At 36.8% G+C, this 130264-nt stretch overlaps 6 protein-coding genes across 8 annotated transcripts; 4 read left to right on the top strand and 2 right to left on the bottom strand.

Annotated features, from left to right (window-relative positions):
* Positions 1-8596: 8596 nt before the first annotated feature.
* On the bottom strand, positions 8597-61776 carry LOC145689892 (uncharacterized). 3 transcript variants are annotated; one of them, XM_081764200.1, is made up of 8 exons: positions 61526-61776; positions 31063-31279; positions 23996-24127; positions 23169-23250; positions 17689-17914; positions 12746-12910; positions 11301-11410; positions 8597-8754 (listed from the first exon to the last, which is right to left on the bottom strand). In XM_081764200.1, the coding sequence occupies exons 2-8, from the start codon at positions 31259-31261 to the stop codon at positions 8655-8657; spliced, it is 1014 nt and encodes a 337-aa protein (XP_081620326.1). In that variant the 5' UTR covers positions 31262-31279; positions 61526-61776; the 3' UTR covers positions 8597-8654. The 3 variants fall into 3 exon arrangements, with proteins under 3 accessions (XP_081620326.1, XP_081620324.1, XP_081620325.1); XM_081764198.1 differs by lacking the exon at positions 61526-61776 and adding an exon at positions 35427-35575; XM_081764199.1 differs by lacking the exon at positions 61526-61776 and adding an exon at positions 35433-35563.
* On the top strand, positions 38201-68430 carry LOC145689893 (parafibromin-like). Its single transcript, XM_081764202.1, has 3 exons — positions 38201-38517; positions 42745-42850; positions 68179-68430. The coding sequence occupies exons 1-3, from the start codon at positions 38387-38389 to the stop codon at positions 68335-68337; spliced, it is 396 nt and encodes a 131-aa protein (XP_081620328.1). The 5' UTR covers positions 38201-38386; the 3' UTR covers positions 68338-68430.
* Positions 68431-77105: 8675 nt separating this feature from the next.
* LOC145689119 (uncharacterized) lies at positions 77106-78086 on the top strand. The gene has a single exon (XM_081763248.1). The coding sequence runs from the start codon at positions 77106-77108 to the stop codon at positions 78084-78086; it is 981 nt and encodes a 326-aa protein (XP_081619374.1).
* A 19-nt stretch (positions 78087-78105) lies between these two features.
* LOC145689118 (uncharacterized) lies at positions 78106-79515 on the top strand. The gene has a single exon (XM_081763247.1). It carries the CDS (start codon positions 78106-78108, stop codon positions 79513-79515), a length of 1410 nt encoding a protein of 469 aa, XP_081619373.1.
* A 27043-nt stretch (positions 79516-106558) lies between these two features.
* On the top strand, positions 106559-109114 carry LOC145689117 (uncharacterized). The gene has a single exon (XM_081763246.1). It carries the CDS (start codon positions 106559-106561, stop codon positions 109112-109114), a length of 2556 nt encoding a protein of 851 aa, XP_081619372.1.
* Positions 109115-112689: 3575 nt separating this feature from the next.
* Positions 112690-116034, bottom strand: LOC145689116 (uncharacterized). Its single transcript, XM_081763245.1, has one exon. It carries the CDS (start codon positions 116032-116034, stop codon positions 112690-112692), a length of 3345 nt encoding a protein of 1114 aa, XP_081619371.1.
* Between the last annotated feature and the right edge of the window lie 14230 nt (positions 116035-130264).

Here is a 130264-nt window from a genome sequence, read left to right as displayed (position 1 = left end):
TTATTTTGAATAGTTATTTGCGATTTTGGTTCATAATGCCTCCATGTAACATATTATTAGGATTTGAAAATATCTCTAACAATTTTGTGTCAATGTACTAAAAACTTGGGGACATTATTTTATGGTAAGATTCGTAATACTCTTGAAGTCGGTGTTGTGCCACTAAAATCACATGAACTGTATCACAACTCCTGTTGTGCTTCGACATCTCAGTTTCTACATTGTGGAACACCTCTAGTGTAATATTTAATACATCAGCAGGTAAACCTAAGTCCTGGGTTCAATTCTCGGATCAGTCGTGCATTTTTCATTCTTTGTATATAATTGAATTCTCACCTGTAGATCGTGTGATATGAAATGTTATTTCCACTATTTATCTTATAAGGCGTTCCGGGTAGTACTCAAAAAGGTTTGTTTCCTGAAAAAACTCTTTGAACGGTCAAAATAATTACCAATTTATTTTGAGACGTATTCTCTAAGATACTTTTATATACGAGGTGGTATCAAAAAGTTTCGAGACGTTCTGTTACACACACGCCAATAGATGGTAGCGAAAGGGTGTACGCACAGACATACACCTTCTTAAGTCATTGTGCCAAGAGACATTTCCTGTGTACATCTGGAGCTGTGCATCTGACCTCATACGTTACCTGTCTGCGATTTCATCATGGACAGCAAGTTAGAACGAGGGAATGGGAAATTCTGTGTGAAACTTCGGCAAGTATACGGCGATGCTGGAACGAGTCGTTTGCCTAATGTTCTTCCTCAGACTCCTTAAAACCTGGCAAGAGAACTTGCTATTGAAGGTCTGGTCTCTAGGGACCAATTTGTGATGCACAATGCCGCGAATGTCGAAAAAGACGATGAGCATGCACTTGGTCGAGCTGCGGATGTGCCTAGCTTTTTTTTTTTTTTTTTTTTTTTTGTCTTGGAGATGATGGGCTCTCCCACTGTGAAGACTGTTGCTTTGTCTTCAGGTCGTACCCTACATCTAAGTTTCGTCACCGGTAATGATCCTCGACATGAAGGATGGGTCATCCACCGCACGCTGACGGAGTTCTTGCAAACTTCGACGCGGTGTTCCTTAGCATCCTGGAGAGACGAACTTGGCAGTAACACGGCGCATGTCCAAATCACACGTGAGGATTGCCTGTACTGTTCTGTATGACATACCGACAATGGCATCAATGTTGGGGATTGTTCTCCGACAATCCTCATGCACAAGTTCCCGAATGGTTTCAACATTTTCGGGTGTTGTGCTCGTTGAAGATCATTCTGATCTCTCGTTGACTTCCAGTGATGTTCTTCCGCTCTTGAAATGCGCGTGCCATTCAAAACACGTCCAGTAACTCATTGAAGAATCGCTGTACACTTGCCGAATCATGTCAAGCGTCTCTGTAGCAGTTTTGCTCAGTTTCATACAGAATTTCACGTTCGCTCGTTGTTCTAACTTGCTGTCCACGATAAAATCTCAGAAGTGGTAATGCACGTGGTCAGAATAGGACTAGCTCCCTATGTATACAACACAATGTCTCTTGACACACTGACTTATGAAGATCGGTGCTCCTTGTACCTCTGTGTGCACCCTTGCGCTGCCATCTGTTAGCATGTTATAGAACTAGTCTCGAAACTTTCTGATACTATCTCGTATATACAGAAAATATACAAATAGGCACTAATCTGGTGTCACTACATGAACATCTCAAATGTAATTTTCAAGTATTCAGTTTCCACGTTAACGTTTTTTGAGTCCGCCCTTTGTACTCGGAATGCCTCATGTATAATACTGATGAAAGTTGTCCTTTTTTCCAAAGTTGAGTACGTTTCTGAGAATGTTTTGTCCTTGTCAAATACTATTGCTGCAGATTGTTATGCTTGTAAAACTAGATGTTACGAGGGCAACACAGTGTAGTGCGTTGCATCATGAAAGAAGAAATAATAATAATAATAATAATAATAATAATTAACAGCTCATCTGAATATATTTTTTTATACATACATATATTTCAAATGCTTTCCGTGGGCACTTTGCTTCAGGGCTTGGGCTTAAGACTTTCTTCTATACATACTATATTGAGAAAAATGTATATAAATGTAAAATCATATAGTTGCAAAAACTATTTGAAGATCTGGATAGAAAGCCCTGATGATGAATCTCTGCGGGAATCATAAGCTTTAAAAAAAACATATTATACAGGCAAGTTGTTACTTGCTACCAATACTGCTTAAGGACGCAACACAAAAGCAGCTTATAAAGAGCAGCGTATACTCTTGTATGCAAAAGAAGAAGAAACATTAAATTGACGTTCACTTGGTTCGTGAACTTTATATATATATATATTTCTTGTTCACTGGTGGGGCCTTCATTTACATACATAACAGCAAACAAAAACGTATTACAAATGTCTATTATTATTTCCAACTGATTCTAGTAAAACGTGTATATGCACATAGTCGCATCAGGGTCCCTGAGTAATCTCGTCGGATTTAATCTGAGTGGTATATACGACTATATTTGAGCAGTGTAAGATATATTTCAGTTACCTCTTACATGAACTAGTGAACACATTGGGGAGCTCAAGATTTCCAAGGGGCCAGGTGAGATAGAATTCTTCCAACAGAAACAGATACGCTTTCCAAGAAGAGAATTCACTCTTAGTACATCTTTTTCGAGCACTTCTTGTTCCGTAGATGCTGATAGAATATAATAATCTAGCAAAGTGTTTTTGTAATGCACACTCATGTCCAAAATTATTGTCGCATGTCTATAAATATATTGTTGTAGGAATATAATTTGATAACGAATTCGCCCGGTATTTCTTGCAATGTTAGTATGTGTATAGTCGGCAAAGACATGTATGTGGAAAATTTCATGTCAAAAGAGCAGTAAATAAGAACAATAAAACGAAAATAAAACTTTCTTGTCCATTTAGCAACATTTTGTTTTACTCATCCTAATTTTCGTGTTTATAATACTTTTCCTATGAAATTTACCACACATATACATTTCCCGATTATACACATAGTATCAATATTAAAAGTACCCTACAAAATCATTATCAAATTATATTCTTACAAGAAGACAGTTATAGATATGCGACAATCATTTTGAACATGAGTATACTTCTTTATTAAAAATTGTAATATTTCGTAACAGTTTCCATAACGTACCGTTATCTTCCTCAGTTTTTGTAATTGTCCGATTCAGTTGTTCTAAATAGGAAAGTTTTATGTTCATATTTATTTAGAACAGTGATTTTTAATCTGGGAGTCGTGAAAAGCGAGCAAGGGGGGGTAGGGGGTGCAAGCTACTTATAGATAATGATGTTGCCGATGAGACGAGAGGAGACAGGATTTTCTCGATAAGACACGAGACGAGAAAGCGCTTTCTTGACATCTTTTTGAGACGAGACTGTCCTAAATCGCGTTTCATGAGGAACACTACTAACCGAAATAAACTACATTCGTAATTACAAATATTACGAATATTGTAACAAAGAGACCTTGAATTAACTACCATACAAGCATAAAATAACTGCTGAATAAGAACAGTGGTCGCATTAGGAACAAAGCTTGTAAAAAATAATATGTTACAGTGGTATGCAGAAGTTTGAGAATTCAATGCTGCATCTAAAATCGCAAAAGGAGTCAGATCAACGAGCAACTAGGAGGGGGAGGGGCGTGAAATATGCAGCGCTCACGAAGGAAGGCGCAAGGTAAACAAAGTTGGGAATCATTATCTTAATGAAAGGAGGGAACAACTTATTTTTGCACATCAAATCCTCTGTAGGTGTGAATTCAATAATACACAAAAAGGGAAAAACTGCACGACTGGACCGCGACCAGAACCTGAGATCTTCGGCGAACCGTACCGATGAGTTAATCACTACGCTACCCAGTCTGCTCCCAGAACAGCCACACACCCTACAACTCTTCAGTGCCGTTCCACTCAGACTATGTGGCTTGTACCCCACCCTAGCTATTGTGCTTAGACAAATCTAGTGTCTATGTTCAGCACACCGCTAACGATTGTATTATTATTGATTTGTCCAAGCACAACAGCGTGGAATGGTGTGTCAGTCTATTTTAACGTAAAGGAAGACATACATACGCAATCCAAAAATTGCAAATTTAAGCAATGTTCATAGATGTTCAAGAGATTGCCTACAGGGTTATAATTCTCAGGCTTCCACCCAACATAATTGTCAGATATGCTCGAATTTCAAGGAGGGGAGACGTTTAAAGTACGTAAAATGTAAGCCTTGGCAACAGTCGACACGAAATGCCTTGGCGAGAAGTTGGAAGTGTTAAAGACTGTCACCTCCGTAGTTTCCTCGTATTTAAGTAACGTGTGCTGCAATATATTTTGTCTCGGTGTATTTCAAGTTTTTTTTTTTTTTTTTCACATAATAAGCATCAAACAAAACATCTTCGGTTACGTCATTCCGAGCGCGAGGGGCCGTAATGATAGTGATCCCTAATACTTCCAACTTCTTGCCAAAATTCCGTATCCATTGCTGTCAAGGTTTATTTTTATTTTATTTATTTATTTATTATTATTCTTTGCCTACTTTAAACCCACTTCCAAATCAGAGCATTTCTGGAAATTATACCCTGTAGGAAATCCATTCGACACCCATTGCACATTGATAAATTATGCATTTTTGGATTGCGTATGTCTGATTTCCTTTACATTGATGAGGACCGCCAGTCCACGGTTCTGAAATTCGAAATAGCGCATGTTGAAATTTAACTTTTCCACCATTTTGGACAACCCTGGTTCTTAAATTATGCACTTTCCTGTCACACCCATACGACCCTTTTCTCTTATTTTGATGTGAGGAATCGCCTCTTACATTTGGTTGGTATAATTCATTAATACCCTGTATATATACAAGGGATTTTTTTTTAAGTTCCGATTGTCAATAGACGAGTTGGTGCGTGCAATTGACACAAAAATCCATGAAAACCGGCGTTTTACGATTTCCACGTTGTCACTGGAATTTCCATACATTTCACGGTCAGCGTTGTACACAATAATTTCTGAATTCTTTAAGTTCCGAAAACTGTGCGCGCAATGGGTTCCCAGACTGCTTACTGAGGACCACAAAAGATGAAACCTTTGACCGATACAACGAGGACGGAGCTCAACTGTTAGACCACATTGTCACAGGGGACGAAACATGAGTTTCCCACATGTAGCGGCAATCAATGAAATTGTGGCACACGACATCTCAAAGTGAAAGCCAAACAGATAATGTCTACACACAAGATTAGGGCTACCCTATTCTGCGATCGTCATGGTTTCCTGCTAGTTGTGTTTATGCCACGAGAAACAAGCATCTCTTTCAGCTGCGTACTGCGCAACCTTGACAAAACTTCGACGTGCGTCGAATAAGCGGTGTGGCGTACTATCATCTGGTGTTTTGTTGCTGCATGACAATGCACATCCTCATTCTGCTGCTCAGACTCGAGAGTCAATCACATCTTTTGGATGGGAGCTACTAGACGATCTATCGTACAGCCCGACCCTTGCGCCGAGCGATTATCATCTGTTCCCCAACCTGAAACAGTTTCTTGCCGGTCAGCAATTTGATACCGATGAAGAAGTGAAAACAAGTATTGAAGATTGACTTCGGTCATAGGCGGGTGATTTCTACGACGTTGCATACAAAAACCTGTCAAATGCTATGATAAATGTTTAAACAAACATGGTAACTATGTAGAAAAATACATCTACGTGTACAGAGGAAATAACCAACAATGTATGGCACTATGTTTACTAGTTTTTTTTTTTTTTTTTTTTTAATTGACATTACATTTACTAGTTTTGTTTCTATGGACAATCAGACCTTACTTAAAAATAGCCCTAGTATATATATCGATGATGTGCAAAGATTTTCAGTTATTAACTCCAACCCTAGCGAGAAAGACAGACGTATCTGTCGAAACTGTATAGGACAATGTAACACGATATATTTAATGGTCAAGTTTTTGAGTAATTATTATCACACATCGGATATTTATGCACTAAAAAATTTATGAAATATGCGTTAAACGTCTTAAAATATGCGCTAACAATACAATAAAAGAGAGCATTTTCAAACATATAGCAAACTTGACATAAAGGTGTGCTTTACCTTTCAGGGCCTTTTTTTTTCTTTTTTTTTTTAAAAAAAAAAAGAGTTACAGCTTATATACTCCTAACATGATCTCTAGTTTTTCTTCACAATTGTATTTTAAATTACATTTACTTTACACCAAATAATAGAAGCCTCACTTTTCTACACCTTTTGACTGTACAAAAAAAAAAAAAAAAAAAAAAAAAAAAAAAAATTCGTTTTTAAGAATTTAGTCCTTTCTGTAATTCGCCTTACAATATATCAATATATCCCAAAATGTTTCTCTTCATTTTTTTGGTGCCTGTTACATTTCAGCCACAAAATGACTTGTTAACATCAATAGATGTTACTGGACAATATTTATAAAGCGGAGTAAGTTTATTATCTATATATTTTGGCAGGTTGAAATTTAACCTTGAAGGTATTTTCCCACGGCTTCAATTGTTTTGGAATAGGAGTTACTGGCAATATTTTTTTTTTTTTTTTTTTTTTTTTTTTTTTTTTTTTTTTTTTGTAGAGCTCCCAAAGGGTCTTTCCTAATAAGATAGTGAAATCGGCCCTTGATCCAAATTGTTTCGCTATTAACCCAAAGGGTTACCCTTGACCTAAAACTACCTCAAAAATGTTTTTGACCAACTCCCCAGACCCTCCCCTTACCGAATTATCGTATCATACATGCTCAAAATTGAAAATTTTTAAATTTTGGTGGGACTGATCGAAAAATGTTGAAGTTTCACAGATTGTAGATACTATTTAGATGTAAATGTGCATTTTTTTTTAAAACCACCGATGCATATTTTCTTTATTTTTTTGCGAGTTGAAAATTTCAAAAAAAAAAATGTATGAATTTTTTTTGGGGGGGGGACACGTCGCTGATTTTTTGGTTAAAAATTTGTTATACCCTTAGGAACAACATATATTTTTTCGGGGCCTGAAAGTGATGGCAACATTGTCAAAAATAAATAAAACTGAAAACAAACGTGTTTTTTTTTGCACAGTTTTTCCATCATTTCATTGCCCTAAAGGTGAGGGCACCTTCAAACAATCCTTTGCCAAAGTTGACAATTTTCCTTTCTTTTGCGTCCCTTCTGCTTCTGTTCTTCGGCTGCTTCGATTGGGTCCATTTCGGAATAGAAACACCAAATATATCTCCGCAACAGTGCTTCCACTTCAACGACTCTTGCACAACGAAGTTACACTCAGCTCGCGGTAGAGAGTGCCACCGTATGCGGCCAGTGAAGCAAGCACTGATAGATACGTTCAGCCGACGCGAGGTTTTTTGAGCCCGAAAAAACCACGTTTGTTTTCAGTTTTATTTATTTTTGACAATGTTGCCATCACTTTCAGGCCCCGAAAAAAATGTACCTAACGATATAACAAATTTTTAACCAAAAAATCAGGGACGTGTCCCCCCCCCCTCAAAATTGTTTCCTACAATTTTTTGAAATTTTCGACACGCAAAAAAAAAAAAAAAAGATTTTGAAAAAAATTGCACATTTAAACCTAAATAGTATCTACAATCTGTGAAACTTTCAACATTTTTCGATCACCCCCACCAAAATTAAAAAAATATTCAATTTTGAGCATGTATGATACGATAATTCGGTAAGGGGAGGGGGTGAGGGGTCAACAATTTTTTTGAGGTTGTTTTTAGGTCAAGGGTAACCTTTTGGGTTAATAGAGACCCAATTTGGATCAAGGGCCGATTTCAATATCTTACTAGGAAAGACCCTTTACCAGGAACTGACTGGAGCTCCTGCTGAACTTGAACTAGAGCTAAGCATTCACTGAGCGGCATTCCTCGTGTCCCTTGTTTCTGAATTGATATGGAGACGATATTACAATATCTACCATTATCAGATTTCTCTTAACATCTTGGTAATTGTATGCGTACTTGCTCTGCTGATCGGTTTATGTGTGTAAATAAGGGCCCCGCAGACCCCGCATTGCGGGGGGGGGGGCTCGAGCTATCAGGGGGCCCCAAATCATGAAGTGGAACGTAGAGAAGGGGCCCCACTCCACGCTGTTTTCGGGGAGGTCCCCAAGCCTTTAGTTCGCCACTGGATCGGTTGCTAACATTATTGGCCCTCCGTAAATTAGGTATTCTTCCACTCTGTCGTGGAAAAAAAAAAAAAAAGTTCTGCTGCATGAACATTAAATGTATTGAAAACACAAACTAAAACTGGATTTATTCCATGCTATAAGCATACATCTGAAATAAAAACTTATAGAATATGCTGAATATGTCCTTAAGCACTAACATTCGTTCTAACCTTGCAAATATGCATTTATATGCACTATAAAACTTCAAATTCGAGCTTTACTACTGTCGTTAGAAACTCCTACCACGTTTAACAGAGATGCATATAAGCAAACAAAATATGCATTTACATAAAAATTCGATGTCTACTAATTATTATTAAAACTTTAGGGAATTACGTCTTCAATTGACCAGCAACACTGAATTATACGAATTGTATGGTTTTATGAAAAAATTTATTGACACATTTTATACAGCTCTTTATACGTATGTCACCTCTTATTTTTCTTTAATCGTTTCGCATGTTTATGCGCCTTGTAGTGCAGTTTGTTCTTTTCTTCAATAATTTCCTTGTATTTTTGCTTCTTGTACCTGGAAATAAAATAAAAGCATTCAGTTTAAAATTGTTCCAACACAACATTCGTATCATAACCCAGCCTTTCTCAACTGATATCCCGCACAGCCCTATGGGGTGTGTCGTGAAATTTTAGAATTTAATAAATTTTATGTAATCCAGAAGGTCTATAAAGTTTAGACTTTATACACGCAATTTATTTTTACCATGATGCCTTTAATAAGAAGGTAAAATCAATTCTGAGTTGAGTTGATTGTGAGTTTAACATCCCTTGCAACAGCGAGGCTATATGAGACGGGAACTACTGATTAACGTGGAAACCTAACCACATGAGCTCCCGCCGGGAAACAAACCCAGGTCTCCCACAAATCAATTTTGAGACAAGGACTGTACCAGTCAACGCCTGGAACGCAGCAACAATACTCAATTTTATACAGAAACTTATAGTCTTATACACTAATAATAATAATAATAATAATTTATTTTATTTTATTTTAAGTCCTGTGAACAGTTTATGGGCAAAAATACAGCACTATGTTAGAACCATTATATAATCATTTTAAACAGACCAGAAAATTTATAATACAGAATGACTATTAGAGAAGGTTAAGGCCTTTGTCAGAAGGTTAATATATTAAAATTATAAGGTTCAAACTGATATATAAAACAAAAATTTAAAAAGTAGTGAATTTCATAATATATAATTAACAGTACTATGCAAATTAAAGTCTCATTTAACTACCGTTTAAAAGAATGAGTCAATCTTGCTTTAAAAATGTGGTTTCTTTCAGCATGCAAAAATTTGGTTACTTGTTGTCATGTTTTAACATAAAAGATAGGTTCTTTGAATAAAAGATTATAACATAAAAACACACTGAGAATACATAACAATAATAAAATCAAGATTGGCAGCTATAACGCTTCTCATACAGTTAAAACAGTTTAATTTTTGTAAGGAATGCTCTGTTATTTCTCTTAAGATATGTTCATTTTAAATTGTAAGACAGTGCCACTCATTATTATTATTATTATTATTAATAATAATAATAATAATTATAATAATAATAATAATAACAATGGTGATGGTGGTGGTGGAATAAGTGTGTTGTGATGGCGTGGGTGTTTATTAAAGTGTGTAATCAATCGAGAGCTTTGGGAACCATTCTAGTACCCGATAAGTGAAGTTAAAAAGAGGAAATAAAAAGTAAATTGACACGAGATTCGTGCTACAACTCTATCCAAAATCTATTGTCGTCAAAGGACCTGATGAAAGTAGTAATTTAAAGCAAAATACTGTGCCTGTACTCCAAGGATGAAAAAGCACATAGAATCGAAGGCTGATGGTTCCCGAGGAAAATATTTTGGTGCAAGAATAAGACAAACGGTTGAATAAGGAAATTTATACAATTCAGAATCTGAAAAACATTACCAATATCATACTAATAATAATATTGGGAGAGTACGAATAAGATATTGGGGTTGGATGCGTCATACTGCAAAGGTCTTTCTGTACGCGTTAAAGATCAAAATTTAGTACCAAGCCCACTATGAAAGACACTATTACATAGAAAACATCCAAGTACGGTAACAAAAGCACAAAGATAAAATTAGTAACACAGGTTTTTTTGGTCGGGGCTATATGGAAAGGGTAAATAAAGTCCTAATTAGTAGGGTAGATAAAAGTCAGATACATTTTCGGGTTGTCATTTGAACTACAAACGAAGAACGCATTAAGTGACAATACACAGGAGATCATACGAGGAAGTAAGAAATGAGTTAAATATAAATTCTAGGACAATCACAATGCGGTTAGGGCATGGAGATGAAGAAACGTAAGAACTTCGGAGATTGTTTGTTGTTCATCTACGAGTATTATTGATAAGTCTGCTGGTTAGAAAATTCGGCTTCGAGCTCAGCATGATGAGGACAATTAGTAAGCAGATGCTGAATACTTTGTCTAGTACAGCGGTGAGTCGTCGTCATGAAATAGAAATCCATGAGTTAAGTACGAATGACCAGAATTCGTTCCTCCTGTCGAGGAGCTCTTGAGCGTGGTGAACCATGACAAAGTTCAGGTTTGAGTACATGTAATTTCTTAATGAAAGTCAAATAAGATCGAGAAGTTAAAGTCGTGCGGGGCACGTCAGTCGGATGAGAAACAGGCGCGCAGTGTTCTACTAGAGAAAATTTTTGCGAAGGTCAAGAAAAGATGAGGAAAACAAATGATGGATCTTAGATATTTGTTCTATTTGAACTGAAACGGAATATGATTCAACAATCTTTCGTTTGAGTGGTGATAAACCTCTTGCGTTTTTTTTTTTCATGCCATAGAGTGAGTTACAATCTTACGCATTGTCTGACACTACTCTTGATCCAGAAAAGAATGATCGATCTTTGTTAGTACATATTTTCTATGAGTAAATTTCTTTTATCTTTAAACAAATGCAATAAAATGTCTCTGTTTTAAGTCATAGAATTAACTTCTGTTTTCCTAAACTTTCCGATTTTTACTGAATTTTAGACGTGTGCCACTGCAACTTCAGACATAATTTACATCACTTACCTCATGAATTCTGAATCTGCTAACAATTCTTCAACTAGTGTTCGTTTCCTTTGCTTCTTCGGTATCCTACTGCTATAGAAATCAGCAGGGGTTTCTACGACTCGTCCGACCTATTAAAAAAGAAAAATAAAATACTCAAAAGAAAGGCGTACACAATAAACCTTCGACTCTACTTTAATACACTAAAACTGCTAGTGATAGTTATTTACGGGTATGAATTAACGCGTGTTTATAATAATTTGTAAACTTACTACAGTAAATGCTGTTTTCAACGGACCCGTATTAAACAGTAATATTTCACAGTCCCATGACTTTAAAGGTGAAAAAGTGGTAAATTCCATTCAATTAAACGAAAACTGTGGTACGTGCACAACGGAAATCAAAATAAGCCTTGAAACGGAAAATTTCAACTGACGGAATGCAGCGTTTAGTACTCTTGATTCTCAATCCAAAGTCTGCTAGTGAGTTGTAGGTTGAAATAGCAGCAAGATGGTTAAGCAGAGACACATACCCGCTTATTTAAGTTTTTAAATTTTATTTCTAAATAATATTTGCCTTTGCCAGTCACACTTTCATATTGTTTTCAGCATCTAAAATGTATTATCCGTTTTGTCGTAGCCTCGACTTTGGGAGGTTTCTTATATTGTACAGTTCTGTTCACAAAAACCTAAACTGCCTTCCAGAGTAAAAAAACTAGATTATTACATCCCTCGGATCTGTGCTTCAGGGAAATTTATTACCTCGGATCTCGCATACAGTATGGCATGGCAAGCATCAACGAAATCATGATATGCACATTGTAATATCGTTTAATTTCCAAATCTGTTTGTAATTTTAAAAAAAGCAGGGAAAATGACGGAAAAGAGAATTCGTAAGGCTCTAGGGTCACTTGTTTAGGACTAGTTTCTGGAAGGCAGTCTAAGTTTTGTGAACAAAAATATCCAACACGTGCAAGTAATGACATTGATTTTGTAATGGTTCAGGCTAATAGAATTAAACATTCACTGTAAAAGGGATATTTTTATCTCCATACACACATATTTTATCAATAAATTTTATATTCATATTTTGGGTTATGGAAATTTGCTTTCTCTTTTCTATATTAATCAAACTCTTTCCTATTTTACTCAAAACCACCATCATACTTTAATCTTAACCCCAGATAGTGTAGATGTTAAAAAATGTTCAAAATAAATTTATAAATTGTATAAATGTAACAAGTATGAAGAAAATACAGTAATTTCAATTCAGAAACCATTGGAAATCATAGAAATAAGTAGGAGACTCCCAGATCCCACGTATACTGTATAATAATTACAGTTTTAGATTCAAATAAAGTTTCCCGTAATTTGCTCCTTATTCTTAAGTTTACACAACATAGGGAAATGAAATTTAAACTAAACCATAGTTCTGACAAAAGTGACTAATAGTAAGTGAATGATTACCTCAAAATATTTTGGTAGAACTTTCAGGTCATTCTTCTTATAAAAATGCTTTGGATCCAGAACAGATCTCATCTGCAACACTTCTAAATCGTTCTTTATCTCATCTGTCATCTCTGGAGCTGAAAGATTGAACCATTTTGATCCTTTTGTCTTCTCCCGTTCGGCCTAGAAAATAAAAGTAACACTACAACTGTTGATTTTACTTATCTTCACAGGAAAACAAAACAAAACAAGACAATAAGCTGTTTTTATATTTTGCATGAATTTTCTCAGACGGTGTTGGTACGGTAATCTCTACTGTAAGACTCAACCTCCTCTACTTTATCAGTTATGTGAAGTTTTGCTGTTGCATCTGTAAAATGGAATATTATGAACAAAAGTGCCCACAAGAATATACTCGTATATACATAAACTACTTAAAAGTTGTCAGTTTCGTGACCTTACCTTGAATATACATACGAGGGTCATTTCATAAATAATGCACACTATGGGAACACTGCGAAGTGGATGATGCAATCGAGGTAAATATTTCGTCAGTTGAAGCTGAGGTCTTGAGGCAGCAGGACGTGTGCTTGTGCGCTCTCTAATGAACACACTGTGGCTGAACAAGTGTTGGAAATGGAGGCAGCAGGTGCCTCGGGCAACGTGTCGACTGAGGATCAGAGATCGTACATAAAGATTGAAACTTTACGTGGCAAAAAACCCACAGAAATTCACAGTGCCTTACGTGAAGTTTGTGGTGAGATAACAGTGGACTGTAGTATAGTTTCTTGCTGGGCTACTTGTTCCCGTATTGGTCGTGTAAGCATAAAGGATAATGTAAGACCAACACCAGGAAGGACGAAATCATCAAAGATGAAAGAAATGTACAATTTGTGGAAGATGCATTTGGACAAGATTGTCATGTGACATGTGAGGAACTTTCTGACATCACAGGGATTCTATCTGCGTCAGTATACAGAATTTTGACAAGTGATTTACAGAAGAGTTACATTTCTGCCCGATGGGTCCCCCACTTCCTGACTGCTGAACAGAAGCACACACGTCCGGACAATGCAATGGTGTTGAAACAAAGATTCAACATGGAAGGTGAGTACTTTCTGCGTCGCATTATTACTATTGATGAAACGTGGATCAGAAAGTTTGAGCTGGAGTTGAAATCACATTCCAACAAGTTGAGAGCTCCATTTTCTCTAAGACCAAAAAGGTGTCGCTGATCTCAATCAAAGGTTAAGAAAATGACTTTTGCTTGCAATCACCAAGGGATTATCATAACGGACAGAGTTCCATGTGGAAGAACTGTTACATTGTTGTGAATTCCCGGTGAAACTGTGGAGAAAAAACCCAACCGCAATTGATCAGGGCGGGTCCACTGATTCTCCACAACAACGCTCGCCTGCACACCGCTAGCTCTGTGCGTACAAAGTTTCACAAATACGGTTGGGAAATGTAACTTCACACTCTCTACAGCCCGGACACGATTCCACCAGACTACGACCTGTTTCCAAAGTTGAAACAAAGTAAGCGTGAACGTCAGTTTCCATGACTGGAAGAGCCTTCTGCAGCCGTTACCCGAACCATTCGACAGCTTCACAAAGATGGCGTCCATGCTGGAATACACAAGCTAAAGTGATGCCAAAATGTCTTGAGCCGTGGCAAAAATGCGAACTAAAGGTCACACCCTCGATACACCCACGCGTTGAGCCAATAAGGTTTCAGCTGCTGCTAAGCGAGAGAGACTTGCAGCCATCTACGCCAAAGGGAGTGGAATTCCTTCAGCCGATATCAGCGTTTGGAACCGAAGACTAGGTGTCAAGTCAATATGGTATATCTTTACCTGGACGTTGGGATTCCATCATTGTCAAGCAAGGAGGTTATATCGAAGGCCTGAAAAGAGATCCTTTCGAAACAATAAACAAGTAAAAAAAAAAAAAAGTATTATTTATAACATGACCCTCGTATAAATATAAACAGGATCATTTATCTTGATACGCTCTTGTAACTTTTAAACTAATTGACAAAAATCACTAAAATTTTGTATCATGCAAATATTGGCAGGGAGACATTGTTGGCATACTCCATGATTACCACAAGGTTAACAGTTTTGCCAACCAAACATAAATTTGAATTTTATCAAATTACAGTATGCCCGGTTATTATTTATATTTCACCTTTTCATGTAAAACAAAAACATACAATATCACATTTGTCATATACTGTCACAAACTAACGAAAACATATATAAAAAAAAAAAAAAAAAAAAAAAAATGGAGGGTTCTACAACACAAGTGAGACGTGCGGGGCAATGTACATCTAAAGTGCCTTTATATCGAGTACTACTATCATCATATGACGTATTTCGAGTGGGTAGAAACAAAGTTACAAGGAATTGAAAATTTGACTTTTTTCAAAGGACTTTATTTCGAAAAAGTGTAGCAGACAAACATGATAATACCGTTTACAGCGATCTGATATCTCAAACCACTCGGGAGATGTGAAAAAAACAGGTAAACTTTGATATATTGTTAAAAATAGTGTATTTCTGAGAACTTCTTGAAATAATTTTTGATTTATTTTGCTTCTATGGCATAACAACAATAGTTTTTGGTACATATAGCTACAATAAATTCTCGGAATTACATAATTTGAAGCACTGTTGCAAACTTTACCAGTATTTACCATACCTCCAAAATGGTTTGAGATATCAAATTTCTGTAAACGGTATTATATTCTTTATGTCTATTATAAACCATGTACGTAACTCGATGTGGTTTCATATTACGCTGTAGATCCACGTCTTACAGCCTCGGTACTGAACCGGATGAGAACTCCAATTTAAATGGGCCATATACACTTTTCATTATATATCTAGGGTCTATGTAATAATAAAAAAAAAGTTCATTGTAAACGATAGATAGGTTACTGCAATGTACCACTGGAAGCTTCATATGCATATTGAAGGTGTAATTTATTATATTACTCAGGATTGGCAAAATTTTTTTTAACGCCAAAAAGCCCGGTTTTTTTTTTTTTTTTTTTTTGTTTAAACCAGGTTTTTTTGTTTAAATAATTTGCTCTATGTATTAACATTACATATAGAGAGAATAAAGTTTGTTTCGCCTTGCTATTATTATGCAACAACGGAGTTATATTGGAAGGTGTCACATAAACTTAAAGCGGAATCCAAACCGGTTCTCGGTTTACATCCGAGAGAAATTGTCCTTCATTTGGACTTGGACCAGCAGAATGAAAGTTTTACCTACTTCACTCTAACACCAATAGTATATTCGTTTATTTGGAAATCGGGACTGTCCCGTTTCATTATAAAGTTGGGTGGTCCGGTCAGCAAATTTCTTAAATCGAAAAACTCCCGCCTTAACCACCTGGAAAATCCTGTTATTACTTTCAATGCAAAGCAATACAGAGAAAATTCCGTTATTGCTTTGCATGTAAAAGTTTACGGTCAACATATCATAATCAGTACGCTAAAACTGAGGTATTAAATTACAAATTTAGTATGTAGATATCATTCAATAAAATTAAAACTGAAAGTCCAATCCAAACTAATGTTGAAAGCTACGTAGGCAGTCGATAAATTTTATCTTTTTTTATCAATATATTTAAGCAACCTTGGCTTCTTTATAAAATAACAGCCATTCAGGCAAGCAAACATAATAATTTGGTTTCGTTTCGTATGTTTAGGCTTAATATTCTTACGTAATACCAAGGTTATCAAGGAGAAGACTCGCTTAGAGTGACATTCGAACCGCTATTTGATCTAGATTTAAAACAAGGGTTGTGGTTCGACCGAGAATTGAACATAGGACACCTTGATTAAAAGGTGAAAAAGAGATAAAACTAATGTAGATGGTTTGATATGTGGAAACGTCACCATGCAGTTCACATGTTTTAACGCATTTTTCTTTCTTTTTTTAACTTTTTTTTTTGAAAAACCAGCTGGTTTAAATCAGCCAACCCTGATATTACTAACCGACTTCTGATGAAGTTTTCGATTACTAACCCCTTGAATCCCAGTCCTGTAGATAGAGTGCAGAACCTCACGATCATGCTAAACGGACAGCGTTAGGCAACAAACAGTGCTAACAAATCATCAACCACATTGGTTGCGTATTCATTCTCCTCTTCCTTCGAAACATAATCTGACGAACTATAACCCTCCCCTTCCTTCATATTCTACTGTGTTTGTGATACAAAGTACCAAGAACAAAAACATACATATCATAAATAGCAGGGGTTCGTACTCTCAGCAACTTGCTTATTGCTTCAAGGGTCACGTGCTCTAATGATGTCACAGGAATACATATACATCGGTCCTCCCCGACCAGAATCATTCGTACGTTTTCGTGGCCATTACCAAGCAAGAATATTTCCTCTGCAGCCGTTGGACGAGCTACGTACGTAGTAGTAGAGAAGGATGCAAGCTCGACTACGTATGGACTGTACATAGTGGCAGTCAAGCGGTTATATACGAAATACATTTTTAATATGCCTATGACATAGTATTGTTAAAATTATTTGAATATTTTTTCGCGTTATTCGAATACCCGAATATTCGTTTTCAATACTCGAACATTTATTTGTTACCCCAACAATTGAATGAATGATAACGATTTAATGGGGACGTCTGATCGAATAATTATTCGTTATTCGAGTAAATTGTTCGAATATTCGAAAAATCCATTATTTGAATTTTAACAGCACTACTATGGAGAGTCCATTGGTAGATCTGCATTAACATACTAAAATAAACTAAAATAAAATAAAAATAAAAATAAAGAATGACCCCTTACAGATTTTTATCAAGACGACCTTTACTTGTGTCTGTAAAGGGATATGTACAGATAAGGAGTTTCCTGCTTATATGTGAATGATGCGCTGTATAGAGAGCGCAGATTCAGCTAGTATATATAAGGAAAAAGTACCTTTCTCTGTAGTTTAAGTTTCCGTCTGCTTTCTTGATATGGTGGCACAGCCTCTAGCTTCTCAAACCCTGGTTGTATAACACTCTTCTTCAGAAGATCGTCTACTTTACAGAACTGCATAGCCAGTCTCTTGGTTTTAGAACATTTTTCTTCAGCATTGCTTCTGAACTCAACATAGACATCATCCAAATCGATATCATCCTCTTTTTTGTTTCTCGGCCTAGACCTGAAAACAAAACCATGTTCTTTACGTTATATCTTACGGTCGAAAATAAAATGTACACTCATGTCCAAAATTAATGTCGCATGTCTTTAAATATGTTGTTGTAGGAACATAATTTGATAACGAATTCGCCCGGTATTTCTTATAATCTTAGTATATGTATAATCAGCAAAGACATGTATGTGGCAAATTTCATGTCAAAAGAGCAGTAAATAAGAACAATACAACAAAAATAAAACTTTCTTGTCCATTTAGCAACATTTTGTTTTACTTATTCTAATTTTCTTAATTATGATTCTTTTCCTAAGAAATTTACCACAAATGTACATTTCCCGATTATACACACAGTATCAGTATTAAAGTACCCTACAAAATCAGTATCAAATTATATTCTTACAAGAAGACAGTTATAGATATGTGACAATCATTTTGAACATGAGTGTACCAAAAGTGGATATCAGTATAGGCCGTAGATATCGTAAATTAGCATAAGAGAAAATTATCACAGGAATTAAGTGTAATAGGGAGCACAGAAAATAAAATTAAGAAGCAAATCAGCGACTCGAAATATAAACCTACAACAATTTCACGATTGGCAAAACATTAAGTGAAGCTCCTTCGCGGCTAAGCGTTTATAGTGTACGTGTCTTTGGCGTGGGAAACCCGGGTTCAATTCCCGACGGGAGCTTATATGGTTCGGATTCCACTTTAAGCTGTAGGTCCACCTCTCATATAGCCCTGCTGCTAAAAGGGACGAAACTAAAAATCAAATTAAGTTTTACATAATGTGAAAACAAAAACTGACAGGATTCTGTTTCTGAAGCATATACATTCTTATAAAGAAACTGATACTAAATTTAAATAAGTGCCAATAATATATTCCACATAATTTTCATGAACATGTTAGTAATTCAATAAATGAACTTCTTTGATGTTTCATCTTTTTTGTTTTATTAGAGCTTACATTTTAAAGACATCAGACTTTGATTATAAAGGCAGTCAGATGCCGTTGAAACGTTAGTTCTAATTCTGATTTAAACTACTCACTCGCAAAACAATACATCTATTGTTAAAAAAAAATATTAACGTATAACAGTTTCGACAATTATCTACTTGGCTTCATCAGGCACTACGAATACACAGGTAGTGACAGATTTAATAGAAGCGACAGCGAAAAAAAATCCCTGGTTCCTGATTGGCTATTATGGGCTACAACAGACAATCCCCTTTCACCAGAAACCACAATATAAAAAAGAAACAAAAATCGCTGATTCCCTTTCTTCACCCCTGTTTGTACCATTTATATTCACGGGACAGGACGTTTGGGCGCCACCATTTGGGCACGGACGTTTCGGCGATGCCGTTTAGGCGCCAGACGTTTGGGCGCGAGGTACATAGTAAAAATCACAATTTACGAAATATAAAGTAAGCTAGGCACTGAAAACTAAGCGCGAATCAAGATATATACATTTCCTACACTTCTATCTTTATCTCACCTCATTTATCTACCTATTTTCTATCTTATTTATTCATCTAAATTAAATAGTTTACTGCGTTTGTGGCATTTGTTGCCTAATCTCGTCATGGATTGATTTTTCGCTTGTTTACGATTCTTGTACTTCTGATCTAATGTTGATCTAATTTTTGTATTATATAAGAAAGCTAGGAAATGAAGGAATCACACGAACTGTTAATAGGAAATGAAGGAATCACACGAACTGTTAATAATTTTCTTAATGCTAATTAAAACATATTGATTTAATTTTTGTATTTTTTAAAAAAGTTAATAATTACATACTTACGAATATTAAAATTTGCTTTCTTTCGTATTACGTTTGCCAAACTCTTCTCTTCCTTAAGTCCAATAAAGAACAACCAATAAAAGATTTCCGCGCACTCGAGTTGAGAGAAGTGGCCCCGCGTAGAGTAGTCGCTAATGCTCTCGCCTTCTGTGCGAGCGGTCCCGGGTTCGATTCCCGGTAGGGGCACTCGGTCGAAAAAGTGTATCACGCTCTTTTAGGCCGGCCCTGAATGAGGTTTTCCTCATTCGCACCAGGCAAATGCTGGAATGGTACCTAATTTATAGGTTCAGGCCGCTTCCTTCCTTCCCCAATCCTTTCTCCCTTTCCTTTCCCCGGATAGTGTGCCCCCTCAAACGTGACGGGCTAAATGGCCTTACATGCCGAGAGCCCAGAAATCTAAAAATCCTAAATCCTAATCGAGTTGAGGGAAAGCTGTTAATACAGGGTGTCTAAGACATTGAGTTTAGGAACTGTAGTATGCTGTATTTCTGGTATCAGTTTTTTTTTTTTTTAAAAAATTAACATTCCAATATAAAAATCAAAACTTAACACACTTTGTTTTTCATCCCATTGTAAGCATTTAATCTGCACTAAAGAAAGTGGCGAAAGGAAAAAAAGAACGATTTCAAAGTGAAAAATAATAGTTAAGTGTACATATATTGGTCATTTAGCCACTAGAAATGTGGTTGGCATTCACACTTATTGCATAATTACAGTAGAAGTCCTGCTTTAAGTTTTTTAATGGAATAGGCTCACTATGTATGTAATGCAGTCAATCATATCTAGTCTGGTCTACTTACCTTTGGCTTGAAAAGTTATCAAATAAAAAGCATACTTAACTTTGGTTGAAACTTAAATTTACAAAATTTAATTGTTAATTCAGTTTTTAGAATTTTCAAATTTCAGTATTTCTAGTGTGTAAAACAAAATCCAGTATAATTCAAGGACTTCCACTACAGCAGACACCTTGTGATATCTTGATTCGAACTTTGTACTCACCGCGTAACATAATGACTTTTTAATTTAACTCGCGCCCAAACGTCCAGTGTCCAAACGGCGGGGCCCAAACGTCCGCGCCCAAACGTCACGTACCGTATATTCATATCCTATAACTAGGCCTAACAAATAACTCTTAAATATGAATACTAAATAATAAATAAATAATACTACATAATAATACTAAAAAGATAAATACAAAATGTACAAAAGTAAACTTGTACAATTAACTTTTTTAATCTTTAGGGCTCCTTAACAATTTACCCCACTGCTCATCAATTTTAAGTCCTGAATTCCGGTTCATGACTAGCGCCTACTATTTCAATAAATCTTGCTCGAAAATGTTACACATTATTATTATTTTTTTTTTTTTAACAATAAACTTATTGTTTTGCTCAGCGGGTCGTTTAAATCAGATTTAAGTCTGTTAAAAGCAAACCTTGTAGAATGGCAAATAGTACAGTTAGTTCCAATAAAATAAAATCCGAGTGAAAAATCGGAAGTCTTATCTACGGAAATGAAGCTAATATTTAAAAAGCAATCATCATGATTTGAGGCCAAAAAACTTCTTATTAATAGGAATAAAAATTGATAACTGGATGAAAAATATAATCTGGCAACATTGCCCACTTAGCGGGAAAGCAAGACAAATGTGGATATGTTTCTCCTTCAAAAATTATCGGTTCCGATGTAGATATATGTGTTCAATTACTTATCAGGAAATGTCCCCCTCCTTAAAAAGACATTGTTTTTTACCTTCTCTAAAGAAAACAGTCGTGAATGTCAAGAACTTCCGGCGAATTGAAACAATGACCAGATGGATAAACAGAAACTGTTAAGAAATTAACAGTGTTCTCTGTATGCCATTTACATTTTAGTTTGAAGAAGATACAACCTGTCTGGTTTATCTTTCTCTTCCAAACGTCGGAAGAAAAGCCCACTGTATCTTCCCAAACACCGGTTTCCAAATACAATGAGGTATCAAATAGTTCGTGCAAATAATCTAGAAGGTGACGAACTAGGAACTCCTTTGGACATGCATTTTATAGTTACGTCCTTGTATGTTACTCATGCAAATTCTGGACTCGTTACAATAACTCTTTATTTATTTGTTTGCAGGTAAATCAATGAAGGTGCGGTGATTGACAAACTTGAGCCACGGAGCGTCACTAAACATGTATTCAGATGAAGGCAGTAGAATTAGGATACGAAATATTGCCTCACCCCCTTACTCACCGGACGTTGCACTAAGTGACTTAGATATGAAGCGTCCACTCAGAGGACGCCATTTTAACAGTAGGAATGATGTCCTTTCTGAGGTTGAACTGTGATTTCAAAGCCAAACTGTAGACTTTTACAAAACGGGTTTACGGAAAGTGAAGAACCGCTGGCAGAAATGTGTCGCTAAGCACGGTGACTACGTAGATAAGGACTAATACTATCATGGTGTCAGAATTCTCCAGAATGGATTTCTTCTAAGTGATTGGACGAACTTTCTGATACCCCATCGTACAGTAGTTCATAACAAAGAAAGGAGGGAAAAAAGATGAAGAGGATTTTTATGAAATAATTTAAAGCTGCAGATTGTGCAAAGATATTAACTCCAACAGCAATGTAAAATAATGGTCTTTTTACGTTACTTTGCCGGTGATAATTGCAGTGTAAAGCAATGCTACCTTTCGGTATTTTCGACAAACTATAAAACATGCAACTTCGTCGGGTGGTTAAATTGCAGTTTAACGACCCTCTCAACACCAAGACTATATAAGACGTGGACTTACAGTTTAAAGTACAATCCGAACCACCCTAATGCATTTAAATTACAATGATTTCCTACTGGAATTGAATCCAGGGCACCATGTAGCAAGGATACACGTATTATTTACTAGACCAGTGGAGAGAGTTTTTAACTTCGAGCCAAACGCACGATTAGTATTATCAACGTCCCAATTACAGCCGAAGATACACTATACTAAATATATTAATAACAAGATTTACAAGGGAAATTAATTTTCGGAAGGAAGTCGGCCGGGACCTACATAATATATGTACTATTTCAAAATTCTTCTGATGGGACTGGGCAAAAGACTAGAAGAAACTCAGTCAGAACTACTGGACACAGTGTTCAAGCTCAGGAAGTGCTACAATTGTCGGGTATATAGGTTAAAAAGAGGCCTTAATGATTCGCCATTTTATTAAAATATGCTTTCAGCTAAGATAAGACTAAAGGATATTGCAAAATTGGGCTTCAAAGCCGTATGAGTGGACAACACTAAATTATGGATGAACAGTGCACTGTTACTCAAGTACGATGAACAGCACTCGTATATATGCTTAAAATATTAAATTTCAACATGGGATCAAATAGTCTTTAAGCAACTTCTCTGGATAGTAACTCCTGCGGCTGCTACTGAGCATACAGCTATAGAAAACCATACACGATTTCCATCAACACTTACCTGGTGGAAGTAGACTGTAATGTTCTTATCGAACTACCCAGGATAGGTAATGATCCTTTGTCTTGGCTTGAAGCTTCTTCACCTGTAGATTAATACAATACACAAATTAAAAGCATGAAGTAATATTAGGCAAATATAATACTGTACTTTCATTGATTTTGAAATGTTCTAATTGATTTCCTCTTTTCTTAAATAAAGTATGTATTACATAGGATCGTTAAGGTCATGTTCTCCGATCGGAGATCAAACTCGGCACTACCTGAATAATATATTCTAAATAATCAAATACGTATTGCGTATATTCAGAGTGATTCAGGACAATATATATATATATATATATATATATATATATATATATATTTGGCATGATATTGTCATATAACAAAACACTGATTTATTCTCTTGAATAGCTTGATATAACCTAAACAAGTTCCAGTATAAGCACATAATTAAAATATGACGACATTTTCTTGAGAAAATATACATCAAAAAACAAAATGAAATATTTTAAGTTTTACGCTCCACGATTATGCCGGCTACGCTAAAGGAGACGGTGACCATCAGAAATGAATGAAATGAACAAAGTGGGAAGAGACGGGAAAGCCCCGAGAAAACCCACCCACACGGTATTTGTACACCACAAAGCCCACTTGGCGTGAATTGGGATCGAATCGGGGACCTCATGCACCAGACGTGAATACTCTACCATTGATCCACCGCGGCCTAACTTCAGATTAGAGATACAACGTGGAAATACATTAGAAAATTTACTTGACACTTGTCTATTAAATAGACAGAAATGTTAATATATATTTCTAAAAACTCACCATCGTCTTTCTCCTCCTCCTCCTCCTCCTCATCATCATCATCTTCGTCATCATCCTCGCTTTCTTCTACTTCTACGTTTGAGTCATTCGAATTATAACCTTGTTGTTGTCCTTTCGTATCTATTATTATACCTAGAAAATAAATAAATAAAATTTAGAAAGTTATTATTATTATTATTATTTTAAATGGGGTGAAGCGACATACACTTATCTACAAAGCGTACTTTACCTTTCCGTCTTCCTCTTCTAAGATGTTCAACTGATCTGAACTAAATTTTGCAAAGCCATTAGGAGCAAGTGTAGAAAGATGAAAAGCTCTGCGTAGAATAGTAACCGAACAACCATATCTCCTATAGAAGTTAATGAAGCGAAGCAAAGCTTAAACACAGGAAACTATTTATGGGTGTGCATTTGTTAACGTTGCATAACTTATGAGCTTTTATAATATTCGATGCGTTCATGGAATTTCTAACAATAATCACTTAGATGTACACCTAGGTGCATATATTAGAGTAGATCATCGCCCTCACCACTGGTAACTAGCACGCCCATCCTTAGCGATGTCTGATGGGACAGCATTGAAATTTTAACGCATTACGATGGTTCGGATCCCACCATATAGCCTCGGTGCCCAAAAGAAACTTCAATACACAAACAAAAAACGTATGTTGCTGTATTTACTTGAAATGCCTCTGTAACTCTGAAATTACGTGACGTGTCCGAAAATTAAGTGCCGTGAACTGTTTGGTTGGGAACAGTTTGACCACCAGCCGTATAGCCTCTACTTAGCGTCGTCTGACTACTACTTGTTCCTGGACCTGAAGCGCGAGCTCGGTTGTAAGCACTTTGATAGTGACAACGACGAAAAAAAAAAAAAAAAACGCTGTGGAAATTCACTGGCGGGTTGTTTCGTTGATGAATGTTTGAACAAGTTGGTCACCCGCTCTGACAAGTGTTTGAACATTGGTAGAAACTATGTCGAAAAGAGTTTAAGATGTGCTCTTTCATGTAAAAATAATTTTGGCTTGAACGAACCTTTTCTTTTTTTTTTTAAAAAAAAAAAAGAAACGGTACTTATTTTCCGGACACGCCTCGTAATAAATAAAATATGCTAAAATCTGTACGATGCAAACAATGATAGGGACAGAACATCGTTCGATACACAAATTTGTGAAAGTATGATTGGGTAATATTCTACAATTTATACGTACAGATGGTGATCAGAAAAATGGAAACACCTGAACGAAATTGCAACTTACCAGATTAATATGGTGTCGGGCCACCTTTCGCCTTCAGAACAGCCTTGATGCGACGTGGGATGGAGGCATAGAGGTCGTGAATGGTAGCAAGTGGAATTTTACACCATTCCTCGTGCAGGGCATCGGCCAGTTCTGTGAGAGAGGATGGAGGTGGAAATCGTCGCCGGAGTCGTGTTTCTAAGACGGACCACAGATGTTCAATTATGTTGAGAACTGGGGATTGGGCGGGCCAGGGAAGGTGTTGAACTTCATCCCGATGTTCCTCAAACCACACTGCAACAACGCCAGCTGTGTGAATTGGTGCATTATCATCCTGGAAGATGGCGTCATTGTCCGGGAACAACATCCGGACCATAGGATGCAAGTGGTCTCCTAAAATTGCGACATAATCGTTGGCAGTGATTCGTCCGCTAAGTGTGACCACAGGACCCAATGAAAACCATGATATGGCGGCCCACAGCATCACCGAGCCGCCGCCATGTTTCACAGTTGGGCGGAGACACTGCAGATCATAAGCTTCTTTGGGCGTTCTCCACACATAAACACGGCTCGTGGTTGGGAATAGGGTGAAGGATGACTTATCCGACCATATCACACGATTCCAGTCCTCAACGGTCCAAGTTGCATGGTTGCTGCACCATTTGCGGAGTGCGAAAGCGTTATGGTCCCTGATGAGCGGTTTGGCCCGTGCAACACGACCCCGTAAGTTCATGTCATGTAATTCGCGGCGGACTGTGATTGTCGAAACAGGGTGGGGGAGGTGCTGATTGAGTTCCGCCGTCACTTGCTCCGCAGTGGCACGACAGTTCTGCGTGACAATGCGCTTTAATACCCGGCGTGACCTGTCACTCATGATTTTCTTCCTCCCACTGTTCCGTTTCCCCGATGTGGTTTTCCCGTGTGTTGTGTAGGCTGTCATCACCTTCGACAATGTCCCACGCGACACACCTAACACAGTAGCCACTGCCGTCACACTCACTCCACATAACCGCGCACCAACAATTTGCCCTCTTTGAAAATCTGAGAGGTCTCCCATTTTACACTACCTCCGTCTGCTGCAGCCACTGGACACTGGTGTTCCACTGCGCCTGACGTAGTATGGAGACCGACCTAACACACCACCACCAGCGGTCCGGCGCTGCGGGCGACACGACACCACTGCCAACCGATACATCTGACGTGTTGCCAACTACATGTGTTTCCATTTTTCTGATCACCATCTGTATTTTTCGCATGAAAAAAGGAAATATGGTGATGACGGAAAATCATATCGATGAAGAAACACAGAGAAAGGACACGGTAGATTGCGAAAATCAAATCAAAGTCTGCGCGGGGCGGAGGAAGGGAAAGTAAGAATATAAAATAAATCTTCACTCTGGTATGCTTCGTCAAAAGAGTTCACGTATTTGAACATCTATAACTATGTACTAACGCCCTGTATTAGATAGTGGTACAGAGTACAAAAACTGTAAATATATTACATATATGTTAATTACTTACGAATATTGTAATTGGCAAATTTCTGACAATAGTGTCACTTTATGCATTCCCAGCGACTTATTAGTGAGGGAATTTTATTCCAGAAATATTAAGTAAAAAGAATCTTTTCCCATTCTCCACGATTTCACAGCTTGGGATATGGGGTGGTCTTTCGTCGTCAAGATTTAAAAGGGTTACACAACTTCCAAATTGCAGAACTACGAGGGTCATTTCGACAGTCTTGCACATAACGCATGGGCGACCGTTTGAGTAGTGTGATCAAGTTGAATTTTTTGTCAGTTTTGCCAGAGTTTAGGTTTGACGGCTGTGTCTATGTGTGCTGGTTAGCGTGGCTGTGTTGTGACAAATTCAGTTTTGAAATCGAAGGTGAACCCAACTCAGGTCGGATTACACATAGTGAACGGCCTTCCTATATCAAAATCTAAACTCTACGTGAAAAGAATCCAACTGAAATTTACAATGCTTTGCGAAAGGTTTGTGGAAATAGTGTAGTGGATCGTAGCACTGTATCACGGTTGTCAGCTGGTTTCCGTGAAGGTCGCGTAAGCACTGAGGACAACCCAAGAAGTGGAAGACCATCAACTGCAACAGACTACACCTTTGAGATCATTGTGAGTGACATTTTGAGAGAGGATCGACGAAAAACATGTGAAGAAGTTGCATATGAGGCTAGACTGTCTGTCACTTCAGTTTATAGAGTCAAATTGAAGAAACCACTCCTTGGAAAACGTTTCGATACAATTGACGAAGCTTTCACTGAGGTGACTCGAGTGATTAGACAGTTCAACAATGAAGATGCCCTATCTGAAATACAGACTTTAACAAAACATTGGGAAGCTATCATACGCAAGAATGGAGATTATATTGAAGACCTGTAAAGGCATTTTGTAGAATAAATTACTTACTTTCATAATATCTTTCAGTGTGCAGAACTTTTGAAATGACCCTCGTGTTATATGTTAAGTTGGTAACCTTGATAGAGTATTCAAATGAAGACGAAAGTCCCTACCTCGTGCTGTTAAACATAAGAATAAATGAAATTCCTTTGCAAGAGGAGAATATTCAGTACATTTAAATGTGTTCAGTACATTTTCACAGTAGTATAGCAAACTAGTAATTGCAGATATTATAACACTGACATGCATTGAACTTTACATGATTCCCTCTAAGTAATTATCTCCAATGCCTGTCTTCCTTCCTTATGAAATTGTAACTTTTGTCTTTCCGCCATAAAAGTGTTCTGGCCACTGTGAGACACGTGCTTGTACGGATAGATATTTTGTTTGGTAAGTAGGTGTGTTTACTTCGTCTTTAACTTTTTGCTGGAGGCCATATATAGTTGCTTATGAGGGAAGGTCAGAAAATTCTTACCCTCACCATGACCGAGACGAGATAGGGATCTGTAATTCGGTCCACGGACGCACCCTTCTCTACATATTCACCTCGTATTGCCTTACATTTTTCTTATCTAGGGATCAGTCCGTTAAAGCACTATAAATCCAAGTATCCGGATCGATATCAGAAAAAAAAATTAATAAAAACACATTGATGAAAGGAAATTGCAGCTAAGTATAAGAAAGAGATATCAAAAGATGTACAGAACATCATCGTGAAAATTCCTGGCTGTTCCCGAGTGCAACATAGATGACATAACCGAACAGTTGGATTACGATTCAGCAGAACCGGTATTTCAAATCTTGAGTGAGGAAATTATTCAGAGTATACTGTTCACATCTCAGCGGGTGCTGAAGGTGACAACCTGACTTCAATTAAACACGAAAAGGAACTCAGGATTAAGAAATAGATTTCTGGGCTTTGAGCATCTATGGCCATGTTAGCCCGTCACGTACGAGGGATGACATCTCTCGGGGATTACACTATCCAAGGAAAGGGAAGGAAGCGGCCTGGAACCTCTATGTTAGGTACCATCCCGGCGTTTGCCTGGTGTGAATGAGAAAAAAATCACGAAAATCTAACTCAAGAAGGCTGGCTGGCCTAAAACAGGCTTTTGCGCTTTGTCGACCGAGAATAGAACCTGGGACCGCTCGAGTGTTAGCGACTACGCTAGGCTGAGTCACCCCAAAAGGAACCTACTACGAGTGAGGCATTCGTTTATTTTTAATACTGACTTGAAGAGGATGGAAAGGCACCCTGAAAGTGACCAAGTACAGCTTCTTTTAGGCAATCATTTACGGGACTTGGCAACACGTAAACTATTAACTTTGTTAGACATGTTCTACTAACACTTCCAAAGGTATGTAAGTACGTACTACTGTACTGTATTTTTAAAAATTATTTACAGTAAAAGTAATCTCACTTTTCACTGTTGACGGTGGCTCCAATTATCCGGATTCCGTCCAGTAGTCATTCCCATTAATCTGGATAAATGGAGTTTCATTCTACCGCCTGCATAAATGTCTGTAGGATTGGAGGCAAACCAGGCTTCCATCGCATTGATGACCTTCTCATCCGTAAAATACCCACCTCGCAAATGATCTTTTACAGTTGGGAAGAGAAAGTAATTCGACAGAGCCAAAATGGGTAGGTCAAAGGCGCACAAAAGTGCGTGCTCCTCTGTGTGCCGATGTGTTGTTCGCTAACAGCAACACTTTTAGAAAGCATTTTTTTTTTTTTTTTTTTTACAGCAACTACTTTTTAAATAATATTTGTATTCATTTTGTACTATTTATTAGAAAATTATTTATTTTGTACTGTTAATTACAAAATAAATGCAAATATTTAAAAAGTAGTTAACAAAGAACCAAGACAACATAATAAGTCATCAATTACAGTTGAGTTCATTTTTCTAGTCGCTGCCTTAACCTAGCTTTTTGGGTAATTCATATTCTGGTCACACTGTAATTTCTATGGATGGCAACACTGAAAATTCTTTTGATTCGTACTTTCGGCTGTAGAAAAACATTATCTATTATTGTACTAAGTTACATTTCATTGTCTCTTTTCACTTACGAAAAACGGGCAAAAGAAAAATTGTTAGCTTTTGTATCATTCTTAGTAGTCTGGGTAAAAAGTTCTCCATACAGGGTGTCCGAGAAGTCCTCGTAATCTTAGCTTTGAGTTACACAGAAAGCAAGAGAAGTATAATTTTAGTTTGTTTATTTAATACATGCTATAACTGAATACTTACATATATGAACTATGTATCCAGTGAACCTGCATGCGCTCTATCGTGATATACACAGAAATATACGTGTCTGCTGTCTTCCTTGACGTGTTGTGAAGCATAAGGAGTTATCATTTGAAAGGCTTACTTCACAATTTCGCGTACTACATCTTCCCTCTATCGAGGACGAGAGTAGTAGTAGTATTCGGGATACCCTATCGAACTTTTGTGCCCCTGGGTCCCTGCCCAGGGGGTGCATAGGACCACCCCTCTATATTGACAAGGGTATTATGGCCTACCCTTAAATTTAGGTAATATTGGGGACAGTTGATCCAACTTTTTGGGCCCCTGGCTTGTGATGCCCGCCTTAGCCCTGTCCCCTGTGGCCACGTGGTGACGTCACATCATGTGACCGACCCATAACGTAATGAAATATTAACAAAGACGTCAAAACCTCCAAAAATTTTATACCGTAAAAGGGAATAAGAAAAAAAAATTAAAGTAGACTATACATACACCCCTTCAAGACCTTGTTCTCAATCATATAACAATATACGGTAAGAGCATAACCATCTTCAAATTTTATACCCATAAAAGGAAAGGTCATCAGAGGGTAAGGGACCACCCGCAAAGGCGGGCGCTAACCCATGAGCGGGGCATAAGACCACGTGACCCAGAAGGATGGAGCATAATTCCACGTAACCAGAGGGGTGTGGCCTAAAACCACATAACATCATACCAGGTAACTCCAGGGGCGGAGCTAAGGCAGGCGTTACAACCCAGGGGCGCAAAAATTACATGAGCTGTCTCCAATACTACTGAGAGACATCGTGGAACTATTTCAATGGAAATGAAGACGTTGGAAAATCACGCCCAATCGAGCGGCCTACAAATTGTTCATAACTAGAATGCCCCACGTGTTCTTGAACTCAGGGATGTCAGACAATGCTGTCTGTGACCATGTAAGCAGTGTTACCAAAATCACAAATACACTGATATTGTTATCTATGATCCTCAACTTCAGGTGTACGAGGACCTCTCAGACAACCTCAAGATAATAAGACACCCGTATCCTAAAAAGATGTGGCTGGTACAAAAAGAAAAATAAAAGAAAGAGAACATATACAAACCCACTACATAATTTAAAAGAATAAGACACGATAAAGTTAACATAAAAAGCTTACTATTTCCTATGAATCCATCATCACTTTCAGCTTCCACTCTTCGGTCCTTTTTCGCATTACTGTCCTCATTTAGGTCTAAATTATCAGAGTTTCCATCTTCTGAAACACTGTCATCGTCTCCTTCGTTTCCATCTGCATCACTTGACTCACTCTCAACCAAATTTTCTGGGTTGCCTTGTGTATCAATGATGATATCCATCCCTCAATATATCTGGAACTGTAAATCAATAATTAAAAAACATGAACATAGAAATTTGTTATTAGAAGATAATATATTACTAAATAATTGCTGAAAAATTACAATTCTTCCACTAATTTCCTATTTGTCTTCCAAAATATTTGCCCTGGGAAACACGACAGTACCCTACTTTACATAGATATAATTCAACAAAGCCACCAAAACTAATTGTTGTAAAATTACGGTTCTTTTACGATTGGCATATGAATACAGTGTCTGAACATGAGCCATAGAGTTGAGCTGATTTTAGTTTAGCGTCCCGTTCAGCAGCGAGGCTATATGAGACGTGGACCTACTGATTAACGTGGAATCCGAACCACATGAGCTCCCGCCGGGTACATGAGCCATAGAAACTACAGTGCAAAAGCACAAACCAGCAAGCTGCTAGGTGGCCACTAAAAAGCACGAATGCTATCTAAGGCAGGGCAAAACTGGTAGGCTCATGCAGATGTCCATCTGAAGGGAGCACGCGAGTATGCGCGGAAGCAAAAACAGTGAAAACATCTGGGTTTTCGCAATGATACAGGTCCTGTGGTACTTGTAATTGGTTTAAACCATTGTGTGTGCTTAGTGTGTATCTACGAGGAGGGGATGTAGTATAAATTAATTTGATTTATTTTCTATGCAAGTCGTAACAAGTTTCATACATAAATTAGTTTTAACTTTCAGAAGTTCTTGTAATGCTTAGCAGTAATGTCACAGTGTATATATATATATATTATGAGTGGTCGAACATTTGGAATTCAGTTTTTATTGTCAACGAGTAGAACAAACGAACGCGGACACTGGCGTTCTGTTTTCAAATTAATTTAAATTTTCAGATCGCGTAAAGAAAATTCGTTGCCTCTATTATTTTATCTAATTTTTTTTCAACACAAACATTCTTGCGTCAAAAGGAGTGCTTGCACTTGGGGTCATTGTAAGTTGGTCAACATACTGAAAAAAAGACCATGGAGAGATGAGACCCGTTTGAGTTTTATCCAATCTACGCCAATTTAATTTGACTTGTGTGGCTAAGGTTGCTCCAGCGCTGTTATTGGTTGGTTTGATTGGAGTTCAGTATCCATTTTTACAAATATGATACGTGGATCTGCAACTTAACGTAGGATTAGGGTCGCCAGATTTAGTAAACGAAAAACCGGGATACTAATCTGAGGCTATACACAAGGTGTTTCAAAACAACACCGACAACGTTTGGGAGATGATGCCTGACACCAAGATAAGACAAAAAGTATAGACCAACCTAGATGCACAAATGCTTCCTTTCAGAGTTATAGGCTGCTGAAAACATGAAAATATGAACTTTAAAGATCCATAGCTCCAATATTATGGGACCTACCGTAGTCGGGTCAAGACTTCACTTGGGTACTAATATGTGGGCTATCCAAAAATACGTGTTTTAGAATCCTAAGACACTCACGCAACAATTTTATAGAGGGAGTTTGGATATGGGCATATAAGTTGAAGTACTCATCAACTACCTCTATAAAAATTGTTGCGGAAGTACCGCAGGAGTCTGAAACATGGATATTTAAATAGGGCACATACTAGTTCCTAAGTAAAGTCTTGACCCGACTACGTTACGTCTCATAATTTTTGAGCTATAGACCTTTAAAGTTTTTTTTTTTTAATTATTATTATATATGTTTTCGTCAGCCAATAATTTCGAAACGAAGCATTTGTGCACCTAGGTTGGTCTATACTTTTGGTCTTATCTTGGTGTCAGGAATCACCTCCTAAACGTTGTCGGCGTTGGTTTGAAACACCCTGTATAAGGTGAAGGTTCCTACTCTTTGGTCAGAATCAATTAATTACCTGTCTTTCCCAGGTTACTAATCTCAATTTTCAGTTCATTCTACACACAGTTAACCCAAATGAAGCCCCACAAGGGATGTATAAAGAATGTGGAAATGTACACATTATGCCTGACGTCGCTCATTCCGAACTCCGGTTTGTTCTATTTAACAGCTCCTAAATATTGTGCGAATTGCGACACTCTCCCATCTATGATTGAAGAGATACTTTTTTCTTTGTTGTGTCATCACCCGAGTCAGAAACACTATCCTAAAAGAAATACAAATTTAGCAAGAAAAAATACATTTACGCTAAATTTAGAACGATAAACAAAAACTGAATCTCTTTAAAGATTTACGCAGACTCTCCAAACGTTTGGCAGAAAACAAAAATCCAGTATCAAAATTAAACAAGAGACATACCTTTATATGTTTAACTGCTAGTTCTTGTGGTGGACTAAGTTGTTACGGAATTTTAACCTGAAAATTACTAAAAATTTGATTTCACTATACACTGACAAAGAAAACTTTACTCTACAACCACTGGACTGTCTAAAACGCTTGATTGTAAAGTTGTTCGTCAGAAGATGGCAGACAGGACGAAACAGTTTAAATGCGGTTAACATGCAGCGACAAAGCAGTACCACCATTGTTGATTAAAATTTCAACAATGAAACAGTTCTGCGCTGCTGATTGAAGTATAAAATATCTAGTAGTCAAAGCCCGTCATCGGAGGGAAAAGCGTTCTTCTCCACTGAAATTGATATTCAAGAAATTATTGCCGTAACAAATGTCCCCTCCTGAATATTCTCTAATTCTTGTTTCCCCTCTGGAACGTAAACAACCAGTAGAATGAAAGTTTGGAAATGATTTTCAAATTTTAAGTTGTTTGTTTAGTAAAATTAATTGGCTACACAAATCTTTTGAAAAACTTGCACCTTTAGATGAGACATACTAGTTCTTTCATTTTTTTTCAATTCAATCTGAAGAACGAATACCGGAACAAAAAAAAAATCTTGAAAGCCTTTTTCGGGATAGTTAGTTTTTTCATTAAAAATTGGCGTTGTCCCGGAAAAGCTGGACGTCTGGCAACCCTAACCTAACCTATTTTTCTACCCTATCTACTCAACTTTAGTTGGTAAACTTCACAATACACACTCGAGTTACGCATCTATAAGTATGATCAACCACCTTAAAAAGGTGGGTTTCACTCGAGCACGCAATTATACTAAGTAGAAAATTTGGGTTAAGTTCCAAAGTTGGGCGTCCGTTTGCAGCAAAATTTTAAAAATTTACAGGAAACATATGGATAATTTGATCGTTTGTGCGCTTGACAATATATTAGAGTCTCGAAAAATATGTTTATTTGTTATATATAAACGGCTATAAACATGGGACTATACGGCGAGCGGAGGGAACTACTTGGTGCAAGGTAACCGAACAGTTGCATTGTGGGAAAGAAACGAGCATTTATGTTATCAACATGGCGAATGTACAAGGGCAATGAACTAACAGTTTTAACATTTGTGAAGCAATACGTTGATAACGAGCAAAATCTTTTAAAAGTTTGTGAAGAGCACGGATTAATGAACCTAATAACAAATTGCAGAAAGTGTGCAAAGGAGATAACAGCGAAAAAACGTGGCGAAAGCGGACGCCCAACTTCGGAATAAATGCCGAAAACTTACACGTAAAATACGATGTGAAACATTTTTCGTAAAGGAATGAGTGTGAATGTAAGTAATTACTGTCAGAGCGCAGCATATTAAATGCATTTTGAGTGATAGTGTAGGCTAAGTGTTCTCTTTCACTATCCTCGTTTATATGTACAATCCCCGTCGCTGACACGCCAGCTCCCTACAGAAACTCCCTTGCTGCCGGTCGGGCTCTCCTACTACGCCTCTGCCCCGAACTAGTTACATTCGTGATTTTAGTGGCCACCTAGCACAAGTTGGTTCGTGTATTATGCACTAGTTTTTATGACATACGTCCACACTGTATTTATACTGAGCCCTCCTGAAGTCAATCTGCAAGTAGTAATGGAGTTCTTCATTTAGTGCTCTGCTAAAAGAAATACAAAGTTCTAATCTAACCTGAAAATGTAAGAAATGTGTCAACATTTGGTAAAACCGTCTGCTCGAGTAATGCCAAAGGGTGTAATATAACAAGGTACAATGGTGCAGGAATAAGTAGGATAGGGTAGAACAGGTTAGGGAAGTTTGGACCCATTTTGTTAAAATTAATTGTGTATTATTTCGTGTCAGCTTCTTAAGGATACTAACTGGACCGTGCGTTGTAAACTTCACCTCAGATTTTTAAGAAATTTTACTTACTTTTACCTTATTTGTAATTCGTTCAACAACCATGCCAAAAACCACACCTTCTATATTTCTCTCACGCTTGTCGTAATTCATTTGTTTCCGTAAACCAGGATAACTGTTGCCAACCAATGATGCTAGGTCCTAAAGTTCAAATTTCCGTCCGAAATGCTTAAAAATTCCCTTTTTAAGACAAAATTTCCCTAATTTTCGTTCACTATTAATATATATAATTGTTTAAAGAGAGCATTACTGCGTGTCTCTGGATTATATACTATGCTCATATTTTCACAACATACATTTGTACTTTTGATTATTTCAGTGTTATCTTGCATAATGACATCCTCAAACCAGACGGCGGAAGACTTGTGGAAGAAAAAGTTTATCATTTTGTGTTTGGGATTTTGAAAGGAATGCCACCATCTTTCATCATCCTGCCACAGTGCTTGTAACATAACCTTTGTTGAAAAGCGAAATTTCCCTACATTTTATCTCATATTCATAAAATCTCCCTTTTTTCCCTTCTTAAAAAATCTTTGCTAAATCTCCCTACGCCGCGGGAAATTTCCCTGAAACTAGCATCACTGTTGCCAACAACTGCTCCCAGAAAATAACTCACACAATGTGCTTAATCGCTATAGTTGTCTCAAACTATAGCAAAACGTATAGCTAACTGAATTTTAGTACAACTCTGGAATTTTTTACACGAATAACTAACATTTTGTGGCCAGAGTTTAATACACTTTTTTATTAAAACTAAAATAAAGTAATGCTTTGTTTTAGTTTTGATAAATAAATGTGTGTGTTACTTATTTGTCAAGTCAAATATTTCAATAGTCATACTTAAAATATTTACAGCACCTTCTGTTCCTTAAACTAACCCCATTCGGTTCATCTATTGTTTAGCGCGTGTGTTTGTTGGTAGTCGTCGTCCCGGTCCCGATTCGCCGTGGGGGAGCACAAAAAAAAAAAAAAAAAAAATCATAATCATTCACTTTCATTATTCATCCATCTCTTTTAGCTTAAAGATCATAACCATGGGGCGTTATTTTTAAGAAAGGAAAAACAAATCAGTTTTAATTTTTGTTTATCTCTCTTATTGAATAGAAATACTCACGTATGTCAAAACAAAATAACCAATCTCACAATTATTATCGAAAATAGTCTCAATGGTTAGTGCTGAATTGTGTCGTTGAAAATCTTGTTTGTGTTATCAACTGAAATAAATAATAAGTGAAGTAAAGTAGCGACGATGGCTCGAGAGTCAAGTGAAACCTTTAGTGATTGAAGATATTTCGCAGATTGATAGTAATAAATCAAACGATTCTGCTAGCTTTATGCTGGTTATGCCGTTTAAATTTTAATTTATGCTATCAACCAAGATAAAGAGATGACGCCATTTTAATGATCATGTAAAAATCACCACCACTCAATTTATTATAAAATTATTGTACGTTAGGTCTAATGGATTATGCACTTTGTGCCGGAACACACCGTTCTAAATTTCTCACCTCTTTAAGACAAGATAACAAAATAAAAGTTCTCAGATGCACACAGAATAAAATCAAAATGAGAACAAAATAGCAGATCATATGGTGGAAGAAGTGGAGAAATTCTGTTATTTAGGTAATAAAATAACTAAGTGATAACAGGAGCAAATAAGATGTAAGATCCTGAATAGCTCGGGAGAAGAAGGTATTTGAAGAAAAACAGAAGTTCATAACCAGGAGCTTCGTCATTGAATCATGGGGGCCATTGCCCCACTCCAAATTTTTGACAAAAAAATAAGATGTCCACTTACAAAAACCTATCAACACAGGTCCGAGACCGACCAATAGGTCTGCACTCCAGCGGACAATTCCTCACTTCGCCCAGAACAGAAGAAAAACCTGATGAAAGCATGTGTGCCAGGGCGCCGATCCTGGGGGTTTCGGGCGCCCCAAAGCTCATGCGTCCCCATGTATTTTTATGAATATGCATTTTTTCTTGTTATATGTATTGTTGTTGCCCCCCAAAGTTACAGAGAAATCGGTGCTGTTGTATATGTGTGGAGTGTAGCACTGTATTGTTGTGAAACATGGACACAAGAAGAGGGAAAAGGAAGAATGGAAGTCTTTGGAATATGGTGTTATAGAAGAACGGTGAAAATTAGATGCACGAACAAGGTATCAAATGAGAGAGTATGACAGAAGAAAAGTAATATATTGAAGAATATTTCGAAAGGACATGATAGAATGATTGGACACTTATAAAACAAAGAGGAATCTCGTTAGTAGTAGGGAATCATAGAAGAAAAATACCTACAGGAAGGCCGCAACTGAAATATACGGACCAAATAATACAAGATACCAGGAAGAAAAGCTACAAAAAATAAATGAGAGTCTGGACCAGGATAAGGAAGGGTGGAAGTTGTGTCAAACCAATCGTGAGATTGAAGACCTACGATGAGAAGACGATGAAGAGAGAATGATAAGCCCAAATGTAACGCTAAATAATATTAATCATTATTGAAAATAAATTCCAATGATTAAATTTAATTTGAAAGAATTGCACAGGATTGTGTACTTGCCTGTTAATTGATAGTTAGGGGAAAATATTTTTTCTGCCTGCAGATGCAAAGTTCCTAATAAACTGTCTTTGCACACTGTGTATTGAATGTTTCGTGTAAATTTTGCAAAATGTTATGTAGCTATCTGAACTTTTCCAGTCAAATAATTTATCCTTCTGGCCGCTAATCATTATATTTATCAGATATCAGGATCGTTATATATATTTTACGGTAGATCTACAAACCTGGCAACGCTGGGAGAGGCGGGAGACGAAAAGGTCTTTTAGGTTTTTCGTCTGTCTAACGGATTTAAGGACGTGTTTTTTTAAGATTCTACATTTATTCATTTATCAATACATTCTTCTATCACTTTATTCTTCTTTCCGTTACTTGTCTCTAAGACTTTCGTGAAGAAAAGTTGAGAAGCATGACCGATCCGCTGAGTCTTTTACGGCAGTATATAGTAAACAATCAGGAAATAATTGAGAGAGACAACCAAATTATTTTTGGAGAATACTCATTTCCAAAGAACGTTAAAACAAACTATCTCATGTTCGGGTAAGTATGCGTTTTTGTAATTTTATTAAGGATAAAATATGCTATACTATTTTATGGAGACGTACTAAAGTTTTTCAGATGTCAACTTAGCAGGAAATGGCCGCTTATTGCACAGACAAGGGGGCTTATTGCCTTTGATAAGGTTTCGCAAGGGGAAGTAGCATTAATGGCTGCAGGTTGACTTTAGGAGGGCTGAGTATACATCCAGTTTGTAGATATACGACATAAAAACTACAGTATATTAAACACTTACTAACTTGTGCTATATGATCGAGTCAGGGTAGAAACGCAGCGGGATGTAATCAGAAACAGGCAATGTCTCTCGTAATGTAAAGAAAGTAAATAGAAATTGCTCCCTTCCTCTTTAAAACGGAAACTGGTTCAGTTATTTTTAACCCGTAAGTACTATAAACCGTCTCTCAGACCGCGGACACTTTTTGTATTATATTTTCTACACCCTTATCACTACAAATGGATCTTTTCGTCTACCTTCCTGTCTAGCAAATAGTCACATATTGTGAAGTTTGGGTTATAGTTGGTCCCTGTGCGCGGCGCTGGAGGGGTCGCGCGGTCTCACAGACGTACTATAGTAGTTACGTGAGTATTTTACGGTTTATCTGTCTTTCGTTATCTGCCAATTATTAGCACATTGTGTCTTACCGTGTGGCTCGTCTGGACCCACACATCAAATAATGAGCCAGAGATTGGAAAACCTGAAATAATCATATCTTATAAAATGACTAAAGGCGTAGTGGATACTTTAAACTAAAAATGTACAAATCACACGCCAAGTCCTCGAGGAAGACGATGGCCATTGACAATTTTCTTTCTGCTGCGTATGTTGGATGTTTCATATGGTGTCAATGCGTATGTTCTGCATTAAGCCTAGGCTAAGTCCTCAGTGATGATGAGACTTGGTTTCATGAAAATGTTGGCAAAAGGACTTCTTAGGCATCAAATGGAACGAAGTTTGTTCATCTGACGTCTGCCACAAAGGCTGAGTTTTTCGACCAAGAGCATACTGCAGATGGAAAGTGAGCTTTCCTCCATCCCGGACGAGTGAGGATTTCGATAAGAGGAAATCGTGGTCTTCTGTCCACTCGTCCCAAGCGGAAAGCAAGATATTCATGTCAGCGGTGTGGGATGCACATGAGCTTTCGGTGTAACAAAAAAAAGTGCCCACCTGAAGAAAGTACATGAAGTCAGAAATGTTAGTACAGTGTTTTCTTTATAGGTAAATTCATTTTCTTTACTTTCGCGATCATATAAGAACGAAAAGTTTGTTTTATTCATTACCGTTTCACTAACCAAAAATATAACAATACTTTATTGCAGGTTAAAAAAAAGCTACAATTCCATTTTCTTTCTCCGTTTTTAATGTATTTTTTATTATCAGTACATTTATAAGAACAGTATATTTTGAATTAGTGTTGTCTTGACTACATAGAAACAAAGAAATAAATTGAATATTTCAACAATTAAAATTGTAGAATACCGGTAACTGAAAGAATTGTTGCAAAGTTTCACTATGTTCTCTTTCTCATTGTTTTAAAAATTTACAGCTCATTTTACATAGTGAAATTACTATGCTTTATTTTTCTGTAAACAACTAAAATATGTAGGATAGCATTTTTAAAACTTTATAATAAAACTACTTTTCAGAAAATGTGAAACAACTATGCGGTCTGACAGACCGTTCCATAGTAGTTATGTGATTATTTTCGTCTATAGTACTTAAGGGTTAATGAAGAGCAGAGCTTATATATCAAGTTACGTCTTTTTTTTAACTTGACAGGATCGTCAAATACTCAATTTTTTCTACTTCCTCCATGGAATAGTACGCATTTTAATGTAAGTAATATGATAAAAACTCAGTACAGGTACTTAAAGCTAGATTCAAAAATTCATTTCAAGCAATTTAGCAGTTTCCTTCTCACTTAATCACAACATATAATAGTTTTTATTTTCATATGATAGATTGAATACTGTTACAGCAAATTTGATCAAGCTCAAACAAAATTCGTTATACATCATTCCCCCCCTTTTTTTCAATGGTATTTAGTTTCGGTGGTGATCTCTTGATAAATACATATTTTCAGCCAGTTCAAAAGCTAAACGTGTACTGAGAAACATGATTGAAGAGATTATAAACACATTGAACTTATGATTTCAGTACAAGTTTTGAAGTAATATATACATATACATATATATATATATATATATATATATATATATATATATATATATATATATATATATACAGTGTAGGTAGATAGGTAGGTATGTAGATATGTATGTATGTATGAGTTATATTGTGCTTTTTTAAATGTTGGTTTGACCAAAAGAAAGGGAGATCTTTGGTCTGGGGAAAATTCCATCAACTTTTTTTTTTTTTTTTTCTCACGGTTACTATGAAAGTGGAGAACATATATTTTGACACTTAACAAGAAATTATAGAGACCTCCAAAACTTTTTTTAGACCTGCAATTCGCGCTAAATTGTTTTTTTTTTTTTTTTTTTTCGTCATGTGTCAAATGCAACCTTTCTCAGGTATTAGTTAAAAAGTTTTGCTTATGTTGAGTTTGTAAAGAAGCACAGTGAGATTAATATTATAATATTGTTAACTTATGCTTATGCTGAGGAAGAAACATAATTTCGGGTTAACTGCTGTATCGCCGGACCAATTTTAGGAAATTTGCCGGGTCAATTGGAGAATTTATTTAACTTAAGTTTGTGAGGAAGAATTAGTGAAAGTCAGATACCGGAGATAGTAAAAGTTAAGAAAGGGGTTGTATTTGTTGGTTGTTTTTGATATTGTAAGCGGCACTGTATGTGGAAGTGGATGAACTATTTCGCGGAGAGGTACACTTGCTTTACTATACGGATCCATAGATTGTAAAATGTACAGAAAAGTTTGGGCAAGTTTTAATTTGCCCATTTCATGTCGAGAACAGAACCCAACCTACCCCTGCGGGGGTTCTAACCCGTTCCTCCTCCTCCTACTACTACTATTTATACTGTGGATCTGTATAGTAAAACTGCACGCCTAATGTAACGTAATCGTACGTAACTTAATGTAGTCTAACCAAATATAAACGAATGAAGTTTTTTTTTTTTTTTTTTTTTTTTTTTCATTCATTCATTTTCAAATTGGTCCGACGATACGGCAGAAATGCCATAATTTCTTTGAAACGGTCACATTGTTGGTCGCATCAGCACATTATTGATAACATGCCACTATGGCCGGTACACAGAAAATGATTTAAATAGCTATGTATCTCGCACCTATTTATGTGAATATACAGAGATATATGTATACACAGCTTAGTTTTTCCTTTGTGTATTTTACTCACCTCTTTCTAATTCTGTAATTATAAGGGGTGCATGAGTACTTGTATTTTCAGTGATGTAATCAAGAAATATTATTTTACACAAATTTCGAACCAAAATTAATAGCATTTGTATTTGCACATGTAGAGAATCAAAATCTAGCAACAGAAGAAGAGGAACTGAAGATTTTGGCCAAAAAATCGTTTTTCTGATGATACTCCCAAAAAGGTTAAATAAATATATACAGGGTGCATTCCTTGCGACGGGATATTCTACAGGTATTTTGCAAGATTTTCATTCATATGAACCGAGGGTCGCAAATCAATAGTTTCTGATGTAGTTTATCTGGTAGAATACAGCTGGTAACTCTGCACCGTTGCTGTGTTACAGATCTGAACGTGAAGTAAGGTATAGTGGTCCAAAATCCATGACTACACCTCAGGAAGCAGCGTGGCAACATCACATAAGAACTTGTTCAAAGGAAACAGTGCAGAGTTACGAGCTGTGCGCTACCACATGAACTACATAGGTACGCAGGGTTACACATGCAAAATTTCATCGTTCTACGATATGTGGAAGTGGGTCAGGGTGAATGCTTCTCGCGCGTCTCTCGTTAACCAGCAAATTTCAAAGAAATCACAAATGTGCAAATTACTTAGAAACTATTGATTTGTGACCACCGGTTTATATGGGTGAAAATGTTCAAAGTATTTGTAAGATATCCTACAAAGAATTCATCGAATTACCAGTCACCCTATATATACAAAAATAAACCACGACACATCTAAAAGCGTAAATACTTTATTTAATCACTTATTAAGATTCAGTTATATTTATCGTTACATTTCGTTGCATATTTGCTACTGTTCTATTATTATTATTTTTTTCATTATTAAGGTCGGGAAAAAACGGGGCTCAAAAGGATTATTACCCATTGGACAGTGTATTGTACCTTGTCAAGAATAAGCATCTCGTGCATCCAGTATATGTGCAACAGGCTACTGTGAGTACATGTTTAGTTTTTTTTATATATACATAATACAGTTGTTGAGTTAGGCTCGGTTATAAATATTAAGCTCTATTATTATCAGTGACTAAAACGATTTTAAGCCTTCGAAATATGGGTGTGGGAAAGAATGGAGATAATTAGTTGGGTCGAGCGGAAAACGAATGAGAGAGTGTTACAAGGTATCCAAAAAAGTTCTTGCCGATTTCAGAGTCCGCACACTGTAGCACAGAGAGTACGTTGTAGCACAAAATATTCACGGTAACGTCTCGAAGTAATCGCCATCTGCATCCAGCACCTTCTGCCAACATTCCTGCAATTGTACAATGCTATGGTGGTAAAAGTCAGCGGTCTTGGAAGCAAAGAAGTCCGTGAGTGCGGTCCGCAGGTCTCTCTCATTTTCAAATTGTCTCCCACGAAGGTAATTGTAAAGGGCATGAAACAGGTGGTAATCTGTAGGGGAAAGGTCAGGGGAATATGGTCGATGATTCAGTTTCCCAAGTTGCAGAATTGTTTCCCGGATCCTTTTTGCCACGTGTGGTTTTGCATTAGGGTGAAGGAACAGCACACCTTTGCGATTAACCAATGCCGGCTCCTTTTTCTGCAATGCACGGTGCACTCGTTGCAACTGCTGGGAGTAGACATCCGCATTGATGGTTTGGCCTGGTGGTAGGAGCTCATAATGAATCACATGGCGATAATTCCATAAGCTTCTTGGGATGCAGAGGTGGTCTTGAGGTGTGTGGAACTGCGTCATGTGGCGACAACCAATATCGAGTACGCTTGGGTGTGTTGTAAAGGACCCACTTTTCGTCACTAGTGATCAATCGCCCAAATATCAGTGTGTTCTGGTGCTTGGAGAGCAAGGATAAACTGGCTTCAACTCGCTGTCATTTGTTGGTCGGTGACAATGTGTGTGGTACCCACTTACTCAACTTGTATGTCTTCCCTCTGTTATGCAGGTGCAGTCTGACTGTTTCCATCGATACATTGAACCTTTTGGCAAGTTCATGACATGTAAGATTATTGTCCTCCTCGATCAGGGACGTACGGAAGGGGGGGGACACGGGGGTCCGGACCCCCCCCCCCGAAATTTCGACTTTTTAAAAATTTAGCCTAATTTTAGGGGCAATTTTAGCAATTTTAATATAAAATAGCTTCATATTTAGTTTGAACCCCCCCCCCGAAATAAATTCCTGGGTACGCTACTGTCCTCGATGGCTGTCTTCAGGGCGTCATCATCCAACACATGTGGTCGTCCACTGCGGGGCTCATCACTCAAGCCCAAATCGCCGGTTTGGAATTTTTGAAACCACTGTCGGGCCGTGCGTTCGTTAACGGCATTCTTCCCGAGCGCCTGGCATATGCGGCGACGTGATACGGCCGCTGATAGCCCTACCTTGAAGTCATACAGCAAATACCTTGCAAGTGACTCTTTTGAATCACTTGCTGGTTATTATGTTTAAATAATGTTTTTAAATTTATATATTGTTTTATATCTGTATATTGGTATTGATTTATATATTTTAAGTTATTATTATTATTATTAGGGTAAGAAATCCAGATCTGGTCATTGGGTGATTAATTATTATTATTATTAATTGTATGTAAATGTAATTGTTGTATTTACTATGTATATTTATATTATTTCTGTTTTCAGCTATTATATAAAAATACCTCTGGTAAAAAGAATAGTTAGATAGCAACTCTGTTGTAGGGAATAACAGTCAGTTTCAAAGTATTCAGAGAAAGCTTCTTTTTGGTAGGAGAACACCCTCCTCCCCGCCATTCGTTTTTTCTACATAGCTTTGATACGATAGCTTTCCTATATAAACGGAAGACTTTAGCAGGGAAGGGGCCAGTTGACCGTCAGTCTTGGGGGAGACTTCGGACAGTCTCCAAAAATGTAGTCTATAGGACGGACTCGGCTCGGTGAGCCGAGTGGGAACTTTTTTCTCCCCATGAGAGAATATTAGGTCTTCAAGTAAATGAAGGGGGAGTATTACGGAGGTCTTACTTAGACTCGTTAGGTTCTCCGAGTCTTAAATAGGGCAGAAGGCATGAGCTATATTAGGTTCTACCTTCTAGTAGGTTTTCATTTTTAAGGGACTTCTTTCTTGGACTAAAATGAGGTCCTGTGAGAAGAAGGGATATAGAAAAATAATTCTTATACTAATTCAAGAAACAGATTTTTGCTAGGGAATTACGCCCTGTAGAATAGGGACAGGATTTGATCCTTGAAATGCTACATTCCATATTTAGGTGGATATGGCATTTAGATTAACAATTCCCTGATACTAGAATTTTTGAGTACGTGTTCAAAAGTGAAGCTGTATACGGTTTTGGTCGGTTATAAGGTAATTTGTTCCTCTTGCAGGACACAATAGTTTTTTATGAATACTCTGAAGACAGATTCCTGGGTTCGATCCCTCGAAGTGGACTCGTAACAGGCTACTGATAGAGTTTTTTGAATCACATCTTCTAATTCAGGGAGTATGGTTCTTATCTAACCTTTACCTGCCAGATCTATTTAAGGATCTTTCGCTACTATAAGGCGAACTCATTTCTCCTTACCTACCTATCCCTATAATAAGTATTTAGATAGATATCCTTCTAGTGCATCTCCTATTTAAGGGAGTACACGAAATAGGGTCGTAGGCCAGGGCTTTTGATGTAGTGAGTCAATGCCCTTTATAAGTTAAGGCTGACAGAGGACGCTTTTAGTGAGGGCTAACCCTTCTGTCTGCCACAGGCACATAATTAGAGAAACCTTAGCGTAATAAGTTTACTAAAACTAGAGAAAAATTAAGGAATTAGAGAAGAGAATACCCAACAGGTACATCTCATGCACTTTTAAAGGAATATGTTTCATAGAATTATCAACTTTTTCTAGATAAACTTTTAATAGAGGTAACTCATGTGTTATGATTTCATATGTAGGTAAGATTCTGAGTTATAAACCTGTTTATTAAGTTATTTACCCTAGACATTACTTATTTTGTTTTAAGGTACGAGTCTGAATATAATTAAGTATATTCTATTTTTTAAAAAAGTTGTCGAAAATTTTGTGATAGAGACACGAATAGCTAAAGCTCACAGTCTGACGGTTTCAGTGTTACATACAAAAAGTAACTTGAATTATTTATCTTTTTCGACAACAACCCCTAATGAGTTGCTTCGACACCTCCATTTCACTGTGCCACTTGACAAGCTAGGTCTCTGTAGTGTGCCCAACGAGCGTCTATTGATGTCGGTCAGTGCTTTGCCTACCTCCTTATCGAATCGCGCGCACGTGACTAACGTCATAGCATGTCTGCGACCCTCGAACAACAAAGCTAACACAAACGGCAAGAACTTATTTGGATACCTTATAGAATAGTCGGGAAGAAAACTATTTCAGATATTATAAAAAGAGGAAGAGAAACTGGTTGGGACATTGGCTAAGAAGAAACTATATCATGAGGGACTTTCTAGAGCGTATGGTGGCAGGGAAGAGAGGGAGGGGGCGAAGATGATTTCAATTAATGGACGATATCAAAACAGAGAAATCGTATCTGACGAAAAAGTTAGCGAAAGCCCATGGAACATGGAAGTTTCCCAGTTGCAGCAAGTGGCATGCCAATAACGGCAGAATATCTATGACGATGATATGACGACAAGAAATATATCACTAATACATAAAAAAAAACTACTGTATTTGTTCTTGTTATAGTAAGATTATAGGAATATAAACAACCATAGGAAGAGGACGGAAGTAATGGAACTTGTCTAACAAATTCGGATCTAGGGCAAATGCAGCTTGAATCGTCAGCCGACAATTGCTCAAATGCTGTTTTATCGTGTATTGTATAATAGTCGAGTATAGTATAATATGCTACCTAGACTTGTAATATTTGTTCGTACATCTGTGATATTATTTCAAGTATGCGAGTGTTTCTTAACAGGTTGACTGCCAAGGTGATTAGAGGGTACTGCTCCCAGGAGGCCATAAATTTCTTCTTACCTTTGGCTCAATTATGGATAGTCATGTCGCATTTTTGTCGCGATATTTTGCTTCTCCCGAAAATGTACCAATGGGAGCCGAGCATCATATGTCATGCTCATGGTCTGACAGTAATTTGTGACAATGAGCATCATATATGGTGCTCATGGCCCCACAGAAAAATAAGGTGAGCACCACATATGATGCTCATGGCACTCAACTTGTTAAACTAAAAGAATAAAATACTAGCTACAGGTCCATGAACTATTGTTACGATAGTACGTGACTTGCTTTATCAGTGATCCTTTTTTCACAGAACATTACTATAACACAGTATGCTTATGGTTTAGTAGTAATATTCATAAGAGATTACGGACTTGTGTACCGTTTATGTATCGTCACACGTATACATATCTTGTTTTTCCAATGAAATATTTCAAATAAAAGACGCAGGGCATTGTTTTAAAATTTCTCGATTTTAATTACTTGATATAATGCAAATTTGTATATCCTACAATACTTGTTATTACTGAAATACGAGGCACGTCCAGAAAGTAAGTTCCGTTTGGTAATAAAATTAAATTGTGTACAGATACAGAAAAATTATTTATTGCACAAAATTCTACAGCTCTTAAACTACTTTTCCACATAACTGCCGAAATTTTGCAGGCATTTGTCATAGCGTGGCACAAGGTTTTGTATACCTTCTTCATAGAAGTTTGCCGCCTGTGTCTTCAACCAGTTGGAAACAGTTTCTTTCAGCTCGTCGTCATTGTTGAAGTGTTGACCGCCAAGCATACCATATTCCATACCGAGAGCGAGTAAACGTCGCAAATTTGCCGATAAATTTCACTTGGTTTCACTTTCCTCGCATTCAGAATCACCGCTCTGATTTCACAAGCGGCGGGATTTTCAATCAACACCGACATTGTAAACAAACACAACAAAGCGTACCTGACTGACAGCGATCTCCAAATGGCGCACGTTTCTTCTTCTTGATACAGAGCGTCTACCGCGCATGTGCGGAACTGCGATCGCAGCGCTGCAGCGGAGATAAATTGAAACGGAACTTACTTTCTGGACGTGCTATGTATTTATGTATTCAATATGAACAGCATCATAATTGAAATGATCAAAATCACCTTTTTGTTTATCTTGTGTTCGAAATGCTCAATACCGTCCCCATTTTACAGTGGAGTGTATCAAATGTACCGTTAACAGAAAATTGTGAAAGACTACATTTCACAAGTACTTCGCTTCCTACGCATTTAGGAGCTGTCCTGAGTTGAGTTAATTTTGAGTTTAACGTCCCGTTCAGCAGCGAGGCTATATGAGACGTGGACCTACTGATTAACGTGGAATCCGAACCACATGAGCTCCCGCCTGGAATCGAACCCGGGTTTCCTTCGCCAAAGATGCGTACGCTGACTGCTTAGTTAGGAGCTGTCCTGTAGATTTGATCACATCACTAGTGAAATTACTCACTAGTTCTTGTAAAATTTTTGAGAAACATAAATTATGAGAACTTGTGAAATTTAAATCTTAGCTCGTAACTTGTGAGCTACTAGAGTAGCAGTTTTGAGAAATAGGCCCCTGGCCGACTTACAATTGGGCAGTTATAGCCGATGTCGATGACTAATCTATATATATAAAAGAGAACGTACAAATCCTTTGTTAGCTCATCACGCTAATACGGCTGAACCAATTTCTTTCATTTTTGGGGGGTTATTAAGATTTGGACCCTAGATGGTTTTTATCATATCACTTTAATTTTCAATTACCAGTGTCTTGAGATAATTGACCATTCAAGTGTCCATAACGTACAAATCCTTTGTTAGCTCATCATAGCTAAATCTAACCGTATTTATATGCAACCCACATGACCGTGTCACTCGGCGGGTTAACATAAATGACAGGCGATATAATGTTAACATTTACTCCAATCTTCTATGGTTTTTATCATATCACTTGAAAGCGAAAAAGTAAAAATTATCTAAGTAACAAAGTTTATTGCGTTCCGGGGTGACCCCAGCGAAGCGGGGTGAACGCTGCTAGTTTACTGTATATAAGTTAATGATATAGTTTGGATAGTAGCAACACATCTCGCGTCAAAGGGTTGTGTCTCAGCATTTTCGTAGATGACAAGGGAATGAGTCGATGAAATGTGGCGTTTGGAGTCCTTTCTCATAATTGATTCTGTTTTACTATTCGTCAGGTTGTCTGCAAGAAGTCAGTAGAAAGATGAAATCTTGAGATAGATAACTGTTCCCAACATCCATTCAGCTAACAGCATTTCTTTTACGGGTCGTCTGTTCTACATGTGGTCTTATCGCTTGAATCATTTTAAGTTTTATATCTTTAGAGGTACGTTGAAAAAAATAATGAAAAACAGTTGCTAGTTCAGGAGACACTAGAGATGTGCGCAACATTTAATAAGGACGTTCTTCCAACTTCAGGATATGGCTATTCAACAACTAACTTTTTCATTAATAAAAAATCATTAGGTGGTGCCTCAGCATCTCTAAAAGCCATGTTTCCGTATAAACACAGTCAATAAAATTGCATATATATTTTTGTCTCTTCTTGAATATGAAGTTGATTCTTAAAAAGAAATATCTTGATGCAGTATGTAACTTCGAATATCCATCATGCGTGGTGAAATGCTTATGGGTACTTGAACACAATCGCAACAGGTGGTATTCCTCCAAGAAACAGTACTATTGTGGTGTACTTTTCTTTTGGGGTGTAATATTTAATTCTGTTAGCCATAACGTCATTAGCAAATGTAAACAAATTATCTTGGCAAGAGCATTGGCTAACCAAAATGCCTGTCACTACTAAATAAGATACACCTTTAGTTAAGTTATGGAAACGTGAATATTTAAATGATGTAAAAAAGGGTTGCTAGTATATTTACAATGATTTATTGAAATATGATAAGACAAATTAAATGAAGTTACAAAATTAATAACTAACTAATGATGGTAAGAAAAGTGAAAGTTAATTAATTGAATATTACGAAAGTGAGACATTTCCTATTACACGGTAAGAATCTTGAACATTTCCTATTGCAAAATCACAATTCAACATTAATCCATATTATGGGATAAGTAGAAGGATAGTCACTTACAATACTATTCGGCAGAAGAGACCAGAAGATCCAACCTTTGATGGGCAGGAGAGATCTATCTCTGTGTTCCGAACGATGGAGACTTCTTCAAAGCAACTGGCTTTGCCTCTCCACTGTACCAACTGGACCCCGAAGCAAATTTACGGCAGTCTTTTGTATCAATCGTGTAACTGTGGTTAAATTCCTCTTAACCTATTTCTGTTGTGACCCACTCACCTATAGAAGTCACGTAGCATAGAATAATATTTAGAGTTTTACTGTTAGGTGGAAACTTCTGGTCTCTTCTAACTCAATGAACATAGAGAAATAAATCAATCTCTGGTTTTTCAATCTGTATGAAAGATATTTAAAAATATAGAACTTTTTTTTTTTTTTTTCGACTGTGATTTCTACCACATTACCCCTCCTAGGGTAAATTCATCACACATTACTTTTCAATGTATGTTGTGATCACTAATTTTTTTTTTTTTTTTTCCGACTGTGATTTCTACCACACTATTAGCTCCAGTAGTTCTTTGAGATAGTCTTTATCCTGTTGTCTTTTTGGGATATTTATGCAGAAATCAGTCTGGTCAGAGATATGATAAAGAACAGGTCGTACATAAGTATCCTGATATCTAGTTTCGAATTCCCCTGTATCAATTTTTTCCCCATGTTTTTCGAAAGATCAAAACATCTGGATCTGTTGTTGTAGGTAAATTTGTCTTAACGTGGAAAACGCTCCGTGAAAAGGTTTCTAAAATTTGGCGCTGGTAAGGAAGATAAAGTAAATCACGTTTTATTAGTTATTCAAGCAAAGTGCAATCTTCATTTAGTTCCTACATTGTAATATTACTGAAGCTAATTGCTAAAGGGTAAATATTATTTTATTAATCCTGATATTAATCTTTTGCAAATTTTCATATTTTAAATGGAAATAAAAACTCAATTCCCAATCTGGTGCTGTTAAGTCGTTCACATGTTTAGAGCAATTAAGGAAGTTGCGTAACAACTGAAAACTATGTCTGGACAACTGAACTGAAAAACATGCCTTTTAAGAGGAAATATAACTTAAAGTTATGTAGCAATGTCTCAACTCAGTAACAAACACTTCTTCGAGTCATGAGGAAATTCTTATAAATGTAATTGTATGCGGAAGAAATAACGCTACCAAAAACTAGGAAGAAAAAGTAGGTGGACAGAATGAGTAATGAACCCGAGAGAGTTTTGAAGTGACCATCATAGAAGAAATTATTGCCCTACCTAAATAAAGTAGTTTATGAGATTATACTCTAAATTGCCCTCATGCTAACACAGGCACGTAGCCAGGATTTCGTGAAGGGGGAGGGGGAGCTCGTAACATAAAATACTGTGGTCATCAAACCAGGGGCTCCATAATTCTAAACTATTTTACTGGAACATATATTGGCTTGTTTAGCCAAGATTTCGTAAAGCGGGGGGGGGGGGGGGAGGATGAAATTCTGAAGGCCCAGGAGCTCGATCAATGTAAACTACTTTACTATCAACATATATTGGTTTGTTAGGACTATAAAAAGAAAATATCATGGTAAATATTTTCATTCAAATATAACAATTTCGCTTTCATTATGACCTTAACTATTATAAAAAGTACCTACTCAATAATGTCTTGTAAAATATTTTACAATATCTGCGTTCATTTCTCTGTTGAATCAAATGTGAACAGAACTTTCTTTCCACATAAATTCTTGTTTTTATTATTCCGTCAACTACTGTCTGTTCAAATGACAGGTTAAAGGAGCAGTAGAAAATTGTTTTTGAAATAACATGTTTGATACTGCAAGGATGCGATAACGAAAAATTATGATAAAAAATGTCCACGCTGTTACACAATGGTACTATGCTTTCGGAAGTTTGAAATCTCCCTGGCTAGTAGCAGAAATTCTGAGAATTCCGTAATTTTTCTAGAAATTTCAAATTCCCTGACTCTTCCAGGATATCTCGCTTACCGCACCACCATGTATTGCAAGTAATAGAAATTTCCTCATTAAAAAGTATAACCAAAAGCCTCCTGATCTTTTTTAGTTTTAACGCGACCCTTCTTTTTCTCATTTCATTTTGTTTCTTCCTCCCATATTTTTTTTTCATTTCTGGTCTCGAAGGGGGGGGGGGTCCGGACCCCCCCACTTGGCTACGTGCCTGGCTAACATGTTCATTATTATGAGTTAAGTGTAGATGTAGCTTAGTATGTCAACGTTCGGATTTCAATCCAATAAGTTGGCATACATTAATATTACAGAGGCAACAGTATCACAGTACACAGTCTGCATTTCACCTGTCACCCTTCACTCAGTCAGTTTATCAAATTCATCTTGCTTTTTCCAGTACAGCTTCAATTTGTTGTACTCCAGGTAACGGAACTTTTCTTAAAATGAAAATTATTGGAAGCCTGTCTACTTTTTTATGATCTGTTAATTCTATTCAATGGACTACCAGGAAGTTGATTACCAGTAAATGGAATTTTTCTTAAATGTCTTTAGCTTTTTTCTTTTTCCTAAAATTTCTTTCTCTCTGTAAGCAAACTTTCCACATCACATCCTAAGACTTCAGTAGTTGCAGCGATTAAGTAGACTGCATTTCTATCACTGGATTTGCACTTGTGTAATTCATAGAATAACTTTGGAATAGAAATGATTGTGTTTGAAGCTAGATCAAACAATTTAGTTTGTCACATGTCCGACCAAATATATTTCACTGTAAAGTTGGATCGAGTCGACACAAGATACTTCATATCATTCAACAGAAAGTATCTACTATGTTGCCTACCAAAGCATCCGGCAGTCAAACAATTTCTGACAAAATTTCTTCAGTTATGTCGAAGCAATTAGCAGCGCTTCTACATGGTTAACAAACAAGATAAGGAAACACTGTTGAGCGATGAGAGTGATGTCGATATATTTCACACAACTACAATTTTCACCTAATTTTTCTGTGCTGGCATGTAAATATCAGGGTGTCTATCGGTCACGAATGTCAAGAAAAAGTCATGAAATCAGAAAACGGTCACGAAATTTAGTTTTTGGATCACGATTTTTTTTTAAGTGTACAAGTGTAAGTACATATTGGAAAATTTTGTTTTATAAAACGTCAAAATTCACCACCAAAAATGTCTATGGTCGGCTTTAGACGCTACCAAATCGCTAGTAAAGTAAGTTTCTGTCGCATGGATGAAAATTCGGTCTAATTTGCACCCAAATTCGCTCTTGAGAATGTTAGGAAATTGTGTGATTTGGTAAAGAAAAGGTCACGAAAATGTCACGAAATTTCATTTTGGAATTTTAGTAGACACCCTGAAATAAATTGTGATTTTTGAGAATAGAAATTTTGTGTGCGCGTGTATATTGTTTTCTTATGAAATAGAATATATTTAAAGGCTGATACTATTTGGAACGATTCATATTTGTATATTCTTATTTGTAGTGTATAATGACTGAAACATTGATCTCTGTCTCTGATACTGTAATTCAGAGAAGTTATTCAAATAAGAAAATTCTTCTGAAACTCTTACAAATCTTCCGTCCGCAATGAGTTGTAAAACCACTGATAGTTACCTTTCGATACGTCGTAGCATTTATTTTTCAAAGGTAATAAGTATTTAAACGTTTAGAAATAAGCTAAAAATGCGGTTAGATGTATATGTGTAGTGAAAAGCTATCCCAGACGCGGTGGCTCAGTGGTAGAGCGTTCACCTCTGGTGCTAGCGGTCTCGGGTTCCAACCCTGCTCCTGCCAAGTGAACTTTGTGGTGGACAAACACCGTGTGCGTGGGTTTTCTCGGGGTTCTCCCGTTTCCTCCCACTTTCTTCATTCCACCATTTCATTCATTACTCATTATCGCCGTCTCCTTTAGCCTAACCGGCATAACTGTGGGACGTAAACCTGAAAGTTTCATTTCATTTCTATTTTTTTTCTTTTTTTTCTTTTTTTTTTTTTTTTTCAGAAGCTATCCCAAAACGATATGTCGCATGACCTTTCCATTAAAAATTTTGAATCTGAAACAAAGATGGCCACCATGATTGTACATCAATAGATGCGGCGGTACGTCAATTATTCCTACCCAATATATGGACTCACTGCCTCCAGCCGTTTCGAACTTACAAAGCTTTATTACAACTATTTGCCTCATATTATGTGCTGTAAATGGATTCAAAACTTGCTTGAGGCACCATTTAATATTATTCAATTGAGGTAATTTTCGTCATGGGTTACCGCTTTGTCTGATATACAACCATTTTAGCGAGCGAGACCCAAAAGAACTCGGAAGTCGTAATTCGGGTACGATTTTGGACTCGGATATGATTTATGGGCCTGATTTCCATTTTTTAAAAATTATTTTGACCTGGCAGTGACTATATGGATCCGATTTTGGATGTCGTAGGATCTTTGTTACGGCGGAGTGAAGCTTGTTGGCGCGTAGTCGTACTGGTTGGAGTAATGCCCTGAAAGGGAAAGCTAAGAATGCGGCATGTTGGAGCTCCAAAGAAACCTGGCCTTTACCATGAGCCAGTAGGACTGTTTTCTCCTTAAAATTACTTATCAGTCGTCAGTCGAAGATAGAAGTGTCGCTTGTGCCTCTCACATTGGGACTGGAGTCATCGCTCAGCTTTCTAAGAAGGGTTCCGTCTCGTTGGTCCTCCAAAACGATGACGGGGAAGTGGAGGGGATTATAATTATTTTTACACCATAGCACAGCATCAAACCCCCTTGCAAATCGAATATACAAATTCTAATTAAAAAAAAAAAAAAAGCGAACAAGGAAAAGATCGTGGAACATGTCCCACAATATTTGATTATTAAAGATAGACAGGAAGAAACTGCTGGTAGTTTGAAACTTTGACGTTTATTCTATTGAGACGTTTTCAACATACTGCCACTGCAACTTTTCCTTTAGAGCATATTTGCAAATTGGAAAATGGAACAATTTTATATAGAATATCAATGACAAACAGTCTGTTATTGTTAATATGCACAACAATGGATACAGTCAGATTTTATCTTTCTTCGTCAACTCCATATCATGATTGTTCCCTGTCTATTGTCACTAAACGCATTTTTCGTTTCCAATTCAGTTGACAATCTCGATAAGTCTTTGAATTTTTTCATCATTCATACTAACTTGGGCTTTTCTTTACCCTTGCCCCCAGTAGCCCTGTCAAAAGATTAATATCCCACTGTTACTAATTTTACGCTACGGATTATATCACCGAGTTTGCATGTTTTCTATATTGAATTTTCTTTCTTTGCAGAGTTATTACTGAATTTGAACATTGAGAGGTGCAAAAAGACGTTTGCAGTAATATATATACTTCAATCCAAAGAACCGTTTCAAGCTGTCGCATATACAATTCCTCACAGGCTTCGGCCTCAAGCGAAAGATGAAATTCTTAAACTTCTAGACCAAGGAGTCTTAGAGTATGCCGACAGTCCTGTACGCAACAATGTTTTATTTGTTCCCAAACCAGGTGGAAAACAGGTTCGTTGTGTAATGGATCTCACAAAATTAAATGATAATTGTATCAGTATCAACCATCCAATCATTTCGGTTCAGGATTCTCTCTAAAAACTATCTGACGCCAAATGGATCTGTTCATTGGACTTACATATGTCTTTTTTTCAAGTAACACTTCGCGAATAAGATCGTCCATTTACTGCATTCAGTGTACCTAGCTTACAATTGCCTAGAACACAAATGCAACTACGGAAATTGCCAATGGGATATAAAAATTCCACGATATACTTGCAACGTAACAAATAAAACACAGTTCTGACCAGAGCAGAATGAAATATATTAAAAACTATACTTACAATGTTACAGTTTCAAGGACCTAACGTCCTCTTCATCAGACACAAACACTGAGAAAAGACATGTGACAGCAGATCTTATATACATGAGAAAGTGAAAGGCCACGCCCCTTCTTCTCTCTCATTGGTCGGAGGGAACCAATGAGGATAAAGTTACTTACGCGCAAACAGAAAAATATAATGAGTCCTTTCACTTTTTCTAACACTTCCTTAATGAGATGACATACAAAAAAAAAAAAAAAAAAAAGTAAATAACAAATAGAAAATATTAAATAAGAAAAAAAATATATATATAACTAAATATATAAATATATAAATTTAAATAAATAAATAAATATTAATAGTCTATATGCACTTTTCTTGTTCCTTTTCTATCACATCCAACAATTTCTCCCATTGCTCGTGTATATTCATACCGCTTGTCCAATTCATTAGGTTCTCCTCTTGTTCTCTCTTTATTCTTCTAGCCTCTTTCCACTTTCTAATAATCTTCCTCTTCTCTCTCTCTAAACCCCTAGCTCCCTCCCAGTCTATTTTATGTCCCGTTTCCTTCACATGTTTGTATATAGCATTATTATCCCTTTTCAGTCTAACATCATCCTTATGTTGTTTTAATCTGTCCATAAGCCTTTTCCCCGTCTCCCCTATGTATTTCATGTCACACTCACTACACTTCACTTCATATATCACTCCTTCTTCCTGCTCCTCTATATGATTTTCCTTCCTTTTCCTTTTCTTCCTTATGCACTTCAACAAAGTTTCTCCTCCTTTTCTATAAGTCTTCACACCACCTTTTCTTAATAACTTCTTCAGCACTTCGGTCTTTTCGCCTATGCTCTGAATGCCGTACCACTTCTTGTCTTCCTCTTCTTTCCTATCCATATTATCTTCTTTTCTCTTTCTCCTAAACTGCTCTATCTTATATCCATTATTGTTCAATTGTTTGTAGAATTTTTCCAAATCTTTTTTCTTTCTCTCTTCCTCGCTGTTGATGTTTTCTATCTTCCTTTCCATGTTCCTAATGAAATTCTTCTTAGTTGCTTTGTCTACATCACTTCTCCAGTGGCAATAAATACCTGCCCAACACGGTTTCTGATACCAACTAGTAGTCACTTTCTCACCTTGCTTCTCTATCTTCATATCCATGAAATTGATAGAGTTATTTTCTTCAACTTCTAATTCTAACCTTATGCCTTTCTCTTGGTCTTCTATACTTTCAACATATTTCTCCAGTTGATTTCTATTCCCTGTCCATATGCCTAAACAATCATCAACATACCTGCAAAAGAACAGTAACTTTCCTCCTGCTTGTTCTGTCACTTTTTTCTCCCACTTGTTCATTACTATTTCCGCTAGAACTGGACTCAGCTTGGATCCAATGCTTAAACCTTCTTTTATCTTCACTAGTCTTTCTCCAATTATGCAATAGCTATTTTCCCACAAAGTCTTAAGCGCTCTTATAACTTTCTCTTTTTTCCACTGACTTATAACTTTCCCTTCCATCTCCTCTTCTATTGCCTTTATGACATAATCCCTTCTTATACTGGTGAACATGGCTTTAACATCTACACTAAACATTAACACCTTCTCCTGATTCCACTTAATCTCATCTATCCTCTTCCTCAATTCTTCCGTGTTCTTCACTCTGCATGTCTTTTGTCCTTGTCTGATTTCGTCCATTATCTCTCTTAATTTCTCCTCTAGTGGTTCAAAATAGTTACCTCTGCAGTCCAGTACTGGTCTTAGCTTCACGTCCTTCTTATGTATTTTCGGAAAACCTTTCATGACAGGAATCCTTCCTTTTTCGTTGATCATCTTTTTAATCCCCGCCTTTTTCCCTTCTTGTACTATCTTTTTCAACACTTCATCTTTCATGTCCTTGTTACCGACTTCCTCATATGTCTGATCACATAACTCCTCTAGCTTCTCCTGGTACCATCCTTTCTCCATTACTACCAACGCGCCTCCTTTGTCCGCCTGTTCCACTACGATATCCTTTCTTTTCCTTAATCTTTTCAGTCCTTCCTTCTCTTCTTTCCTTAAGTTACTCTCCTTCTTGTTCATATTCTGCTTAACAATCGACAATGCTTTTTTCCTTATTCTCTCTCTCTCGTCCTTATCTTTTATGTCTACAATGGCTTGTTCTACTGTGTACACCAATTCTTTCTTGTCCACTTCTTCCTCTTTAACCTTAAATTTATGTCCTAGACTTAAGTACTTCTCCTCTTCTTCCGATAAAACTATGTCACCTATCACTACCACTCTGTTCCTATTATCCTTTTCTTCTCTCCAACCTAACAATCTTCCTTTGTTGGCTAATCTGGTATTAACTTTTTCTTCAAAACTCCTTTCCCATTCTCTTAGATCTCTTATCACTGCTTCTCTCGGAGTGTGACACGAAATACATAGGGGAGACGGGGAAAAGGCTTATGGACAGATTAAAACAACATAAGGATGATGTTAGACTGAAAAGGGATAATAATGCTATATACAAACATGTGAAGGAAACGGGACATAAAATAGACTGGGAGGGAGCTAGGGGTTTAGAGAGAGAGAAGAGGAAGATTATTAGAAAGTGGAAAGAGGCTAGAAGAATAAAGAGAGAACAAGAGGAGAACCTAATGAATTGGACAAGCGGTATGAATATACACGAGCAATGGGAGAAATTGTTGGATGTTTTAGAAAAGGAACAAGAAAAGTGCATATAGACTATTAATATTTATTTATTTATTTAAATTTATATATTTATATATTTAGTTATATATATTTTTTTTTCTTATTTAATATTTTCTATTTGTTATTTACTTTTTTTTTTTTTTTTTTTTGTATGTCATCTCATTAAGGAAGTGTTAGAAAAAGTGAAAGGACTCATTATATTTTTCTGTTTGCGCGTAAGTAACTTTATCCTCATTGGTTCCCTCCGACCAATGAGAGAGAAGAAGGGGCGTGGCCTTTCACTTTCTCATGTATATAAGATCTGCTGTCACATGTCTTTTCTCAGTGTTTGTGTCTGATGAAGAGGACGTTAGGTCCTTGAAACTGTAACATTGTAAGTATAGTTTTTAATATATTTCATTCTGCTCTGGTCAGAACTGTGTTTTATTTGTTACTCTACTTATCCAGAGCCATGGAGTTTGTTCACTTGCAACGTATATTACAACAAATTTTTGAAGATATAGATCCTTCTCGCGTTGCTTTGTACGTAGATGACATGTATGTAATCGGAAATTCATTTGAAGAAATGCTTCAAACGCTTCAAAAAGTGCTTAAAGCAGCACAGCAATATTCCGTGCTTTTCAATTTAGACAAGTCGCAATTTGGTGTGCAGGAAGTAAAATGTCTAGGTTACATTGTGAACAACGAAACAATTCGTCCCAATCCTGATAAACTTAACGCAATTCTAAAAATTAAAAAACCGAAAACTGTCAAACAACTTCGAAGTTGGCTCGCTTCGATAAATTTTTTTCGGAATTTCTTTAAGGATATTTCCCTCAAATTGGCGCCTTTGTACAACGCCCTCAAAGGAAATCCTCGTAAACTTCATTGGGATGACGCTTGTGAGCTTGCGTACCAAGAGATGCGCAAAGCATTGACTTCTCCCCCACTCCTACAAATGTACACAACACGCAATACCGAACACGCTATAGTCTGTGATGCATCTCTGCTTGGCGTCGGCTCGGCATTACTACAGAGAAAAATCGGTGAAAAAGAGTGGAAAGTAGTGATGTATGCTTCCAGCAGGCATCCCCCCAGAAAAACCCCTCCCCCCACGTACGAACTTGAGGTATATGCTGTGTATTTTTCTTTGCAGAAATTTTACAAGTATTTAGTGGGTCAACCGTTTACTGTGTATAGAGATAGTACTGCCGTGACAGCCCTGCAAAATTCTAATCACTTAAGCAGCAAACTTCAGCGTTGGCGTGACTATTTCTCCAATTTTCAATTTCAAATTCAACATATAGCGGGCACTCAGAATGGACTTGCTGATCATATGTCAAAAAATCCTCTCCCCGCCACTGCTGACACATTACAGGACGCAGCTACAGAACTGCATCCACTACACATGTTGGCACTCGATAAAACTACTGATATTGGTTCACTATTACGAGAAGACAATTACTTTGGGAAAATCATAAAAGTAATAGAAACTGAAGATAAGCAACACCCGCAGTACAAACAATGGAAAAACGCTTACATTTTAGAGAAAGGATTGCTATACAAACGTATCAAAGCAATACCAGAAAACAGAAAAGTTCTGTGTATTCCTACACGCCTTCGTAACTCTGTTTTCTCAGAAATACATTCAAATGTGTTAAGTCATGTAGGCTTTCAAAAAATGTATCTTGTGCTCAAATCAAAATATTTTTTCCCGAACATGAAAAAGTGGCTATTTCATAAACTAAAACGCTGTCATGATTGCAGCATGTATAAAAGAGCATACACTCCGCTTAATTTGCATGTGCAACAATTACCCAGTCACAGCCTCTTTTCTTGCTTCTCGATTGATTTATGTGGTAAGCTAATGCCATCCAAAGATGACCTCTACCAATATTTCTATCTCGCCACATGTCACGCTTCCTCATATGTAATAACAGCCCCTGTAAAATCGCCTACCAGTGACGAGTTCATTGCATTTCTTATGGACAAGATCATAACGCCTTTCTCTGTTCCATCTGTTTTGTATCTCAACCAGCAACTAGCCATAAAAGTCAGAAAACTAAGAATTTTCTAAATAGTTTGGGTATTACAGTGAAATACGTGCTTCCAAAAGGTCATTTCTCCTTAGGTTATGCCGAAAGCAGAATCGGTTCAGTTCAAAATGCGTTGCGTTTTCTTACAAAAGACTCCCACTCAGACTGGCCTCGTTTTTTACAACTTGCCACCCAAACGGTGAACAAAACACCAATTTCAGAACTTGGTATAAGCCCATTTCAAGTAGTTTACGGCATAGAGCCAGTTTTTCCTATTGATCGTGTTTTGAACGCCCCTGCTGACCAGCCCGGAAATGAGGAACGCTTAACACGTCTCAGAGACACACGAAACTATGTGTTATATAAGCGAAATAAAATCTTCGAAAGGCAAAAAGCGAAATTGCATTCACAAAAGCCTCCAACCAGCTTTCTTCCGGGTACGAAAGTCGTTATAGAACGTCTATACACCAAAGCAGATAAGTGTAAAAGTCTAGCCCCTAAATTTGAAGGGCCGTATTCTGTTATCTCATCGATTGATGAAAACAGTTACTTACTGCAGGATTCCAAGGGAAAAGAAACACCTGTTACCAAAGCACGCATGAAACTGTACGTCCCTGACGACCAACCCAACCCCGAATTTGTGACAAAATACAAACAATACTTAAAATAGTTTAATTGTGCTGTACGCCGTGGTTAGCAAGACTCCTTGTTCACAATCATATTTCTCACAATCCGTCTCTCTGCCTAAAAAAAAAAAAAAAAAAAAAAAAAAACTTTGGATCTTAGCCGGGATGGACAGGCCCCATGCCCCCTGCTGTGACATCTTCTTTTAATTCTTTCAAGGACTCAACATTAGATTCCTTTTGACATTAGAATGGCCCACGAGACGAGAAACATGCGTTCAGTGCAACCTCGAATCACTTACGTTTCACCCCTTCACCCCATTTTCAGACAAAGAAAATGAGCGAAACGAAAAATTCATTTTTGTTTCTTTCAAACTCTCTGTATCAGGGATATAACAAAGTAATAGCATCATTGCAGCATACTTACCTTTCATCTGCACACACAAGGAATGATCATGCTGATAACCCCTCTCTTAAAATTCTCGATGCGCCCCTGCAAACGCTTCAATAGGCTTTAACTGACACACACACATACTAACAACTTTTTTTTTCTTTCCTCCACAAGAAAACCCACAAAAAACCTCCATGTAGTCATTTTGCAACTCTACCAACGACTTCACTACACACATTTCACAGATTAAATTGTCACGTTTTACCGTGTAACACGAAGCACTAACCACGGAAAAACTATTTTCCTTATCCAAACTTAGACGAGTGTAGTACTTCCTCCAGCGTTGCAGTCAAACTTGCTCCAGTTTTTCGTAGTGTTTTGCATGATTGCCCTATGCTGTCCACTACGTTATCAAAAACTTTCTCTTTGCTCGCGATTTGCAACCCTGGCGATACATTTTCTCCAAATAGTTTGTTGCAATTGGCAATGACCTATGCTTCGTTCAATGACCTCCGTATTCATGGAAATGCTGTCTTTTCCTTGTTCTTCAGCAAAGCTTCCCATCGAACAGATCTTTCAAAAAAAAAAAAAAAAAAAAAAAAAAATCAGAAAAGTCAGAATTTCGTTTTTACGCTTTACCCATAACTTTCATTTCAAGACCCCGTCCTGAAACATATTTCTTTTTCTTTCAGGGAATTTATCTTGATGGTCCTCTGTTCGACCCTCACGATCAGCCATGCTTCTACCGAAACATCATACCGAATAGGACTTGCTATCACAATTGTAATGTTAGTCTTACTAGTGATGAGCGTTATCATATTATTCTGTTATTTTCGTTACTGTTGTACCAAACGTAGGAATTCGAGCCTATTCCAACAACAATTACAGTCAAGGTATGCTCCATGTCCCACCATTCACAATACCAATGGTGCAGATGAAATTCAACGACAAGCCTTACGCAATTTGTCTCCAATACAAAAGATTTCTTTGTCTGAATCTCCCGATCAATCCGACAGCCAAACTCCTCTCCCTATTTCTCCTTCCACCACCCCCAGCAGATTTCCTATTCCGATAACTACTTCAACACCAAAACACTCTGCCACTGATAGCGTTACAAGTACTCAATACAAACCACTACCAGATAACATCTCTATGCTCAATTGGAAATATTTTACTTCGGAATAACATTGTATATAGTTGGTGTCGGAATTCATTTTTGTTAGGGGATAAAAATTTACAAAAATGGAATTATCTATGCCTTTTAAAAATTCATGTTTTCGTATCAAGCCCCCCACGTTCCATTTCCCTCAGTTGCATTCATGCCATTCAACTATTAAAGAAATGCATAATGAGACATACTACGAGAGATTGGAGCACAAATCAGCTTTCAAAGGGTTACGAAAACATCGATATAAAAAATAAGAATATTTGACATTATGGTGCTTACATAAATAGCAAACAAATAACATTAACAATTTATTGAAAGAACACTTGTCTGTCATATATCTCATTGCAACTGAAATCAGTGTCGTAAATTTTCACTATGTAACATTTAAGGTTAATTACAGATATCAATTTACAGAGTATGCTTGTACAAAACTCCCTATACACGGCCAACGTTCATTTTCACTACATGTAAATATTAGAACATGAGTTACTGTTTTATATGGTGTTCGAGACCAGTGTTCTCTCTCTCAGAAAAAAGGTATTTCAGGTTTTAATCATGAGTTATCACAACCATTTTGTGACTCTGATTGTATAAACATTAAATTTCAATATACATACTGAATATAAAAAAAGCCTTTTTTTTCCTCTCTGTAGCATTGCGTACAGATGGTTTTTCTTTTACTCATTCTCTTTCACAAGTTTTAACTTTGGCAACATATGCTCATAGACCCTAACTTGTCAAAAGAGAGAGAAACGGCCAACAGTGAAGGTGTTAAGTGAAAATTTTGTGTTTCAATTTTTAGTAATTATAAGTGAAAATGTTTCCTCCCGTCTTATTTAACTATATGCCTACTCACCTAAAAACTCAGCGTTTCACTTCCAAGAACCGTACCAGTACATTCATGGTAAACTGCGTTGCTCAACCGAGTGCACATGGACACTTGAGGAACACAAATAACGCTAAACCTGTAATCGCATCCTACTACAGTCATGGTACTCATCCAGAAACAAGAACTTTGTCATACATTTCAGTATTGACCGTGTGTATTTCTTTAGCATGGGAGTACCACGTTCCAGTGGAGAAAAAGGGACGACATCCAGAAAAATTTATTTCTTTTTTTAATCAAAAAAATTCTAGAAGGGAGGCATTAAAAACTTTAGTGAACAATAGAAAGAATACAAAGCAATAACTGTCCTTAACACGGAAGAGAATTCTTCGCAAAACTATTAACAGCCACTGCACAGAAAATCTAACAGTCTTTGAGTGACGTCACAGTCAAAAGAAACAGAAGAAATAGGTTCTTCAACGGAAATATAACTAAGTGTCCTCATTACAAGATTGATGGAAAGCGGTGACCGAGTTTAGAAATATCAAAAATAATATTTTGGCCAAAGTGGAATAGGATACAGGGCTATGACGTAGTTGGGTCAAAGTTACGGTTTGTAATGTGAAAGAGAATTGAGATGCTTTATAACGACTTGTTTCGATTCATTCGAGGTTCAGTACGATTCAGACCCATACGTGAGCTGGATCTCTCCGCACAGTCTATCGCGCTTCATAACCCGTGAAGACCCATCCGTGGTCTGTAGGGCAAGTAAATAAATCAGCTCCGAGACTTGTATCACCTAGCTGAATTAACTTTCGGCCAAAGTGTACTTGTGTTGAAGTCACTTTGTGTAATCGCGAATTTTACTCGTCGTTACATTTTGTTATATAGTGTAGGAATGGTTGTAATTATGTAAGTACAATAAGTCATATATTACAAGTATGCATAACTTATTAATTAAGATATTGCAAAATAGAGTTAACTAGGTCTCATTATGACGTTGGCCAGGTGTATTCTGGAGTAGAAAGGGAGCTTAATATCGCTTTCTCTCGAAATTCGTCTTCAAGGCGAATGACTCTTTGTATACACTTATAATTACATTGTGTAATGTATATGTTATATATTCAATGCTGTCAATCTAGGTTAAAATGCTTTATGTTTAGGACAGCTCGATCCTAGAACCCATTATCTTTGATAGTCTGTACTACCGTTGTTATGTACCCAGGACCTTTGTAACTATCTCTGAAAAGAACTATAATACACTACAATAAAAGGTATCGAAAGTTCCAAGTTGACTTGCTTTCATTTATGGCTAATTGGTAACTAAATACCTAGGTTATTTCTTAACTATATTCTTAAAATATACATATATATAATATAACGACAGAAAGCATATCTAGACATTTTAGAGACAGTTAAAGTATATAGAATATATATATATATATATATATATATATATATATATATATATATATATATATATATATATATATATATATATATATATCAGTTAGGTCTTCAAAAATGTTCGTGTAATTGTTGGGAACGAAAGTAGTAAAATAATTTTGAAATTAGAAATAGTTCTAGTTAAAATAACTGTGATCATACATTCAATTTTATCCACGGTTCTTATCATCATTGAGAGATGTCAGTTATTCGTTTCGATATTGTTCATCAATTGCCTTTCTTCTATTCCACCATATCTTTTAACACATCTCTCAATACAGTTCCTTTTCACTATCATGTTCAGTTCCTATTCCTTTTTATAACTGGCTCCAGTATTTACTAAAGAATATGAATTGACTCATGCTTATAATATCTACATGTACTCTTTTATTTACTGCGGTGGTGCGGTGGCTTAGTGGTAGAACGTTCGCCTCCGGTGCTTGGGGTCCCTGGTTCGATCCCAGCTCGCGCCGTGTGGACTTTGAGGTGGACAAACACCGTGGTCGTGGGTATTCTCGGGGTTCTCCCGTTTCCTCCCGCTTTCTTCATTCCACCATTTCACTCATCTCTCATAATCACCTAAACGGCATAACCGTGGGACGTAAAACAGTTTCATTTTATTTTTCTTTTATTTACTGCGTCTAATACTTAAATGTGTTATTAACTGTACCTCTGTTTCTATTTTCGCTGACACCTTCCTGAACAGATTGGGAACTCATTGGCAATCTTTCTCCCTTGCCCATTTTGTTAATGTGAAAATATAATTCCCTTGCACTAGAATCCTCTTCTTTTGAAATTGTTTGTTAGTGTCAGAAACTTATGCAGACGACTTTCCTCAATACTTGTAATTTCGTGCTAGTTTGTAGAAACTGCTCATTTCTAAGAGGGCTTAAATATTGGACGCACTAAATGAAAGTTTAGGTATACAAATTTCTCCAATATTACTTTTTTTCTGACCCCATTCTGTTTCTACACAGCTAATTTTCATACCCACTTTCGAAAGCGACATATTTATTTCTAATCGTTTTTATGTAGTTTGTTTCTATGCGAACAGTATCGTATAGGGAACATTTTATGAATCTGTCTTTATTCTTATTTAAAATAAAGAGAAAATAAGTTTTTCGACTTCTGAAGTTTTTTCACTATTCGTATTCTTGTTTTTGTTACCGTTCTCATTTTCTTCATTAATAATACTACCAGATACCGAAAACTTCATTAGTTCTCCTTTTTATTCAGTTGGTATGGATCGCTTCATTGCAGTCACTATTGCTTTTGTCATTTAACATTTATTTTCATCCTGTAACCCTCTAACTTTCATCAATCTATTATTTAAATCAGAATGTTATGTGAAAAAAGGTGAACATTTTATGAATGTTTTTCCTTAACTTATTCAAAGACCTCTCAAAGTAAAATTAAATATCTCTCCTATTATGTGCTTCGGAAATCTTAACCTAATGGTTATATTCCTAGATGGTTGTGGCAACTAATGTTGTTTCCTTTGAGGGGGAGCGCGGTGGCTCAGTGGTAAAGTGTTCACCTCTAGTGCATGGGATCTCTGGTTCGATCCCAGATCACAGTAATTGAACCTTGTGGTGTGCGTGGGTTTCCACGGGGATCCCCTGTTTCCTCCCACTTTCTTCATTCTACCATTTCCTTCATTTCTCGTCATCACGGTCTCCTTTAGCCTAGCCGGCATAACCGTGGGACGTAAAACTTAGATTTTATTTTCATTTCATTTTTGCTGTTTCCTTTGACAGCCCATTAAAACGCCGCGAAATATGCTTTTCTTTTAAAGGTTTTCTTTCTTAATTTATATCCATACTTTTATTTATTGTTGTCACTTTCTTCACTAATAATACTACGAAGGTACCGAATATAGTTTACGTATTCCAGTTTTCGTTTCTCTTTATGTAGTTGGTGTATAGAACGTGTATACATGTGTGTTAATTCAATGAAATACAAATAATGAGGATACGCTAGAGCTAGAGGACCGAGGATCCAGTTTACATGCCGGTGTGCTAAACACTCAGCAGCACAGTTAACTCCCTCATTAACCATTCGGGTTACATGAACTCCGTACTACAATTACTGTTGTACAAGAATCTGAACCACCGCAATATATTCAATTCTCTTACTGGAGTCGAACCCGGGACATGTGTATCAAAGAGTTCGAAGACATAAATTGTTTCGATAGTCCATTAAGTAAGTCTAAATGAAAGAACTGACCTCGAAGACAAAAAAAAAAGCTTGGATAATCATGCCTGTTGGTCTTTATTTTTGCGAAATAACATCGTTTACTCTCAGGAAAGAACGCAGGCTGAAAGTATTTGAGAACAAGATCCTAAGACTATTATTCAGACCCAAGAGGAACGGAAATGGGAAATGGCCGGACCTTAATAATGAGGAACTACATAATTTATATCGTTTACCAAACATTGTTAGGGTCATCAAATATAGAAAGCTAAGGTGGGCAGGTCATGTAGCCAGGATAGAAGAAAGTAGGAATGCACTCAGAATTTTAACTGAAAATCCAGTGGGAAAACAAGGATTAGGAAGACCTAGGCGCAGATGAGAGAACAATAGTAAGATGGATCACGCAAAAATAGGAATGCAAAGTAGAAACTATAATAGATACATTTGACTAAGGATAGAAGTCAGTGGAGAGCTTTTGTGAACGCGGTATTGAACCTCCGGATTCCACAGGCCATAGAGTTAGTTAGTTATATCTAAGAATGATTTAAGTGGTTTAACACATCGCCGTGATAAGGTAGATATCCAGTTTGATTCCCTGAATAATAACACTTTTTCACTATTTGAAATTCATTGGGGTGCGGTGGCTCAGTGGTATAGCGTTCGCCTCCGGTGCTTGGGGTCCCTGGTTCGATCCCAGCTCGCGCCGTGTGGATTTTGTGGTGGACAAACACAGTGGCTCGTGGATTTTCTCGGGGTTCTCCCGTTTCCTCTCACTTTCTTCATTCCACCATTTCACTCATCTCTCATCGCCGTCTCCTTTAGCCTGACCGGCATAAGCGTGGGACGTAAAACTAAAAGATTTATTTTTTCTCATTTCTTTGAAATTCATAAAATGAAAATAATCTAACATTTTCTTTTCAATTATGAACCTTCAGCCTGGTTCGTGTGGACCTCTCTTAAAGTGTAAGATATCGATTTTTTTTTTAAAACAAGTATTTTAAAGTATAATAAGTTGCGATAATTAGAATGTTTTATACTATTTTATGTGTATTTCAGGCCGAGAACATGTGTGTCGTTCGAAGACCTGTCCGAAAAGATCTTTTGGCGTACTTGAATGGGGAAACCGTTTCGTCTGCGAATATTGATAAGACTGCACCGTTGGAAATTCCAACACTGGTGAAGCGTACAGCCGAAAATACTTTGGAGTCGTTGTAGCGGTACTTATCATTTTAAAATGTCTGGTAATATTGTGTTACTTATTTTACTGTATATATGTTTAATAGTTTAAAATAAAAGGTTTTTATAATACTTTCATTTTTTTGATACGCTAATACCTATTGAGTGTTTGGAAAAGTTTTTAGAACGTGTTGTTAGTTACCCTTATTTTATTAACGATTTTGTTGTTTAGCGTAGACAAAAAAAAAAAAAAAAAGTTTTTATGCACTACTTTTAAGACATACAGTTTCTGAATAATCAAGTTCGTGTGGTGAAGTGAGCAAGAGTTATAATTTTTATAAAACAATATTTTGTAGAATACTTTTGTTTCAGAAGTGGACTGCACTCGATATATTTTCTTTTGTATGCATTTGTCAAGATCGAGGCCATCTAACAGTTTCCTCACCTGTAGCCACACCGAAGACACTGAACAGTCTGTAAGGCCTGCTATACATTATGAGCTAAATTCTATTAAATATCTTAGGATAAATGTTACGACATATCTCATAGAAAATCCTACCCATTTGTGCCATACACGTGAAGATTTTTTCTGTGTCACATTCTCCAAAGAGATGCCAGCGCATACTTGGCTAGTGTTTTCCAGTGCCTTCTGCCTTGTATGTGTGTTGTGATAGGGTGTTGACCTTGTAATATATAAAAATGTAAGATCCTCGTATACATTATTATTATTATTATTAAGTATACTGCTTTCAGTAGGTCCTGGGACTAATGAGGATTTTTTTAATTTTACATTTGGGCCTGGAAATGTTCCTTCCACTTTTGTCAATCTTCAGCTTCCTCTTTTAACTCCCAATATTTTTTTCCTATCTTTCAAATCATCTATCAGCTGTGTTCTTCCTATTCCTCGATTCCCTTCCATATTTCCTTCTATGGCGGTGTGAAGAAGACAATTTCTTCGCAATATGTGTCCAATCCAATTGGCCTTTCTACGAAGGATGGTGGCTAAAAGTGTCATCTTCCCTCCTATCCGTTTTAAAACATCTTCGTTTGTTGCTCTCTTTGTTCATTTTATCTTCTTCATCTTCCTCCACGAATCTCTCCAAATATTTCTTTAACTTTCGTAATGCCAAAGTCTCTGAACCACACAGTCCAATGCTTCATATATAGCACTTGACCAACTTCTTAAGTCCAATATTGAGCCTACTGGTTAAGAGTGATTGTTTCTTGTTGAATGCTTCTTTAGCTATGGCAATTATTGACGTGATCTCTTTGGTGCAGTAAGCGTCTCTCGTCAAAATACTTCCCAGATACTTGAAATTATCGACCTCTTCAAATTCTCTTTGTTCTACTCTCATCCGTAAGTGCGTGTTTCCACAGGATATTCTCATGACTTTCGACTTTTCGATGTTAACTGTCCATACAATTTTCCAGTGTCAACTATTTTGTCAATCATCTCCTGTAGTCCTCCTTTGGGTTTTAGCTATTATAACCGTATCATCTGCATACCTGTTATTGTTAATGATCTGCCCTCCAATCTTGAAATCTCCAATTCCCATTAATGCTTCCGTCATTAAACATTCACTGTAAATGTTGAATAATTAGGGCGACAAACTACATTGTTGTCTGACTCCTCTTCCAATCTCCACACTATTTGTTTCTCCTTCATTCAAGCGCAACTTCACTCGTTGTCCTATGTACAGGTTCTGAATGAGTCGTCGATCTTTCCAGTTGACTCCGATTTCTTTAAGTATTTTCAGAAGTTTCGTCCAATTGACTGGGTCGAAAGCTTTTCGCCATTCGATGAATCACAAACACAACTCTTCCTTTACATCAAGAATTCTTTCTGATATAATTCTCATCAATCTAATAGCATCTCTGGTGCCTTTTCCTTTCCGGCATCCAAATTGTTCTTCTAACCTTTCATCTATCTTACTTTTCAACCGTTTGTTCAGTATGCGTGCGATGATCTTTCCAGTGTGGGAAATCAGGCTAATGGTTCTGTGATCGCTGCACTTCTTTGCTTGCTTTTTCTTGGGTAATGCAATCATTGTAACATCAAGAAAATCATTTGGCCATTCTCCACTCAGGTAGACCTTTGTCAATAAGTGAAGTCAGTACTTTCATTGCGTTATCTTCTTATCCCTTGAGCCAATCTACTGGTATGTCGTCTTCAGTGGCCTTTCTCCTTCGCATGTCTTTGATTGCTTATTCTGCTTCACTTTACAATATACTGGGTCCTTTTTCATTATCATCCACCTCTTCCTCTGCTTCGATCGCAATACTTTTGGGGCGGTTCTTCTGATCATACAGATATTTTATGTATTCCTCCCAAATTCTAAGGATTCTCTGATGGTCAGTGGTTACATTACGTTGTTTATCTTCAATGCTGAACGTTTGTATACTTTTCTTAGCTTTCCCTCGTAATTCTTGTGCTTTCTGGTACATCAGATCATATCTGCCACGCCGTTGAAGTTCCATTATTTCTTCACATATTTGCTCCATGTACTTTTCTTTCTCTTTTTCCGTTTCTTTTCTTAATTCATTATTCAGCCTTCTGTATTCATTGATGTCCGTGTTTTTCGCCCTTCTGCGTTCCTCCATCTTCTTAAGCATTGCTTCAGGGACCGCGGTGGCTCAATGGTAGAGCGTTCACCTCTGGTGCTTGGGGTTCCGAGTTCGATCCCAGCCCCCGCCAAGTGAACTTTGTGGTGGACAAACACGTGGTGCGACGGAGGTCAGTGATTTTGGAAAATGTTGTGCAGATTTTGTTTGCAATGGATACTATATTATTGTAAGTATGCTAACAAGAACTCTGTTGGTAACCATAATAAAATTTACGCAAGAGAGTTTTAACATGATAGCGAGAATGTAAATTTTATAAAAATTATAATGTTATTATTTATTTCATAGGTACCTTGGTGATGGTTAAATTTATATTCACTTTGTTATGCATAATTCCAATAAATTAGTTTTCTTTGTATCATGCCTTTAATGCTTAGTTACTAGCTCTATACTACCTACCCTATGGCAATCAATCTCACTCAATCACATATATTTTTTTTTAATTATTTGTTAATACATATATCACAACACCAGATTATATGTAGATTCTGCATATAAATCTCAGTCACAAACCATCTCTATCCCGAAAATTTCAAGTGGAGGCCATCCCACCAAAACTCTACCAGCAGGTGCTGACATGTCTTCTTGAAAAGAGGAGGAGAAAAAGTAAAATGTCAAGCCTCCTATAGACACACTGTTTTGATATGTATAAAGTCTTCATAGCAGACTGTTTGAACATAGTATAAACAACACTATGGTTAAAACACACAATACAAACATGAAAGTAGATCATACACCATTACTTACAACGAGACAACCTTTTATGTACAATTACTGAATCATTTCTTCTCTTGGTAAATAGTCTGTCATCTGCATTGTCAGTCTGCAAAACCCCTTCCTGGAAGAGATTGCGAGAGCGGCTTCGATAGCTCTCTTTCATTTGTTAAATGCAGAGCATAAACACTCTAGACGTTGGGAACCACGAAAATAAAGCAATTTATGATTTTTCGTATTGATTCCAAGAACATTTCAGTGTAATACGACAGTAACAATATTTTTTATATAAAAATTAGTCAAAATAAAACCACAAGTTTTCAAACCCGCAGTGCATTATGAGCAAAAGCATAGGCAGCGAAGCAGTTAGCAGTCACTTGGGTGCTACCCAAGCGAAGCAGTCCAGAAGTATTGAATAATTCTGAAAGGTGTGCATACCCCTTAAAGTTTCGGAGCAGTGAGTGGGTTGTAGTGATTCCAACCCCTAAGAATCTTCCTACCAGCTCAGTACGCATGTCAATATCCATAAACTCCACTCCATTTGCAATAGTAAGCTAACTATATTATTCGTCCTACGGTAGCTACTCTTCAATGCAGCTGGTTAACACAATCATGAGGCTAAAAAGAACTCTCCGTTCCAATCTATAGTGTTTAAGCATCACAGAAACTAAAATATCGATTTGTTTATATATATAAACTTCTATTTTCTTCATTAGTAGCAAAGTAATTAAAAAACTTAAATATCTCCTATTCATTATCGTCCAATATGAAGTATTGACTAATTATTTACATAAAATACATAGTAGTACACAATACTATTTATTTATAATGTTACTGTCGTATGTCACTGAGTTGTAAATAGTTAATTTCTTAAATTGTTCTATCAAATATAGCAATTAATTCTGAGCATCATAGGTCAGAAGAACTATTTTACCTTTTGATATGCAAATGTGCCCTAATCTGCATTACGATATGCAGATGCAGAGCAGAGATAGTTCTGCCTTTCACAGATGGGAAAAGTGCAGTGTATTTTTTCCCTTTCTTCTATTCTAATATGTGAGTGAGTGTTTTTTTTAATTGTGGTATACACTAGTGATTATTAAAGGAAGCAATTCTTGAAGGAAAACTCAAGTTTTAAGAACAGCAAAGCTATATGAGACAGCTTAACCTGAGATCCGAACCACATGTTGGGTACTTTGTAAACTGAAATTCTAATTTGCTCTTGGTGTTTTGATGAATAATTCTATTTGAGACGTGAACTTACAGTTTAAGGTATGATCCGAACCACTTAAATTGTACCTTGAAAATGGATTGTCTGACAGAAATTTAAAAAAAATTGAAAAAGTATTTGTTTTATATATTTTACAGCTTCTAATCGTGCAGTGAAGGTAAGTATTTTCAAATTTGAAAAATCCGGTAATAGAAGCGGCCAGCATCAGTAGAAGAAGAGCTGATATCGGAGAAAGATACAATACAGTGATCATTTATAATGAATAGCCTTTTACAGAACTTTTTTCCGATAATACATGAAGTCATGTGTGTTTTTAAGTGGATTGTTAAAGATGGAATATATCAGCTAAGCTATATGACAGTTGGACCTACAGTTTAACATAGGATTCAAACCCGACCGCAAATTGAAGTCGGATTTACCATTGCCAAATGTGGATACAAAGAAACTTATTATTATTGCTTTTGTCTTGATTTCGCGTATATTTTAGCATTGAAGGCATATGAGATCCGATTCATAGGAAATTTTGTTTTTTTGAACTAACACGAAGAATTATTGGCAATGTACGCTAAATGTTTAGTTAATGAAATGGAGGGAGGGATAAGGTGATTACATTATTCGCTTAGCACTGGCATATGTAAAAAGAATCTTAGAATTTAATACTAAAAAAATGAATTCATACATAATATAGAATTAAGATTTTTTCGCTTGTTATCAGCTAAGATTATTATCCTTTAAAATAAGAAGGAACAAACAAATGTAAAATAGACGTCCATGTTACGTAAAACTATGAACATTCGGGTAATGTAAATGAAGAAAACTTGTCTCGTTACTTATTGCTGGTGGTAACGGGAAGATTTCTTGTTGTTTGAGAGTTGTTTATGATTCTTAACTTCAAGGCAAAAGGTCTTTCGGAGTTTGAAAAAACAAGTTTTTAGATGGAAACTGTGAGCTGTGGTTGAATACCCCTCATTTCCCCTCCCATCTATGGGTCGGTTTTCAGTGTTTGGTTGTTCTCTCTCTCTTTTTAGAAAGACGCCTATAAGAGTGAGTGAGTTTATTGAAAGGTTTCGTTCTTTTCAACAAAAGGGAAGGTGAAAAAGTCTTAGAGAATATTCTTTTTTTAGTAGGAAATACGGCGGTTAACTTAAATATTCCTTCTTTTAGTAAGGACTTTGTTAAATTTTTAATGCCTAGTTTTAAAGTAAAAGAATTTGAATATCCGAGAACAGGGCTTTTAATTTAATTTTCTGGAAGAGTTGCAAGTGTAATAACAGAATATTCTGTTGGGGTAAATAATATCTTTGAAACATATTTGACATCAGTTTTTCAGTAAAAGTACAGGCAGGGTATAACGAAAATTATTTTAATCGTATTATTACTCTTTGAAATATAACGTACAAGAATTGTGTTCTTTGGTTTTTAACATATTGTTCTTATAAAATAATATATTGGCAAAAATTTTGACGTGGGTTCACTGTAATTTTAGAGATTCAACTTGTATTGTAAATGATGCATAGAAAATAGCTAGTTGTAGATAAAGCACGTGGAACACAAGGTGTCTTGTCACTTGTTTCGTAATTAGAAAAAAATCCTTCTGTAACCTTTTCGTTTTCACAAATAAGTTATTTTTCGTTAAAGGAAACTGATTTAAGTAAATAAAACTCACATACACGGGGTTTGTCCAACACAAAGTTTGGTTAACGCAAGCTGGAATTGAAGTATACCGCGCAGGGAGCTGAATATTTAATGTTCAGCTTTTTTCTTTAATAATTAAGAGAAAAATATCCTGGTTCGTGATATATCAGTTTTGTGTTCGAACAATAAGGCTAAGTAATCTGTGCATGAGACTTATTCATTATTATAGAGTTCGCTCGAAGTTACAAGGAGAAAATGCATGGGTAACAAACACATTGTACTGTTGAAATCCATGTTAGGTTAACACAGTGCGTTGGTCATGTGTGTCTTAGCACGCAAATACAATGATAAATAACAGAATATTTACACTGCAAATGGTCTCCTGTACTCATTTGTTTCGCACAAAGTTCAGCATACTGTCCTGAAGGTAATGAATAGGTAAGTTAGAGAATCTAGTTTTTCAGAAATATCTTGACAGTGAAGGAGCGTAATTTTACGTTAAATTTAAGATGTTCTGATATTTACATTGTCAGCAAATGAGAAAATTTCTGCAGTTTGCTTACGCCTTTTATCAAGGCTAGCTTTCGAGGGAGGGAGAAAGCATATCAGCCAAGGAAAATGTTTGGCAAAAACTTATATGTTAGCAAATAAGTTACGTTGGATTCATGTAGTAGTAGTAATAATAATAATAATACTTTTGTTGTAGGATTGAAAGAAAACAGAAAATATTTGAGTGTTTCATATAGCGGATTTGGCTTTTTTATAATGCATCGATTTTTCGTAAAAGCTTATTGGGTGTACAACATTTTTTAACTGGAAACTGAGAGGACCCTGAATAAAATATACGGAAACTTACTTGGGCGGAGAAATGAATAATGGATCCCAAAGCATCACAAGGAAGCATTGTATCACAGTCATCGTGCTGGAGATTGAATGATTGACCTCAACTAGCACAAGTAAGCACTCTACCACTGATTCACTGCGCCATCGCATTAAAAGATAAGCAATAACGAAATAAAATAGAGTAAAAGTTACTTGTGACTTCATTTTTTGACATGTAAGTAGCAGTGTGAAGAAGTTAATAAGGGAAGTTAAATAAATATTTTTTTTAAACTTAATATTGGGTGTTGGTATACGGAATTAAGTTTTCAGTTTTAATATCTTAGTGTGTCAATACCAGGGGCGGATCCAGGGAACGATCGCCCCCCCCCCAGAAGAGGAAACTTTCCTATTTTATATATATAAATAAAACCCATCCCAAAGTTTGGAGCCCTTATAAATAGTAGTATAACAACTCACCGCCTCCCCCAGAAGTCGGTCCTGGATCCTCCCCTGGTAAACACGGACCTGCCCAAAAATTTTGAAAAATGTATACACGCTAAAAGATACACTAAAGAGTAAATATATTTTCCATTATTTATATTAATAGCAAATAATTAAACAAATAGCATCAACCACTACTGTAAAAATTTCCTACTGTCCAGGAGTAAAAGTGGATCTGAAAAGGTAGGGGACGCATGGCATCACACCGTTCCCCGCGTCTAGTTTACCCATTGTAATTTTTTAGAAAGCGGGAGGACGCTCCAGACGCCACTTTCGGGAAGTAGGAGGACGGCGTCCCCCCACGTTACACCTCATTTTTACCCCTGTTACTGTCATTAATCAATCAAACGTATCCATAAGCGAAGGAGCGTGTCTACTCAAAGTCCTAAAGCCACACTTGATTTCATGTTGTATTTTTGGTGTTTTTAAGGATATCAAAATTATATATCCTTAAAAATACAGGGCCTTATGCAGAGTCATTCTGACGAGTGATTAGTATCATACTAAAGAGTTCGACTAACATCTGTTTCGTGCAGTAGTCAGACCTTTAGCATGAAGCTAATCATTCTTCAAAACGAATCTGCATAAGACGGACAGTGTCAAATCCAAGGGGGAGCTATAGGGGCTATAGCCCCCCTTGACGCTCAGATATACACTGGATAAAATGGGCTTCAATCCTGCTTTACACTGGATAAAGCGGCAAACTATGGTTTAGCCCCTCCTGTTAAGTTTGTAGCAAGAGGTGAGAAACTGTTGTAGCAAGAGGTGAAAAACTTGTCTGTGGTTTTAGAAGAGAATAAAGGAGGCAAAAATGCAACATGTTTTTAGAGGAAGATTAAACGGGTAGTTTAATTCTGTTCCTAACATTTTGGTGACCTCGAGACGTGATAGAAACTTGCAAGAAAGTACAAATTATTGTCTCACTAATTTTGTGTGAATACAAAGAAAGAAAATATGGAATCCTTGGTACAAAAACGAAAAGTAGTACGGGCATCTTTCACCCGTGCACACAATGCCTTGTTAGTAGTTCATTCATTCATTCATTCATTCTTTATTCATCCATGTCGTACATTATTGATCAGAGACCAGTACATAGGACTTGTCAAAAGAAGAACCTGTTTCAGAAAAATCTGTAAGGACAAAGTTCGCTACGTTAGAAAGATTATCTGGTGAACTAGAAGAGTTAACCGGGAAAGTGACTGAATTGATTTTGCAAGATTCTACGAAAACAGAGGAGGACTTTGAACAGGAATTCGGTAAGGCAGAAGAGTATAGAGAAAAGATGGATGCCGCTCGTATCGAGGTTGAAATGTTTTTTAGTGCACGTGCAGTGTCAAACAAAGGTAGTGAAGTGTCAGTGGTGTCTTCGCCTACTTCCAGGAGGAAGTTGAAGCTGCCAAAAATTGAACTAATAAAATACGGAGGTGAAGTTAAAAACTGGTTGAGTTTCTGGAGCCAGTTTAAAAGAATTCATGAGGATAGATTGATGGAAGAAGAAGACAAGTTCCAGTACTTGATCCAAGCCACGGTACAAGGATCCAGAGCTCGTGAAATACTGGATAGTTTCCCGCCTACAGCAGAGAATTATTCTAAGGTTATTGAATGTTTGAAAAATAGGTTTGGTAGGGAAGAGTTATTAATAGAATTTTATGTGAGGGAACTGCTTGGATTAGTCATTAAAAACGCTACAAGTACAAAGTGCAAGGTTGATACGTCACAGTTGTATGATAAACTTGAATCGTACTTGAGAGCACTAGAATCCATAGGAATGACTACTGATAAGTATGCTGCGATGTTATTTCCATTGGTTGAATCGTGCATACCAGAGGACATTTTAAGAGTGTGGTTGAGAAATGCTAGTGTCACAATAAGTAGCGAGGATGGGCAAGAAAGAACATATGGTGACAAGTTAAACCAGTTGTTGGCGTTCTTGAGAGCGGAAGTTGAAGGTGAGGAAAGAATATCACTTGCAAAAACGGGTTTCAAGTTAATGGAAGCTTCCAATAAGAGGGAGAAAAAGAAGAGAGAAGAGGAGCACGTTATGACCGCGAGTGAATTGTTTGTGGGTGAAAGAAATAAAAATTCTGTTAGTTGTATTTTTTGTGATAAGCATCACGAAAGTAAGGAATGTTTTCATGCTTCAAAGCTTTCTTTGAACAAGAAGCAAGAACTCGTAAAAAAGAAAAAAAGCGTGTTTTGTTTGCTTAAAAGTTGGGCATTTTTCAAAGGCGTGCAAAGCAAAAGTGCAGTGTGTTATTTGTAAACAAAAACATTGGGTGATTATGTGCGCGGAGTTACCGTCCGAACGTAAGGATACTAGCGAATCGGAAAAGGAGGAAGAGAAACCTAAAGCTACCCTGTATAATCAGTGTTGCACACAAGATGTTGTGTTACAAACTTTACCGGTAGTGTTGGAAGCTAACGGTAAAAGGCGCATTGTAAGGGCGCTCATTGATTCAGGTTCTCAGCGATCCTACATTTTGTCTAGTACTGCTAAAGAGATGTGTTACACACCAGTGAAAACTGAACAAGTAATACATGCGTTATTCGGAGGTGGTTCTTCGAAGAAAACAGAACATAAATGTTACAATATAATGTTGAAAGGTAAGGTAGGTAATGGTGCAGTTGAAATACAGGTTTTGGATCAAACTGTTATTTGTAATCCCATACCAAAACTAAAACCAGGTCCTTGGCTTGAAGAGTTGAAGGCAAATAATATAATTGTCTCAGATATTGGTGTCGGTTCTCCAAAAATCGAAATATTGCTAGGTGCTGATGTTATGGGTAAACTTTATACCGGAACTTTGCATCACTTAGATTGTGGTCTAACTGCTATTCAAACTGTGCTAGGTTGGGTAATAGTCGGAAAATTAGTCGAGCATATGAGTGAAAGTGTTCATTCTATGGTGACTCTTACTCTTTTGAATCAAAATACACGTTTAGCAGATTTGTGGAATTTAGAAGCCATAGGAATTTCTGACCCCTGTGAAACCTTGAGAAAAAGTGAAATAGACGCAGCGGTTTTAGATCATTTTGAGAAAACTGTAACTGTTAACGAAGAGGGAAGATATGAGACTTGTTTACCTTGGCTAGATGGCAACAGTGATATTCCCGATAACCGAGATATATCGGAGAAGCGACTAAGAAAAGCAACTGAGAAATTAATAGCGGATGGAAAGTTTGATGAGTATAGCGCAATTTTTGAAGACTGGAAAAATGAAGGAATTATAGAAGAAGTTCCAGAAGAAGAGTTAGGTAATCGAGGGCATTATTTACCTCATCGGGGAGTCTTTAAAGTAAATTCCACGACAAATGTTAGACCTGTTTTTGACGCTTCTTGTAAAGAAAAGGGATCTCGTTCCTTAAATGATTGTCTAGCAAAGGGGCCTAACATGTTGGAACTTATTCCTGCCATTCTCATGAATTTCAGAAAGAAAGGGATAGGTGTTGTTTCGGACATAAGAAGAGCTTTTTTACAAATCTCTATTAATCCAGCAGATCGCGACTACTTACGTTTTTTGTGGTGGCAAGATTATAATGAACAGGTGATTAAAGTGTTTCGACACCGCAGGGTGGTTTTTGGAGTTAACTGTAGTCCTTTTCTTTTGCATGCTGTAATAGACCACCACTTGAAACAATACAATTATCCTTATAGTAGTGTAACTGAGAAGCTTAAAACCAGGGCTTGCTAACTTAACATAACTATAACATAACGAAATAGACGGAAGTAACGTAATATATTTGTTAACACAATGCTTTATGTACCAATTGTAACTTCATATATTTGTTACGAAACACTAATGTTACTATACTTATCAGATAACTATAATGGTAACGTCTTAAAGGAGCAAACTACTTCCTGTTTATCACTAAATAACCTTATGAAGAGATTGATAGGTATATAGGATATTGTAATAACGTTATTACTTTATAAGTCATTCCCAAGGCTTGCTGATTTAACTTAACGTTAAAATAACGAAAAAGATGGAAGTACAGCCAAGTATAGCAATATATTTGTTACTTTTTTTGTTATGTACCAATCGTAACTTTATATATTTGCTACGAAACAATTATGTTACTATACTTATCAGATAACTATAGAGTAACGAATTGCAGGATCAATCTACTTTCTGTTATCACTAAATACCCTTATGAAAAGATCGATAGGTATATAGTACATTGTAATAACGTTATTATTTTATAGGTTATTCCCAGGGCTTACTAATTTAACTTAACGTTAAAATAACGAAAAAGATGGAAATTCAGCCAAGTATAGCAATATATTTGTTATTTTTTTCGTTATGTACCATTCATAACTTTTATATTTGTTGTGAAATAATAATGTTACTATACTTTTCGGATAACTATATAGTGACGAATTAGAAGAACGAAATATTTTCTGTTACCACTAAATAACGTTGAGAAAAGATTGACTAAAATATAGTATGTATCAATAACGTTAACGTTATTATTGTATAGGTTATTCCCAGGACTTTCTAACTTAACGGTATCATAACTATAGTAATTAATTACTGGACCAAAATGGTTTCTGTTACTACTAAAAGCATAAATATTTCACGTTCCCATGAAGTTTGGAGTAAAAACAAGTAAAAGTCCCTTCATTAAGCAGAAACTATGTTATGCGGACAACGGAAAGCAAACCAAACCTTTAACGGAAAATTCTGAGTTCCGGACTACAGCGTTTAGAAAATTTTTAGACATTCTGTGAGAGGGCAAACATATACATTACAATGTCTGCAATAAATTCGTTCTTCTGTTAAATCTTTCTGGACAGTGTTGACCTTCCCCAGCCACTATTCATATTCACTTCCACAATTTTCGGCTAGACGGACGAAGCATGTCAGCTGTCAGCCTTCTTTGTAGGTGTACTTCTGTTCCGAAACATACCGACTACCGACAGCCGGCAAATATGAGGAGAAAACTGACCAAATAAGGTTCTGGCGAAAAGGAATTGAAGCAACAAAGCAAGAGTCATAATCTCTATCACGTGTCGTGAAGATAAGCAGTGAAGGATTCAGAGGACTTTCGGAATTCCAAAGAAAACTCTTCTGTCCTAAAGTATACCGCAAGGTTTTGACGAAATGCATCACGGTTTGAAGCAAAAATTCATGTGCAGAACATTTGAGAGAATTATTTCATTCTTTCTCATTTGCGCTTTCTGATACCCTCTCTTCCTTGCTCTCAGCAGGTCCGGTTCTGAAATCTCATAAACATGGACATACCAGATTTAAAGAAACAAAATGTTCCTTGACCCACCAATACTCAGAAATATACAGAATTTCCTGTTTATTGTTGTCCTTGACCTTCTCAACTCTCGGTTTTACACCTGATCAATCACCTTGAAATTAAACTTTTACAGCTCTAAATTTACATTTTTACATTGGTTCGGCAGCAGTCATTATGGCTTGTAAAACAAGGGCTATGTTTGATCTTACCACCAGGATAAAAGTATTCATGCTAGAGAACGAGATAATTGAATGTAAAGCAAATCATGAAGATGTTCAGCGTCGGTAAAACTCAGGTGTACGAGATTCTAAAGAAGAATGGAAATTTTGAACGGGTGAGAAAACTGTAGTAATGGAAAAATAAAACTGCAGTAATGGGAAAATAAAAATAGAAGTTAAGGAAACTGAAAACTAAGACATTAATGGAATAGTATGGGAGTGGTCTGTTAGTGTCAAACCGTAAAAACACCGCATATCGGCCCTATATTACAGGAATACGCTAAAACGGGAGCTGAAAACCAGTGTAAAACTGAATTCAAGGCATACAATATATAGTTAGAAACTTTACGCAAAAGACATGAGGTAGCTTTTTTTTTTACGAATTTTGTGATGATCATATGATGTAAATGGTGAAATATTTAATGAATGGGTAGCTAAACTACTTTCCATAATCGAAGGACATGAAATTGAATCGTATTTTTTTAAAGCAAAAATCTATCTGTTAAGCGGAAACCTGACTTTAACGGAAATTTTTGCGAGTCCCGCTCGATTCTGCTGATGACAGGTTTTAGTGTATTTTGTAATATCGTTATTATTGCATTTGGTAAAATATTGAGAGCTAGAACGATAAAATATAGTGAAAAGTAGCTTTTCATGTATATACAACGGCATAAAAATGCATACAATAATGATTGCATATATGTGTATTATTAGATGCAGGTGTAAGTATACGGGAGCTTATAGGTTCCTACCAGGTATATGTGTGCCTGTATGTGGTGTTTTATTTCTCGGTAACTACTGGTCGGATCTCAGCTGAATTTGGTGAGAAAGTAGCTCACCGTCCATGAAATTTAAAAAAAAAAATGTATGCAGTAGGTTGTTCACTTATATCTGGCCATATTCGATTCGGTGCTGCACTATCGTATCATACTGGAACTATGGATCTGCTGGCGGGAGTGGTGTTGTGTGTGACCTTGTAGGTGCGTGAGTGTTATCAAATGGCGCCGAAAATCAACGAGTATGGGGAGGTTACATAATGGCCTTTTTCCATGCTAAGTTTTCGTACGTATTCAAGTTTCAAGTACCTGGCGGATTCCAAATGGAAGAAAGTTGTCACTATAACCTTAAGTCTATCTCACTGCTGATGGTCACATTCCGGCGACCACACACCGTGACATTGACGGTAAGAGGTACAGCAACTTCACTAATGAAGTCAGTTCAGGTAAAGTTTTGCTCTTGGCATTATGGTTGTTACGGAATTCAGATATGAGGGTAAGTTGATGATACGCAAGGTGAACAAAGACGTGAAGGTGAATGCCAGATACACCTATCTATCTGAGATAGCCCACATTCCACAATTGCATGGAATGGACGCGAACCAGGTGATGATCCATATGGACAAGACTTCGAGTCATATCGCCAGAATGTCACTACGGTTTTATCAGGACGTGGCAGAGGAACTGAAAATTAATGTTATTATTTTCGAAGGCATTCCTGTGAAAAGCCCAGATGCCAGTCCAATAGAGTTTTGTGCATTTGGACTGCTGAAACATCTTCAGCATCACTGGCCACGCACCCTGCAAGAGGGCCATTTCAGCTTGACTTTTTGGAAGCTAAGAAGGAAAAGATATAGCTATACATATTAAATTCTCCAGAGTAATACTACAGAATTATTATTATTATTATTATTATTATTATTATTATTATTATTATTATTATTATTATTATTATTATCACAAAGTGACTTATAATAGAGGAAGTTCGGGGTATCATGGAATACCATATTTGTTTCGCTTGTAACTCAGTTAAGAATTGCATATTAAAACAAAAAGGAAAACAAATATACGCCTTACATATTTGGCTTTATTTATGCGTATCTTGATAAAAAAAAAAGTTTCGGTACAGGGGTGGGCAAAACTTATAATTTGTAAAGAAACCACTTTGAAGAGTAATATGAAATAGTCGGGTAATATGGAATACAAATGCTATATAGAAAAGAAATGAGTTTTCTGTTGAACATACAATGAATACAGTGACAATATATGAAAATTCTTAATACCAATCCATAACTGAATGTGATTACTTGCAAAAGTCACAAATATAATACTCTACTTCTGGATCGGCACAGCCATTGTATGCTCACATTAAACATGATGAACGCTGGACCCAAGCTCACCCCTTGTATCATCACAAAATTTGCTGTAATAAAAAATACGCTTAGCATTGTTGTCATCTTAAATATATGTTTAATTGCCCAATACCGATAGATATTTTTGTAATCGGAGTACCATACGGAATACCATGCTTTTCTTGCGGCTATTCCATATTGCCCTCCTCCACGCCAACTTGGAAACGAAAGAGCTGTTAAACGCATTCAAAGGCGTATAGGAAATGGCGCTTATCAAACTACAACTCTGTATATCCAACGTCATAGTAAACAAAGAATTGTTGTTCTATTTATTTCAATAGGAAAATATAGGTTGTAAAACACTTGCCTGTAAAAGTTTTCAGGAATAAGAAATGATTTTCATGCCTACCAATACAACGACCCTAACAGTAGAGGGTGTGTGCTAGGCATGTGTCATTTAGGTGTCCCAGATACTTTTTAGGTACCCGACTACTACTACTTTTTAGCTACTTTTTAGCATATGATATTCATGTGCTAAGTATGTACTTCAGTTACCTATAGTTTTAGATACTTGTTATGCCTAATTGATATTTGCAAATATGTACAGTCCGGAGCGAAAAATTGCAACATGAGCATGTAAGTTTATTGTGAAACGATGAAGTCTTTTGTTCCAAAATAAATGTGCAGGGGAGGACGCCAAGGTCTCTCCTGGCGTGATTTGTGCCACTTAGAGATTATGCTGGTTCCCTGCGCTGTTAGACGTAGTTTCACTATAAAATTACATGCTCATGTTGCAGTTTTTTTTTTTGCTGCGGACTGTACCACAAATATAGAATTTATATACCTGGCTCAGTTTCGCACTCTAACAGTCATTTGTTTTTATATGTCGTCATTTGGGACATATACCTGTCATGTTCTAGATACGTTCTTTGTATACATACTGTTTCAGATACTCTAACAGCATTTGTTGCTTCTTTTTCTAAGCGATTGTGTACTAGAAGCAAACAAACGCATTAACTTTATTAGATGGCAACTGTTGCCGATCCTTTGGAATTGAATATGGAAGAAACATGAAATAAAATATAAATAGACATTCATCATTTTGTTATAAAGTACATAGCGAGTAGATTTTATCTGATTCCAAACGGTTATCGTCTAATACACGCGGTCAAAGGAGCACTCTGGTTAGCAAAATTCAAAAGACCTCAACAATTTATCCCTCTACAAGGGACATTGTCTCCATCGCCTTCGTGAGCTCCTCCGTGGCTAAGCGGTTAGCATACGCGCCTTTGGTGTGGGAGACCCGGGTTCGATTCCCGGCGGGAGCTCATGTGGTTCGGATTCCACGTTAATCAGTAGGACCACGTCTCATATAGCCTCGCTGCTGAAAGGGACGCTAAACTAAAATCAACTCAACTCAACTCCATCGCCTTCGTGGCCAAGTCGGTAAGTCACGCGGCTAGTAATCCAAAGGTCGGTGATTCGCGCCCACGCATATAGGCAATTTAACATATTTTGGAAGAGTAATTTTGTGGTTCATTGACGCTTACGGCATGGGGAACATACCTAGAACATACTAGGCACGTTCCCCAGGTACATGTCAGGCATGTGCCTAGGGGCGGACATAGACTGTGACTATCACTTGCCATCCATCTGATTTCTCTCTCAAAGGAATGTAAGGCACATACTGGACACATTCCCATGTACCTGAGGGAGCATGATAGGCATATGTCTGCTATGTGATTCTGCTGTTAGGGGAATGTCACAATAACAAGGAGATTGACTGTAGAGTATCTTGGGAATGTGATGTAGTAGTTTCGTTCCTCTCCGCTTGAAAGCAAAACATCACAGGTGAGATAATGAGGTATTCCATATTATCCGACTATTTCATAATACCCGAAATTCCTCTATTGTAATGTTAGTTCCGTCTGTCCATCTCTTACTCCGCACGATAACTTTTGAATGGATACGAATTCGTAATTCTATTTTGCAAATCGATACATACAGTGATTATCTCGTAACAGTTCGTTAATGAAGGTGATCCGTCCACCGGAATTGGTAGAAGTGAGTCATTTCCGGTTTTAACGATCACTATAAATCAAAAACGGTAATAGATATACGGTAAAAACGATAACTTCAAGAGGTTTTCGGCAATTGATTAAGCATCTCAGGAATAACTTTTATCTTCATCCCTAACACTCTACCAAAGCCAGAAGTGGAAGAAACTAACTACAACTTCCTGTTTCAATTTAATCTAATAGAGCATAAACTGTAAGAGATTGCGAGGAGCTGTTTATGGGAATTGATTTAGCGTTGTAGGAGTAAGTGCCACATTCTCTCTTAAACCTCTAATTAAACCGAAAGTGGCAAAAATCAACCACTTTGGGTTTTAGCATTGATCGCTACAGATTAAAGGCGGTCTCAGATGGCGAGACGCAGTTTTCTGTAATCAATTCAGTGTCCTAAGAATATATTCCATAGATCCAGAACCAGATGAATGCCTCGTAGCTGACCAAGAAACCGAACAGAGAGAACGCAGCCATTACCTGTAGGGATATACGACGTCGGCTCTAGATTTAGGTTGGACGAGGATATCATGAGGTACATAAAGAAGAAGAAGGGCGCATCACAGATGGAAGTAATACATCTCAGAAAAAGAAATTACATGATAACCCTCTCGACTCAAAAAGCTCGAGAAATATTTATACATATCTTCGAGGAGGACTAATTTGCTTCACGCACGGCGTCTGACAACGAAGAAGAAAAATAGAGAGCTCCGAAGAAAAAGAGGAGAAAGAAGAAATTGGTTCTGTTTAGAGCCAGCTACCTAGACTCACACAGGAAGAAACTTCACAGGTGAGAGATCAAAACGCACACACACTGAGAAACCGAACACAGGGGAGAAACGAAAACCCCGAAAAAAATATTATCAGTAGAAGAAGAACTTCAACGAAAGTTAGGTAGCAGAATTCAACAGAACATTTACTCCAAAACGGTGCGGAGTGCTGAACCAAAAGGAAGAGAAACCCTAAACAACCCAGAAACTGGCCCTTCTCAGAGCAAGGAAGTTGCGGTAGAAGATAAGGATGACGGCTTCATTGAAGTCGAGAAAAGCCAAAAGGGGATCACAATCACCGGATAACCGGGCCTTATCAGGCCCAAATGCGCCACAAATGCAAAAGACCACTCAGAGGGAACGATAGAATCCAACCTTCACTTGCGTGATTAAAAGAATACAGTCTCAAGAGGAATTGGGCTCTATGAAGAATGACCTACGTAAACAGAAGATAGCATTCACTAATATCACAAGAATTCATTCAAGTGCCACCACTCAATTTATTACGCCTCTTCTCTACTAACCCAGAGCAATGCACTTCTTGATAAGTCATGTAGTAAGCATCAAAGGTGCACATTACATAGTGGAAGAGTCAAAAGTGCAGGTGAGGCCGGATCCATGCTGAAACTGTTACCGGTATGGTCACCGGTGCCAGCAAAGAGTATGTTTCAGATGTACACAAACGCATGAGAAGTCATGCAATAAACCTGTTAACAAGACCTTCTTCGCAACCTGTACCATAGAAGGACATAGGACTGCCAGTGAGGATTTCCCTAAAAGACCCCCATCAGACAGAAATGCTACAGCATAAAAGAATTATTTACTAGCACAAGCGCAACTGGAAGACCAGCCATTAAGAACAACCTAAAAGAATATAGCCAATACCACAAAAATAACAGGAACCAACAGCAGAAACAGTACAGAAGAAACCAGCACAAGCAGTACAGGACCACATCAAGCAACACATACATAAAACCATGAGGGAAGCAAAAGATAACATCATGATGTGTGTGTCAAGTATTCTCACCCGCACAACACACCAAGAATATAGAAAATTACTAAAGTTAACCATCAAAGAAGCCTCACAACAGTTATGACGGCACACCTGCGACCAATCACAAGTTCAAACGGACATACATTCCAACCTCGAAACATATTGGACAGACATCAAGAAGGAGGGGGAAGAAGAAACCGGCCGAAACCATCACAAACCAGACGTCAAGGGGATGAAGAAGGAGCCCGAAATGTATGCTAAAAATTAACACCATGCCCCACTAATCAAAACTTATCCATCAAAATACAGACATCTAACAAATTAAATTTACACCCAGCTTTTTAAACTAGTTTAATTAAAGACAGTAAAATATGCTTTTTACACGGCTTTTCCCATTCCTTCTTTGTATGGTTTACAATCTAAATAACTTGGAGCATGTGCAAGTAGATATAGGTTGGTGCATCACTCACGTTGCGAGCTTTCTTGTTAAGGAGCAATCTTATCTCTGGTTTGATTTCCTAATTTTATAATAAAATTACGCGCATCTATTTACTTTATCTCATAGTTCTCCCATATTCACTTTCTAATAGTCGGGCAGTTGCCATCCAAATTCAGACAATTATATGTGGTCATCTCAAGATTTTTCACTTCATGATGTAGACGCAAGGGTTACTCTTGACCTGCGGAGCCCACTTTACAAACAAATCGTCAGGAAAAAATAATATATAATAATAACCGCACGCACAAGACTTAAATCTCTTTCACATAACCTCATAGAAAAAAAGACAAAGTTTTCCCCCACCACGTTAAAGTACAGATGAATGTTGGTGTTTCGTCTTCCCCCATCAGTCCTCGCACATGGAGATGTAGAGTGTATCTAAATATGTCTAAATAATACATTACAACTTTCATAATAACATTACGTATTTTAAAACACCTAATTACATTTACCTATATTAGTGTGGTAAGTAACACATGTGTTATTATAATTGAAATTTTATTGAACAGTTGTATTGTTTATTTTCCTTCTTTTGGGCATTCGAGTTGTGACCAGTGGCGTCTCGTGACATAAGTTTTTGGTAGTCCACAGCCGTTAGAAAATTCTAATTCTAGAATTCTTTCAGCATTCTAAATAAACTTTAAAAAATCAATGAAAAAAACCATATATATATTCACATATAATAAGAAGTACCCATCCATAAACAAATGTTTCATTTCATTCGTATATGAAATCACTTCTGTTGTTCTTCTGGGCAATCAACTCGTCAATAACTCTTCCGAAGTTTAGTTTTTACATTTTTCTCTGTTGATAGTACAGCTAAATCACTAAGACTATTTTGAGCTATGGCACTCCTTTAAGTGCTTTTATATTCTTTAATATGTTAAAAACAATTTTGTTTCTGAAGTCAATATCGGATTATTTACTATGACTTTCATTAATTTTGTTGTATGTCATTCTCTTTCTACAGACTAACCACCAATTTCACAACAATATACTAAATGGAATCTTCAGTAGACGGCTGTCTGCTGTTTTGTATATTTGAGTTGCCATGTATGCTGTTTTCTGAACTCTTAACAATACGTATACACGAAACATGCAATGTATCAAATTATAGAGGCAACTTTAATTATGAACGTTTTGTCCAAGTACGTTTTTATTGTTGTCTCCAAACACTTCATGACTGTTTATTTTGTATTTACGTTCTCTGTTCGAGGGGCTAGGCTGCATAAGACAAGATGTACAGTTTAAAAAGATTACTTTAATGTAGTTTATGCTCTCCCACCTGGAACTGACCCCGGGGCCTGTCCACCAGACATATACTAGTCAGTATAGAAATAAGGAGAATAGGACACTTCATGAAATCAACCCAACCTCGGAAAACACCAGAGCTTAGAATTGAGACATACAGTATATACAAAAACCCCAAAATCTGATTCAATCAATTAAAAGTGAGCGAATGTGACTTCTTTTTCCTACAAGATTATTATGAATCTTAATAGAAATGACCATGCGAACGAATATTGATAGAATATTTGACGTATTCACAGGCGCGCACCCAGACAATTTGTTGTATGAATCCAAAGTTTGGGAGGAGGGTCCAATACTATGAGACCTACATCTATGTACGATTGATCCGATGTAATTATACAGCCGAGAAACGATATCTAATTGTTAATTTCTGTCATCTATATTCTAAAAGAATAGAATTAGATTTTTTTAAAGAAAAGAAGCAGCACAGATAAGGTGTAACATCAGATCTTTAGACTACATCAGTCATTTCTCTGCTAATCAATTATGAAAATGTAGAAACGTATGTAGAGTTAAGAGGTATTGACGGGGGATCCGAATCCTATAGAATCTCGGTGTGGGTGCGCCCCTGGTGCTGACACTAGTTAAATTCAGCATAATTATAATGTTTTTATTATTTCTCATACTTCTTCACTTTTTGAGTTGATTCTGAGTTTAACGTCATTTTCAGCAGCGAGGCTAAATAAGACGAGATCTACTGATTAACGTGGAATCTGAACCACCTGAGCTCCAGCCAGGAATCGAACCCGGGTCTCCCACGGCAAAGGCGCTTACGCTAACCGCTTAGCCACGAAGGAGCTCTCTTCACTTTTTCAATGAGATGTCGCCAACATATACAATTCAGGTTCACTGCTAATTCCCTTCATGTAAGACCAACGGCGCCCATCAAGGGAGGCAAGGTGGGGCGCTCGCCCCCCGTAGAAGAAATTGTACTTCAGAAGAAATTGTAATTTACATATCGAAAACCCAACAGAATTTTTACATTAGTTGCAGCAAAATTTGAAACTATATTTGAAACGTCGCTTATACTTGCTCCCCTTCGAGACTAAAACATGAGCGCCCTTGTATAAGACGCGAGAAAAGCAAAACAATCATATTTTTATTCCATAATCTATCAGAAATTTATTAATTTAAATTAACTTTGAAATTTCGACACAGTATAGTTTTCACCTCTAGATGATAGTTAACTTTGTTCGATTATGTTCTAACTTCTTTCTAAACTTTCACAATTTGTCAGTGCGCTAAAAGATATACAGTAGTTTGCAATCCCTCAACATAATCCTCTACAAAATAGGGTAATGATAAAATGTTGCTTACAACAAATCTTCCGAAAAATGCTTCCGTATCGAATAGGTCTTAGATTCACTAGTATTGAAAAGGTATTTTAGGAAAACCTAACATTACAAACCTATCGAGAAGGCTATACGAGAGTATACGGAATATATCCACCTTTATATATATAATTCAGCATATATTTACTTTAATTGAGAGATGTAATGGAGGTATAAGAATGGATATAAGCCATAGTTTTGAAAACAGTCGAGTGTATACCTACCAAAAACTCTAGCAGAACATAGCTGATGAAAATTTTGGAAAAGAAATAATAAATACTAGCAAACATATATAAATCAATCAGTATATCACCACACAGCACGTTTTCACTTCTGCTACTTTGAAAGACACTGAGAGAATAATGTTTCTTCGCATAAAGTACAATCTCCGAAGTAAGTCCCGCCCCTCCCCCAAAGAAAAAAAAACTTTCCGCGTTTTTTTACATCGAAGTGTTACAGCTGAACGTTCATTACTGCAAATAACAGTACTCGTCTTTTTCTATTTTGCATGTATTTAAGATGAAAGTTAAAATAGAAAAATCAGTTTTAAAATTTCGTTCGAATTCCCACAACAGAGAAGGTAGGATTTTACCATTGTAACAATGTTACTAAGTACAGTATGTTTTGATAAGCTATTGACTTTTCTCACAAACATTTAGTTTATTTAGGTAGGAAAACCGTAGCCTAAAGAAAAATCAGATTATACGTATTTAAAAAATATGTCTTGAAAATAAATTAAAATTTTATTTTGTTCTGCGTTAACTTAGGAATCTCTGGGGAATGATTCTAAACCTCCCATTTCCCTCGGTACGACCTCGAAAAGATGTGATTTTATTTGTTCTTTTAGTTTATTATCATTACAAGTAATTGAGATAAAAAGCAATGTAGATAACTGATTGAAAGAATGAGCTATTACTATATTCTATTTTAAATTGCAGTTCATTCTTTGATTCTGTTTAAAGCGCCACATTACTGGAAATTAGTCAACAACAGCTATAAACGCTGCTCGTTCGTCCCCCAGCTGTCCGCGCTTCCCTTCTGTACTACACACAGAGCAGTGTATCATGCTCGCTGCTCCTGTGAACAGGTGTAGTGATAAAATGCATGGAATGCATATACGCAAATCAAGCTGAGAGTTGAAATGAAACGACAATATAAAAATATTCTAAATATTATTAAATATCTTAATGAGCAACAAAGTGTACGATATTTGGTGGTTCACGTGTTCTTGCGAACTGCACAAGGCGGCGGCGCGGCGCTGCTTCCTACCCAACTTTCCGAACCTCTACTAGATCCATGCTGTAATTCTCGAGTTCGCTCGTTACGGATTTTAACGCGCCTGCCCTGTAAAGACTTCTAATATACACTATATTCCAAATGGAATGTCCTTTTTTTTCGCTGAGGTCGTGTCAAGTTATCAGTCCTGGTCCGAGGCTTCTGTGAGTGTTTCTGAAAAGGGAACCTTTTTTTTACATGTAATATTTTTAAGTAGTCATATCATTTTTAAGTACAATATGTTTTGTCGTTCCAACCATACTGTACAGTAAATACAGTCAAATCATCGTAAACTTCTCTTTACACCCTCCCTTTGTAAGATATCAAGGGAGGCTTACTGATAAGGTGGCAATATTATTAGTGAGAGCAAGAGTATACTGACATTTTAAACATAGGGCCAAAGTATACGTGCCCATGAGATCATGCGAAATATGGAAGACACCAGTAGAAATGATGAATATGACTTCGCAACTTGTCATCAGTTTTTATTTAAATTACGATATACTTCTACAGTAAACCCTTAAGTTTTTCTTGTACCTTATGACGTAATTTTTATCCCTGTTTTCAAACAAACTTGTCTTAAGGGGATTTGGCCCATAAGTGTTTCGTCTTACGAAGTTTTTGTTGATTGGCACATGGAAAGGAACAAGGCGGCGAAAGAAATTTTCTTGGAACTTATGACATAAATTTTGGTCCTTTTTCGAATTTTGAACCTTATCTTATGGGGCTAAAGGCCTCGAAAATCTTGTCTTATGGACCGGTTTTTAGTTTTGTGCATCCTTCTACACCAAAACCCGTTAGTTTTTTTCTTTTACTTTATGATGTGAATTTTGGTCCTTTTTTCAAAAATTCAGGAGCTCACTGTAGCCAAAAGCCCCGGTTTGACCCGGAAAACTAAGTTTTTCTTACATTCCCGGCCGACCCACACCAGACGTAGGGGTGAAACAATTTGTACCTCCTCGCGTGATTTTTCATGTACAAGCTCTCTGTCCAATACTAACTCTAAAGGATATATATTATTTTTTTTATTTTGTTCCCTTCGTGCAACTGATATCTGTTTCTTTTTTCTTGGTAGTGGTAAACACAACATTCGAAACATCCCGCTCGATCGCCTGAGGGCAAGACAACACAGCAGCAAGCAAGCAAGGCAAAATAACACGAGACCAGGGCCTGCGAGCTAACTCTCGTAGAACGATTCGATTGAGCGCTCCCAAATTCCTACCTACGTCTTATCAGCAACAGGCAAAGTTGAGTAACAGTAGTGAGACAGGTGCAATTACTTCTGTGCTACCAGGGTATAAAATCATATGATAGCACAATAACATTTTTCATTTCACTTCTACAGTAGATACCTGTGAATCGAAGCTAAAGTTGAAAAATCAATTATTAACGATAATGAAAGAATGGCGTAATAAAAGTACTCATGCCCAATGGAAGGCATAACTCAAATCCTTGGGCAACAGCTTAACTAACGTGAAACCTAACGCATAAATTGTCATTGAACCCAGCGGTGTAGCCAGGTTTCGGAGGGGGTGCGGGAGTCCTCCATGAAAATTTTCACGCAATGTGAAAATTAGAAACGCAATTTTAGGCTTTATTGTAATGACTCTTAAAAGTTTCGAGGGTACGGGTGTTCTCTCCTAGAAACTTTTTAGGCGTATTTAAACTTAAAACGCAATATAAGGCTTTATTTTAACAGCTTTTAACAATTTTGGGGAGGGGGTCCAGACTAAAGGACCCTCCCCCTGGTTAATCCACTATATTGAACCCACTGTCTACGAAACATTAAATTCAACTATTACTCACTTGAGTAATCTGTGCGTGTGGTAAAGTTCCGAATATATATATGTATATATATAACGCAGCAGCTGAAATGCGTGGGGCAGGGGCGGGCATGAGTAAATCGATGATCGATCGATCCAGGGTTCAGTAAAGCTAGTTACGCGACTGATAAGGAGCACGTATGTAGCCTGGAGTTGGCGATCCCCCTTGAGCCGCGGACTAAATCCGGGGCTTAGTCAGTATATTCCTAAATCCGCCACTAACTTCATGCCTCGCGGCCTCTCCTTATAGTTTTTATTATGGAGTGTCGCGAGGCATGCCTAAGTGCTTTAAAACATTATTTTTCATATTTCCGTACAGTATACATATTAAATACACACATAGCGTATAAAAATAACGAAATGTTATAAAATTCTATATTGGTCTGGGGAAGTGTTTCTCAACCTAAGGGTCGCGAAGATAAGCGGAAGAGAGAAATATAATTAGAATCTAATACCAAAAATTGAATTTTTTTCTGATAGGTATCTTTTTAGTTTTACACATACTGTTAAGAACAACAAAAACAGGTCTACTAAACATTTTCAACAGATGCAGAGTTATTTAAAAATCAATTTAAATGAAAGGGGTACGGTATGAAACTAATAAAAACTGCATATTGAAATACCAGAAGAATACAAATGCAACAAAACCTTCATATTGATATACAATTAAAATTGAAAGCTAATGGGATACCTGATCATTGTGTGATTTCACTAGTGCTGCGCACATTATCAAGTCATCAACTGATAAGCGATTTTGTATCTTTGTTTTAATGCTTACCATGGAAGAAAAAAAAATAACTTTCGCACAGGTACGGTGTACGGAATTATTACATTTAAAGCAGCAGATACCAGACCACGATATTCTTCTCTCCTCTTTAGACAGAACTTGTCCAAGTCTTCGTAGAGAAACCCAGTTGCAAGGACTTGTGGCACAACAATTCTATTAGTTTTTCAAGAAGGTTTGGGCTTAGATCAGTCACTTTCCTGACCTCTTCAATGAAGGGGTTTAATATCTATCTTCAACCAATACTTCCATCGTAGTGAATATATTACTCTTACTGTATCCACTATATATAAGAAATGGATTCTACTGTTATAGAAATAGATGGATATCGTGAGATCTTCGTAATAGGTATAAGGTATATTAAAAATCCCACACAAGCTTATTACAAACCAGAAATTATAAGGGGGTCGCTGGCAAGAGGATGTGATAAAATGGGGATCGTGATAGGAATTAGGTTGAGAATCACTGGGGATTGCAGTTTATGAATGTGATATATTTGGGAATATCTGATCATATGTGCTATTTTTAAAATCACTTCACTTCACTTTACTTCACTTAAAATGGTAAAATGAAGCAATAAACAGTGTAATTTTATATTGCAATTTCCACCAAACAGTTCATTGGCTTGCTACCGAATTTTGGAAAATGTAAGAAAGAACAAAATGGCAACCAGGGGCGGATCCAGGTGGGGGCGATCGCCCCCCCAGAAGGGGAAACTTTCTTATTTTATATATATAAATAAAACCCATTCCAAAGTTTGGAGCCCTTAAAACTAGCAATATGACAACAAACCGCCCCCCCAGAAGTCGGTCCTGGATTCGCCCCTGATGGCAACATGCTTCAATTCTGTTGCTATAGGAATCTCTGCTGCAGTTCCGTATACTAGGTTGTGGCTAAATTTCTGCAATTAAAGCGTCTGATCGAAAGCTTCCATTGAGCTCATCTTTCAGAATAACTATCTGGATGCTGAAATGATAAATTATAGCGCTGTGGCGTGTCTTCGACCCACGAAGTCGCGTAGTATGTGAAGGTCTTAGGCCGTGACCAAAAGTACATAGTGCAGACTTCGAGGATGCACACTCGAAGTCTACAAATGGAGTGCACACTAAATAGTGTATACTTCGTCAAATTAGCTTTTGATCCACACTTGTTTACAGCGCCTCATCGTGATGGAATATGGAACATTGATAACAAAAGAAGGGAGAATTTCGCGTACTAGAAAAATGAACATGCTTTTTTTAATGAATGACTTTCCAACTATATTAAAAATAAATATATCGTACAGATTGACAATATGGGGTAACCATAGAGTGACACAAGAGTTTCTTTCAAGTATGCCAACAGCTTCAGCTTTGCTGTATCTGCAAATATTTATCAGCATAAATACCACTAAACTATTGGCGATGTTCTATTTTATTAGGCATGCTTGCGCTAGGGAATATTTATTAATCCCCCGGAAGAAAAGTAGCACTGGTGGTTAGGGTGCTGATGACACTGTTGCGAAGTAGCTTAGGAATTTTTTTTGCAGGTGAAAGTAGGCAATTTGCAAGAGCGTTAGGACACCGAGGAGAGTGCTATTTACAATAATGTGGTTCAAAACTACTTTGGGAGAGAGTTCATATTGAGTATAATTCCTTTATGTACGGTAGATATACAACAATGACACTATAATTATCGTCGTTCTACAGTATTGCTTCTTACAGGCATACTGATTAGACTAATTCTACCATATTATGCTAATGTTGAAGTTGCTTATATGCATTGAGATAATATATAGACCTATATGTTATCTATATATTATCTCAATGCTTATATGTTACTCTTTCTTTGTGAATCTATAGATTTTACCCATAAATCTTCAAAATAGTGCCTCCATATTCTTAATGTACACCAAAATTAACAATTACAAGGATGACAAGGAAAGAAGTGTTGAAGTTGAACAACATGAGGACCAAAATTTACAGGAAAAAGCTATTATGTCACTATGAAATACCAATTTATAAGGATCACGTGTACACAAGGTGCATAACTCTAATTAAAGTAATATGTTAAAAAGAAACAAAACATATAAGATTACTATCTCATAAGCCCGCTTAAATTGAGTTCTGTACATTGTATACACTTCAACATTTGCGTGCACTTCACTATGCTTTCGGCGCCTTACATCTTTCTTGAAATATATCCGCTGTCTCTCCTATATGCTTCCCACTACGAAAATGGTTACTTAGTAACGAAACAAATCCCCTCGTCCAAATATAACCATAACAAGCGACTATTAATCTAATAAGAATTTTATGAAAATTAAGATACGTTTTTATGAAAAAATACAGTATACAATGTAGTGGTTCTCATTGTTCAACTATACGGAAGGAATTATTTGTTCATAATCAATTCATAATGGGTACCGTAATGGGATTATATGAATTAAAAGAAAGGCAAGCCTTTATTTAGGCCATTTCATTTAATGAATCGTTCAATGAACCGATTCGTAACCAAAACTGAAAAAATGTGTCCTACAAGCCTCTAACCTGCCTTCACTCGCTAACGTTCGCTCGAAATACTATGTGAATTAAATATTAAACTTTAGTTCCTTTTATCAAAACCGGGTCCAAAATATCCAATCGCTGAATCGAAGAATAAAAAAAAAAAAAAAAAGAAAAGAAAATGAAGTGGCTAAAGTAAAGACTTACCAAGAGGAATTTGTGAAATCTTTGATAAATGTGGAGAAAGAAATTTTTGATATGTATTTCACTTTTGGGCAGCTGTCAAAAATGAAAAATGTATGGTACTTGGTATATTACAGTCTCTGAAGTGCAAGGAAATATGGTAGCTTTGAAAGGAATTTGTTTCGAAACAAAACTAGAAAATTAGGCCTACCTACCTACGAATTAACATTTGTACCTGCAGCTGTAGCTGTAGCATAAAGAAATGACTAATCTAGGTATTCGTTATTCTATGCTAGAGCTTAACGTTTTAATTCATACGCCATTAAAATTTGTCATTTACGTGCAAATATCTCCATTACCGATAGTGTAATTATTTCAATTGAGCTACATAAACCATGTAATATTTAAAGACAAATGCCTTTATAGCATTATTAAAGAAACATTTGGTTGCTTCCCCTATACTATTTTAAATTTCATTGCATACTCAAAGAACTCAACGTAAATATGTTTGTTATTTGGGTAACATTTTTATATTACACTTGTAAAATCACTAATTTGTATATTTATCAAGTAAATTATTATTAGATCTGCCCACAAATATATTCACCTCAACAAAAATATTAAAAATATGTCTTCTAAAATTTTATTAAGTCACTTTGATATTATTGTTGTTCCTACTACGAAGAACTCTCATCTTAAGTACGCAAGTGTGCTAACGTAGTGTACATCCTCGCACACTACGTACTATGCACTCGCAGACTTGTGAACTTGGACCTTTTGACGCACACTAGGTGACGTCAGTTCCGGAAATAAGCGCACTTCGAATGCACACTTGTATCTTTTGGACACAGCCTTAGCTTGTGTCAGATGGTAGATTCCCGCGACAAGCCTGCCACAGAAAAAAAAAAAAATGTCGATCGTTTTCGGCACACGAAGTATCGTAGTGTGCGAAGGGTCCTGCAGTGTTGTAACTAGATAGTGACACCCGGGGCGGTGGTTTGAGAACTGAACAAAAACAATACTACCATTTCATTCCACTATTTTATTCATTCTCTCATCATAACCGTTTCTTTTAGCATCCCCGGCATAACCATGGGACGTGAAACTCAAATATTTCATTTCATTTTGTTACCTTTGTTTCATCGTTTGGCAAACGCTGACAATAGTTCTTTCGCAAAAACCATGCTTCCCGTCTGGCTTTTGAACTAATAGTAATATTTGTTTTCATCTAGTCTTTAATTGCATTTTAGATTTGCAATTCGTAAAACATTTCTTCCTAGCCAAACTTGAAAGGAAATGAAATGCCAAATAGTTGCTCAAAAAATGTTCTCAGTCTCGGGGTGAAGTTAGAAGATGGCACAAAAATTACAACAGAAATAAATTATTGTTACCGTATGATTCGAAACCACTCGAGTTTTCCTCATGCTCACTTTCTTTCTCTCTCTTTATTTCACTTTTGTGTTAATTCTTTGCTTCACAAACGAGATACAACTTAGGCTACAGTGGATGATTGGAAGCTAAACCTCTTGCAATGTATGAACATATTTTTCGAAAAAATCAAATGTTCTTTTTTCTAGTCTTAATAACTTACAAGATTGAATCCCTAAAGGGATTTGAGTTGGAATGAATATATGCAGGTGCGGATCTACGAGAAAGGCTATAGGGGCTATAGCCCCCTTGACGCTCAGGTATACACTGGATAAAATGGACTTCAATCCTACTTTCTTTACACTGGATAAAGTTGGAAACTATGGTTTAGCCTCTCCCTTGAGCATATCCTGGATCCGCGGCTGAATATATGTAACAGATTTTAAGCACTGTAAAGTTACTTGTGTGAGAATCTCTAGAGCGCCTGACTTCCAATTCGGAAGTCCGGGTTCGATTCCAGGCATAACACATTGAAATTTTTAACTTGCTTGTATTTGAATTTCAAACCATACTTAGTGTAAGAAGCAAGAGATCTTATCTGGAAAAGAAAAAAGATGTTCAAGGAAAGTGGAAATGATCAATGAATTGAGACAAAAATGTTACAAAATTATATAATGAAATTGCTCGAGATTCTGGTTCGATTCCCAGTCGGAGCTCAAGTGGTTCTGGTCCAACTTTAAGCTATAGGTCAGAGGCGGATCCAGGACGGACTTCTCGGGGGGGGGGGGCTGTGGGTTGTAATACTGCTACTTAGAGCTAGTTTTCAGAGCTCCAAACTCTGAGATGGGTTTTATTTAGCTATATATAAAATAAGAAAGTTTCCTCTTCTGGAGGGAGGGCGATTGCCCCCCTGGATTCGTCCCTGCTATAGGTCTACGTCTCATATAGCTTCTGTTATGAAAGGGACACAAGGCTCAAATCCAACCAACCAATCTCAAAGTAAACTCTAAGTAGGAAAATACTTGTCCACGAGCTTTCACATACAGAATAGACTAAAACAAGGAGATGCACTGTCGCCATTATTATTAAATTTTGTTCAGGAATATGCTATAAGGAAAATTAAAGATAGTAACCAGGTAGTGTTGCAATGAGACGAGACAGAATCCTTTGGGATGAGACAGTTTTTTGTCCCGTCTCGTATCTCGAAAATACAAACTCAGTTTTTGAATTTAGAAAACACACACACACACACACAGCAAACGTAACGGTTTCGATGTTCTAAGATTATCTTCCTCGGACCATACATTAAGATGTTAAAACATTGAAACCGTTACGGTTGCTGTGTGTGTGTTTTTAAAAAATGAAGTTAGGTGTGATAGCTTTGTCAGCTTGTTTTTATTAAATTATTTCCTTATGTTTAATTTTTCGGCTGCTTCTAGTGCACACTACATGATTTTCTACGATAATTTAAGTGGGACATTTATAGTTGAAATATAACTTTTGGTTCAATTGCATTTGATTGTCAATAGTCCAGATGGCTTAAACCTAATTTAATTGGGAGTGAGGAAATAAAATTTCTTCACATACTTGTGAACTCGAACCTGTGCCCCGGATGGCTTTTGTATGTGTCCCTAATCTTACTTTTTACAAAGCATGTCCTGCACAGTAAAAGAAATAGTGATCCAACACAATGCGGTGACCCAGCGTGATACCATCTTTTGTTAAATCAACAGAAAACATGGTGTTGATTTCGGTAGTGGGAGAAAAACAATTAGCTACAGTGAGATTTGAACATGGATTACTCAGTTAGAAGTCGAGCGTCTTACGTACTTGGGAAGAACACTTGATTGAAACAGTATAGAGATAAAAAAAAAAAAATGTTGCTTAACACTAAACACAATGTTATTCTCACGACTTATACCATCATTTAATTACTTTTTCATTGGTCAACTAAGAAGCACAATTCATCTTACCTTTCACCACACTTTTCATAGTTATTTTTTTTTAACTCAAACTACATGACCCACCGACGCGACGGCCTAAACATTGTCTTCCATCGCGGTTTTGTTATTGTTTCTGGAGCCTGTCATGACATCGCTCTAGCGTCGAATCATAACAGTAAATACAGTCGTAATTGTAATTAGCCATGTTCTATTTTCTTACTTCCTCTGTCAAAAACATTTTTATATTATCATATCTAATATAATAAATGTGTTAAAACTTAGGAACAATTAGTGAACATTAGGAAGGTCACGTCGCCTTTTAAACCTGTCTTACGACCGTCTTTACTATTATGTGCTATTACTAACTCCAGTACCGTAGTAGACCTACCTATTTGATTTGACTCGCGGTTTTGGACGGAAAGGTAGGTTGTACGGAATAACATTTTTAAAAAAAAGTCTTAGTGAGTCGACATTGAAATCTTGAACACGTTTAGGCAAGGTCTGGCCTACGTATTTCAATTCAATTCGCGATTTTACTTGGTGGTAGCTTTTATTTTTTAGTTTTTTCGGCAACCTAAACCTGCCGTCTGAAGCACTTACCCTTCCTTCCCCCCTACATTCTAGTGCATGCAAATATATATATAAAGATTATTTGCGGAATCACACGGTAACGCTTTTGCACCTCGGAAATACCTCTACAGGAGGCCAAGTTCAAAGTTTTAAATGGCAACAGGGGTTGATTTTGTTCCCATTCAAAAAAGTTCTAAATTTTAAACAACTTTAAGAGGAAGCACTTTTGATGGCTTATACCGTTCGGCACTTTCAAGATCTACTTGGAAGTCGAAATTATCTTGGTTTAGAGGGTTTTCGGAACTTTTCGTGTGTTGTAGCTCAAAGGGAACGATATATAAAGGTTCTAAACTAAAGTGAATTATTAAATGGGATATACGGAATGAAGCTATAAAATTTTTGAAAATGGGCATCTCGAAAATACCGCTACAGGGGGTAGCACAATTTTAAGTAGAAAAATGTTTGATTTCGCTTTCTTTGAAACAAGCACAAAATTTTGAAAAACTTTCAGACAAAACATCGCTTCAAGAAAGTGGCAGGATACGAGTCAACTCCGAGAAATCACACACACTTGATTAAAGATAGCCAACTACGGAATTTTTACTTTCCGGAATCCGGGAAGTAAAATCGGTAAAAATCCATATTTCGAAAAAATCAGGATTTTTTCGCATTTCGGACTTTTCTAAATTCCGGATTTTTTTTCTGAATTTGGGAACTTTCCCGACATCGGATTTTTCCGAAATCCGGAAAGTAAAATTTCCGATTCCGGAAAACAAATTTTCTGGAATACGGATTTCGGAAAATTTTGGCCATCCCTACACATACGATGTTTGTCCACCACTTATGGCACTAACCGAAATCGAACCGACTACCGCACGCACCACAGGTATTCAAGGTAAAGCTAACATGACATTTCTTAACTTGTGTGTTCTGGGTAATAACTTTGTTGTATTTTGATCAGCATGGTGCAGTCTGCTACATTTTACTTTCGTTCCCATAATATGCTGCAACATTTTACGAGACAAGAGGCGACAAACGAGACGAGACGGGATACAACCCTTCGAGACGAGACGAGTACATTTTTTGAGAGGAGATATGCTTTGCATGAGACAAGACGAGACAGCTTGAAGTCTCGTCTCATGGTAACACTATAACCAGGCCTTAGAGCTAAATGGCACTCACCAGGTTATGGCTTATGCTGATAATGTCAATTTGATACGAGATATTGTGAGGACAAGTGAAAGAAATGCAGAGGTTTTATTAAACGCCTGCAGGAACATGGACTTAGAAATAAATACAGAAAAAAACTGTATACATGAAAATGCACCGTGATCGCAAAACTCCAAGTAATGGATACGTTAAAATATCAAACAATACTATCGACATCGACGAAACTCTTCGCGAATTCTGTCAAAAAGTTGAAGCTTGAAATATATAAAACGACCATTGTGCCTCTTATGCTGTATGGCTGCGAAACTTGGCCACTTACTTTGAGGGAAGAACGCAGACTGAAAGTATTCGAGAACAAAATCCTGTGGCGAATATTCGGACCCAAGAGGGATGACAATGGTGAATGGCGGAAACTTCATAACGATTAATATAATTTATACCATTTACCTAACGTTGTTAGAGTCATTAAGGCTAGGAAGTTCAGGTGGGCAGGTCATGTAGCGAGAATGGAATAAAGTAGAACTGCTGTCAAGATATTAACATTTTCGATCCTAAGCCCGAGTCAGACTCGGGTTGTATGTTTATTCCAAAACGCTGGAGCTCGAGTCTAACTAGTTTTTTACGTAACAGTCTCTATCCACTTTATTATGGGTTACAGTCGGTTGTTGACCGTATTAAATACTTACTGAGACTTATGGCCGTGGGCACCAACGAAGTTCAACTGTTGAACGAGTGTCACAACCAAGTTCGGTGAAAATGTCTGTTTCACCAAAAGCGTTCAAGGTTAAGTCACGGTCAAATGGTGGATAAACTTGGCTTGAGCTTGAATGGCCGAATTTGGGAGTTTAAATTTCGTTCATCCAAGTCAGTCTATTTACACTCAATAATGTCTGTATATTTCCACTCGTATTCGAAAAAAAAAATTGCTCGTGGTTTCATTATTTTTTCCATCACAATTAAGAACAATAAAATTAGACTACTCACAACCCTATGCACACGATCTCGGAAGTCGAGAAGACAGGCACGCGATATGCTTCCTTCATTTGTTACTTTGTTAAACGAAGATAGAAATACTATTCACGTGACATCCACACGTGACACCCCTCAGTTTCGACGTTCATCTTAGTGTCTTTTGTGCTATATTTCCCCTTGCGTTTCCATGTGGTTGTGCGAAAATAAATAAAGTACGCGTGTTAGAAAGTATTACGAGCGTTTCCAATAGGTGAATCCTCAGAACTTTTCCACAGTTGTATCCTGTTCCTATCCGATGCTGAAAAAAAAGAAAAGCTCAAATTCGAACTACCGGCCACATAGAGTAATGGTATTCTTTGCGCAATAATCATATTCGGTTTTCACTCAAATTATTCTAAAATATAAAGAGGTTTTATTATAATAATTATTATTTTCATTTTTACTCTCTCTTTTTTGGCCAATATTAATAAACAAATGACTATAATTGTCATTATCATAGCTATTCTGCAATTATTGGTAGGTCACTTGCTAGAACTAAGAAGCTTCGATGTACGGTGATCCTCAGCTGGTCTCTTCGTCTTGACGCATCAATTTTCTGTTTTAATACTTTCCTTCAACTACACTCTCCTTCTTCCCCTCCCTCTCTTTCCTTCCACCATACCCTCTAGAACGTCCCTCATAATACATTTTCTCTTCAGCCAATATGCCAACCAGTTCCTCATCCCCCTCTTAACAATATCTATTTTTTCTTCCCTATTGCTACTATTTCTAACATCTCTCATTCGTTTTCCGTTCAATCCAGTTAATTTTCTCCTTTTTTCTCCATGCCAGTGTTTCTGCCCCATACAGTACATGTTGGAATCAATAAAACAAAATATTTAACTGGAAGTTTGTTTAATACAAAGGTTAGCTAATAGTGGTTGAAAAGACAAAAATCTGACGCCTTTATAGTGAAAAATAATTTTGCAATTCATGGTATTTCAATAAGCTGTGCTGTCTTGATTTTCTTTCATGTGTCTCAGGGGTAACCTCTAGTTTGAGAACCAGTGGAGTGTTGAATCTGCTAAAAAAACATAAAAAGATTATGAAACGTTGTGATTTATCTTGTAAGTAGTGAAGCGTGGGTCAAGACTACTACTGTATAGAGCAGTCTTCAGCGTGGATACCCATTGAAAAAGAAAATAAAGGTCATCGCCTACGTTGTACACTATCGTCATATTACACGAAGGTAAACTATATTACATTTAGGAACATCCATTGTATATATTTCCGTTACTATTGGCTCATTGTAGACTTTATTATAACTTATATCCAGAGTAAAATTTACCTATGAAAAGCATAAGATTTCTAAAAAGCAAGACTTACAAGACTCTTGCAAGCAAGACTAAGACCAAGACCAAGGATTCCAGTGCAAGACCAAGACCAAGACTTTATGTGCATTTGCTCATCACTACATAGAACAATGATACTCCCTCGTGGCTATATGATTACTGTACAAACCTTTGGCGCGGGAGAGCAGGATTTGATTTCTGGTAGAAAATCAAGTCCTTAGGACCCTACGTTAGCTATAGATCCACGTCTCACATAGCCTCAGTGATGGATAAGGGTAAACTCCAGACCAATCAATTAACCAATCATACACAATAAAAAATATGACACTGAAGGGTGATTAAAACAAGTTTATTTGTCTGGAGTTTAACATAATGTTTACTATCAAGACTTTCTGTGATGTGGTTTTACGTAGGATCCAAATCACATGAGCTCACGGCGGAAATCAACCCCGAGCGTCCCGCAGAAAAGACAAGTGCTCAGAAGAAATGAAATGCTGTTTATAATTTAATAGTTTGGATTCAAAATTGAAATAGTACACTTTCCTGTAACATTTACGAGTTACTATAGTAATTCATCAGTACTTCTTCAATTTCCATTCTTAACATTTTCTGAAGCGTCATTGGTTGGAATTCCAAAATTGCCCCTTTGGGAGAGTGTACTCGTATATTTAACAAATATTGGATATTGGCTAAGTTTTGATATAATTTTCTTTAACTAGAAAAAAAAAGATATTAGTAGTACATGAAAAAGAAAAGGGGCCGCGGTGGTTCAGTGGTAGAGCGTTCACTCTGCTGCGTAGAGTTCCTGGTTCGATGCTAGTTTGAGCCAAGTGGGTTTTATGGAGGACAAACACAATGTGTGTGGGTTTTCTTGGGGTTATCCCGTCTTTCCCCACTTTTTTAATTCTCTCACATTTATTCTTACAATCGACATGCATTTTAGCATATCCAGCATAAGCATGGGACGTAAAACCAAATACTTCATTTTTATTTTTTAAGCAAGTCTTCTTTACAATTTACCGCACTACCGTTCAATAACATTTAATGCAACTGTACAGAACTGATTCTTAATCTTACAATTAGTAACGAAATGCTGCTTTTTTCTGTCAATATCATTACTTTTTATACCCTAATTGTTGAGTTGATTTTGAGTTTAACGTCCTTTTTAGCAGCGAGGTTATATGAGACAGGACCTACTGATTAACGTGGAATCCGAATCACATGATCTCCCGCCGGGAATCGAACACGGATCTCCCACGCCTAAGGTGCGTACGTTAACCGCTTAGCCACGGAGGAGCTCTATACCCTAATTATAAGAGTAATAGTTGATATAATACCTAAAATAATAATGTCATTCAGTTAGTTTTCCTTTTCGTTACGGTATGGGAACGGTTACAAGTAACGAATATTTTAATGCAATTATATTACGTTAAAAAGTTCTGTCTTTAACATTATGATTGACATACAACCTATTAAGTTAGCATTCAATAAGTTATTGCAACTGTACGATAACCTCAATAACGAAATGCTCTTTTCACCTGCCAATAACGTTATTTTTAATAAGTACCGTAATTGTGAGAGTAACATTTGAAATGATACCTATGACAATAACGTTATTAAATTGGTTTCGTTTTTCGTTACGATATTGGAACCGTAACAAATAACGAATATAGTTGATGCAATTAACTGCAATTTAGATTGAGTTAAACAGTCATGTCTTTAACGTTATCATTTTAATGAAACCTATTACGTTATCATGCATTAACTTCGTTGCAGTAGTAACCCTACCTTAATAACGAAATGCTCTCTTCACCTGCCAATAACGGTATTTTTAATAAGTACCGTAATTGTGAGAGTAACATTTGAAATGATACCTATGACAATAACGTTATTAAATTGGTTTCGTTTTTCGTTACGATATTGAAACCGTAACAAATAACGAATATAGTTGATGCAATTAAATACAATTTAGATTGAGTTAAACAGTCATGTCTTTAACGTTATCATTTTAATGAAACCTATTACGTTATCATGCATTAACTTTATTGCAGCAATAACCCAGCCTTAATAACGAAATGCTCTCTTCGCCTGGCAATAACGTTATTTTTAATAAGTACCGTAATTCTATCAGTAACAGCTAAAACGGTATTTAACGCAGTAACGTTATTCATTTAGTCTCAGTTTTCGTTATCATATAGGTATGGTAACAAATAACGAATTAATAATAACGCACATTATGTTAAGTTAGCAAGCCCTGCTTAAAACTTCTATGTATGTTGATAATTGTGTAACATCCGTTGATTCTGAAAATGAATTGAAAGAGTTTATTGAACAAGCAACGAACATTATGGCTGAAGGAAAATTTGAGTTAAGAGAGTGGGAGCATACTACGTTGTGCAAAGAAGAACAGAAATGTGTACCAATATCTGTTCTAGGTTTATTGTGGGACAAGCAAGATGATGTTTTATTTTGTGATCTAAACTTAAGTGAGAAACCTCCTGAACGAGTAACGAGAAGAGTTGTTTTGTCCTTTGCGCAACGAGTGTTTGATCCAATTGGTTTCAGTTGTCCTGTTACTCTTTTTCCAAAACTCTGGTTACAGGAAACGTGGAAAGAAATGTTGAGTTGGGATACTGAATTACCGGAAAAAACAAGCAAACAGTTTCTTAAATGGTTAGAAGAACTTACTTTGTTAAGGACTGTAAAAATACCTAGGAGTGTTTCATTTGTAGACATAGAATCTTCTAGTTTACACATATTCTGTGATTCATCTAAAATGTCCTATGCTGCAGTAGTGTTTTTGAGAACTGAGGTTAATGGCACTGTTTCAGTACAATTATTGCAAGCTAAATCGAGAATCGCGCCACTGAAGGGTATCACTATACCTAGATTAGAATTACTGGCATGTTTCATAGGAGCTCGTTTAGCGAATTTTGTGAAAACAGCAATGGGTTTTGAAAAGATCAAAGAATATTTGTGGACGGATTCATCTACAGCTTTGTGTTGGATACAGAGTGAAGGACCATGGGCAACATTTGTTAATAATAGAGTGAAGGAAATACGCAATTTAACAAATGTAGAAGATTGGCGTCATATTTCAGGGCAGCAGAACCCGGCTGTCCTGCCTTCCCGAGGATGTTCAGTTAGTAAACTTTTAGAATCGCAATGGTGGGAGGGTCCCCAGTGGCTCAAGCAAGAAGAATCAGACTGGCCTCGATCTACTGTCATGACAAATAAAGAAGAAGTAAGTGCTGAAAGAAAACAGGGATTGGTGATGAGCATGTATGTTGAGAGTAAAGTAGATCCGTGGTACTGTACCTATTTTTCGAAGTATTCAAAGATAGTAAGAATGGTTGCTTGGATTATTCGATTCTGTAACAATGCAAAGAAATCAAATGAACGAGTTTGCGGAGAGCTGACAGCTATTGAGCTTAATTCAGCAGAACGAATTTTAATCAGGAACGTACAAGACGAAAGTTTTTCAAGTGACAGGAAGTCCGAATTGAAGTCTCTTGATATTTTCCAGGATAAGGAAGGTATTTACCGAGTAAAGACGAAGCTAACAGAACGTCAGGATGAAGAAGATTTTAAGTTCCCTATGATTCTACCTAGTAAGCATAAATTGGTGGAATTGCTGATTTTTGAGCAACATGTCAGTGTGAATCATGCTGGTGTAAGTGTAGTATTGACTTCTCTCAGAGAAAGATTTTGGATTCTCAAAGGTAGAAGAACGGTAAAAAGGATTCTTGCTCAATGTGTTACATGTAAACGACATGAGACAAAAGGGATTCAGTGCATTCCCGCTCCGCTACCTGAAGAGCGAATACGAGATGCTTCTCCATTTGAAGTGACCGGTGTTGATTTAAGTGGCCCTCTTATTTTGAAAGATGGTACAAAAGCTTGGATTATCCTATTTACGTGTGCTGTGATAAGAGCTGTTCACCTTGAACTAACCACATCTTTGTCCACTAAGAGTTTCCTGCTTGGATTTAGAAGGTTCATTGCTCGGCGAGGACGTCCGAAAATTGTGTTTAGTGATAATGGGACAAGTTTCGTAGGCGCAAGTAATTTGCTCAATGAAGTGGACTGGAATGAAATACAAAGAGAAGCCTCAGTAAGAAGAATCGAATGGAAATTCAATCCGCCTACAGCGGCATGGTGGGGTGGTTTCTGGGAGAGACTTATACAGATTGTCAAAAGGCTTCTAAGGAGAGTATTGGGACGTGCATCTCTACAGTATGAGGAGTTACTGACCATTGTATGTGATTGTGAGGCTACAGTAAATTCAAGACCCCTGACTTATGTTTCTGATGATCCACATAATCCCATTCCTATTACACCTGCAATGTTCTTGCAAGATATTTCTAATGTAGGTGTACCAGATTTAGATAATCTGGATCGTTTCTTTTTTGACAAGAAATTTCGACATCAACAAAATTTAAGAGATATTTTAAGGAAACGCTTCCGGAATGAATATTTAAGCCAATTAATACAACGGCCTGGGAAGACAGATACTTACCAAAACATCAAGAAAGGTGATGTAGTTCTGTTGGAGCTAGAAGATAAGAAGAGAGTGGCTTGGCCCTTGGCTAAAGTCATTGACGTGTATCCTGGTAGAGACGGACTGCACAGAGTTGTTCGTTTGAAAACTTCATCAGGTGAGATGATTCGACCCATTCAACGTGTGTTTCCTTTGGAAGTAACTTCCGGTGAGGAACTACTTGCAGAGAAAGTTAAAGGGATTTCAAGTGTACCTAAAGTTGAAAAGACTGTAACCACAAGGAGTGGTAGGCAAGTGAAATTCCCTAAGAAATTTTTAGATTGAGACTGTACCTTATGTAATATATATTTTTGTTTGATTAATGTATTAATCAAAGGTGGGAGGATGTTAAGTTTGTAGCAAGAGGTGAGAAACTGTTGTAGCAAGAGGTGAAAAACTTGTCTGTGTAGTAGTCTGTGGTTTTAGTAGAGAATAAAGGAGGCAAAAATGCAACATGTTTTTAGAGGAAGATTAAACGGGTAGTTTAATTCTGTTCCTAACACCTCCCTTGATAATATCCTGGATCCGTCACTGGTCAATACTAAAGAACAGAAATTTGCGTATTTTCCTTAGCAAACATTACGAACTTATTTTCGGTTAAAACTTGATATAAGACTACAAATTGAAAATTATAAAGGCGATAAAAATTCCAATAATACGTACCTTGATAAAGTGAGTGGTTTAAAATATCTAGGATTAGTATTAACAGACGGAAATCTTATGCACAAAGAAATTAAATGCACACTAAAAGCAGTGAAATTGTATTATTCAGTTCAAAATCTCGTAGTCGGAAATTCTGATAATGAATTTCAAGCTTAAAGCCATACGTTTTTTTTTCCTAAAATATGGTCGCTTACTCTGATGGAATGGGAATGGGAATGGGAAATGGCAGATCGTGTACGCAAAATGGAAGACTAATGGAAAAATAATAATTAAGAAGACACAAGCACAGATTGGAGTACAATATTAAGATGGATTTCGCAGAAATACGAAAACAAAGTAGAAAATTGCGAAAGATATAAATTAGTAGAGTTCATTTGTGAACCTTTGTGTTTCATAACACACAAACTTTATTAGTTTTAAATACATTCTCTAGTGGTTACTAATTTATTTTAAATATGAAAAATTACTGTAGGAATAAAATGTTATACATTGATTTAGAGATTGTTTTATTTTGAATTAACACTACATTTATCAGCTGCAGTAAGGCATAAAATATATTTCTTGCGTGTTACACGGCAAGCGCAATGTGCATTAAGATGATCATATTAAAGAGTGTAATTCTGCTTAGCACAAAATTAGAACCTGCATGACATTTCCATTGTACATTGAGAATGAAAAAACTACCTTTACAGCTTGAATAAGAAAGACAAAAAGAGAAAGAAAATAAGAAAGAGAAGTGTATATGTCGTCAATGCATTATAGCCGTAGCATTTTTTACAATATTTTACAACAATGGTAAATACGTAAAAGATCCGAAAGCGTAGACTTTTCTCGTATATTCAGCCTAAGGATAGCTGTATGGGTATAATCTTTGCTTCTTAAGGTAGAGCATTAGGATATTTTACAAGTGTTAAGTTCTGTTAAAAGGTGACACTTAATGTTTGAAATAAGCTATAGTGGTTGGTATTCAGAGAGAATTCGTTAATTAATAGTTAGTCACCGACTAGTTAGTGTCATACTAGCACTTCAGTAAGGAAGGTGTACTTTTAGGTATTCAGAGTCTACTTTGAGTACAACTAAGAAATTGATTTGGGTATGATTAACTAATATAACCCAATGCATCAGGTGAGAAATATAAAAGTGGCAACTACGGAAAAGAGATGTGCACATGCGTAGTCTGTAAAAATGGAAATACATGACATACGAAATCCGAAATGTGTCGCACAAGCTAAACCGTGGCTAGAAAGGTACCCTTTGCTCTAGATTAAGTAGTCACATTTAATGACCTCCGTCGATTACTACGCCCTAATCAGACTCTGAATACACTTTTGGTAACCATCTGTTAGTCAACTCCGTAGTATTGCCTTAATCAGACTTCAAAACGACTCTGTATAAGGCCCAGTAAGTTTAGTACATCTTGTTGGTGACAAATGGTATGTGTACTAGGTAACCAGGCGACTGATATGATGGAGGTAATAGTACATTACTTCAATAGACATGGACATTTATTATAGTGATAGCATTCACATAATACTTAAAGAATATTATACAGGGCATATTTTATAACTGTAACTGGTAAAAATAAACATATTTGAATATTTACAATTGATATTAACGGTACGAGCTAAAAATAGGATATGCCACTAGTATTATGAAATAATGACATCAAAATTATAATTAAGGTGTATCAGTAGAATTTCAAGTAAATATCAAAACTTTAAAAAATAGAGCATGCCAGTATAATTTTGACAGAATGTGGTGAAAATTAAAAATAGGTCATATCATTACTATAAGACAATGACCGGAAATTACAAATAGGCCATATGTATGGTAATATAAACGTTTAGCGATAGATATTCCGCCTTATGCAGTGTCTTTTTGACGAATGATTAGCATTTTACTAAAGGCGTGACTACTGCAGGAAACATACGTTGGTACAACGCTTTAGTATTACACTAACCCCGGATCAGAACGATTCTGCATAAGGCCCATTATGTTTTTGTTTATTTTATTTTGCACATTACATACATATACTGATGTCTAGAAGTGTTATAAAGTTTTAACTTACTTATTGCCGGTATCTTTCGGGAAACATTTGAATGTCACTGCACACAGTATACTGATTACAAAAGTAAAATATGTGGAATTTTCTTTTTGTGTACGATAAACAAAGAAACAAATATGGCGGCTTATAACAAGGAAAAAGTAGAAATTGTGAAGCCGTTTTGCCCGTCATTTTTCCCGTATGCGATTGCGAAGCTTTGGCCAGCACGGGTGATGCGCGAGATAACCCTACCCGGCAATCGGGAGGGCTACGCCGGGTGTTAGGAACAGAATTAAACTACCCGTTTAATCTTCCTCTAAAAACCTGTTACACTTTTGCCTCCTTTATTCTCTACTAAAACCACAGACTACTACACAGACAAGTTTTTCACCTCTTGCTACAACAGTTTCTCACCTCTTGCTACAAACTTAACATCCTCCCACCTTTGATTAATACATTAATCAAACAAAAATATATTACATAAGGTACAGTCTCAATCTAAAAATATCTTAGGGAATTTCACTTGCCTACCACTCCTTGTGGTTACAGTCTTTTCAACTTTATGAGCTCCTCCGTGGCTAAGCGGTTAGCGTACGCGCCTTTGGCGCGGGAGACCCGGGTTCGATTCCCGGCGGGAGCTCATGTGGTTCGGATTCCACGTTAATCAGTAGGTCCACGTCTCATATAGCCACGCTGCTGAAAGGGACGTTAAACTCAAAATCAACTCAACTCAACTCTTTTCAACTTTAGGTACACTTGAAATCCCTTTAACTTTCTCTGCAAGTAGTTCCTCACCAGAAGTTACTTTCAAAGGAAACACACGTTGAATGGGTCGAATCATCTCCCCTGATGTTTTTCTTTCAGCACTTACTTCTTTATTTGTCATGACAGTAGATCGAGGCCAATCTGTTTCTTCTTGCTTGAGCCACTGGGGACCCTCCCACCATTGCGATTCTAAAAGTTTACTAACTGAACATCCTCGGGAAGGCAGGTCAGCCGGGTTATGTTGCCCTGAAATATGACGCCAATCTTCTACATTTGTTAAATTGCGTATTTCCTTCACTCTATTATTAACAAATGTTGCCCATGGTCCTTCACTTTGTATCCAACACAAAGCTGTAGACGAATCCGTCCAAAAATATTCTTTTATCTTTTAGAAACCCATTGATGTTTTCACAAAATTCGCTAAACGAGCTCCTATGAAACGTGCCAGTAATTCTAATCTAGGTATAGTGATACCCTTCAGTGGTGCGATTCTCGATTTAGCTTGCAATAATTGTACTGAAACAGTGCCATTAACCTCAGTTCTCAAAAACACTACTGCCGCATAGGACATTTTAGATGAATCACAGAATATGTGTAAACTAGAAAATTCTATGTCTACAAACGAAACACACCTAGGTATTTTCACAGTCCTTAACAAAGCAAGTTCTTCTAACCATTTAAGAAACTGTTTGCTTGTTTCTTCCGGTAATTCAGTATCCCAACTCAACTTTTCTTTCCACGTTTCCTGTAACCAAAGTTTTGGAAAAAGAGTAACAGGACAACTGAAACCAATTGGATCAAACACTCGTTGCGCAAAGGACAAAACAACTCTTCTCGTTACTTGTTCAGGAGGTTTCTCACTTAAGTTTATGTCACAAAATAAAACATCATCTTGCTTGTCCCATAATAAACCTAGAACAGATATTGGTACACATTTCTGTTCTTCCTTACACAACGTAGTATGCTCCCACCCTCTTAACTCAAATTTTCCTTCAGCCATAATGTTCGTTGCTTGTTCAATAAACTCTTTCAATTCATTTTCAGAATCAACGGATGTTACACAATTATCAACATACATGGAATTTTTAAGCTTTTCAGTTACACTACTATAAGGATAATTGTATTGTTTCAAGTGGTGGTCTATTACAGCATGCAAAAGAAAAGGACTACAGTTAACTCCAAAAACCACCCTGCGGTGTCGAAACACTTTAATCACCTGTTCATTATAATCTTGCCACCACAAAAAACGTAAGTAGTCGCGATCTGCTGGATTAATAGAGATTTGTAAAATAGCTCTTCTTATGTCCGAAACAACACCTATCCCTTTCTTTCTGAAATTCATGAGAATGGCAGGAATAAGTTCCAACATATTAGGTCCCTTTGCTAGACAATCATTTAAGGAACGAGATCCCTTTTCTTTACAAGAAGCGTCAAAAACAGGTCTAACATTTGTCGTGGAATTTACTTTAAAGACTCCCCGATGAGGTAAATAATGCCCTCGATTACCTAACTCTTCTTCTGGAACTTCTTCTATAATTCCCTCATTTTTCCAGTCTTCAAAAATTGCGCTATACTCATCAAACTTTCCATCCGCTATTAATTTCTCAGTTGCTTTTCTTAGTCGCTTCTCCGATAGATGTCGGTTATCGGGAATATCACTGTTGCCATCTAACCAAGGTAAACAAGTCTCATATCTTCCCTCTTCGTTAACAGTTACAGTTTTTTCAAAATGATCTAAAACCGCTGCGTCTATTTCACTTTTTCTCAAGGTTTCACAGGGGTCAGAAATTCCTATGGCTTCTAAATTCCACAAATCTGCTAAACGTGTATTTTGATTCAAAAGAGTAAGAGTCATCATAGAATGAACACTTTCACTCATATACTCGACTAATTTTCCGACTACTACCCAACCTAGCACAGTTTGAATAGCAGTTAGACCACAATCTAAGTGATGCAAAGTTCCAGTATAAAGTTTACCCATAACATCAGCACCTAGCAATATTTCGATTTTTGGAGAACCGACACCAATATCTGAGACAATTATATTATTTGCCTTCAACTCTTCAAGCCAAGGACCTGGTTTTAGTTTTGGTATGGGATTACAAATAACAGTTTGATCCAAAACCTGTATTTCAACTGCACCATTACCTACCTTACTTTTCAACATTATATTGTAACGTTTATGTTCTGTTTTCTTCGAAGAACCACCTCCGAATAACGCATGTATTACTTGTTCAGTTTTCACTGGTGTGTAACACATCTCTTTAGCAGTACTAGACAAAATGTAGGATCGCTGAGAACCTGAATCAATGAGCGCCCTTACAACGCGCCTTTTACCGTTAGCTTCCAACACTACCGGTAAAGTTTGTAACACAACATCTTGTGTGCAACACTGATTATACAGGGTAGCTTTAGGTTTCTCTTCCTCCTTTTCCGATTCGCTAGTATCCTTACGTTTGGACGGTAACTCCGCGCACATAATCACCCAATGTTTTTGTTTACAAATAACACACTGCACTTTTGCTTTGCACGCCTTTGAAAAATGCCCAACTTTTAAGCAAACAAAACACGCTTTTTTCTTTTTTACGAGTTCTTGCTTCTTGTTCAAAGAAAGCTTTGAAGCATGAAAACATTCCTTACTTTCGTGATGCTTATCACAAAAAATACAACTAACAGAATTTTTATTTCGTTCACCCACAAACAATTCACCCGCGGTCATAACGTGCTCCTCTTCTCTCTTCTTTTTCTCCCTCTTATTGGAAGCTTCCATTAACTTGAAACCCGTTTTTGCAAGTGATATTCTTTCCTCACCTTCAACTTCCGCTCTCAAGAACGCCAACAACTGGTTTAACTTGTCACCATATGTTCTTTCTTGCCCATCCTCGCTACTTATTGTGACACTAGCATTTCTCAACCACACTCTTAAAATGTCCTCTGGTATGCACGATTCAACCAATGGAAATAACATCGCAGCATACTTATCAGTAGTCATTCCTATGGATTCTAGTGCTCTCAAGTACGATTCAAGTTTATCATACAACTGTGACGTATCAACCTTGCACTTTGTACTTGTAGCGTTTTTAATGACTAATCCAAGCAGTTCCCTCACATAAAATTCTATTAATAACTCTCCCCTACCAAACCTATTTTTCAAACATTCAATAACCTTAGAATAATTCTCTGCTGTAGGCGGGAAACTATCCAGTATTTCACGAGCTCTGGATCCTTGTACCGTGGCTTGGATCAAGTACTGGAACTTGTCTTCTTCTTCCATCAATCTATCCTCATGAATTCTTTTAAACTGGCTCCAGAAACTCAACCAGTTTTTAACTTCACCTCCGTATTTTATTAGTTCAATTTTTGGCAGCTTTAACTTCCTCCTGGAAGTAGGCGAAGACACCACTGACACTTCACTACCTTTGTTTGACACTGCACGAGCACTAAAAAACATTTCAACCTCGATACGAGCGGCATCCATGTTTTCTCTATACTCTTCTGCCTTACCGAATTCCTGTTCAAAGTCCTCCTCTGTTTTCGTAGAATCTTGCAAAATCAATTCAGTCACTTTCCCGGTTAACTCTTTTAGTTCACCAGATAATCTTTCTAACGTAGCGAACTTTGTCCTTACAGATTTTTCTGAAACAGGTTCTTCTTTGAGCACTACTAACAAGGCATTGTGTGCACGGGTGAAAGATGCCCGTACTACTTTTCGTTTTTGTACCAAGGATTCCATATTTTCTTTCTTTGTATTCACACAAAATTACTGAGACAATAATTTGTACTTTCTTGCAAGTTTCTATCACGTCTCGAGGTCACCAAAATGTTAGGAACAGAATTAAACTACCCGTTTAATCTTCCTCTAAAAACCTGTTACACTTTTGCCTCCTTTATTCTCTACTAAAACCACAGACTACTACACAGACAAGTTTTTCACCTCTTGCTACAACAGTTTCTCACCTCTTGCTACAAACTTAACACCGGGCCTGCGCGATGACCAACGTGCGGGAAGTCGGGATGCACGTAAGCGTTCGTCCGGCACAGTAATGGTGGTGGTGCGTGTAGTGAAAAACAGATGGCGCTGATTGAAAAATAAAGATGAAGCTTATCATTGTAGATATTGCCAGTTTTTCTGCATAAATAACATCAATGTCGTCATGTTACTTTGTACATAGCATACATTACTGTTTTAGAAAAATATAACATCAGTGATAAGCAAGTTATTTTATACATAACATACATTAGTGCATATAGACGAGTAAAAGAGACGCACTGAGGGTAATAAAGGGATGATATTATGCACATAACATACATTACTGTTTCAGTATGGGTAATAACATTATCGGCAAGCGATGTTATGTTATACAGCGTATACATTAGTGCATATAGACGAGTAAAAGATGCACAGCGGTTTGTAGCGCCCCAGAGGATGGCCCGGAACTTCTGAGTGCTACAGAGCGGAAGGCGTCTAACGTACTTAGAACGCAGACTAAAGAAAATCCAGAAAACTGAGTATCAAGGGGTCGCCAGTGTGTGAAAGATGATATGGCAATGAAGTATTGGGCGCACAGACAACGTCCGACAACACGAGGCTTGCCCACACCAGCTCTACGACAGGGCATGAACAAACCCCCCTTCCTCTTTTTGCTCCTGCGTATACCATAATTTAGAAATAGCTAACCTTAAATTAAACTTATCTAGCTACTAGGGATTTGCACTTGAACAACAACACTTAAAATGGAAAAGATTATTTATTATTTGATCAAAAGTTGGTATTAGGGCCATGGAAGCTTGATATAGAACAGGTACTTTATAACAGGTATGATCTGTCAGGAAAGTAAATGTACACCTATTTTTCGAGTCTGGGATTCCTGCGCTCCATCCGTGGAGAGTATGAGAATTAAATCAATCAAATGTTTACTGAGGGGCAAAAAGAAAAGCTTAATCTGAATAAGACATTGCAGAGGGGCACAAGCTGTGAATACGAATAGTGCATTGTGTAAATAAAGGACGACACTGAAAGAGAAAGCCAGAAACAGCTGTTAAACTTACAAAAACAGAGTAAAAATTGTCGAAGTGGGAACATAGAACACAAATACAACAAATACGCCGACAACTAAACTATCACCATGCCATGATCTTGGTGTAGTGGTTAAGGTGCTGGCTTACAAATGCAAAGGACGCAAGTTCGAATCTTAAGCAAGGACATTTTAAAAATTTTTGTTAATAATACATACAACTCATGAGAGATGGTAAAAGAGGTCGTATTTAGTTTTTCGTAGCAATTATTATTGGTAATGTTTAGTACTGATAATACTTTTTGTCTTTGCGTATTGCTTTTATTCTTGTCTTCATTTCCAAAGAGAAGAATATCCGAACAAATGCCACCAAAATTCCTCATATTTTGAATGTAAGCGCCATTTGCAATTAGTGAAGAATAAAAATTGAACGTTCCGATGTAGCTGCAAAAAGTAAAAAGAAAAACATGGAAGTGGACCATACTCATGGTTATTAAAAATACAATTTCTACATGCCTTACACCTCCCGACCACGTTTCTACGTTAGCAAGTAAGAGGTTTGTGTTTAGGTTAGGTTGGTCAATACGTTTTGCAAAGGGGCCCGGTTTAGCTCTGACGCACCACAGGTGCGAGAAGGGAGAAAAACACTTTTTCTCTCTCCCTCTGTGTGTCTACTTATCTATCTATTTGTATATATATAACGCTATTTGTGAATGCCATAACCACCCTAATTTTCAGCGAATTGAGACGAAACTTGGCACAAATATTAATTGTTGAAATATCTTGATGAGTTCGTTAACCAGAATAATCAGATGAAAATGTTCAAAATAGTGGCCCTTCAAACTCTTAAAAAGTTCCAAGGAAACCAAATTTCGCCCATAAATAGGTATTCAGAAAGTTTGGACCCGATTAATCGCCTAAAGAAGGTTCACGCCCTTTCGCTACGGTCAGTTTTTTTTTTTTTTTTTTTTTTGCAGGAGGGGTTTATCTTCCTACTGGAACAAGATGATTGTTACTGATGATATGAAATTACACATTGAAAGTGAAGTAACTTGTGTAACGTGTTATTTGAAAGAATAATATAATAAATGTGCATTCCTCTAACACAGAGAACTCATGTATTTCGAGTTCGGGAGCCTGAATGGCGAGGAGTGTTATTTGATTTGCTTTTTAGTAACACATTGCATTGCAAATAAAGGTAGGTTGTTTGTGGCAAGGTAATATCTTAATCAATTCTTCTTCAAACGTAATGATTGTAACGCCATATCTCCCTTACAAACAAAATATTAGCAATTTATATCGAGAGAACGGGAAACTGTAGAGCGATGGGAGCAACGTTGGACAGTATGCACTCATAGTACTCAGAAAAGTAAGCGATTTCAATGCAAAAGGAACGAAGAGTCATTGTCATGGGTAGTCATGGGGCCACGGCAGAGCCCTCTTTAGGCAAAGTGTCAATAACTTATATCGAGAGGTGATACTGGGATGGGACCAACTTTGGACACCGTGGACCCATAAAGCGCATCGAAAAAAATAGGGGGGGGGCGCCAGCCAGCCTTACTTATTTCCACATAATAATATAAAATTATGTTGTCGAAATACACACACGAGTTAGCTACTAATATTTCATATTATTATTATTATTATTATCGACAGCGTCTTTTCATTACGTGTGCGTGTTTGACATGAAGCCAAAGAGAAGATCCATCATTCGTAGAAAGAATAATAGTCAGTTACTTTAACTGTGAACGACAGCGAAAAATACGAAAAGAGTGGACTACCTGAAGGCGTAAAGAAGCAATATTTTCTCTCAAATGGATAAAAAATCAAGCCGAGATTAATTCGAACTCGCATGGGCGGCGCGAAAAGCCAGTGCTTTGTCCACTTTTTTTTTTTTTTAACTGACTCACTGAACGTGTTTCAGTAACTTAGTTATTGCTAATTTTACTTGCTTCACTCGTTTAACTTGCTTTTTCTAATAACTTATAACGACAGAGACACGAACACAGAAACATCGAGAACAGTTAAAAATCATAGATGCTCTCCCGCCGGGAATCGAACCCGGAACTCCATACACCAAAGGCGCACGTGTTAGCGACTAGACCAGCGGGAAGGGCACCGCTCTCTCCCTGTGTCGTTAGGGATTACGACCACTGTCTTGCCAGCTATCACTTCTGTGGGTTGTATACTATGATCACATGTTTCTTCTCTGCTGCAAGAGTAAAACCTACATTATATGTAATACATGAGGTATTTAGACCTACATGCTCTTCATATAATGTAATAAAAGGGTCATGCTGGGAATAAGAAAAAGAACATTCCTTGGACAAAACGGAAACTATTGGCATCAGAAATATTTATCTACGAGCCATGCGCAGTAGTATATTTCAGAATAGTTACTGTTTTGTTCAGTAAACGAAGAAAGGGGTATAAAAAAGCAAATATGTCGCGTCAATTAGATCGACCAGATTTGACAGGGGCGGAAGCAGATGTATAGTAATACAACAACTTCGCTCAGTTGATACGAGCCGAGCCGGTTGATATCACTACCCGAGTTGGTCTTCTGCTTGGGCTCAAGAATTCGACCGTGCAGGTCTCAGCCTTAATTTTAAGAACTACAGTATAGTTTTAAGTACTACAAGAAAAATACCTTTGACTCGACTCGGATTGAACTCGAGTCGAGTCGAATTTTGGCTCGACTCCTGCTCATCCCTATTCGTATTTGTATTTTGTTTCCACTTCAACAATTTCTACTCTTTTTTTTCTTCGTTTACCTATTGTTTCTGGATTTCTCTGTCGATGTCGTCCTTTATTAACACCATGCACTATTCTTATTCCCAGCTTGTGACCCGCTTCAATGTCTTATTCAGTTTAGGCTTTTCTCCTTACATTGACTTGACATGTGATTGATTTAATTCTCACTTTCCGCGCACGACCGATGAAAATGTTTATTATTATTATTATTATTATTATTATTATTATTATTATTATTATTATTATTATTATTATTATTATTATTATTATTATTATTATTATTATACTATTGAACTTGCACGGCGAAATTACTGTATAATACGATATCATTTCAGTAATTTTATTTCATTGTATGTTATTTAATTTATTAATGGGCACTAAATTGTCTCCAAATCAACGAATAAATTAACTACGACATGCACTTTGGTGGAAATATCATTACATGAACATGTTTGGAACGAACCAATAATCTTATTGCAATGATATTTCCACCAAAGTGCATGCCGTAGTTAATTTATTCGTTGATTTGGAGACAATTTAGTGCCCATTAATAAACTAAATAACATACAATGGAGTAAAATTACAGAAATGATATCGTATTATACAGTAATTTCGCCGTTCAAGTTCAATAGTATAATAATAATAATAATAATAATAATAATAATAATAATAATAATAATAATAATAATAATAATAATAATAATAATAATAATAATAAAACATTTTCATCGGTCGTGCGCGGAAAGTGAGAATTAAATCAATCACATGTGAAGTCAATGTAAGAAGAAAAGCCTAAACTGAATAAGACATTGAAGCGGGTCACAAGCTGGGAATAAGAATAGTGCACGGTGTAAATAAAGGACGACACCGAAAGAGAAATCCAGAAACAGCAGGTAAAAGGAGAAAAAAGAGTGGACATTGTTGAAGTGGAAACATAAAATACAAACACGAATAGGGATGAGCACAAGTCGAGCCAAAATTCAATTCAACTCGAGTATAATTTGAGTCGCGTCAAAGGTAATTTTCTTGAATTGAGTTCCGAGCCAAGTCGCTGTTTTCGAGGTCTAGTTTCGAGTTGAGTTGAGTTTGATAATGGCTCTCTCGCTCGTTCAGCTCGTTTTAACTCGTTTTGAAATATTGGCCTGATCAGACTGGAAAGCAAAAGCCATGAGAAATGTAAGCAGTAATGTGGTATACTTTTAGTGTTGCTCACGACAGAGGTGCGTCTCATCTCGTAATTTTAGTGCATCTCGTGGGGCAATTTTAGTGTATCTCGTCTTGTCTAGATAACGAGAACACAAGAGTTTATTATTATTATTATTATTATTACGAGACAGCCTCAAATGTCGTAATCACCAATATAAGTATATACTGTAGTTCTTAAAATCAAGGCTGAGGTCTGCACGGTCGAATTCTTGAGCCCAAGCAGAAGACCAACTCGGGTAGTGATATCAACCGGCTCGGCTCGTATCAACTGAGCAAACAGCTCGAGTCGGCTCGGTTGGGATGAGCCGATGACCCGAGCCGGCTTAGTTGGAACAAGCCATCGACTCAGCTCAATTGAGCCGATGGCTCGAGCTTTCTCGGTTGGGATGGGTCACCTACTCGGCTCATGTGAACCGGTTCGAGCCAGCTAAGTTGAAACTAGTTCATCAGCACGTTTCGACTCAGCTCAACTAAGCCGATGGCTCAAATCGGCTCGGTCGCGGTGTGGTGAGCTGTTGGCTCGGCTCACTTCTCGATTCGATTCGATATTGAATGAGCTGTAAGCCGAGCCGCTCGAGCCGTTGAGAAGCCCAAACCCGGTCCCAGCTGTTTTGAATATGTTTGGATGAAGCCTATAACTTTTAACAATTTTTTGCTCGAGCCCGAATACTTGCCCCTTCGGAACTCAAACCCAGAACGTGACCGATGTCCTTGCCTCCTGAAGACTTCCAGACGACCGAGATCGACAGTCAATTAGATTTTACTATTCAGATACAAACCGTATATCTTTTAAAGATTATACATGGAGTTGATATAATAATAATAATAATAATAATAATAATAATAATAATAATAATAATAATAATAATAATAATAATAATAATAATAATAATAATAATAATAATAGTTTTAAACTTGCCCTGAAATTTGGCAAAACTTACTTAAAAGTAGAGATTTCGGGGAAAGGGTTCCGTACCTTCAAGACACACCTCTGCAACTACCAACATTTTAAACTAGAACCTTTTATTGAAGTTTCATGTAGAAAGTATGTTTTGAGGAAAATAACTGTAATAAATATAACTGAATATCACGCGACAGTAAGGCATATAATAAACTAATTTTTAGAATATGCAGAGGTAAATATAAAAGCTTTGCTACAAAAATACCTACACAGAGCATAATTCAATGAGCTCTGAAATACAATGTAACGAAATAGCCTATGAGATTCAGTCTACAGAGCAATTGTTACTTAAAGAATGGACATACACTATTTCGAGAATCGAGACAAGACGGGAAATGTTTACGATACTTTTCGTCTCGTCTCGATTCTCATCTCCAAAGAGAGACGAAAATTTTGATTTAGCCCTGACCCGTCTCGAATGTAAAATGTTAATTCTCATGTTATTTTATTTGTTTTAGAAACGAGATGAGAAACTCCTCTTCTCGTGAGCAACATTAAACCAAACCGAAATATTCTTTCCAAATGTCACGTTTCTCCTTGTAATGGTATGACCTGAGCGATAATTTAGCTTCTAGCTTTTAATCTTCTACGAGATAATAATAATTATTATTATTACTATTATTATTCCTGAAGATTTGATAGTTCAAGTATTGAAACATCCGAGTATTCAAATATCTGAATATAATAAAACGTATGTTATCGCTGATCAATCGCCATCAAAAATTCTAAAGTAAGAAAAAGAATTGCAACGTGCATTCGCAGAAGCACCTTGACCACTGAACCGCGATCGCTACGCGGTAAACGATCCGTCTTTAGTCTGGTTACGTTAGGTTTCTTTGTCTCCGCTTGCAAACTTGTATGTTATATTTTTCGATTCAAAATGTCTTTCGTATTTCTTTTATAAAGTCGGCAAAGTTTATATTAATAACTTGAGTTTTTCTTAAACCACTGGTTCACAAATTCGTTCTTTCTCCACACGAAACTACAAATATGACAGATTGAATTCTCATACTCCCCATTTCTTTCAAGGCAGTCGCCATTACCTGGTCAAAGACTTATTTCCGCCACAATTCATATTAACCAAAATAAATTCATTTTTCGGAAGCGGAACTTTCACTTTCCGGATTTCGCAAAATTATGGAATTCAGTTATACTCCGGAATTCAGAAGAATTTCGGAACTCGGAAAGAATCCGGAATTTAGAAAATTCCGTAATTGAGAAAAACTCCGACTTTCGAAAAAATCCGGATTTTCCGAATTTCGGAATGTTAACGAAATCAGAAATTTCTAAATTCCGGATTTTTCCAAATTCCGAAATTATTACAAAATTGGAATTTTCCGAATTCCGGAATTTGTCCGGCTTTACTTTCGGGAGTCCGAAAACTAATAATTCCGGAACGGGCTATCCCTAGTTTATACACAACCTTTCAGAACACTAAGCTAGTAGCTGTCTACAAACAAACAAGTAATGCAAAGCATGTTGTATACTGCAATACGTCATGTATTAAAATCCGACACCATGACCCTTTTATTACATTATATGAAGAGCATGTAGGTCTAAATACCTCATGTATTACATATAATGTAGGTTTTACTCTTCCAGCAAAGAAGAAACATGTGATCATAGTATACAACCCACAGAAGTGATAGCTGGCAATACACCTAACGACACAGGAAGTGAGCGTTGCCATCGCCGCTGGTCTAGAGGCTAGCACGTGAGTCTTGGGTGTATGGAGTCTCGGGTTCGATTCTCGGCGGGAGAACATCTATGATTTTTAACTGTTCTCGATGTTTCTGTGTTCGTGTCCCTGTCGTTATAAGTTATTAGAAAAAGCAAGTTAAACGAGTGAAGCAAGTAAAATTAGCAATAAGTGAGTTACTGAAACGCGTTCGGTGAGTCAGTTAAAAAAATAGTGGACAAAGCACTGGCTTTTCGCGCCTTCCATGCGAGTTCGAATCAATCTCGACTTGATATTTTATCCATTTGAGAGAAAGTATTGTTTCTTTTCGCTACAGGATGGATTTTCTCCTTGGTTTCATGTCAAACATGCTCACGTAATGAAAAGACGCTGTAGATGATAATAATAATAATAATAATAATAATAATAATAATAATAATAATAATAATAATAATAATAATAATATGAAATATTAGTTGCTAACTCGTGTGTGTATTTCGACAATATAAATTTATATTATTATGTGGAAATAAGTAAGGCTGGCTGGCGCCCGCCTCCCTAATTTTTTCGATGCGCCTTATGGGTCCACGGTGTCCAACGTTGGTCCCATCCCAGTATCACCTCCTGTTTTCTAGATATAAGCTATCGACATTTTGCCTAAAGAGGGCTCTGCCGTGGCCCCATGAGTACCCATGACAATGACTCTTCGTTCATTTTGCATTGAAATCGCTTACTTTTCTGAGTACTATGAGTGCATACTGTCCAACGTTGGTCCCATCGCTCTACAGTTTCCCGTTCTCTCGATATAAATTGCTAATATTTTGTTTGTAAGGGAGATATGGCGTTACAATCATTACGTTTGAAGAAGAACTGAGGAAGATATTGCCTTGCCACAAACAACACATATTATTATTATTATTATTATTATTATTATTATTATTATTATTATTATTATTATTATTATTTTACTTACCACTAATGGTGCCTACCTTTATTTGCAATGTAATGTGTTACTAAAAAGTAAATCAAATAACACTCCTCGCTATTCAGGCTCCCGAACTTTCTGAATACCTATTTATGGGCGAAATTTGGTTTCCTTGGAACTTTTTAAGAGTTTGAAGGGCCACCATTTTGAACATTTTCATCTGATTATTCTGGTTAACGAACTCATCAAGATATTTCAACAATTAATATTTGTGCCAAGTTTCGTCTCAATCCGCTGAAAATTAGGGTGGTTATGGCATTCACAAATAGCGTTATATATATACAAATAGATAGATAAATAGACACACAGAGGGAGAGAGAAAAAGTGTTTTTCTCCCTTCTCGCACCTGCGGTGCGTCAGAGCTAAACCGGGCCCCTTTGCAAAACGTATTGACGAGCCTAACCTAAACACAAGCCTCTTACTTGCTAACGTAGAAACGTGGTCGGGAGGTGTAAGGCATGTAGAAATCGTATTTTTAGTAACCATGAGTATGGTCGACTTCCATGTTTTTCTTTTTACTTTTTGCAGCTACTTCGGAACGTTCAATTTTTATTCTTTACTAATTGCAAATGGCGTTTACATTCAAAATATGAGGAATTTTGGTGGCATTTGTTCGGATATTCTTCTCTTTGGAAATGAAGACAAGAATAAAAGCAATACGCAAAGACAAAAAGTATTATCAGTACTAAACATTACCAATAATAATTGCTACGAAAAACTAAATACGACCTCTTTTACCATCTCTCATGAGTTGTATGTATTATTAACAAAAATTTTTAAAAATGCCCTTGCCGAGGATTCGAACTTGCGTCCTTTGCATTTGTAAGCCAGCACCTTAACCACTACACCAAGATCATGGCATGGTGATAGTTTAGTTGTCGGCGTATTTGTTGTATTTGTGTTTTATGTTCCCACTTCGACAATTTTTACTCTGTTTTTGTAAGTTTAACAGCTGTTTCTGGCTTTCTCTTTCAGTGTCGTCCTTTATTTACACAATGCACTATTCGTATTCACAGCTTGTGCCCCTCTGCAATGTCTTATTCAGATTAAGCTTTTCTTTTTGCCCCTCAGTAAACATTTGATTGATTTAATTCTCATACTCTCCACGGATGGAGCGCAGGAATGCCAGACTCGAAAAATAGGTGTACATTTACTTTCCTGACAGATCATACATATACTATCATGCATGAGAACATATATTCGTATATTTATAAAAACAATAAAAAAAGTCATGCGTGAAAATATTCAGTTACTGATGCATGATTACATCAAAATTCTTGCAGCTATAAACAATTGAGGAGGGACAACCATCTTCACCTCCCTTGTATAATGATTGAAACATTAACACACTTCATAATAATATGCAAGTTAGATTCTTACCAAATTCCAGAAGAATTGTCACTTCTGAAGATGATGAAAGAAATAGTTTAAATTTATTATGCAAAAGATAATATCGTATCATAAATGTTAATTGTTGTACACTGCAACTAGACTTCAAGGATAATAATATAGCTATAAGGTACTAGCCAGCGTATACCCACCATTGGGTGCGCGCCTACATGTGCACTATCCAAACATAAGTGCAAAACTCAGTATTAAAATTGTTACCACTAAGAAAAGGTATGCAATAAAATTATACACATTCATCTAATAACCCATTGAAACTGATTACCTGTTACTATGAGATTTACGTTCCACATATGGGCATTCTGTGCCCTTTTCTTGATTGAACTGGCAACATTATGCTCCACCCCGGTGAGAGTGAAGCTGCCATGAACACATGTAGCGTTAAGCTTGTTTATTCAACATTGTGATTCTTACCTGAGAATATGCACAAAGCATACTTACTAATGAATGATGCATGTATTCAGGATTGATGCTCAATAAGATAAGATAAGATAAAGACACTTTTGTGTAAACAACACAACTGCACTAAAATGCGACTGGCCAACATTATATGGAGATTATAAGGGACGCCTAGCACCGGTGAGAACACAAAACAGCTATTCGTGAAGTAGCACTGACAAATACTAGAGGATACAGCTTACTGCAGCTATGAAGCAACATAAAAACAAGATAAATAAGTAGTGCACCACACTTATAAACACAGCTCTTCAAAGAACACCATTGAAATGAGCTTGGAGAGATAGCTGGAGGATTCACTATTATTATGAGAAAGCACTGGCTAATATGCCACTTTCACTAAACTCAGAGAGCACTGAACATTATAAACACTAAAGAGGGCTTAGAAAAAGTAAGCTTTCGAAGAGCTTAACTGGGCCTGATAAATTAACAGGCTATATCAAAGATGAGCTTTAATACGCACAAACATGCTCAAACATAATTGAACATAACTAAAACAACATACTCATCAAAAATGACGAATGTGGTTGCTACGAAGGCAACCTTTATCAGAAAATCACCTTTAACTGCCCATCTTCATATAAGAAACACTAACACAACAGCATCTCATCTCACTAACAGTTAATCCTGAGCCAAGGCTGGGCGGAGCTAAACCAAAGGGGGCTCCAAGGTAACTCCTTAATAATGGAAAAAGTATGAAAAACTCCAGAGAAATGTATTGTGGTGTAAAATAACATGTCCCAGAACTGCATTGTCGCTCGACTAAACACTGAGCGAGCGGCGGCGAAAATAACGGGTGGATTCTTCATGCTGCTCATTCACCTGGGCTATGGGCCACTAAAATGCCTCTAAATTATTCCAACTGAATATGTGTTTGGCATAAATCCTGCACCACTCTACAAGCTGCTTGTTAATAGACTAATACTGCTCACTTAAGAAACTGCACTGGTTCGCAACAACACATATGAAAGGATATTGGTTTGGAATAAACATGCTACTTGCTACTAAAATGCCATAAGTAGCTATAGAATCCAATACTTGGTACAGTAACAAGTACACTAGAATGTAAAGAAGCCACATTTTGTTGAGGTACATGTTTAAGTTCAAGGAAGTAGTGTTGTAGCAAATATATGAATGGGAATCAGCATTTAAGTCGTTTGTACGTGAAAACCAAGTTACTTCCTGGGAAGGTACATTGCTGATTCGTTACAATCCTTGTAGAGATCTGGACTCTTGATGATTCTGTGCTAGATGTTGAATACATTGCTTCCTTCACTGATATGATACCGGACAGAGCGTGCATGGGGCGGGTTCCCACAGAAGTTTTTAGTGCTTCATTATGATTTCATACATTATCACAACTAAGAAAAACTTCACGAAAATTGCCATTATCGTATTAAATGGAGAATGTCACTAGGACGAACACAGAAACTTGAAATATAATTAATGGAGAGGCACACACTGACAAACAAAAACTTGTAGCTGTAACAAAACACGTGGGAGACCACTTGCTCTTCTTCATAAATTCCTCTTGGAAATTGCACACCAAAATTATGATGAAAAAGTAACCGTAAAGCTTCACTTACACTCAATGTTGCTCTGTCAAAACTGTTGATTACTAATAAAAGGAGGATGGCTACGAGAGGCCTAGATTAACTATAATTTTAGGCTTCATTTTTACAAATATCGAGAAGCCATGCGGTACACAATCTCTTTCTTCGTAGTACAGCGGAAGTCACCCGCTCGTCTTCCCTCCACAGAAGCGGAAGTATCAATGTTGCCAGATCTTACAAAAGAGAGTTAACAATACTACTTAAAAATATTACCATTATAAAATAACACAATTACTAAGGGCACTACAGGTTAGTAAATGGATATTAGGATATGCAATTTGCAATGGAGTTCAATATTTAAAATAGAATATTGGCGACTTCCACATTATATGTATTACCGTACAGTGCTTAGTATACATAGCGACTAGCACTTAGTATGAGCCTTAGTAAAATATTTTAGATGGTTCTCTGTGTTGTATAGCTAATATGAACGGTAGACAGTATACTTAGTGGCTAAGAGTTAGTATACACGTTAATAGTTCATTTTAGTCGGATTTTATACGTTCTTCCTATTAAAATATAAGTTATAGGTACACTGCATAGCAAATATGTGAACTTCCAGTCAGTATTTTCGTTATACATATATTAGTATGTGACGTACGGGAGATATGCACATTGGTCGACAAATGTACGCTAATTTTTTTTCAAAAGATATATTACTCCGTTTTTACGCATTGTTTGTAGGAAATATGTGCACTGGTGAGAAATATAATGGTTGGCAGTTACTATGTAGGTAAAAGATGATTTTATGCGCTGCACGTATTAAAATATAAGTATAGTGCATAACAAATATAATGGTTACCAGTCAGTATGAACGTAAACGGGTTATTTTTTTCCAGCAAACATATACTAGTAGGTTTTATACTTTGATTTAGTATACGACATATGTACAATAGTATGCATATGTATCGGTTAAAATTTAGTAAACATATTTTATTCCGTTTTTATCTATTCTATGTCAGCCCATATATGGTATATGTGCACAGGTGAACATGTGTACTGGATAACACTTAGTAGACGATAAAATTTCTCATCTTACGGTATGAATAGTGTTGTGTGCAAAAGATATTATATACTGTTGTTATACTAATGAAATATTCACCTTACGATGTATATACGGAAAAGATGAATTGCGACTCCTTTTTTCTCACTAATGTAAGTGTTTTAGGGGAAGCTGGAATTAACTGTTAATGGAAGTATGATTGTCGTTAGCCGATAAACTACATGTTACAGTTCCCCGCCAAAAATTCTTTGAAATTGGTATTCCTTACGTTACGCCCCAAACAAGAATTTCCATTGTTATTTTTTTTATTTTCCTTCCTTATCCTCAAGACCTTTCTTCCTTTGAACTTAGAATTCTCTTTACTGTAGTTGGCATTTAACTATCAGTTAACGATATTTTAATTTTTATTTAAATACTTTTCATACTCATTTATATTCTGTTAAAATTTAGATTGTTTTGTATTAGTAAAACTTTTTCATATTTATAGTTTACTTATAACGCTACTTTGAAATTGTTATACAAAAGTAAAATACAATTCTTCATTTCATTATACATACTACGAAACTGTTATTCATTGCTTCGCTTGCAATTTTGTTGCGAGTATATTAAAATTCCTTTGAAAATTGAACAATCTTTGATTGTGAAAATATTTAAAAAGTGTGAACCAATAAATAGTCCATAACATGAAACATTTTTAAAATGCAAGTTGGAATATGAAAAACAGAATTCTTCACAAGTTCGTTGTATAACAAAACTCTTTCATTGTAAATGCGTTTCTAATTATTTTCACAGCGTAACTGTTTCTACGGAGTATGCCATGCAAGCAAAAAAATTATTACACTCAAAGAGTATTCTGTTAACAAAAAATAAGTAGAGATCTTATCA

The sequence above is a fragment of the Thermobia domestica genome, chromosome 7, assembly GCF_964235325.1.
Source record: "Thermobia domestica chromosome 7, izTheDome1.hap1.1, whole genome shotgun sequence".
NCBI classification, from domain to species: domain Eukaryota; kingdom Metazoa; phylum Arthropoda; class Insecta; order Zygentoma; family Lepismatidae; genus Thermobia; species Thermobia domestica.
The sequence above is the reverse complement of the archived record's forward strand: the minus strand, read 5'-3'. Positions and strand labels throughout refer to the sequence as shown.

What these genes read in the sequence shown, in the direction of transcription:
- LOC145689892 (XM_081764200.1), bottom strand. Translation starts at nt 31,261, where the DNA reads ATGGATATCATCATTGATACACAAGGCAACCCAGAAAATTTGGTTGAG. An exon ending in TTACAGTCTACTTCCACCAG is followed by an intron (nt 17,915 to 23,168) that starts GTAAGTGTTGAT and finishes TTTTGTTTTCAG; the next exon opens with GTCTAGGCCGAGAAACAAAA. An exon ending in GCAGATTCAGAATTCATGAG is followed by an intron (nt 8,755 to 11,300) that starts GTAAGTGATGTA and finishes TTTTATTTCCAG; the next exon opens with GTACAAGAAGCAAAAATACA.
- LOC145689119 (XM_081763248.1), top strand. Translation starts at nt 77,106, where the DNA reads ATGGATGCCGCTCGTATCGAGGTTGAAATGTTTTTTAGTGCACGTGCA.
- LOC145689117 (XM_081763246.1), top strand. Translation starts at nt 106,559, where the DNA reads ATGTATGTTGATAATTGTGTAACATCCGTTGATTCTGAAAATGAATTG.
- LOC145689116 (XM_081763245.1), bottom strand. Translation starts at nt 116,034, where the DNA reads ATGGAATCCTTGGTACAAAAACGAAAAGTAGTACGGGCATCTTTCACC.
- LOC145689893 (XM_081764202.1), top strand. Translation starts at nt 38,387, where the DNA reads ATGACCGATCCGCTGAGTCTTTTACGGCAGTATATAGTAAACAATCAG. An exon ending in ACAAACTATCTCATGTTCGG is followed by an intron (nt 38,518 to 42,744) that starts GTAAGTATGCGT and finishes TTCATTATTAAG; the next exon opens with GTCGGGAAAAAACGGGGCTC. An exon ending in TATATGTGCAACAGGCTACT is followed by an intron (nt 42,851 to 68,178) that starts GTGAGTACATGT and finishes TGTGTATTTCAG; the next exon opens with GCCGAGAACATGTGTGTCGT.
- LOC145689118 (XM_081763247.1), top strand. Translation starts at nt 78,106, where the DNA reads ATGTGCGCGGAGTTACCGTCCGAACGTAAGGATACTAGCGAATCGGAA.